Source organism: Diceros bicornis, chromosome 1 (assembly GCF_020826845.1).
Source record: "Diceros bicornis minor isolate mBicDic1 chromosome 1, mDicBic1.mat.cur, whole genome shotgun sequence".
NCBI lineage: Eukaryota > Metazoa > Chordata > Mammalia > Perissodactyla > Rhinocerotidae > Diceros > Diceros bicornis.
Genome location: NC_080740.1, coordinates 44,034,967 through 44,179,145, shown reverse-complemented (window position 1 = coordinate 44,179,145; position 144,179 = coordinate 44,034,967). Strand labels below are relative to the sequence as shown.

The following is a 144,179-nucleotide window of genomic DNA, read 5'->3' as shown; positions in this document are numbered from 1 at the left end:
CCACAGGTCACCACCTTTACTCTTCCCATCAATGTGAGGTCACACAGTCAAGAGGCACCTGTTTGTTCTCCCACTCCACATTGCCAGGGTCATCAGGGAAAAGGATGACCTTAACCAAGGATCATCTTCTCAGGACAGGAAGTATCTGTTTTGCACCAAATTCCTATTTAGTTCTATCCTACAATTGCCTGCGGTGATCTCGAAAGCACACAATCATAGACACCTTTTCTAGCAAAAGTAAGCTATTATTACCTCTTTCTTTTTTTTCTAAAGAAAAAGGCAAATGATGCCTTAGTCCAAAGGATTTCACAACTTCACATAAAAACCAGCCAAGTTTCAAAGAAAACATTCCAGCTACATAAAATGAGACATGTGAGCAGCCAAGTTCAGAAAGTACTCGTTCTTTATGTGGATGTGTTACTCTAGATTCTCCCTGATTCTGCTGGAAGCTTGCAGGCTTCCCATGTTCCCCTATATCTTCATCAATCTGACTCATAGTTCTTTTTTTTTTGGTGAGGAAGATTGGCCCTGAGCTAACACCTGTTGCCAATCCTCCTCATTTTGCTTGAGAAAGATGGGCCCTGAGCTAACATCTGTGCCAATCCTCCTCTATTTTGTATGTGGGTCACTGCCACAGCATAGCTTGATGAGTGGTGTAGGTCTGCACCTGGGATCCGAACTCACGAACCTCAGGCTGCTGAAGCAGAGCGTGCCAAACTTAACCACTATGCCACCGGGCCGGCCCCTCACAGTTCTTTTTTATTGTGGTCACTTTTTAAAACCAAATATTCTGCTTCTATAATGCAGTAATAGCCCATGTTTGGATTAGAGTCATGCATGTTATTTAGAAAAAATTGGATGGTTTTATTATAAATGAAATTTCTCTGGAAGCTTGATACTTTGTGTACTGTGATTTCATCTTTCTGCCTACAAAATGGGAAAAATTCTAAAGATTCTGTGACATTGAGGAGTTGTACAGAAATCACTTGGCAATTATCTGGTTAAGAACAAGTAGCATTTGGGGATTTGTTGCTATTATTGTTATGATTTTTATTATAATTATACTGACTGAACTTATATCTCCAATCTATAAATTAGACACTACATAAAGTAACCTAGACAGCAAGTTCTCCACCTGTGAATGTGCAATTCAGATCCGTTAACCCAGATTTAAACTACAATGAGATTTTTCTTTTTTTTTTTTTGTTTGTTTGTTGGTTTTTTTTTTTTTTTTTTTTGTGAGGAGATCAGCCCTGAGCTAACATCCGCCAATCCTCCTCCTTTTTTTTTGCTGAGGAAGACGGCCCTGGGCTAACATCGGTGCCTATCTTCCTCCACTTTATATGGGACGCCGCCACAGCATGGCTTACCAAGCAGTGCGTCGGTGCGCGCCCGGGATCCGAACCAGCGAACCCTGGGCCGCCGCAGCGGAGCGCGCGCACTTAACCGCTTGCGCCACCGGGCCGGCCCCGAGATTTTTCTTCTTTTGACAAATAAATGGGTATGTATTATTTCATCCAAAGCAGCAGGAACCGAAGTAGGTCTTTTATCATTTTTATATTATTAACTTTTTACTCTTTAACTTCATAACTAAACAATACATGGCAGATGAGTAATCAAAAGCATCCATTTAATTTACTTTAATAGTCAACTAACTACATTGGATGAGTGGAAAGATGATTGTTGGAAAAATAAAGTTTTTTTCTTTCATTGTAAACATTGCATACTTACTATAGGAAAGTAGAAGGAAAACCACTCATAATGCAAACACCCAAAGAGCAACAGGTTACAATGATAGTAAATTTGTTTCTGTTCTTTTCTCTATTTATGGTTATTGGGTTGTGAATGTTTGCAGTCACACTGTATTTAAAATTTTACATTATAATTTAACATTACAATGTGACAATTTTCCAAGCCTTTATTAATTCTTTGTACACCTTACTTTAAATGGCTGCATAGCATTGCAGTAAGCAAATGATTTCCTTAAAGACATGGCATTGTTTTCCTCTTTTAAATAAAATTATATGGGACATCTTTGTGCATAAAGTTTTCTCCATCTTTAGGATTAATTTTCATGAGGTAAATTTTCAGAAATGAGAGAAAAATACCGGTATGTTTTTCATCTTCATTTACAAAACTGTTTAAAGTCCATAATGATTTTATTTAAGTCGAATCTTTGTCCCTGCCACAGGAAGCACTCACTCATCTGCTGTAAGAGAAGAAATGATCTCAAGGTTGCAATGCATAACTTCATAATTTCAGAAGATTCCCTCTTCAAACTGTCCCTATTTTTAGGAAAATCACATTCTTTTTCAAATTCAGGATTTCAGTGTCCCGTTTTGAAAATATCTAGAGCTTGATTCAGTGTTAAGTATAGAGAAGGAACTCATTAAAGATTGGAAGGAAAAAAGCGAGAGAGAGAGAGACAACTTCTCTTGGCAGTATTAAAATATTATTTATGTGGCGGGACAGAGTAATTTTATTTTGTTTTTGCACCATTATGTTATATAGTTCCCTGGAAGGGTATGACACCAGGGTATGGGAATGTCCACATGCACACATTTCATGTCTGCTTGGCCATGTGAATATAACTGTGCCAGGAGCCCTGGCTGTCAGTTTGCAGCATAGAAATCATGCTGCTGAGATTTAGTTCCTGAGCAACTGGAAGAGAGATTCCAGAGGGACAAATTCAAGAATGACTTGGAAATTATAGACCAGATCACACAACTGTCATAAAGCTATCATCAGCTAATAAAACAGGGTTTTCTTTTCATTAAAAAAAATGCTGGCTTTTTTTCCCCCTTAAAAAAAAAAAATATTGATGTTGGAGGCTTTTGGAACGTTGTCTGACCCTCTTTCTGTTGAATTTTTCATTTCCTGTTTTTTTCTTTCCTTTCATTTTTTTTTCTTTTTTGCATATAGTGGAGATCTCTGAAACAAGCTCTCAATGTGTTAAAAACAAATATACATTCCCTAAAAATAGTCAAGCTTCAATATCCTTGGTCCCAGAACCCTGCTGTACTAGGGTCCATTGCTTCTGTGAATCAGATTTCTCAAAAATGCAGTCTCCCTCCTCTCCCCCTCCTCCTCTCCTCTTCCTCCTTCTGCTCCCACAGAAACTAGGCTGTGGAGACATTTGTAGGAAGAAGTCCAAGAATAAACATGAGAATATTCTGAATGAAAAGCAAATCTCTGGTAAGGATGAATATGACAGCATCTGCAAAGTGCTTCAGAGATGAGCTTGGTTTAAATGCAAATCCTTATTTATAGCTCCATAGGGGGAAAATGAGGGCACAGATAAGCCAGAATAGAAAATCCACACACACACTCACACATACACGCCCACTCCAGCCCTTTGGTGCACCAAGTTACCTAGTAGTAAGATGGCACTCTAGGGCCTTATCTGAGGCACTGAGAAAGTGCTTATCAAGTAGCCAGTCCCTGCGAACCACTGGGAACAGAGTAGTCAATATGACAGACACCATCAGCACCCTTTGGGACTCACAGACATTGAACAGGCACACAACACGTAGTTTTGCGCATGACGGGCGGGGAAGAGAGGTACAGATGATACTGTGAGATCCCAGAACCAGGGAATCAAACCTTGTCAAGGCCAAAGCAGCCTCCCTGAGGAAAGCATATTTCAACCCAGACTTGGAGATTGCTAGCAGTTAGCCAGGTGGGGAGAGGGGTGGAGGAAGAGCATCCCAGGCCTAGGACCAATGTTTGGAGACCCCAGGCCCAGTTTCCTGCAGGCAGGGAGGACGGTCCAGGGTGTCTGAGACAGAGGAAAGAAGGGGATGAGAGGAGCTGCAGAGGGAGGCGGGGTGACATCACGCAAAAGCCCCCAAGACTCTAAGAGATGTTTGAACTTGATCCCAAGGGCAATAGGAAGCAATTAAGTGGGTACTCGACACAAGCTGATTTGCACATGGGGCCTGAGAGTATTTTGAAACAGTAGTTTAGGCTTTTTTTTCTTCCCAGCATTTTCTTCTTTATCTTTTTCGTTTTCAAATAGATCTCTAACCGCGCTTTCCATTACTTTAGGGGAGGTGTGTTACTTGCAAGGCAGTAACAAGATATACCTCACAAGAATTTCTGCTTTTATTTTCAAAAGCATAAGCACTTAGGGGAAGTTGGAGATTTGCAAAGGAATTGTAGAGAGATTTGAAAGGGGTTGTAGAGAGAGGGAGGATGGAGATATGGGCTGCCCTGTAAGTTAGAAAAACAGATTGCTTTGGAGTTGGGAATGAGACGAGAGTGGTCAGTAGGTCCTCAAATCGTTGGTGTATGGGGACAACCTCTCAGTAGCAGTGGGACCCTAGGGAGCTCTTTAGAAATTGAGTTGTGGGCAATGGTCACCCCAGAGACCATTTGTTGGATGCCCCTGAAACTTTGACAACACAAAACCCCGGGAGCTTGACACAACTCCAGGGAGTCAGGGAAACCTCAAGAATACCTGAGGATAGGGGCCGTGGCGTGGTGGTTAAGTGCGCGCCCTCCACTGCTGGTGGCCCCGGTTTGGATCCCGGGCACACACTGATGCACAGCTTGTCGGGCCATGCTGTGGCGGTGTCCCACATAAAGTGGAGGAAGATGGGCATGGATGTTAGCTCAGGCCAGTCTTCCTCAGCAAAAAAAGAGGAGGATTGGCATGGATGTTAGGTCGGGGCTGATCTTCCTCACACACACAAAAAAAGAATACCTGAGGATAAAGTTTCTATAAGCCTAAAAGGATGGGCCTTCAAAATTGAGAGAAAGGTGATCCATGACAAATAAAATGCTGTGATATTTCTTGCACTGTTGATGTTGTGGACCATGATTCATATCAGTTATGTTCATTGAAAGGCTTAGTCTGGCTCCCATATGAAAAATGGATTGGAGAGAGGCAGGTAAAAGATGATAGTGACCTATGTTGGGGTGACAGAAGTGAGGATGAAAAGAAGTAGATGGATTTGTAAAATATTTAGAAAAATAGAAGCACAAACGCTTGGTGATTGGTCAACTGTGGCAGTGAGTGAGAGGGAAGACTCGAGGAGAACTCCAGTTTCAAGCCTGAACAATCGGGTGGGTGAGTCCACGTTCCGCAGTGATGTTGTGCAGTGGGGCTGAAGAAAGCCACTTGGAGATTTTACGGGAATGATGTCCAGCAGACAAGACAGGGGATGTAACGTTTTACCAACAGCAGAAGAACAAGGAGGAGGTAAATGCTCTCAAAGGCAGAAACTGTAGTTATTAACTGAGGATATTTAGTCTCGGAGGTCAACACATTGCTGGAGATATCACCCATCCAAGTCCTTTCCATCCACTGTCTCAAATACAGAAAATGAAATATTAGTCTTGAGAGAGGCCTCAGGAGTCCTATGGCTGGAAGCGTTCCCTAAAGCAGGAATCTCCTCTCGAAGGTATGTGGCAGCAGCCTCTGCTTCTGTGCTTGCGGTACTCCAGCACTTGCTATCTTTAAAGTGAGACTGCAATGGGATCCATTCCTAATTATAAGAAAGTTCTCCTTACCTTACATGGAAAACTGCCTCATTCACCCACTGCTCTCAGTTCTGCCCTCCGGAGCGACACAGAATAAGTCCAATTCCTCGTTTACATGACATTTGAAAGCTGTTATCACGTTTTCTCTAAGTCTTCTTTACTCCAGGCTAAAACTATACATCATTGCCTTCATTTGTTACTTTCAACGGACATGTAGTAACAGAAACAGCAACTAATATTTATTGCGTGTTGTGAGTGATGTAAGAAGTAGGAATGTCTTCCTTGCTCCGGCAATGACTTAGCAGCTAGTTCTAGAAGTTCTAGAATAGTAAAAAGGTGCAGAATGGTGGTGCATGTTGGCTATTAGCTGGCTTTAGCAAGGTATTACAAGAAAGAGATGAGCTCAGGAAAGAATTGGCCAATTTTCAAGCAAGGTTGGAAAGAACAGCAAGTCCAGGGATCTTACAAGGGTGGAAAGGTCACTTGCTTCTGGATCCCAGAGAGTAAGAGATGAAATTGAAGAATGCTTTGATGATAACGGCTCAGTAAGATCTCTCAGTTGAACAAAGTGGCTCAGTCCTGGAGCAAAAACCAGGTTAAAGGTATATCACTCCACATATTGTGACTTCAACAAAGCTGCCATCTAATTGAGAGAGAGGCATGAAGATAAGGAGCAAAGAAATATGAAGGTTTGGGAATAATATCTAAGAAAGAACTCTGTGTGTGGTTATTAGCACAGGTAACTGACTGAAGCAAATGGATTAGAAGCCGCCTAAGTTTCTGAGAACATTCTATTGCCAAAGAAACCCAGTGCTTGGACCAAAAACCAAAAACTCTTTTGACTATTTAAACTTTAAAACATCCTTCAGGCCCCTGAACTTACAGCATCAGGAAGCTGAAGAGCCCTCACGGGATACTCCTCAATACCCAGTTCAGGGGTGCCCGTGGAGGATACTGGACAAGGAAAATCTCTCAGAGGGGGGAGCCAGAGTGCTCAGGTGAACAATGGAGAGAGGGTTTCTCACAGAGAGCAGGACCATAAGGAGCCTCTTTTAGACCTGATAGAAAGGATTATGTACCACCCAGAGATGCTGGACTTTGAGCCAGATGCAGTAACTGGATGAGACTTGGAGTTTCTCCTTTGGGAAAGAGGTGAGTGTGGAGGAAGAAGGAAGGGGTAACTGGTGATCAGAATGCTGCACTGTGGCCAAGACCGCTATGTCTTCACTAAAACTTGTTTCCTTTCCTCCTGGGTGCGCAGAATATACTTCCCAATCCCTTGCAGTTAGGTGTGGCCACAGGATTGAATTCTCAACAATGGAATGTGAGTGGAAATAAAGAGGTTAAGAAGAGAGTGGTCTCTCTCCTCATCTGCAGGTAGAGCCATAAGACAGAAGGATCCTGGGTCCCTGAATAACCTCATGGAAGGCTATCTGATAAGAAAACACCCACATTGGACTGTGATATGGGCAAGAAATAAACTTAAATCACATTGGGTCACTAAGAAGTCAGAGTTTTTTCTATTCCAGCAGTAGGTCTTAGCTTAATAAATACAATGTATTATCCACTTAATGTCCATTTTATAGATGAAGAAATTAGAGAAGTTAAATAACTTACTCAGGATGACTCATTTAGTAAGAGGAGCATCTATGCTAGGATCTAGATCTATCTGGTTCAAAAGCCCATGCTTTTAATTAATGTGCTGTACTGTTTCCCAGAAGAGCAGGCTTCCAAATCCTGTATCCCATGGCTCTCCTTCCTCTGGATGTTCTTAGTTTGTCCACAATTTTTCGGAACTGAGCACAATGATTTATGTAATAATTTAGGGGTGATGTGACTTAAACCACTTGTCTCTTCTGGAATCATCATCTATGAATGCAGCTCACGAGCTCTCCAGGTACATTAGTGGCCAAGCCTCATCCTAGGACCGTTGACTTTAATCAACCAACATTCCTAGACATTCTCATCCCTGCCAAGCCTCTTCCCCAATAGGAACTTGAATAATTATTTTTAATATAGGGGCATATTTTATAATCAGTTCTGATTAATTCCTTCTTGATAATTTCAGCCTAGTGTTCTAGCTTGTTCACATTTTTCTTGAATCATCCAGATGACCATTCCATCTGGGACTATCTTGCACTGGGATGGAATCAGCCTTGCGTGAGGAGCAGTATCTTTGAATGCTTCCTATGGCCAGTCACTGTGCTAAGGACTTTATGTGCTTCATTTAATCTTCTCCTCATGCGCACTTTACAGACGAGGAAAGTAAGTTCTAGAGAGGTTACGATTGCATAGTTAGTAAGTGGAACCCATCGTCAACCCTAATCACTGAGTGATCTGAATTGGTAGTTAATATATTACGACCACTTTTTTCCCTTAAAGCAGAAGAGAACTAATATTTACTAAGTACGTACTCTGTGCAAGGGACTTTCTCACCCCCCTCACTTATCCTCACAATGATCCATTGGCATGATGAAACTTGGAGGGAATAATTTTAAGAGATTTTAAACATGAAATAGAATTATTTGGGGAAGGTCTCAATGTAGTAAAAGAGTCTGTATAAATAAATAGTGGAAGTAGAATGAAGTAACCAGCTAGATACCTCGAGCCCAAGATTGTCAGACTGGGAGTCTATGAAAGCAGAGAATTTTTCCCCCTATGAACACTGCTTGGCACAGAGTAAGTGCTCAATAATGTTTGTTAAAATGAGTAAATGAATATAGACCTTAGTGGGCACACACAAAACTCTACATGAGACAAAAACTTCATGCATATCACAAGTATTTATCAGGCTGCTATTATATATGATACACTTTTGGGAGGCCCATGGCTTAGGGAAAGGAGAAATAATTCAAATAAAAGACACCCCCCCCCAAAAAAAAATACACAGACATTGACTATCTGTGACTAATTTCCTTGGGTGTTGTGGAGCTGAACTATACCCAGGCCAGCAGCATCGTGAAGTAGATATGCAGATTACAGTTCTAGAAGCCCTGCATTTAAACCCAATACAAACACTCAGACTCAGCACAGTGTCGGGTGTTGATCCTCTTAAATCAACATTGGCAGATAGTCCACTGGATTGGAATGATTTAAGCATAACTGTACTAGAGGGTGGGTAGGAAGACAATCCAGCCAGCCAGCCTTTTTCGATGCCATGGAATTCGTGAGCTCTCCAAAGTTCCCCTGAAACAGACACTAGGTAATGGATGCCACATACACCAGGTGGTGAGCCCTGTTTGACTCTCCTAAGTGGCAGCCCTTGTCTGTAGAGGTTTTTCTCATTCCTGCTCCTACCTAAATCCTTTCTTGTTCCTCTCCAGTCTCCTCCTCCCCCTCTCTCCATCTTCCATTCTATTTCCTTCTTTCTCAGTCTCTGTTTCTCTTTCCTTCCTTCCTCCGTATCTCCCTTTCTTCTGTCTTCTTTCCCTTCTTCTATCTTCTTTTTTTAGTCTCTGTTCTCTTTTTTATCAGTCTCTCTCTAGAAGACAGTGGAATTTAGAATTTCTAACGAGCAGTTAAGCACCTCCTTGTCCTTTCTTTGGAGGCTGAGATTAAAGCTGGCAGGGGACAATTAGAATGTGACTTTAGGAGCAGCCATGCACAGGCTACATCATACTTCCTGCTCACAAATCCAGCAGTTGAGCTATGCACATGCTGTCATTTCAGGCAAAATTGTTTATACATCACATAATGCTCGTCTATGTTGTGTCTGTTAGAGCCCTGGCGAGGAGTCTGTCCTGGATTGGACAGTTAGACCCAGGCACATGGTCAGCACAAAACATGAGAGATCCATATTTGGGCATGAGTGTGCTTTAAACACTAATGGAGTTTGGCACAACTGTGGCTCTGGAAATCCAGCCCACAGATCAAGTCACACATCAGGGAAAATCAAAACAGAATTAAGTTGGCCACTTTTTCTTTGCACAGACATGAGAGGCATTTTGAGTTAAGTCTGTGAAACCTTGTTTTTCACGTTCAAGTCAGCTTTTGGGCATAGCCAAATGTTATCAGAGTCCTATTTTATACAACTTTTCCCATACACAAATGAAGAAGGCCTAGATATAGACTCAAAGCATGGATTCAGAGGCAGCACATGATCAAATGGTACTTTCTGTCCTAAAGAGCTTTGAGATCACTAGATAAACACCCATCTGCCTAGGACAGTTTGCATATGTTCCTGCCCAGTGGATGGGGAATGAACAGGGTCAGGCCTGTAATCCTCAGAAGTGGAAAGACAAAGCACTAAATCTCAGAATAAAACTCAGATTATTGGCTCCCCATTATCCTTGGCCTAGTCTTCCATGGACCCTGAAATTTGGAATAGTTTTGGACTTATCCTCCATGATTCCTTTTTATGAACTCAAAATCTCAATCACATTGGTTAACTCTTTGTTCATCTAATTCTCTTTCCTTCCAGGTCCTAGCTAGTTTGATCCTTTGTCTTTCCACTTTCAACATTTCCAAATTGTAATCATCCTTCAAGTCTTACGTCATATGTTACTTCCAAATGGAAACAATCACTCCTCTTTCTAACCTTGTAGCACCTTATGCCTCTTTAAAGATGCTTGTCATTTTTCTACTGTGTGTCCAGTTATAACCTAAGAGAATTCTGGTGTCACTAGAGGGAGTGCTAGACAAAAAGAATGGAAAGTTCCAGGACCTGCTGGTCACTTTGATTCCAGAGATAGGAGTTTGCATTTCTTGGTGTTCCCAATGCCCCCACCTCACTCTAGCATCTACACTGCACCACCTTTTCCTAAAATATACACTTTTTCACTCTTAGTATTTTGGAAGCAGGAGAGATGCTCATCTGGACTGGAAAGAAAAAAAAATAGCAGCAGCTCAGGAATGAAGCTGCAAGACAGTTTTCTCTCTACCATATGCTCAGCCTAAGGGCTTGCCTAGTGGTCAATTTAGAAAATTAAATGATCAAGGCCACCAGTGAGGGAGAGAAGTACAGACCTTAGATGAGACCAACACCAAGCCCTTAGGCATTCCAGGCAACCTAGAAAATTGGGAGCTCAGCTACCCAACCACTAGCTGCAGTCAACACATCAGAGGTCTTGAATGAGAACCCTGGATGGGAAGACTCCCCTTTCCCCTCCCCGGAGGTGGGGAATAATGCTGATAGACACTGAAAGTTCGAGATCTCCAGATTCTCATGTAATCCAAAGACTTGATGTCTACCCACACCCACACATATGTCCTGTCAGTTAAACCCATTTCTTTACCCAATGTTAAAAGTATACTTTGGAGGGGAGGGCATGGTGGAGGGAAGGAGCGGTACTTGTGCAGGGCCAGTGTTATCAGGAACTTGGCTGGCCTTTGTCCCTGCTTCCTGGGAGGGAGCCTCCAAACCCTTGGAATTTCCCAAGTAATAAGAGTGTCTTTTTGTCATTCATAGTGGACTCCCTGCCTCTCCATCACACCTGAGTTTATGCCAATGAGATGACTCAAGATGTGGCTGATGATGCCAGAAAGACCAACCACATAATTAAAGGGTTGGGGCTTTGAGCCACGTGATATCAGCCCCATCTATGGGGAAGGGGATTGGAAATGGAGCCATGCGGACAATGATTCACTCAGTCTTGCATGCATAATGAAACCCCAACAAAAACTCTGGACACGGAAGCTGGGGCGAGCTCCCTTAGTTGCCATGCATTGATGTGCAGAGAGGGTAATGCTCACTGAGAATGCAAAAGCTTTGCATTTGGGACTCTCCCAGACTTTACCCTGTGTATCTTTTCTTTTGGCTGGTTTTTATTTGTATCTTTTCACTATATAAAACTGTAATCAGGGGCCAGCCCAGTGGCGTAGTGGTTAAGTTCAGCGCGCTCCACTTCAGCAGCCTGGGTTTGCAGGCTCGGATCCCAGGCACAGACCTACACCATTCATCAAGCCCTGCTGTGGAGGTGTCCCACATAAAAAACAGAGGAAGATGGGCACAAATGTCAGCTCAGGGCCACTCTTCTTCAAGCAAACCGAGGAAGATGGGCAACAGATGTTATCTCAGTGCCACTCTGCCTCAAAAAAAAAAACAACAAAAAACTGTAATCATAAATAAGACGCTTTCCTGAGTTCTGTGAGTCATTCTAGCAAATTATCAAACCTGAGAGTGTAGTAGCCTGTTGGTCAGAAGTGCAGGTGGCCTAGGGACCCTAAGTTTGCAACTGGCATCCAAAGTGAGGGCAGTCTTGTGGAGAACCGTGTCCTCAACCTGTGAAGTGTAACTCTGGGTAGTTGGTGTCAGAAGTCTTTGCAGCAGGATAGTAGATATCCACAGGACAAAATTGGTGACAGAAAGATACTATACCCAAATCTAGAGACCTGAGTTTCTCATAAAAGAATCAGGACCCAAATAAGAATCCACATTTACATATGCCAGAGGCAGGGGTGTGTCCTAAACAGCCCTGTGGTTCCCTATATAACCAGTGCAAAATCTTAATCTGTGTTTGTTGAATGAAGTAAAGAAGACTCATGAATAATTCTATTACTTTCACCAATTTTAATGAAATCAAAGTTTTGTAAAAAGTCATACGCCTTCTATGCCTAGGTTGAAAAGAGAGAGTGGAAGTATGCACATGAAAATATTAACAGTAGTTATTTCTGAGTAGAAGAGTTGTAATTTTCCAAAATATATCTTACTTTTTGCTTGCTAGTTTGTTTACATTATGTTTTGCTTTTATAACTTATTAAATAAGGTGATTTAAGGGGAAAAATGTGGCAAGCTTTTGGGAATAAAAGGATGTTTTTCAAAGGGTAGATAAGGCATTGGACTCTTTCTAGCACTGCTTATGCATAACTTATGTAATAACAATCTTCTCCTGTTGGTGTCATTTGGCTCTGTGATCTTGGACAAGTCATTTCACCATATGTTAAATTGGGACTTAAACAAGATGACTGCTAAGATTTCTTTCCACTGTAAAATTCTAAGTGCACATCTAAAGACTTAAGTTTATGTGCCCATGTCTCCAAAACATCCACAGATGTTGGAGGTGAGGGAGAGGAGTTCCTGGATAGGTGCGCCCCGCCAGGGGAATATTTGCATAAATCTGATTTAGCAAGTGAAAAATGGACTGTGACAGATTAATGCTGGGAGGCTTGATCTGCTCAGTATCTGGCCCACACAGCCTGGTCTGATCAGATCTGCAAAGTCATATGGTCCCTATTTGGTTTTACAATAAATAACTCAGACTTATGAGTTAGACACCAATTAATGAAATCATCTAGCCCAGGGGAGAGCAATCCTCCTGGGCAGTCATTTTGGAAGCATAGACCATCCACTGGGTTTGCCAAGCTTGGGGTTTTTATTCCTGTCAGTGATAGAAATGGTAGGATTCCTCCCAATTCCAGATGACTTTGCCCTGAAATATACCAGTGGTTGCCGTGGAGGTTAGGGAGGGATTGGCTTCCACAGACTTTACTGATGATGAAAGGCAATTCTAATTCTAGTCATAGCTTGGACTCAGTACTGGGAAATACTTGGGGTCCATAGGTAAAGGACAAGAAACTTCTGGTAAAACTACATTTACTTAATTTGTTGTTTATATCCATCCTAAAAGGATATAGGAAGGACTCCAGGTAGAATTGTTTTGGAAAGTACTTAAGGCAGCATCTTGAGGCATCATGTTTCTGGTTGAGAAAGAAAACTATTGAAGTGTTCATATATATTGAGAACCAAACCCACCATGGGTCCTCAATAAATATCAAGCAATCAATCAATTCTCCAGACACAGAGAAGCTTCCTGTTCCAAACATGTAGTCATGGAAGGGAGCCTGGCCGAAGACCTATCTCTCTTTTCCAAATGATGTGGCTTCGAACTCCAGGAAAAATTCTCAGTGTTTTTTTTTTTCCTTCATCCCACAGCAACTGATGGCACAATCCTTGGCAGCCCTGGAAACAGTGATTTCCAGATCAAGACACCAAAGGAATGAGGTTCTGCCATGCGTTGGTCAAACTTTTACAACTTAACAGAAAGAGAATCTTAAATTATTGTCAGGCAGCTGATTGGAAGTGGCTGTACCTGTTTTCAGAAACACTTAAGTAAAAATTGATGTGATTCTGAAAATGGAAATCTATTGTATGGAACTCTTTAGCATCAAAAGCACTTGTTGGAAGATAGCCATAAACTGCATTTATTTGAGTCAATTTTGCATCAATCAGTATGCCTCAAAGATGACATTCTGCATTTTTTATTTCGTGATACATATATTATAAATTTCACCTCTGAGTGTTGGGAAAGAGAACATCAAAAATCCACTGTAACGGTTGACAAGCTACTAACAATTTTTAAACATTGCTATTGCAAAAATGATTACCTCTGAAGCTTGAACATTTGGAGTTACCCACTTTTCAACTTACAATACTGAGGTTTCACCACATGTGAAATTTACTTCTGAGGGTTCCACTTTTCCTTCAAAATGACTTTAAAAATGATGCATGTTTTAATGGTTCCTTGGGCATATAAGATTTGCAAGACTGTTTCAGCTGTAACTTTATAGATCTTTTGATGGACCATTTGTCTTTGGCTTTTGCAGAAGGGAACTAAAGTTATGTGATCATATATGTTTTCTATTTAACAGCCATGTATCAAATCTCTACATATTTTTAGTGTGATGAGATAATAACTTGATATATTAACCATCTGAGGTTTTTTTCCCTTGTATTTTTTTAGCCCTGTGACCCTGTGAGCATCTCCCATTAGGACCATTAGCCTGTATGGCCTCCACTGGAGGGCAATTTCAGAGGGGATGGGCGAGCAAAGAGGCGAATTCTGAGTTTCTAAATTCAAAAGCTACTTATCCTTGAGTATGACAGAAGTGATGGGAATCAGACCAAACTAATCTCTCTGGGGTTCTGTCCTCACCCCCACCCAAAATAGTGATCCTTAGAGCTGGTAAGAGAAAGAGAGAGCTGAGAGATTTCTGAGTGGCCATAACATAGGAGTGGATACTTTGCTCAGGCTGGGGGATGGGTAATTAGGTGTAAAGAATTGGGCCTGTTTTCCATCGTGGTTACTGAGAGGTGGCCAACCTCCTACAGAATTCTTTTTGTCACTGTGCTTCTGGAAAGCAAGCTAGATGGGGTGCAGGAGTCAGTGGGAATGAGAGAGAGAATAGAAAGAAAGCGTTCAGGAGGTCTTGAGGCCAGGCCAAGCAGCCACTGAAGAAGGAGACACATACAGGGGTTTCCAGCCAGGGGTCTGATGACGTATCATTCATTGTGGCAGATGCCAACGTGGAGAGATGAAGACCAACTAAGACTCAAAATACATGGTACATCTTAGCAGATACCAGAAGATATAGATACAAAGAGGCCCAAGCATCTCTCACCTTCCCAATATTTTACCTCCAAACCCACCCCAGATTTCATATTGCTAAGGAAGCCCACCGAAACCCACCCCAGATGCCATATTGCTAAGCAAGACTGCTCAAATCCATCCCTGCTGTCTTGTTGCTAAGAAAGACCCCGAAACCCATCCCTGATGTCTTGTTGCTAAGGAAGGCCCCTGAACCCATAAGCCCTCACAAGAGAAGGAAAAAAAAGAAATTTTTAAGTGACTGAGTCTAACCTTAAAATTACTTATCAAATGTTAGTCTTGACTAGATTGTATTTTAGCTGTTGCATAAAGAGAGAAATTAAATCTAAGAAATAGAGCCATGGTTCTTACAACTTTGTAGACTGAGAAATATACCTTCTCCATTAGTGTAGTGTATATAGTGTAGTATAGTGTAGTGTAAATACTCTCTTCATTGTCTGCACAAGGTTAAACATAGTGCACAGAAAACAGAGAGGCAAAATAGACTTAGACTTAGTAAGGTCCTAAATTAAAAGTTTGCCTGGTGAAAGAAAGTCACCAGAAGGCTGAGGTTCTAGCCTCAGCACCACCACTCAGCCATGTAAACTTAGGTGAGCCATCTGGCCTTTCTGAGACTCTGTTTCCTCATCTGTAAAATGGGGATAACACCGCTCTATCTCACAATGACTTGCACAGGGTCATGGTGAAAGTCAAATAAGAAAAAGTATGTGAATATGTCTCGTAGGTTGCAAAACATTGTGTAAATGTAAGGTATTTTAACTATTTCTTTCCAAGCCCCAGAAACGTGGAGAGGTCAGTTCCGAGAGGCAACAAGAGCGTTCAGCAGCGTGTACGTGGGCTGTTCAAACAGTTGGCCCTCAAGATCTGAGAAGCAAAGCCCACTTGAGATATCAAATGATTCCTCTTAGCTGGTGTATTAGGAGAATGGGTGGCAGTCTGATTATTTTTCAGTAGTATGATTTTAATCACATCTAAATCCAGTACCTGTGGAAGGCATGACATCTCCCTACCCCCTCTTCACCCAAAATGCAGGGGAAAGCACTTGAAATTGGTAATAACCTATTTGTACTTGGTCTAAACATGCGTTCGTCTTTCTTTTACAAGGTCGATTTCTGACTCTCTATCAAACTAGTTCTTCAAATCAGAAGAATGTATTAAAAAACTGACAACTAATCTAAATAGAAAATGTCAATCCTCTTATGTTTCATCTCAAGGAAAGCAAATCAGATGCCAAGAAGCTGTGAGATATTGCAAAGAAATGGGACCATAAAAACTGGACTGGGTGATGGATAAACAAAGTCTGGGAGTGGCGGCATGTGAATACAGAGGAATTATTCAGCACTGGCCCCAGTGCCTGTGTGGCCCACACACACGCACGCCTGTGAGAGGAGACCATGCACACGTTTAACTTACAACAACTTGGCCACACATACGTACTCAGAGTCTGTCTTTTTGTGCAATTAGAAATATTATTAAATTGTTTCTTGCATAAGTAATCTTTATTATATATTGTGTTTTACTGTATAACGAAACTTTTATACATACATATTATTGTACTTTATATGCACTATAAGGGGTTTCCAAGGATGACTGGACTACACACATTCCTTGCCTTAGATACTGACTTTGGAATCAAATTTCCATATAAAACGGAACTTCATTATGTATCTTCACAGTCAATTCTTGCTAAGTTGAACAAAATTTTAAATATGAAAAAATCATGCAACTCTCTAAGGCAAAGTCATCTTACCCATATTTACCCACCTTTGGAGAGGTAAATTTTAAACTTATTTGGAAGTGAATATCTATATTAGATTTACAGACCTATAGATAAGATCTGTACCTCCTTTGCTAGCCTGTTTATTTCACTTCCAGCTAACCCAATTCCAGGGCTAACACTGTATTTTCAAAATCCACAGGAACTTGGCTTCCAGAGGCACTGGCTTCACAAGTGGAACAGAAGGTAAGGTGAGTAAGGCTTCACATGCACAACCGAGGCCTGACACAGGGCAGAGGCATCCAATTTGGAAACCAATCCATTTTAATCACACTTCAAGTTAGGAGACAGACATGCAACCCTCAGGAAGGGCTGATGCATGCAGGAAGTCAGAAAATAATCTTAAATGTCCTCTTTTGCTTTTGCTAACAGTCTCTGGAGACCTAAATGAATTTTTGGTAGAATAATTCCACAAGTGCAATAATATGAAATTATTATTGACATTTTCAATAGGCAAAATTGTGAGAAAATTTCTTTTTTCCTTTTAGTCAGGTTACTTCTGAACACCAGAAAATTCAAGAATTATAGAGTGACTGTGGCAGATATTCTCAGCCCAGGAAAGACTCGAGAGAATGGATACTCCACAGTTTTCATACCCTTGGGGTATTGGCGCACAGAGTAGCTTCCATATTACAAGGGAGGCAAGTGGAAAATGATGGCGGCTGATAGCATTAATTCTGTTCCTAACATCATCATTCTTGGCAAAACCAAGCACAGAAGCTTCATCTCCAGAAAAGCAGAGACTTTAAGCTTCACCAGCTATGGCCCCTTCGGAACAGGTTTGTTGAGGATGCCTGGTCCAATGCTTCCACACTGATTAGGTTTTTAAAATAATTACCTAAAACACAAATTTCCACACTCTTTTCTACGGAGCCGTGGGTGTTTCAAGGGACAAAGAGGAGGCCAGTGTGTCTCCCTCCAACCAAAACATTTCCACTTTTGTCTGTTTTATATATTGGGATTTTGTTTTTTAAACAGTTTTACAATTTAAAAAGTACTGATTTAAACTGCAGTCTCAACTATTAATTTTTTCTTCTTCACTTGGACCTCAATAATATCCCCAGGCGATGAGTTTCATAGGTTGATGATGCATAGACTTAAAGAGTGTATCCTTGAATCAATTTTCAATGGAAGCCTTTGACTTAATTGAATACTGTCTGGGCCTTGAAATATGAGAGAACAAACCAGAAACACCTGTGTGACCATGCATTACTTCAGTGTCTGTCATTTCTCCCCTGACACGTCTCTTGCTGGCTAAATACCATAAACCAGCGACTTCCAATTGGTCTTCTACATCATTTTCATATCTTTATATTTTGTTTCCTTCTAATAAGATAAAAGTCCTGGTAAAATGCAAAAGTTAGCCTCTGTCTGCTCTTCAACCCAAGAACCTCCTAGCCTTCCCTTCTCTTCTTGCTGGTCAGGCTCACTAGTTGGAAACTTCTTTTTCAGTCCATTTTGGATGGTGAATTAGAGATATGAGAGCAATCTCGTCAATTTTTCTAGCTAACAGTAAATCCCAAATGTTCCCCCAAAGTCAGAGTAAAGTCCCACAGTTTTGTATTTTCCCTGGCAGCAGGGAAAGATAGAGGTCTTCTGTGCATGTACACATCACTCTGCTATTTAGATACTGGAGCTCATCAACTGCGGGCCAGTTTCTACATCACTTTTGGCTTTCAGCTCCTAACACAGAGCTCGTTGCACATGAGGAGTAATGTTCAATGTTGAGACTTATTGTTCCACTGAGTGACCCTGTAAGAGGCAGAAAACTTGATACTTGTTTTGAAGGGAGAGCTTCCTTTGGAAAAGAGACCAGCTCTCATTAAAGAAATGGTCTTTGGCTTTAGTGAGGGACATTTGCACTCTCCTTGGAGCTAAGTCACTTACAAAATCTACCCACTAGTCCCATGCAAGAATGTTCCACCATGCACCTGAGAAAGGAGGCATATGTAACTCGCACAGCAGGTCATTCTGAAGAGGAAAATGTGGTCAGGCAGAGAAGGAGGGGCGCCTTCTTATCACAAAGGCTCCTTTGATAGATTCAAGCACACGTGATTGGTTGATGAACCCCAGGCCTCCCGGGGCCACCCTCAGCACAAACCAGCATCGATTCCTGCTCAGAGCATTCCTTCATTCTGAAGAGTGGCTGTCTGAGAGAGCCTCATGAAGCTGGAGCTTATAACATCCCTGTGGATCATTCATCGAGGGTTCTGCCAGCTATAGCATTGCTAAGGGCCCCTGGCTCTGCAAGGGCCACAGAAGACAGGCCTCTAGCATAGAAAAGCCCCAAAGGAAGAAAAAGGCCCACAAGCCCCAGGCTCCTGACCCTGTCAGAGATGGAGCCCACCAAGCCGTTTCCACCCACCAGGCCAAACCCAGAAAAAGTGTTTGGCTGGACATGGTATTGAGTTTTTCTATTGGCTTCTCAGATTGACCCACTGACCAAATACGATACCCCACCACTGCCTGGGATTTTGCAAGTTTATAATCCATATAGAAGAAACATTGTTATATAAACCTTGCCAAGACTATAGGCCTTTTAAATTCCCAACTAAGAAGCCGAAGAAATTTATGGCAGTGTTGCTAGATGGGGAGGCCAAGTAAACTCACAGTGTTGATCTTAGGTCTGTTTAAATTTCTCTTGCCTTCTGGCACTTTAAGAAGGAGTGGAAAGAAATCATTTACTCATAGGTGCATTAAGCATTTGGAAACACAAGGGTACCGGGGAAGAGCATTAGGAACATAATTGATGTGACACATGTGGTCCTGGCCTGTGGAGGGCAGGATTTCACTCCAACACTGTAGCCATTCCTGTCATGGGTGGCACAAAAACCTAACAGTACCTTCATGCAATAAATAGAGTGAATTCTATGGAAGCTCAGGTTTCCTACCAGTGAAGTCTTGGTAATTAACCAGCCCTCCCCCGCACCCCCGTAAAAGGACATACTGCTTGGAAATGAAGCTAGTCATATAAGGAAGATCCAGTTGGCCTCAAAGTATAAGGATGTCGCTTTCTTGTGCAGGTTTCCTCGGCTTCTTTGTCATTAGTTCTGGGTCTTTCTTCTGCTTTTTATGTCTGTAATGACTGCAGGATTAGTGATAGGAGTCACTCAATTTCAGATCCTTTTAGGACTGTAGTTGGAGGAGAATGAGTTGAACCCTAAAGAGAAAAATCGGCATTTAGCACAAGATTCAGCCTTCATTTGCTCATTGCATGTCTTTGTGGGAGAATTTGGGATTCAATCAACAGTGAATGCTTTCTGCAAAAGGCTGCAATTCTGCAGGCCTCCTGGAGGAGTGTGAGGCAAAATGCTGCGGGAATCTCCACTCTCGCCCAGAGCTGGAAGTGAAATGGAGGAGGCTATTTTTACGCGCCAGATTACCTTGATTTAATACAAGATGAAATGCAATCTGATATGAGAACTGGTAATGGACTAACACATGACTCAAGTAAAAAGTCATTTTAATGTAAAGTCCTGGACATGATGTATAACCTTCCCGGGAAGCCTGTTAATTGTGCGCCCCCAAGATTCGTGGCTCTAGGAATTTTCTGGATGTGACGCCTACGGCTTATCTACCCTCCTCCACTGTCTCCATTTTAGTGCTCACTTGTGTGTAATCTGAGTATTTTATATAGGGAAAAACTTGTTGGAGTTGAAACTGGAGGAAAATATGCCTCAATAGAAAGTATCACTTAACAATCCAGTAAGTCAGATTAGAATTTATTGGAATAATATCTCTAAGAATCTTCCATATCCCAACTTCCATAATCAGTGATCCAGATCTTTAAAAGAAAAAGAAAAGAAAAGAATGCCTTAGAACTTTTTTCAAGCTGAAGAAAGCTGAACTTATTTAAAGTCTATAGGGAATAGTGAGAGAAAGAGAGAGAGGGAAAGAAAGAAAACAAAACAAAGGTCTTGGTTTCTAATTTCCCTGTAGCAGGAATGACTTTCCTCTGTTTTCATTCCCTCTAGTCTCCACCCTCCTCCCATTAAGTTCTTGGATTTGTGTATCTTTAGATGCAGACACTCAGATGCGTTCTTCACTCAGGAAGTTCTTCTCCTCACGCCTTGTGAGGTCTTGGAACAAAAATTAGTTGAGAAAGAAACAATTGCTGCTTCTCTGTCTAGAAAAAAACTCACATTGCATCATGGAGCTCAAAAAAAGTTTGGTGTTTTTTTGGGGGGAGGGGCAGAGATAGCGTTGAGTGGTGGGTAGGGAAGAAGGCAGGAGGGGAGGGGAATCTCATTTCCTACATGTGTAATTTTTCTCCTGAGAGGAATACAAGAGCCAACAGTCACTGTCTGCTAACGTGGTTTGCAGGGGAACAAAATGAACACGGATAGTGTTTGACTGCGTCCAACCTCCTAAGTCAGAACGTGTGGTGTTTGTGCCTGTGAGGACTGAATCTCTCTTTTTTGTCTCATTTCTTCACATTATCCCTCACTCTCACTCCCACTAACCCCCGCCCCCACCCCAAATACTAAGGCTTTTCTCAATAACAAACAAAAATATTTTACGAAAAGTAGATTTTACACTCAGAAAGTTCATTGCCCGCCCCCTTGAAGGAGAGGAAGCATAGTTTGGAAAGGCTCTGTTTATTGGTCTATAAATCACGGTCACTGTGTCTGACCCAGCCGCCAGGGTGCCTAGGGTCAAGGGACCCTTTCAGAGCTTAGAAGCTCTGAAGCTTCTCTTTTTGCTGGGCTCTTAATCAACCCTCCAAAGGCAGAAAGAACATCAAACAACCAAGACCTCGAAGAAGGATTGGTGGTTTAAATGACTCAGCCTCTGCTTGAGAGAAAGAATTTCTTAGAGATTCTGCCCCATCGTAAGTGGTTTTTCTGATTATTTGGAGACAGATGAGGGACTGCCAAGGGAGAAAGAAGAGATCATTCCAAATAATACAAATGACTTAAAACCAAGAACAAAGACAGTAAATATCAACCTCTCCAACTGAGTTCCCTTCTCTTTAAAATAAAGATAATAATAACTGCTTTCTAGCATTCCTGAGAGGACTCAGGGGTGATGCCCAGTCTCCCAGTCAGTCTGCCAGGTCAGATTCTGGCCGTTTGTACCTCAATTTTTCTCATCTATAAAATGGCAATAATTACAGTCCCTACCTTATAGCACTGTTGTGAGAATCCAATGAGAAAAGGCATGCAATGTGTTTGGAATAGCCAGATATATACTTAATGCTCAGTAAAAGTTAGCTATTATCATAACATATGCCAAGCTCAAGTTCTGAATTACCTGGGCACATCCAAAATGAAGCCACATGAAATAATAAAAGAACATGACTTTTGATGCCAATCAGATCTGGGTTCAAATCCTGGCTTCTTTATTCACTAGCTGTGTGACCTTGGACAAATTACTTTCGGTGGGCCTTGGTTTTCTTCTCTAAACAATGCCCATCTCACAAGGTAGCTATGAGGACAAACTCAGAGAATCCACACAGGAAAATGTTTCATTTGATGGTGATGTCTGGCTTAGAAGCTGTCAAAAACCAAAGATACATGCTCAGTGTTCACTGGTCTGATAAAATAAGCGTGTACTGAACTCCCACTGTGGGCAGGCACTTCAGAGCTAGGGACTGATGATACAAAGGTGAATATCACACAGTCCTGCCTCAAGGAACTTCTAGTCTAGGGAAGGAGACACATAAGGAGACATCATTTTACTGCTCTGTGGCTCTTAGTATTGTCAAAGCATATTCAGAAGACCGGAGAAGACTTGGTAACATACTATTCCCTTGTCTGATACGTGTTTTTCCAACTCTTCACCAAAGTAACTCCTATTGTCCTTCAGCTTTCAGACTGGACTTGACTTGGTCAAGGAATCTTCCCTGAACTCCAAGCTGTTGCCTACTATGAAGGCACCCAATGTTTCTCATTTTCTAACACTCATCACATATATAATGGCTTGTTCATTACACTCCCTCATACCTCAGCCCACTAGTATTTTCAGGGCTGTGTTAAACTCATTTGCTTGTTAAATGTAGCATAAATCTTTTATATGGGAAGAACTGATTTGCCCCCTAAAACCGCTCATGGATGAATGAATTGATTGTGAGGTGAATCAAAGATCCTAGGACATCCTGGGCGCCTCAGTGTCTAGCCTCTGGTCTGAAGGAGCAGGAGGCAATTCTATGATCATTAACACAATCCAACGAGTCAAAAATTACTTTGAGAGCCCAGAAATAAACCCTCCCATAGAGTCATGCACTGCAAAATGATATTCTCGTCAACAATGAACCGCATATATGATGGTGGTCCCATAAGATTATAATGGAGCTAAAAAATTCCTAACCCCTAGTGACATCATAGCCATCGTAACATCATAGTGCAATGCATTACTCACACGTTTGTGGTGATAATGGTGTAAACAAAATTTCTGCACTGCCAGTTGTATAAAAGCATAGCACATACAATTCCATACAGTACATAATACTTGATAATGATAATAAAAGACTACGTTACTGGTCTACGTATTTACTATTCTATACTTTTTATCATTATTTTAGAGTGTACTCTTTGTACTTCTTAAAAAAAGTTTACTGTAAAACAATATGCCATATTATGCCAGCAGCAGCCTCATACATCTTGTGTTTACTGTGCCTCTTGATTGCATCATTTTCTCCTGTGCTTGATTTAATCTTGTGTTATTTTGTTCATCATGGTCCCTAAGCATACAAAATCCACTGCTGATGTTGCCAGTAAGAGGCCACATTGAGCGATTGACCTGGAAATGAAATTAAAAGTGATTAAGCACTACAAAGGTGGAAAATCAGTGATGGTTATAGCTCGTCAGTCAGGCATGTGCCATTTCACCATAGCTATGATCTTGAACAACAAGAACAAAATGATGGAAGCTGTTAAAGGATCTGGTTCATTGAAGGCAATGAGACTAACCAAAATTTGAGAAGGGCCTACATCAGACATGGAGAAACTTCTAATGACTTGAATTAAAGACCAGACACAGAAATGTAGCCCTTTCAGCACCATGACAACCATGGCCAAACCAAAAGTTTGTCTGCAAAGTTGAAAGAAAAGGCTGGACCCAACTATGATGCTGAATTTGCTGCTAGCTCTGGGTGGTTTAAATGATTAAAGAATGGTTATTCATCACATAATGTGAAAGTGAATGGTGAGTCTGTGAGTGCTGATGTGAAGGCAGCTGAAGAATTTTTGGAAATTCTAGATAAGCTGATTGTGGAGGAAAATTACTTGCCAGAACAAATATTCAATATGGACAAAACCTCCCTATTCTGGAAACAGATGCCTGAAAGGACTTATATCCATAAGGAGGCCAAATCAATGCCAGGTTTCAAGGCTTTTAAGGACAGGATAACAGTTTTACTTGGGGGCAATGTTACAGGCTACAAATTGAAACCCTTTGTTATCTGGCACAGTGAGAATCCCAGGGCCTTCAAGTTATCAATAAGCACACACTGCCAGTACTACAGGAGCAATAACAAGTCATGGATGACCCAGCTTCTCTTCCAAGATGGCCTCCTGAATTGCTATGCCAGTGAATTGGAGAAGTACTATTTGGAGTATAGCTTACCTTTCAAGATCTTGCTTATTGTTGATAATGCTCTTAGACATCCTCCTTTTATTGGTGATCTTAATCCCAATATCAAAGAAGTGTTTCTTCCTCCAAACACCACCTCTATGATCCAACCAATGGATTGAGGAGTTATAGCAGCTTTTAAGACCTACTACTGAGGAGGAGCTTTGCCCAGGCCATTGCTGCAACTGAACAAGACACTGATGCAATTCTGGAAAGATTACAACATCTATGACTGCATCGAGAACTTTGCTTGGGCTTGAGGTGATGTCACCAAGGAGTGTATGAATGGCATCTGGAAGAAGACACTCAAGGGGGTCATCCATGACTTCAAAGGATTTGACAAGGATGAGGAGATTGCAAAAATCAATAAAGTTGTGGTTGAGATGGCAAACAACTTTAACCTGGGTGTGGATGAGGATGACATTGAGGAGCTCCTAGAGGTGGTTCCTGAGGAACTGACTAATGAGGAGTTGTTGGAATGGGAACAGGAACACATAGCTAGAGAAATGGCAAGAGAAAAGGAAATTGCAGGAGAAGAAAAAGAACCTCCAAGAAAATTCACAGTGAAGGGTTTAGCAGAAGATTTTACAGAACACAACAAGCTCCTTAAAAAGTTCAGAAACACAGACCCCAACACTAAAAGGTTTTCATTAATAGAGAGGAATATTCGTGGTACATTATCTGCTTATAAAGAAATCTTTGGTAAAAAAAGAAACAAACCAAGCAAACCACCACAGACATATTTCTGAAAAGAGTGATACCTCCTCAAGAAGAGCATAAGGCAGGTCCTTTGGAGGTATTCCAGAAGAAGACATTGTTATCAGAGGAGATGACAGCTCCATGGGTGTTATTGGCCCTGAAGACCTTCCAGTGGGACAAGATGTGGAGATAGAAGACAGTGATATTGATGATCCTGACTCTGTGTAGGCCTAGGCTAATGTGTGTGTTTGTGTCTTAGTTTTTAACAAAAAGTTTAAAAAGTAAAAAAAAAAAAAATTCTAATTTTAAAAATAGAAAATGAGCTTATAGAATAAGGATATAAAAAAAGAAAATATTCTTGTACAGCTGTACAATGTGTTTGTGTTTTAACTATTATTACAAAAGAGTGAAAAGGTTAGAAAAATTAAAAAGTTTATAAAGTAAAAATGTTACAGTAAGCTAAGGTTAATTTATTATTGATGAAAGAAAAATATTTTTTTATAAATTTAGTGTAGCCTAAGTATAGTGTTTATAAAGTCTACAGTGGTGTACAGTGATGTCCTAGGCCTTCACATTCACTCACCACTCACTCACTGACTCACCCAGAGCAACTTCCACTTCTGCAAGCCCCATTCACGAGAAGTGCCCTATACAGGTGTACCATTTTTTATCTTTCATATTGTATGTTTCCTGTACCTTTTCTATGTTTAGATATGTTTAGATACACAAATACTTACCATTGTGTTACAAGTGCCTACAGTATTCAGTACAGTAACATGCTGTACAGGTTTGGAGCCTAGAAGCAACAGGCTATACCATATAACCTAGGTGTGTAGTAGGCTATACCATCTAAGTTTTTGTAAGTACACTCTACTATGTTCACACAACGACGAAATTGCCTAACGTCGCATTTCTTAGAACATATCCCTGTCGTTAAGTGATGCATGACTGTATACAGTTAAATGAGTTTCAGCAAGGGTGTCAAGACCATTCAATGGGGAAAGGACACTCTTTTCAACAAATGGTGTTGGGAAAACTGGATATCCATATGCAAAAGAATGAATTTGGACCCTTACCTTACACCATATGTAAAAATTTTAACTCAAAATGGATCAAAGACCTAAAAATAAGAGCTAAAACTATAAAATTCTTAGAAGAAAACATAGAGGAAAGCTTCAGGACATTGGATTCAGCAATGATTTCTTGGATATGACACCAAAGGCACAGGCAACAAAAGGAAAAAAATAGATAAATTGGACTTCATGAAAATTTATAAATTTTTTTCCTCAAAGGACACTATCAACAGAGTGAAAGGGCAACCCAAGGAATGGGCAAAAATATTTGCAAATCATAGATTGATAAGGGGTTAATATCCAGAACATATCAAACTTTTACAACTCAATAACAAAAAAACTAACCTGATGTTAAAATGAGCAAAGGACTTAAATAGACATTTCTCCAAAGAAGATATAATTAAATGGCCAATAAGTACATGAAAAGATGCCCAACATCACTAATCATTAGGAAATAAATGCAAATCAGTACCACGATATACTACTTCACACCATTAGGATGGCTATTATAAAAAGAAAACAAAACAGAAAATAACAAATGTTCGCGAGAATGTGAAAAATTGGAACACCTGTGTTCTGCTGGTGGGAGTGTAAAATGGTACAGCCACTATAGAAAACAGTATGACAGTTCCTTAAAAATAGAATTGCCATATGATCCATCTATTCCAATTCTGAGTGTATACCCAAAAGATTTCAAAGCAGGATCTCCAAGAGATATTTGTACACACATGTTCATATCAGCATTATTCACAATAGCCAAAAGGTAGAAGCAACCCAAGTGTCCATCAATAGGTGAATGGACAAAGAAAATATAATATGTACATACAATGGAATATAATTAATCTTAAAAAGGAAGGAAATTCTAACATGTTACAACATGAATAAAACTTGAAGACATTATGCTAAGTGAAATAAGCCAGTCACAAATGGACAAATACTGTATGATTCTACTCATATGGGTACCTAGAGTAGTCAAATTCATAGAGACAGAAAGCAGAATGGTCATTGCCAGGGGCTAGGGGAAGAGGGGAAGAGGGAGCTATTGTTTAATAGGTACAGAGTTCCAGTTGGGGAAGATGAAAAAAGTTCTGGAGATGGATGATGGTGATGGTTGCACAACAATGTAAATGTGCTTAATGGTTCTGAACTGTACAGTTAAAAAGCGTTAAAATGGTAAATACTATGTTACGTATATTTTACCACAATTTAAACAACATTAAAATAAAATAAAAGATTTACTTTGAACTAAAGGATTTTGGTAACAAAAGGAGTCTGAGAATGCCACCACAGGCATGAAGTTTGAGGTTATTCTCCATATGGATTGAGTCATGTTTTTTTGAAAGGCTGAAGGGCAGTGTCAGTTCAAGTAGACAGGTGAAGAGAGAAGGCAGGATGCAGGTTGATGGTGTTTGGAGAGAGCCTGGGGTTGGAAAATCCAAAGACACTGGTCTTCACAAGCTTCACTTCCTGCTTCTTTAGATACTCTTGTGTTTTTCAGGGAAATGGACTCCATCTGGTCTGAGTCATTAGCACTTTTTGAAATGTTGCTTTGAAGAGCTTGTTGATGTGCAAGAAAACCTTAGCCTCTTCTTATCTCATTTGTTGTTAATGAAAGAAGCTTTGTGATTGGCCACAAGGCTCCAAAGCCAGTAAGACTCAAATCCATACCCAAAGCTCAGGCCTGTGGAGTTTGAGCAGTTTCAAAACTTGGCCCAAAGGAAAAGGGCTGTAAGGAAATGCTGCAGAATGAAAATTGTAGGACTCTGGGTACCTGAAAAATGAGTTGGGATGGACTCTAACTCCTTAAGGCTTCTCTTGCCAAAAGCAAGGGGAGGGCAGGAGGCCAGGTTCCAGGCCTTGTCTCTTGGTTGCTTGGCTCATGTTCACAGAGACCCAGCCTATGGAAGAGTAACATGCCCCACCAGGCCCAGGGTGCACGTGAAAACAACTGAGTTCAGGAAAGCCATCTTCAATGGAAAACAAGCTAGAAAGTGGGAGGAAGACCAGGATGCTGGAGGGAAGCTCTTAACTGTGGGAAATGGTCTTTTAAAAGAAAATGAACCAAACCTATTCATTATTCCTTGAACCTCACTTTGTGAGACTCAAGGATCCTCCACACCAAATCTGGTTTATTTGCCTCATTTGAGGGACTAGTGGCCTTTTGTTATTTGGCCCAAAGCAAATTTATCAAAGTTGCCCCCAGTGAGTAGCAATGGGAGATACCAAATATATTTATCCCATGGACAATGTCAACTTTTAGAAAGCAAACTATTTCTAAACCCGAAGACAGAATTCATCCAGCTGTAGATTTTGGCCTATTTCCATATGGATTCATCTAAGAATAACTTCTCTTAGAGCAGTTGCTTTTTGGCCTGTTTTATGTGGGTGGTGCCCTCATATTTGGGACCCAATGGCTCAGGTCCCATCCTGCTCATAAAAAGGAGGGCCATAAAAAGGAGGGCCTAGTCAAGAGGCACTTGAAAACTCAGAGCCACGGAAACTCTTCACATAGGAGATGCCCATCGAGGGGTGGACAGTGCATGACGGGAGACAAAATGGAGCATAGTGTGAAGAAGAAATTTTTTTCCAGAGTCATGCACAAAATTCTCTTGGAAAAGCAGAAGGGCCAAGTAGCGATTCATTTCCCAAGCCTAAGGAAAGGCGATAGTTAGACAGTCTGAGCCAATCTGATGCAGTCCATAAAGGGAGCTATGTAAATGCCCTGTGGTTGCAGGACTAGTAAGATCTCCGAGCTCTGAGAGGGATGAGCATTGCTATCAATGACTTTCAAGAAACATCACTGGATTCTCCTTACTCTTCCAAAGTTTTAGCTGATTTCCAAGTTCTCTTTGTTCTGACCCTGGACTATTTCTATTATGAAAGGCCCAGAATAAATCTCTGTGAATGGCTCAAAGGTTAAAACATTAGATCTTTAAGAAAAAAAATAAAGAAACTGAGATTGAATAATCTAGATATACACATCGCAGATGAATGGATCTGCAGATCTTTAGTAGCTGCTGGAATTCTACTGAGGGGCTGTGGCAGTTTAAAAACATGGCCCCCAAATTCTTTGACATTCCTTCCATAGAGAAGTGGGGAAGGGACTGTCCCCTCCCTTGACTCTGGGCAGGTTTGTAACAGCCTCAACCAATGGAATATGGTGGAAGTGATGCTATGCCAAGGCTGGTCCCCTTGGGATACTCACTCTGGGAGAAGCCAGCCACCGTACAACACATCAAACTCCCCTAAGACTACCATGCTAGAGAGGCCGTGTCCAGGCACTCTGGTCAACGGCCCTAGCTGAGCTCCCAGCTGCCAGCCAGCATCAGCTTCCAGCCACACCAGAGAGCCATCTTGGACATGCAGCCCAGTAGAGCCTTCAGATGATCCAGCCCCATCCAACCGCTGGCTCCAACTGGTTGAGAGATTCCAAATAAGAACTGCCCAGCTGAGCCCTTCCTGAATTCCTTTTCAACAAAATTGTGAGCAAAATTAAAAGGTTGTTTTAAGCCACTAAATTTTGGGTAATTGGTTATGCAGCAATAGTAGCCTAAATATGGTCCCTTGGTAGTTTGGTGGTTTCAGTGGGAAAGGTCAGGAGACAAATTTGTTTACATACACATCACACACTTGGAACATAAGGTTGATTCTGGTTTTAACAAAAATCTCATTCTATCTTCAATAACCATTATATTCTTAAAAGTTACATGTGCACTATTAGGATTACATCTAGTCAGTCTGTCATGGCTCTAGTCAGTCTGTCATGGCTAACTTTCAGTTAACAGGGTACAGTTCTTCATTATCTTTGCATGTTATTATTTAGAATAGTTAAATTCATATTTTTCATTTTTGTTATACATATATTTTTATTTGCTGGATGGCAAATATTTACAAAGCCCTTATTAGATGCCAGATACTATTTCAAGTGAAGACAGTCAATCTTCAGAATGATCCCATAAGGTAGGTATTATTATTACTATCCCTATTTTATAGATGAGAAAACTGAGTCACAGAGGTAAAGTATCTAGTTCATGGTGACAAAATTTTTAAGTATTGGATTTGGAATATGACTCCAGGAAATCTGGCTTGAGTCCATAAATTTTGACCCTTTGCTGCCTCTCAATTCTGCATTGTTTTATTCTGAATTCACACATACACACACACAAGGACTCCAAAGTGGTACACTAAAGTGCAAAAGAAGTAATAAAAACAGTAATAAAAATATACATCTAGGGAGAATGTCATAAATGTAAATGATTACCAGAACTCAAGTGCAAATACAAAATATGTATCTATACAGGCTGGGATGAGTGAATCTGAGTTGTATATGATACCTGAAAAATAGATTTTATAAGATCATCTATCCATTTACCTCTGGTCTCTAGTACATTATCTTTTATGCAGCTTTGTCATATAGGGTCATGAAGTAACCCAAGCCTTCACCTTATTTTTAAACACAGCACAACAACCTTCCTGATAAACCAAGAGAGTCTTTCTAGAACAAGTGCAAAATAATACTTTCCAGGAAGAAATTTACAAATTGTGCTGCTAAGGCATAAGGGAGACCAAAAGGACGGAGGCATCATTTAAAGTGGCATTCTCTACAACAAAACAAGTCACACTATTGCCAATGAGCTTGTAAAGCCAGCTCTATATTCACTGATTGATATCATGTTTGGCAAGAAAGCAGAACAAGCTATTGGGAAGCTCCTTTTTCAAACAGTCACTGTGGGTGTCACAAAAGAATAACAACGTAAAGTGTGGAGGAGCAATTACCATCATACGTAGTGATTAAGAACATGGACTTCAGAGCCAGAATGCCTAAGTCCACATCCCAACTCTGCCACTTGCGAGCACTGTGACCTTGGGCAAGATATGTACCCTGCCCGTGCCTCAGCTGCCTCATGTGTAAAACAGGAATACTGACAGTACCACCTCAGAGCTGCTAAGAGGATTAACTAAATCAATCATTTAAAGCACTGAGGACACTATCTGGCACAGGGTACCTGCTATACAAATATTTATCACATAAGTAAATAAAACATGTGCTAACAGATATTTCACCCTCTAGCTGGATAACGCTGCTGATGTGCAGTGTACAAATTCAGCATATGTGTAATATACAGATGAGGGAGAAATGTGTGATGACTTTTGCTCTAATTAACACTGAAAGCTAATACTACAGAAGAAGAGACTTTTTTGGTTTAGTTAATAATTATTTTGTGAGCTATAGTGTAAATAGAAAAGGTGAGTTTGAGTATTGAGAAGGTGCTAAGTACGTGTTCACGAAGAATAAAAGAGTAAAAAGTCGTCAATAATTAAATGTATCATTCCATATCCAGCTTTATTCAAAGAACAGTGGGTGGTCAAAAATAAGCCTCCAAATCCTAATTAAATGTTGAAGGAAATAATGATATTGTAAAGATAATCAACTCACAGCCACTGAATGTCTTTTGGATGTGCTGTATGAAAAAGCAGCGGCGAGTCCCAGCACTCTGATTCCCCACGCTGAGCTACGTTGGTTATTGTATTGATTATTTATTGCCACAGTTGTTCCAGGTAACAGAGAATCCCAAAATCTTTGTGGCACACAACAATACATGTATTGCTAGTGTCCCTGAAATCGTTTGGGGATTAGCTTGGCAGCACTATTGAATTTGGCTGGGCTCACACACATGTCTACGTGTTGGCTGGCTATCAGCTGGGGAAACTGGGGCAACATGGCTCAGTTCCAAGTGTCTCTCATCCTCTGCAGGCTACCCAGGCATGTTCTCATGGTAATGAAAGAGGTACAAGAGAGCAAGCACAAACACACAAAACCTCTTGAGGGCTAGGCTCGGAACTGGCACACAGTCACTTCTACCACACACTGTTGACCTACAAGCTAAAAGCCAGCCCATAATTGAAGCATGGGGAAATAGACTCCACTTCTTTAGTGGCCAAAACTACAAGCTCAACACAGCAAAGGGGATGAATACACAGAAGCAAAGTAAAAGACTATTTCAATGATCAAAATATCTTTCCTTCAAGATTTATTCTCCAAGGGATGCATTTTTTAAATATACCTAAAATTGTTGGGCTGTATTTATATGAACTGCTCATAATGTGCTCTGCAGTTGAGAGCACTCTGATTCTACAATCAGGGCTAAGATATCATGATTTTTAAGTTAAAATCATACTTTCTTAATAAGACCAAACTGGAATGCAAATGTCTAACTGCCAAGAGCTTTTCTGATATTGATAATTTTTATCATTTGTTGGGGAAAAAAATCAATGACATATTCTGTAAAATGTGTCCAACATTTGAAAACCATAAACAAATACTGCAACAGAATGGGAAGAAACACCTTCCACAGCCATATGCAACCAGAATGAATTAGGAAATCATTTGCCTTTAAATCTCCAGTTGAAATTTCAAGTTTCCACCTTTGAAACAGTATATGTTCTTCAGGTTAGATTCTGACACAGTGCTGAAAGTAATTTCCAGTGATAAAATTTTCCTTAATTCCTGGGTTTGTGTCTAATCTGAATGTCAATGACTCTGACAGAGCCATCAAATACCTGCTGCCATTGCCAACAGCTTATAATTGGGAATTAAGTGTTTCTAGATGAAAAGAAATAGAGAAAAGGAAAAGAAACTGATGAGATGTGGAAACAGACCTATGGCTTAAGCTACCATCCATCATGGAACCAGATGACCAGACTACCTTTGAAGAAGATAATCTGGGGAAAGATAACAGATACTATCATTCCTATAAATTACATTATAAACTAAAATTAATTATAATTATAAAAATATAAAAAAATTATATAAAATATTAAAAAGTTATAATTAATTTTTAAATGTTTTGTTATTTAAAAATTAATGTCAACTCTTTTAAAACACACCTAAAATTGGTGGGCTACATGTATGCTCTTTGCCATTATATGCTCTGCCAATGATAAAAGTTTGAAAAACAAGTAATGGTCAGCAAATGTATGGAAAAGAGCGTGCCAACCCCAAGAGTCAGCAGAATACAGATTCTGTATAGATCCAGGCACTTGAAGTCAGAATTCAAGAACAGTTATCATTAGAGAATGTTGTCATTCTGCATTGCAAAAGTGACATGGCAAGCCTTATTGACCAATGAGAGTAAGAGCAAGTGAAATTATCTTGGTGGAGAGAATTTCCCAAAAGTGAATTTGGTTGCCCACTCACTGTTTGCAAGATGCTGGGGTATGAACCACAATGGATTTCCTACAGCTGCTGTAACAAACTCCCACAAACTTAGTGGCTTAAAACAACAGAAATTTATTCTCTCACAGATCTGGAGGCTCCAGGGGTCTGAAATCAAGGTGTCAGCAGGGCCATGCTCCCTCTAAAGGCTCTAGGGGAGAATCTTTCCTTGCCTCATTCACTTTCTGATGGCTCCAGGCGGTCCTTGGCATGTGGCTGCAGCATTCCCATCTCCGCCTGTCTTCACACGGCCTGCTCCTCTGTGTGTCTTCTCTTCTGTTCTTACAAGGTCAAATCATTGGATGTAGGATCCACCTGGGTAATCCACGATGATCTTGAGATCTTCAACTTAATTATATCTGCAAAGACCCTTTTTCAAAATAAGGTCACATTCACAGGTTCTGGGTAACATAACTTATTCTGAGGTGAGGGGAATTATTCAACCAACTACAAATAGGAAGGAGGATGGTAAAAACTCAGAAGAGAATACAAATAGAAGCTTGAAATTCTTTTATTAAGGATGTTAAACATAAAATAGATTGTTATCTCTTATAAAACATGTATTTGTGTGTGTGTGCGTGTGTGTGTGTGTACTGGCTAAGTGAAGGCAAGAAAAATTGATAGAAAGGCCTTGTAAGATGACTCCACTTTATTATATGGTGAGTTGGGGACTAAAGTTCTGTTTTACCGCTCTGATAGATACCAAATAATTGATTTTGATTGTGACTGGGATTCCAAATAATTAGTATTCTCTTATAACTGTATGCATGTCACGTATAATTTCTATATACACAGATCTGGTTTTAATTTAGGGATGGGAAAAGGGAATAATCTGGGATAACAGGTGAGAAATTCTCTGTCTGGCTGTGAGTTACCCTTTTAAAGGATAACAAAATGACCTCTCTAACTTGTAGATTTGGCCTGGCTTTCTTTCCAGGTCTCTATGCACCTGTACTGAGTCATAAACAGAGAGAATCTCCTGGTCTCAGAAGCAGGCATTGAGGCCCTGCTGCTCTTGCTAGAGCAGTGAACCAATCAGTCTTGCTTGTTCTTCCTCATTACTTAGAATCTTCATGTAAAGAATGAATATATATGTCTTTATTATCTACTAGGAGTTTTTTTGTTTCCATTTCCACCTAATCTTTTGAAAGGCGCCATTTCAAATGCAAGATCTTAGAGTCAGAGGTTCTTAACTTGGGATCCAGACCCCCATCCCTGAAATTCAATGTAAAGTTTGGTGTATTTTTGAACTTTTATGTGGAGTTGTCACATTCTCAAAGAAGTCCATTACCCCAAAAGGCAAGCATATCTACAAGTTGGTTCAATGTTATAAACCATCAGTTTGTTGTTGACCTTTGGCAAGTTCTTTAGTTTTCATGTGCAATATTATTATCTACACAGGGGAAGAGAGCAATGATAAAAATTCATGAAAAGAAAAAACTTTGATTCAAATATGACACAAACATCCCAGGGAAGGGCACAGTGGGTAGACTTTAACGTAGGTGGCAGACTCTCCAAAAGAGCCCACGTCGACGGTTCTTTGTGGTAGTTGTTTAGTAGAGAATACAAACACTTGTCTCTGTTCATTTCAACTCACATCTCAGAAAGCCACTCCTTGGACTCGCCTGAACTCCTCCTCCAGGGAGACCTGACTACTCCCTCAAATCTCTCCTCACTGGTTCCTGTACAGCCTCCTACAACCTCTATATTATACTTGATTGTATGTCTTTCTCTCCCTTCCAGATTTTATTACCCACCATAGCCTATTAATTTTTGTATTAATCAAAATGGAGTCTTAGCACATAGATTTTTAAAAATATTTAAGTAGATGTATGAATGAATGAATGAATGAATGACAAAAAAGAGTTGTCTAAGGACTAGATGTCTCATTAAATCTGCTTGGAACTGTCCCAACAGGAGGCTGAAAACCACCAACCACCCCCCTGGCTGGCCCTGCCTTTCCCCCAGCAAGAGGCACTGAATTGAGCTTACAGCCTGACCAGAGAAACAAGCTACACAGGAAAACAGTCTCATTTATTCCCAGAGCAGCCTTTCCTTAAGCAATCTCCAGAATGAGACTCAGGTGTCTCGAGGCTGCAGAGTACTACTATTTCCAAAGTAGATCCTCACTTCTGATGTAATCTTTTCCTCAAGAAAGATTTGCACGTCATTCCTGGGCAATGGAATGTCCATGTGGTGCAACAGAAGCAGCAGGATAAAATTCAACTCCTTGTTTCCAGATTGGGGCTGGCTGCTGAACCTCGTCAGATAGCTGCCTATTGTGCACGATCATTTTCACATTTATTATACAGGAATGATCCTGATACTTATGGAAAGAACAAGCAACCTAAAAATGGAATGTAAACTCTGAAAGCAAAAAACTCCATCTTCCAGTTGCTTAGGCCAAAACACCTTGGAGTCATCCTTGACTCCTTTCTTCATCTAACATCCCACATTCAATCTATTAGCAAATCCTGTTAATCTTCAAAATATGCCCAGAATTTAACCACACCCTGATGCCTTTACCACTACCCCCCTAGCAGAAGACACCATCATTTCTCAACTTTTTGATGTCCTCCTAAATATCTCCCATCTTCAACCCATAGTCCCCTATAGTCTACTCTCAACAAAGCAGCCAGAATGATCTTTTTCAACCAGATCACGCCCCAGCTCTCTCAAAGCCAGTTTTCCCCACCTCACTCGTGGAAACAGCCAAGTTCTCATAATGGCCTTCAAAGCTCTACACGGCCCACCCTACTTTACCTTTCTGATTTTACCTCCTGCCATCTCCTCCTCTCTCCATCCACTCCAGCCTCAATGTCCTTCCTATTCCTTGAAGCTCACATATTTTTTCTCAGAGTCAAGTGGAATTTTATTTCCTAACAGAACAAGAGGTAAATCAAACAGTTGACTCTGGCTTTCTGACTGAGAGGCCCATGGCCCTGGACATTCAGAAGGGTCATAGATCCAGGCTACTCTTACAGCAAGAGCTTTCTGCTCTTCTCCAAGTCTTATGGAGGCTTGAGATGAAATAGTAAGTCCACCCCACCATAGAATTGTGGCTGGGCTTCTGTGTATGCATTTCCTTGAGAGTGTGCCCAACTCGGTTGAGCAAATGAGCATGAGAGCACAGGCATGAGGAAAAGAGCAATCTCAAATATACCCGAATAAACCATAGGGGTGAATTTTAACAACCTTTCTGCTAGCTAGTTCTACAAGCTTTCTCAGTCCATTTTCTAGCCTAAGCTTTCCCAAGAAGAGTTTGTTGACTGCCTGCATGTTAGGACTGAATAGTTTGCGCTTGGAAAAAGACCCAACGTGGGACTCAAAAGACAGAACCCAAGGGCAGATCAAGTCATCATAGGAATGTTTTATTAATCAAATATATTTACATTTCTTGGCCAATTATCTCTAAATGTGTGCCTGTTTTTCATTTAAACACAATGTAATCCTGGTAGATTATATCATAAGAGTACAGCTGCATGCATGATCTCATTGGTTCTTTGTAGTTTTTTAAAGATGTGAGTTTAATAAGCTGAAAAACATAAGCAAATTGTTTACCATTCTAACTGCAGGATAATCATTCTTGTCATATCAACAGCCCTTACAGCAAATGCTCCTCACCACCCACAGTGAGCTTCTCCTCATTCTCTTGACTGACTTGTTTAAACTTTCCAAACCTCAAAAAGCAGGAAGTCAAATTGAGCCCTAGCCCTAACCATTTTATTTGGGGGAAAGTTGGAGAAAGACATAGTTCTATTCCAATGGGGCACATTTACAGCAAATTTAAAATTAGCATATTAAGGAAATTTAAACAATGCCTTGATAGCATCTAACCATCACACTTCTAGTAGCATTCTACAAAGCTGGATGCTTTCTCCTTGATATCACAAAACAAATTAACTTGAGACAACAGGTATCCAAAGTAATTTTGGTGATTTGAGCCCAAGTTTTCCTTAATGTTTGAGTCACTACTTTGGCATTTGTGCCAGGCAAAGCCTCTTTTATGGAGTTCTAAGAACTTTCCAGAAGAAGAACATTGCTTCTGTTTTTGCTATTTCATTCTCTCCAAGTTGGGAGAAACTTGAGTGTGTGCACTAGATTGAGAGAAAGTGAGTTTACAGGGTTGATTTTCAGCATTAGACAATGCTTGAGTGGGGATCAACAGGGACTGTGAGTCGATAGACATTTGGTCTAAAATGGCTGCTCTCCCTGACATGTGGTGATCACCTGCTGTGACAGGATTTTTTTTTTTTTTTTAACATGAACCAGTTCTGCTACAGAAATATATTTCCAACTTGTTGAAGTTTATATCAAGATTGTTTTCAGTTAGGAGTGATGCGCCAAGCTTCGGGAGAGAAAGGCAACAACAGTGATGTTTTGAAAGGCAGAAAACAGGAAATACCAACCAGAGCCTACCATGTTTGATGTGGAAAACGTGTTCATCGTTTTGACACACAAATGTGCCTATTAGAATCTGAATTTGCAAAAAAGTAGCACACATTGTGGTTTCAATAGCACGATACAGAACTGCCTTGTAATAAAGTCAGTTCATGAAGAAATTTTGTAAACTTACTTTTTGAACACATCTCACAAATAGTCTCATCTAGATTGTGCCTAAGAACTTGAACTGGTTCCTTGAGTATCTCATGCATGGAGTTGTGTTATTTGTGCCTTTGACAAACCAGACCCATAATGACTGCAGTCTTTCTATCTCACTGCTTTAAACCAACAGGCTAACCATCTAAGCTCATATTCTTAATGGACACAACTGCATAATTACTCCATTGATGCCTGAAAAGTAACTCACTTTGCATTCCATCAGAACAAAGAAAGAAAACTAGATTTCACTTAGCCCCGTTCAGGATGTGTCTTCACTTGTCAATAGTGTTCAAGCCTACTTCTTTTTTTGGCCACTGCCCAACATAATCTGCCTTCCTGCCTGTTGCCATTTGTCCCTTATGTGTATCACAGACTTGAGAGGATTTTTTTTCTTTTAATGTGGAATTTTAGTTGCATGTTTAGAAAACCAAAAACAATGCCTGCCAGCAATGGGATATTTGAAATTCTGCTGTCCAGCAGCACAATTTAAAGATTACAAAATCAGCAATTACAATGATCCATATTGTCAGAGTAGTTTAGCATTGTTTCCACAAACACATTTTATAAATAAATTACACTTGTGCTTGTTTATTTTAAAAAGCTCTTGTTCTCAAAAGAAGTTTTGAATAAACAAATATTTTCCCTTTTAAAAATTATTGTCACATGATTTTGGAGGAGGGAAAGTAAAGAAGCTGCTCAGATAAGATTAAGCATATATATGAGACAGGGATAATGAGAGTATCTTCGGTACAGAGTTACTGAGGATTAAATTAGATAATCCATGTCAAGCAGTTAGAACAGTGCCTGACAGCGACTGTACAACATAAGTTGCTATCATCATTATCGTCCCCTCAACATCTGAGGGAATAAGCTCAGACTTTATTTTTCTATCAAAATTTACTCAACAGATTCTTTTCTAAGTACAATGGTAGCATCTCAATATATAGGGAAGATAATTCAATAGTTTTATGTCTTTCCCCTGTATTCTGACATATTTTTGTTTTTTATCATTTTTCATGTTGACCTGATGAAATATCTGACATCCATTACCTAAAAGAAGAAACTAAATAAATATTTTAAATGTTAAACACAACCATGGATTACAGGCTAAACATCGGCGGCAAGGCTTCCACAGATAAAGCAATATTCTGTTTGGTTTGGTTCTCTCTGGTCAGTTGTACCTGACAGCTGATCGTTGAGTTTGTAGAATTTAATCTTGAGAAGGCCTGAAATATGTGGCTCTTCCCTGGACTCTATGTTGTTATTTTGCAGTAGTTCAGATAAATGCTAGTGATGGGAAAACCTCAGACTCTTGGGAGGGTAAGTACCCAAACAGAGTCACTTCGTAAAATGTCTCCAAACCTCTTCACCTTGAAAGGATCTTGACAAATGAATGACATTTCTGGAACCTACTATTACAACTTAAAGAAGCATATCTCTTAGTATCTTTCAAGATTTGGTGTCAGCAACTGGTAAAGGCTATGGGAAATAAGATTAAATTCACATCAAGGAAGGAAAATATAAACTAACTTTTTTGAAAATGTGTTTATTTAGTTTACTTGTTATTCCTGGCCTGGTTTCTACAGGCATATGTAGTCTTAATATGAGAACGACGGATTTGCCCCTAAACACAAGGCTGCTGGGCCTCCTCAGAGTGACCCACTGACCCCATGCTGTTCTGGAAATGCCTTACTTTGTGCTATGTGCCATGTTTCCCATTTTACACAACTCAACAGATACTTGCACTTGATTTTTTAAATTAGTGCAAAACAAATACAGTAATAATGATATTTCTACCATGAAAAGCAATTAAATATTGGTTTCTTACATCAATAACTCTTAAAATCAATTACTAGCAATTAGCCTTGCCAGAGACCTGGGGCCTTGGAGGTGGTGCCACTGAAGAGGAAGATCCTCCAATTTTAGTGCATAAAGAGCTTGTTAGTGAGATTCAAAAACAAACTTAACCAAAAAACTGCTGTTTTTAAACCAGTGGTGAATATCTACTCCGACAGTGTTCTCTGAAGCATCTGAGTGCAATTTAGGAGACCTCACCTCTGAGAGCACCACAGCCACACACTGGGGACAGGGCCTACATTGCCAAGGCTTGTCACTAATGAGGCCCCTGAGACACATGCAGGGTCTGCAGAGTTCCTTTCCTGAGCAACTCCAGCCCTGTCTCCATTTGTTGCCTTATCACTGGAATAGGGTCATAAAAACCCTAAGACTCTGGCCCTAATCCTGGTATCTCAATATTGTTGCTAAGAACCAACAGCCTGGTGCTTCTACCAAAGACAATCAGGTTGTGTATCTTAATTTGTTTTGAAATTCGCTACCTTCTGGTCCCCAGCTGAGTTTACATCTCTCTGATTCTCCCAGTTGCAGCAATCTCTGTAATTTCACTGAGACAATGGCCTAAAGGACTAAAATACCCATGCTATTAGCCAGCCACTTACAAGAATATTATTTTCTCACCAATAGTCACTTAAATGAAGCTGCTTATGGCAAACACCTACAATGGGGTCTTTATACAAAACAAGAGTTCAATAAATATGTGTTGAATAAACGAATGAAACAATGAACCAATCAATTGATGAAAAAATTTGATGAGTTGGTAAATGTTTGTAAATCTTCATATATCTAGACTAGAATCAAGTTTTTCTAAGGTACAATAAATTGTAAGCCCTCTGAGGACAGAGTGTATCATAATCTTTTTCTGTTATATACAGTATCCCTCATAAGACTACATTTTGAATGGACATTCAATAAATATTTACTAATTGAATCAAATTATATCAATTATACAAGATTCAGTTTTACCAGCTTTCATTATCCACACAATAACTGTATAAAAGCATATCTCCCCCCAAAAAAGTCATTTTTAAAGATAAAGAGAACCAAAATGAAAAGCTTAAAAATTCATGCATATTTCTTAGGGAAAATATTCAGCTTTGTCTAAGGTTACTGAAATTTTTCTAGAAATGTGATGTCTGCAGCCCCACCTGGCACTAACCTTTGGCCTAGACTCTTAGTTAGACAAACGAGCATGTGGTAGGATGCTAAGCCTTATTCTGAAAAAAAAAAAAAAAAAAAAAAATCTGTCCACATTGATAGAAAAGGGCACAGAGGAATGGCTTCAGGAGCCAAACATGACTCAGTTCTGATAGACTCCCTTTCTCATCTTAGATAGCCTCCCATTTCCTCAATGAGTCAGAGCTTTTATTCTCTTTACACTGAGATTAATTAGGAAGCTGCTAATAAGGGAGACTGGCAAATCTTTACGACTGCAGTTTCTACCACCCATTTGCAGTGTCCCAAGTGATTATCCGTCACTTTTAAATAGAAAAGGCTAAAGCAATTGTTGGGAGGTTTTAAGGAAAAAACCCCTTCCCAGCACATACTTCAATTAAAAGCATTTGGGACCCAAGTAATGCAGGTATCTGCTTCAGGCTCCAAGTCAATCTGCAGGTATAGGCCCGTTTTACGAACAGACGGCCTAGGCTAGTCTGCTAGAAGCTGGCAATGGCTCAGCAATGTAAAAACTGTGAATGTTCCCAATTTTCTATATGTTAGGCAGAAAATATTTTCTGACAAAATTTGGTGAAAATACTACCAAAAGTCTCCCTTACTAATAAAGGAGAAAAATAGACTTATACGGAGCAGAAGGCTTGAAGAATCTTTTGGTATAGAGGTTACTGCCATATTAAGTAGGAGTTTGGGATCAGCTGGCAAAGCCATTAGAGTAGCAGAGACTATTATTATGGAAACTCTTCCCATGCCAGATATCAAGGGAGGATGAAGGCTTCTCATTCTTGCATGTGGAGCTCAGGAGAACTGAGTGGGGTGCACTGTGTTCAATTGTGAAAAGAGGAAAACACTGGAACTGATTTTTCTCACCGAAAAAAATATTAGAAACATACAGTTGAGTCCCTTAACATTTTCAAAAAGTATAACCAAATGTTTCAACCTTAATAAATGAAACAGTTTGCTCATCTACATATCCAATCTATCATTTTCTTACAGGTTTCGAGATAGTATGGCTACATATTCTTTCCACCCTTCCCAACGGCACACATTTTTGGCAAATGTCTTCATCACTGAGGGCAAGGAACTATAAAATCAGAACACATTCCTATCTACCAGAGAGAATATTTTCAATCAGCAACAGGTACATAGCAGCACAGATTGCTTACTGCTTCCATGACAAGAAGCCAACAAGAACTAGGGGAAAATTCGAGGTGAATGACTTGAGATTGGGCAATGGAGGTCAGAATTAGCCAGGTTTCTCTTTGGAGCCCATACTCTTAGAGATTATTTTGAGATATCTATATATGTTAGAAACACAATTAGTGAGGCCCTGTTTTACTCCATTTTATTTTTTTTATCTTTTTATTTTTTATTTTTTGTGAGGATGATCAGCCCTGTGCTAACATCTGCCAATCCTCCTCTTTTTTTTTTTTTCCTGAGGAAGATTGGCCCTGGGCTAACACCCGTGCCCATCTTCCTCCACTTTATATGGGACGCCGCCACAGCACGGCTTGCCAAGCAGTGCGTCAGTGCGTGCCCGGGATCCGAACTGGCGAACCCCGGGCCACGGCAGCAGAGCGCAAGCACTTAACCTCTGCACCACCCGGCCGGCCCGTTTTACTTAGCAATGGGTGCTAAGAGATGGGGAAGAAAATTAAAAGGGAAGGAAGATATTCTGAGAACCAAAATACATGATGATAGATTAAACTGAACCATGTAGTATCCTTGCCTTTCATAGCCAGTTCAGTTACTTGTCTCATACTTTTGTTAAGGAAAGACAATGGGAGGGCTAAAAGACAAGGAGCTCCTTAAAAGACCGTGTCCTGCTATCAGGCGAGGGAGAAATCCAAACAGAGATTGCTGCTGTGAAGCACTCTAAATAAAACTGTTCAGTTTATCCTCACCGGCCATCAGGTAGACTCGTCTCTGTGATCCTGCTGGGAGCTAACAGACAAGAGTGCAGGAGCCGACAGTTCTTCCTGATGTCGGATCACTTCGTGGAATGTGACCCAATTTTATTGAGCAGCACTGTTGAATTACCAAAAGGCTAGCTGAAGTTACACTCACTTTCCTTGCCCTTGGTCAAGGAACAGTGAAATTGTATAGATAACCCTTTCTCTTTCAGTGGATTAATGTTGAGAGAAGAATATTATCAAGGGCCAGAGGAAATGAAAAGATAATTCCTATTGATAAAATGAGCTGTTCCTGGGCAGTCTGCTCTAACCACAATCCTCTCTGTGGCTCCTCCTCTCCATGTTTCCTTGTCTGGGCTATGTTCACCTATTTTTGCAGAGATGCTCCTCCCACACTCAGGTGTGAGTGGAGTAAAGGGGCCTCCCAGGTTCCACCTGTATGAGGAAGGAAGCTGAAACCGCCTAAAAGGGCCTTGACAACGGGGCTGGCACTATTTTTGCTCACATATTCAACACTTTCACAGACACATCAAAAAATTACTTGAAGCCTAATGCCTTATGTTCAGCCTCATGCCGAAGAACTTTATTTTCGTTTTTTAAGCTAAAATGTTATTGGAAACAAAATTTTCTCAGCTAGCTGCTCGGGAACAATATACTGTATCATGAAGCTCCGTACATTTTAAGTGTTTTTGAAATTCTAGCAGGACAAAGTAAGTCCCCCATTTTTTTCCCTTGAATTTTGACATTTAAACCATCTTCTTCCTCTTCCAGGCTCTTCGGCATCAAGACCAGGCTGCTGGAAAGAAGGAGCCACGTGAAAAGTGCATGAGAAGTGAGCGTGGAAAACACAGAAATGGAATGCCCGTGGGGCTGAAGATGGCGCTGACTTAGCGAAGGTTCTCGCTTCTGCTTCCGTGGTCCCGGCTGGGGCAGCCAGCATCAGGCCAGGCCACACCCAAACGGCAGGAAGAAAGACTGTACAACGGGTCCCCTTGAATCATGCTACTAAAAAAAGGTGCAACGAGAAACAAGTCCCTGTGCATTCTTAGTCACAACTGTGGGCAGAAGAACCCATATGATTCCTCCCTTTGGTATTAAATAACAGTTTAAAAAAGCTTTTTAGAAACAAAGCAAATACATGGTGGGACTGGAAATGTTAGCCATCCCAGGTTAGTTGTCCACTGAAATAAGTCTCATCCCTAGTCATAAATAAATAATCTCTTTCCTGGTCTGACTTCCACGCCAGGATCAATATCTCTTAACATCTTACTTATTTTATTACTGCTTTTGGTTTTCTGGGACTGATTGAAAGTTGCTCAGAGGAAATCTTTGGTTTTGCTTAAGTGTCCGTGACATTTAATCATGACTTTCCTTGCAGTTTAATTCCAACCAGTCAATCAGTTAATCCACTTCGATTGATTCTGGGCTCTCGGTTATTGGCTTGCACTCATTGGGCATCCGCTGGTGTCGGCTCAGCTGGGTGGCCTGCGTGAAGCTCCTCTCACACCTCTCGCACCTGGTGGAGGCAAGAGAGAAAATTGAGACCAGGGAGTGGGGCCTGCAGGGTGATGGGCTTCCTCTCATCCTGCCTAATCAGAACAGACACTCCAAAGTGGCTTCAGATTTTACCGGCTCAAGAGGTTTAATTGGTGGCTCCTTCCAAGGCCTGGATGCCTGTGATGGGACAAAGCCGGTCTGATGCAGAACAGAGGGATCTGTCAATAGGCAGGGGGAAGGTGATTTCTCCAGAGAGCCCTGTCCTGCTGCAGCTCTGATCACTGTCAGTTCAAATAGATAAAGAACAAAAAGAGATTTTTAGGAGTGAGCCATCAAAGCAGCAGCTTGTCTGCAGTTTTCTGCTCTGTAACCCCAAAGAGAAATTGATGACAAATAGAATTTCACCGCCTGCTAATTTCAAATCAGGAATTCTACTCCCCTCAGCATAGCAGTCAAAGCGCGATCATCTCTGAATTTGGAAACCAGAGGAAGCAATACATTACTTTGCAGTGGCTATGGGAGTGGAGGTAAGTGGCCGCTTGGGGGCAAGAGCTAGTTACAGTATCAGAGCCCAACCAAATTTAGGGTTAAAACAGTGTTTATGTGAGGTAGGGGGCTCAGAAAAACCTGAAATCAATCACTGTTTGTGTGGTTCAAGAAGTTTACTTCTCCAGAAAGTACAGTAGAAAGAATGTAGTTGTGGGCCATAATTAAGGGCCAGTGTGTCTGATGAGGAGAAAAATGGGTTTCACACTTCAAGAATATCTCCTCTCCTTCACTTAAAAAAGAAAGATTATAGGGCGGCCGGCCCCATGGCTTAGCGGTTAAGTGTGCACGCTCTGCTACTGGCGGCCCGGGTTCGGATCCCAGGCGCACACTGACGCACTGCTTGTCCAGCCATGCTGAGGCGGCGTCCCACATAAAGCAACTAGAAGGATGTGCAACTATGACATACAACTATCTACTGGGGCTTTGGGGAGAAAAAGGGAAAAAAAGGAGGAGGATTGGCAATAGATGTTAGCTCAGGGCCAGTCTTCCTCAACAAAAAGAGGAGGATTGGCATGGATGTTAGCTCAGGGGTCATCTTCCTCACAAAAAAAAAAGAAAAAAGAAAGATTATAATATAGAGACTCTGAGCCCCACCCATCTCCTATGTAATACACACTTACTAGCTTGATGGCTACTCAGTGTACAAAACACATACACAGAAATCTAGTGGTGGTGTTTAGTTTTTTGGTGGTGGTTGTTGTTCCTGGCTGGTTGTCTATGATTATACACACACACACACACACATACACACAGATGAGCTGTGGCAGCAAGCTGGGCACAGACAGGGACTACTCTGCTCGTCTGGGCTGCCTGAAGCACTGGCTGAGCACCCGTTAGGGCACAGTGGCCACCTCAGCCATCCCCTTAATGTCCTCTCCTCAACCCCTTGAAGGAAAAGATTTTCAGGAGAGCTGCAGTCAATTGTCCTTTTCTTAACGCCATCTTTGGTTCTCGGGTCCCTGCACTAGTGGGGCTGCGGCAAAGCCATCCTGACAAAGTCCAAACTGTCCATCACGTGCCATGTGCCCCCTTATCTGGTGGCCAGTGCTCTCTTGCTCCTGTTTAGTAAATTATACAAAGTGCCTGGCCACAGAAATAATTACCTATAAAAATAGAACACATCCACCCACTTTGGGGATTCTTGCACATTGTTGGATGTTGAGAAGCTGGAGTTTGACTGTCACGGTTGGATTTTTCAGGGCTCCTGCACCAGCTCGTGTGTCAGGGTGAAGAAGTTGTGTTTCTTGGATTGTCTTTCAAGGAATATTTTTAGCAGCCTGTTCCACTGTTAAAAACTGCACTGTGATCTTGACAAATGTACAGTGTCAGCTTTAATGTATCAGACCTATCAGCTCAATGAAAATAACTCAGAAGTATTGATCAGCTAATGATTTTTGGTGCATTCATTAACGTCCACGGGCAGCTCATCCCCTCTCCAGAGCTCCTGAAGGGCCGAAGGCACGTTAGCGAATTGCTGATCGTTTATTAGAAAACTGATTAGTTACTGGATTAGTGTGTCAAAATACACTACCTTTCACTGCTTGACAAACTTTCCAATTATTATATTCCTTTTTTAAAATTGTGAAGCTCTAGAATCAAGTTCAAAGAGAGAAAAATAGCTGAACAATTATGAGGACTGACCGTTTGCCTGGCTCATGCTTTTGCACTTCTGATCTTGTGTATTAGAGTAGAAAGAATTCATAAGCGGGAAGTTTAGTACTTCACATAAGGCAAAAGTGTATGTAATATGTAATATTTAAATATCCAGATAACAGAGACATTAAGAGAGGAGTGACATTTTTCTCAAGTGTTTGCCTAAATGCCTCACAGATATTTACCCTCATGGAACAATTTTCTATAAAAGGAAATTTACTAAAGTCTGATCCATCAGGTGCCTGAGATCATTTCTGAAAAATCATCTCTAGTGCCATCTGCTCACCAAGTGTGAGTAAAAACACATGCAGATATGTAGAAAATTACCTTAATTTAGATCCTTTTCCTAGGAGTTTCCCTTCTCGAAGAAAGTGGGCTACTAGAAATAATATCTATGTGAGTTGGGAATGATAAGAATATAATTCATATAATTGAGGAAGTAGAGAGAGCTAAATATAAAAATATTTTTTTTGAAAATAAGGGAAGGGCCTCAGTTTTATGTTCATCATCTTTAATTTTAGAAAAATTCCCTTCACAAGTTATTTTCATAGCTTAATGAAACTCATCAGAAGGACAGACTCAATGCAAATACCTAGGTTCTGGCAGGTCAGAGCAGGACTTCAGTGGGGTTGGCATTTCATTAACCCTGAACTACAATGCCAGACGAGTGACTGGGCATGGGTACTTCCAAGCCGGGGCTTCATGTGGTGTAACAGAATAAGAAGGAAGGAAAGATGAGGGTAATGAGCTTGGAGCAAAGAAATAGTCTTGCACACTTGGTCTTCCTCATCGTGCTGACGTCACAGCCTTGAAGAGAACATCGCAGGAACACTGAAGTGGAAAGTCGTCCGAATATTTCAGCAAAGAGAAAGTCCCCAACTTTCTATCAGTACAAATATCTTAATTAGACTTAATTTCCTTTTAGACTTGACATCATTCCTTACTTAATGTGATGCTGATTGGATTATAGGTACAGGGAGCTTAACAATTACCACCTGAAACTGACAGAGGTGCAAACAATGTCAAGTTCTGTTACACAGAAAATCTGCAAGAAGCTTTCTTTCTGTGCCACTACAGCCTGTCACAAAATACTTCTTGAACCGAACCAAATTGCACAGGGCTTCGTACATTTGATGTGCTCAATGCATATTTACTGATGTGCTCTTTTGATTTGCTTTGATTTTGCCTAGATCTTGTTAAAAATATTAGATGCTCTTTAGAATACCCTCTAATTTTTTTTATACCGAGCCAAACTGTCTGTACTTAAGGCAAAAATGCAGTGATGAGCATTTCCCCCTGCTTCCAACAAAGATGAAGAGAAGAATCTCTCCTATGGAACGTCCTGGTCTTCTCAGGTGCAGAAGCCAGGCATCAAGAAGCTCACATGGATCCTTCCAGGCAGAGCAGCCTCCCTGAAATCTTGAGAGATGATGTTTAGTAATAGGGAAGGAGAAAGGAGTCCTCACTATAAAGCATAAGTTTTAGACTGCCAACCTCCCTCCTTCCTTCTTTCCTCTTTTTAATAAAGTGCTTGGCAATTGCTGTTAAATGAAATGATGTCTTGCTTTTGTTCCTTGTCCTCCACGACTTCTAGTCTCACAGCACAGACTGAAAGCTGAGACCTTCAATATGATCCTTTGATATGTGTTTTTCCTCTGTGTTCCTTTACCTTAGAAATTCTAAGTCGACAGCCTAGGTTAGCTGCCGACAGGCCCATGAACTACCTAGAGCTTGGGGGATGGAGTCTTTCAGTGGGATTTCAGCCAATCAGATTGTGAGGCAAAGCCCTGGAATGAAACTAGGATCTCTTAGTGCCAAATCTTCTCCAGCCTTCTTTGAACAGCAATAATCTTGATCTGCCTTCAAAAACCACGTCTCAGCAGAAGATTTTAGAAGTTGGAAAGGGCTTTCCCCTGGCGTGGCAGGCTCAGTCTCAGCTGGCCCCTGAGAATTCTGTGAAGGCCTCTTGGCCCCTGGGTGGGTGGAACAATTTGGGGACTGAGCCATTTGGGGCATCAATTTGGAAGCTGCCCCAGGCGTACAGTTTAGGGTTGTGCATCTTTACAAGATTCTTTTCCTTCTTTGCAACATTGTTTAAGTCAATAGCCATTAGTTGAAGTAGTAAAATTAACTGTTGTGGCGAAACCCATTTTACTGACTTATCTGCAACAAAAGTTTTTTTGCATGTTTGTTTTATAAGCTTGTAAAAGGATATCTTCATAATATTTACAAATGTCCATGGGATGGATATCCATGAGCTATGGTTGGAAGATTCCCAAAACTCCCTTGGGATAGATCAATCCTGAATGATCTGGTTGTATACACTGAAGGATTTAGCTTTCTAGTTCTTAGAAGATGTTTAAATCTTACACTTTTAAAATAAGAGTACACTCAGTTCTCCCCTGGGAATATATATTTGATACGGTAAAAAAAAAAAAAACTCCATAGTATGTTGCTATCCTAATAAGAGGAAAAGCAGAAGGAACTAAAACATGCACATAGAATCTAATCCTACTAGCTCTGGATGCTTCCTTATATTTTTTTTCGAGATGAAATTAGGTTATGGTCACAAAAAATACTTTCAGAGAGGAAAAAGATACAATTACTAAAGCCCTTCAAATATTAATCTGATTAATTAAAATTAAGTTAAAATGGCAGCTCTATCGGAAACATGACAAAAACAGAATGTTAAAGAAAAAAAATTGAGTGGAGTCAACAAGGTTACACATAAGTAACACCTTAACATTAATAGAAATCTATTTCCCATTTTGACCCTGAAACCTCTTCAATTAATTACTAAAATCTATTTACACAGCAACAAGATAAAAATCAATCTGATTCCTGGCACTGTATCTGTCTGGCTGCCCTCTGTAATACAGGGGCCAGGAGGATTGTCGGTCCTCCTGCATCTCTGCTTCTGAAAAGCTCTCTTGCTCAAAGGCACAGGAAATGTGCTATTGTCATCTTGCACATCCAGAGCAGCGCTGAAGCCAGATTCTGTGAACCCCCTGAGGGCTAGACCTGAGGACAATGACAAAGTCCAGTGGCGCAGGACAAAAACACCTGCAATAAGGAACTCTAGTACTGTGCCAACCCCTCTGGCCCTTGGGGTGGATTAGAAAAAACTGGCCTCTTTGGGCTACCGCAGCCACAGAGGGCACAGCTCAGCTTGGATAGTGCAGCTTGCTGTTAGACCCCATCCTTCCCCTTAGCCAGACGCCTTCATGCAATTAACAAGCTGCTCCTGTGTACAAAGACAAAAATTTAAACTATTTTTATTATTAATATCTAAACCACTATGAAAATAGGAATAATGAATAAAGGTAACTAATTTGTGAGGAGGCAAGTGATGAGCTCCTCCCTCCACTGGCAGACACTGAGGTGGAGACCGGGAGGATGAGACTAGCAGGACGAGACGAGCAGGACTCTGTGACCCCAAGCCCAGCCTAGCCTCAGGCTGAGCATCACAGCGACAGCATGCCACACCAGCTGGTCTGGAGGGAAAATCATGGGTAATGAGACTCTGGGAAGACTCCTTGGTTGAGACTGACCAAAGGGACTTGTCTCTGACTGCCTGAATTATTTCCTTTCTTGCTTGATCTTGTCCTACAAAAGGTAAATAGGCTGTACATCTATGGCCTTTTAATTCTCCTTTTTAATCAGGGAAAGGCAGCGTAGCAAAGAGTAAGAGAGATGCAAGAGGGCGGAACAGAAAAGAGCCCATCACACAGACAGTAAATACTGCTCTGAGACCACGGACCCATCATACATGCTGGTTCACATGCCCAAGCCTTTCCACATGCTGTTTGGGATGCCAGAAAAGCCTCTTTCCCTTTGCATGTCTGGAAAACTCCTACTCATCTTTCAAAATACATCTTAAATACCATCTCCCCCAGGAGGCATTGATTACTCCACTTCTGTGCTACTCTGAAACACCATACATATATGTTTTACAGTTTTTCACTTTTGCACTATTTGCCCTATGTTGTAATACTTGTTTATTAATTGGGCTTCCCCATAAACTATGAGATCTTCAAAGACTTGGGGGGCTGAGTCTCATTCACCTTTGTATCTCTTGTGCCTAGCAGGGTGCCTAGCACAAAGGTAGGTGCTCAATAGATTTGCTGAATTAATGAACACACATATAAATGAACGTATGAATGAATGAGTGAGTGAATGAATAGGCCACCTTGCATGATTCAGATGTCTATTGTTTTCATCACCGTGCTATATCTAGAAACACACTCACTCAGGCACCCTCCCTTTGCCAAAGCCATTGGAATTCAGTTCCACCTCTTTCCACATTCGCTGAATCCTCAAGAACTTGGATGTGCCCTGTATTTGGTTTTGTTTCTCTTTTTTCACTAACATGGTAATTCTGAGATCCAAAGGGCACACTTAAAAGCTGGAAGTTGGCTGCTATAATAGATTCAAACCTCATTAACACATAGGAAAGAGGAGGAAATAGTTCACTAGAATCCTAAAAGGTTCAAGTCCCACAAGAGATGATTATCCAGATATCCTAAATTGTGGCCACTTTGCTGATGATGGTCATGAGGCTTGCTGATGACCATGAGATGGCACTGTGTGGCTCTGGCTCAAATTCTAGCATAGATCCTCAGGAACTAGAAAGAATCTTAAACTACTTACTCCTACTTCCTCATTTTACCAACAAGAAAACAGACCCAGAAAAATTGTCTCAAGTCCAAGGTTACGCAGCTCAAGCCAGGATCAGTGTATAGGTTTCCCGACTTCATTTTCCCAATGACAGCCAATAAACAAGTAGGTCCCTTGCAGCCTGGACACTGACCTTCCAAATAGCCTCCTGCACCACCTGGCTGAACCGGGCAGCACTGGCCCCCTTGCCTTCAGGCTCTTGGGAAAGGCTAAGAGAAAGGGGGATGAAGGGCTTGGCGCTACTTACTTGAAGGGCTTTTCTCCAGTATGGGTTCGGATGTGGTTGTTGAGGGTGGTGGCCCCGGCAAAGGCACGACCACAGTAGCCGCACTTGAAAGGCCGGTCACTGGAGTGAGTGACCACGTGGTTCCTCAGTTCTGAAGGCTGGGAAAAGGACTGGGAGCAGTGACCGCATTGGTAAGGTCTGAAACAAATAAAGAGACTGCCTGGTCATTGTTTTCTATGTGAGTCAGTGGAAGCCAGCATCATGAGGCAGGGCCAAAACTTTTTGGTGACATTTTCTCAGTCTTTGAAACAGAGCATAGAGATTGGGCTGCTGGGTTCCCGTTACTTTACTTGTTGCCACAGGAATAAAATTCACAGAGATGCTGAGACACACTAATTCCCAAACAAATATTTGTTTCCAGTATCAACCACACCATTCAAGAACCCCTACTTTCTAGACAAATATTAGCGTACTTTTGGGAGCATTGAGAGTACAGACTCTATTGAGCAGAATTTTACAAGAGAAAATATGTAATTGTCTCTCATAATTCCATAGAACTTTTCAAAGTGCTTTAAAATCAATTATCTACTTTAATCTTTACAATAATTCTCTGGGGCAGGGAAAGCAGTTGTTATTATCTCTGTCAGCTCAGAAAACTGAAGATAAACCATCCTCATAGGAAATATGCTCTTGATGCCAAGGTCACTCTAGGGTGTCTGGACCTTATTCTAAGTGCCAGGTAAACATGCAGGCAAGTCAGCAAGTTGCATGTGTGTTTTAATAAATACTAAACTGTCTTGGGGACTGTCTATGGCACAACCCCAACTTGGGGTCATCTGATATATTACACAGATGAACACAGGTGTGCACCTAGATTTGTTCCTTTGTAAAAGTCCTGACTTCTACTTACTCCCCTCCCCCCATTAATATTTATCCATTGGGTCTTTTTCCTGAACTTCAGCTCCCTGGTTTAATCTGGTAGCAAGCAATGATTTATAGCAGCACAGAAATGACGGGATGTCACTACGCTTGCAGAAGGATGACTGTGATGCAAAAGCAAATGGAAGGAAGTTGTGACAAATACCTGATAATTAGCAAGATTATCAGAGAACATTCTTTCCAGCTCATGAAAAGTATATCAATTTTTAGTTTTCATAAAATAGATTAAAATTCTGTCTTCTCTACAGAAGTTCTTCTGCTTACTTAAGCAGAATCTGGTGAGTGATATAAAACCTGGGAAGTTTTCCCTATTTGAAGCTATTTCATATCATTCCTTGACAGGGCTCTAATTTGTTTATCAAAATTTTTGTTAAGAAAATTAATAATCTGTCATGAAGGATATTAACAGTGCTCACAAAGCTCTGGTCTGTGGCCCAGACATTTCTGGCTGCATTTAGAAAGTGAATGGTGAAAGCTGACTTAATTGCTCCACCTTTAACAAATGCATAAGCTCCAGTGACCAGAAACCAAAATGCAGGGCTAGGAGACAATGGTGACCAAGCATGTACAACAATTCAATTAAGTGCAAAATAAAGTGTACCCTCTCATTTGTCAAGTGAAGTGCTTAATTGTGGCTATTTGCCTCACTGAACACAAATACTATTATTTCACCAGGCTTCAGCACACTGAGCACTGATTGTAGAATTTTTTAGCTTGATTAATAGTCCAGGATTGGTCAATAACTCAATACTATACAATTTTAATTACTTACATTTAGAAATCTATTCTAACTGCTCTCAAACAAGTTTCAAAGAAATATATAAGAGTCCTTGGTAAGGAGTGTATCAATCTTGACAAATTACACATGCATTTTATTACAATTATAAAATAATGCTTTGAAAGTCATTAAAATTATACATAGATGAAAATGTCCTGCAAAATCTGTCCTTGGTAGTAACCATTAACCTTAAAGGGCTACTCAAGAAATCATTCTCTCAGGGGTGAATTTTTTAAATGTCATTGAAGATTATAAATAAAATAATATATTTATATATGCTATATCTACTGACAATTGATTTTTCTAATAGTGAAGGAACCATTAACATTTATTAGCCTCTGGTTATCTATTTTTAATAGCTATCACAATAAACAATAAGCCACTAAATAAAACCAATTAATCTTTTCTTTTTTTTTCTAACTCTGCTGTCAAAAGTTGGGATGATTTATTTCCTATAGTCAGAAGTCCATCCATCCTTTTTACATTAATAGTCACAGGGGCAAAGATTTACACAAAGAAGAGCAGAAATGACCACAAAGAGGCTTATGTTGAATTCTTATATCAAGATAATACCAATGAAAGGCAAATAGGATTCTAACACATCACTTTTGCCTAGCACCGGCCCGAGAGGCATTTGCTAGGTATCCAGTGACCTTGGCACAGTTTTCAAAACTTTGCAGAATTCAGCTTGACTGAATGGAAGGGTCTAGAACAGGGGAGATAGGAGAGGTGAGTCTTACTTCAGCCTCTGACCCTAATCAGCTGTGGGACTTGGACAAGTCACTCAACTTCCCTCTCTATTTTTTCCTCTCTCTGGTAAGCAGAAGGGACTGCTTACTAGATGCTCTCGTGCACCCCGTCATGCTCTGTTCCTGTTTTCAGATAATCAACAAATGTGTGCCGCCTGAGGATCTGTATGAGACACAGCCTCACAAAAGATAGCATCAATATGATCTCCATCTTTTACTGTGTGTACTAGCCAGTTCCCTGTACATAGAGCTTTCTATGGTTTTGTGTGTATGTCCATGCTACTGAGAATATGGACCATTTAAACTTATTTGGTAAACAGTTGAGAATTCATAGCAACAAGAAAATCTGGTACCAAAATGTAGGACCAAACCTTATTTCAGCTGATCTCAAAAAATGAAGTGATATCCCTTCATTCTTAGGTACCTTGAAGAATAAGATTTCAGACCATATGGTCACATTCACCTTTGCAGAAGCTGATTTTATGTAGAATTTAGAACAAAAATCTGTACTCTATTTGCCACTATAATAACAGATTATCTCTCTCAGCCTAGAAATTTATAGAAAGTTAGTCCTCAGAAAGTACAGAAGTTACACAGCTAATAGACAAGATTCCTTCTTTTCCTGGACTTTTAATATTTCCTAAAAAATGAATAAAAGGAGACAATCAAAAGTAATTTAAACATTGACTGTGTCCTCCAGTTTCATGTAATGACATAGGAATACATTCAAAACAGAATGAAACCTTCAAGCCCAAGAGCAGGGCTTAGGAAACATAACTGCCACTAAAGAATCTCAGACATCACAACTTCTTTTGGGACAACTGGCCACAGGAGTTAAGACTATGAATGCATGTTTCTATTAGCACACCCTGACTCCTCACTGCTCACCTGACAGCTGAAAGGCTTTGGGGGCACAGAAGTAGTTGCCATTACTCAGCTTTTTATTCTGATGACTAACATTCCCATTAACTTTTCAAGGTCTGGCTAAAAGCTAAGACTCAATTTATTAGAGTTTTGGACACAATCAATTTCAGCTCCAAAGTTCTGTCTCCCTTTGACGTGTCATACTAGAAGAAGCATGGGAGGACTGCGTCAAGGGCTGTGTTCAGCTTGACTCTTTCCAGGATCTCACGACATTGAACAACTAAATGGGAATTTCCTTTCTAAAGCACTTTGATTCTCCCCAAGTCATCATATACAGCATTTTATTATTCTCAAAACAAACTCAATAGCATTCCTCACAAAGGGATAACATCTCACAACCAGAGGAAGCTTATGGCTTTCTCTCTCTCTCTCTTTTTTTTTACTACTTGAGATATCTAGCAGTATCGTCCAATGATAGAGATGTTCTATATCTATGCCATCCAATGTGGGAACCACTAGCCACATGTAGCTGTTGAGCAATTGAGTGTGGCTAGGGAGATTGAGGAACTAAAATATTATTTTACTTAGTTTTGATTATTTTAAATTTAAATAGCCTCGTGTGGCTAGTTCTAACACAGAAATATCAAGCTTCATGAAAAACTAGAAGGTGTTCCATACTCAATAATGAAATAACTAAAAAACAGACAAAGCCTAGGTTGATTTAGTTAGCATATGTGCCAGTAAATTTATAAGCAGAAATAAAGAAGCGAGACAATTTTGTACATCCTCTGGCATTCTCTGTAACTGGCAGCTCCTCTGTGAAAGATTACTCCAGTAAAATGTGCAATTCATTTACTTTGAGTCTGTAATTGGTTTGGTGTACACATAGGAAAAGAACCAAACACTTAACAGAATTAAGTGTGGTTTGGTTTAAAATATTAATCCTGCTTTGATTTTTCTTTCACAGCATGAAACCTCCAGGACTAAAGTTGTTCAACTGGGGCCACATTCTCTCCTTGCCCCACATCATCAGCTCAATGCACACCTCCTAAGACTTCAAAGGGAGCGCTACTTAGATCACCGCTGGCTGTGTGGAGTGAGAAAAGAACGTAGCTGTATTTAAGGAGAAAAAGACTTCAGGAAAGCAGCAAAAGTGCAGAGCCAGAGCAGCTGCAGAACACAGAAAGCTAGAAAGAAGATAACCTTCACGCTGGGAGGGACAGGGAAACAGTGGAACACAAGAACACTGACGCATTCCAAAGTACTATTATGGTAATGGATTATCTCCAGGATCCTCCCACCAAACAGTACCTTCTAGAGTCACCTTCCCCTTGGGTACTACCACATCCACTTACAAACAATGATATGTCAAAACACAAATGTGAGCGGCTGACAGTGCACCCAGGAGGCTAAACGCGAACTTTCCCCAGGTGTCACAAACAATTAAAAAGGAGAAAAGAAAAGGAAAAGGATGCAAAATAATGATAAGCATTATAAAGACACTTTCTGTGGAAAATAAAAGAGAACATATTCATCAGAAAATAATCCACTGTGATTAAAGGCTTTGCTTACCCCTTTCTGGAGCCCCCCCAATGGGACTGTTGAGAGTTTCTGCAGCAGAAAAACAGAAGAGAAAAGGGATTTCTAACTCCTGGTTCAAGCAAAAGTTGAGTCAAGCTGCTCTGGCCTAGGTAATAAGCTTATGCAAAACCCCAAAGTTTATGAAGTACCTAAATAAAATCTAGATTCATCTAGATTCTAACAGCTTCTTCTCTTTGGATTCTGTCAGGAAAAGAAAAAGTCTGTAGCCTGGGAAAAAGGAAGAAGAAATTTTTGGTTTCATATGTTTAATATATTAACAGAACAAAATCAAAAAGATTCCATGACTCTTGGACCCTCATGAATGTGTTTTTATCTTTAGTACTAATACCTACCTTGTCAGGTCAAACGGAATTTTTTTTTGCATTTAATGTAAGAAACACAGTAGTGAAAAATGATGATGCTGGCAACTCTGGGTATCCTCAGATCTTTTTGCTTTATATCAAAGCATAAACTTTTTGATGGTCCCTCACAGGAAAAAGCTCACGGATATAGACACACAACGTCTCTTTGATGAAGGTTCATACATCTTGGGTTTCGTGGCCAAATATTTAGTCCGTTGAGTGAAAAATATTTTGGACCTAAGATTCAGGGGCCTGTCTAAAACTCTAACCTGTTTACCTTCTGACTTGTCTTCTGTGTCTCCTTTTCTTGCGTCTGGTTCTAGCAAGATTTTCCCATGAAAATAAAAGCAATTGAGTTTTTCAAATAGAAGGGAAATGGTTTCTGACTGGTAGGTTCTAAGCTTTTTCACTGTATATAGCTGAATGGGCACAAACTGCCAAAGACTAAATGCCAACTGATTTATGAGTCAATCACTAAAGAAAATATGTATATTCAGCAGTTGTAAATCTTCACATGGATAACAAGAGAAAAGCCTCCAAATTTAGCAACCAGCTTATACAAATTTGATGTTCCATTTTAGTTCTGTATATTTCTATTTAGCAATTCACTCATATGATTAAGAATTATGAAGAGTATCTTTCATTTCCAAATTTGCTGGTGCAAAGAGAGCATTCTAGGTTCTGGAATAGAAAAGAAATATTCCAGTCCTATACGCTAAAAGCAAATTATGTATCTAGAATGGAACTAGTGGGTCAAAGTGACTAGGCATCTCCCTCTACTTCCCCCTTATCTCTAATAATCAACTAGGATCTGATGGAGTTATTCAAGCATCTCCCCATGATTAGTAAGAAACAGGTACTTTATTACTTTGCCTACACAGGGACCAATTTTTTTGAAGTCATAATGCTGAATTTTAACTTATTCGTGAATGACGGTGATCACCTCAAAAGTCTTCACCAACAAAGCACAAGAAAGGGAGGAGTAGGAACCTACTGCTTGAGTCACTTGATCCCACTCTGGCTCTCTACCTGGATAACAAGCAACCACTACTTCACCTCATCTAAGAAGGGCTGGCCACACCACACCTGGGCTTCTGAGCCAAATAAGCCTGTCAGGGTCTAGCACAGGATGGGAGTCTCATGCCACTTGGATTTTTGGCAATAACTATATTAGATTGAAGTCACATTGACCTAACAGTCTCTCATGGAAGTGTATTTTGTACATGTAAGTCTTCTAATTTGTCAGGTAGTTCTCTGATGGTTTACAGAGATGTATTACAAATTATGACACTATTATTTGACAGGACAGACTTCATAGAGACTTAAACCATAATACACATATGGTTTTCTAAGTATAACTGGGATCAGACAAAACATTCTGTTTTAGTATCTTTCTATTTACCATGACATATTTCCATTGCTTAATGTGATATTCAGCATGAAATCACATACTCAAAGCTAAGCTCTGAGTTCCAGTATCTAGAAACTTTCATCAACTATCATTTCATTTTGCCTGGCACATTCAGATATTATAACAACAACCAACCAGTGCAAATAATAGATCCATACATCTAAACTCGCTCAATTTAAAAAGCAAGTTTATAATAACATAATTTTAATGCATCTTTTATATTTAAAAAGCTACTAAAATGTTTTGCAAACTTTGAATAGATATACCTTGAGGCTGTATGTATACTTGCAAGGAAGGCAAACTTTCAAAAAAATCCTTTCTGCATGAGGAAAACCTTTTCAAAACTTTTGTGTCACGTCTAAAGCCAATGGTACTAAGATGTGCAGAAGTCTGGTGATATTTGCACCAAGTGGCTCTCCTATTGAAAGTAAAAGATTGTAAAGACACAGCTGCCTTAACAGCCCTAATGCAAACATTTCATCATTAATTAGTTACAGCAATGCTTGATGCTAAGCAAGTGGTTTTGAGAATGGCACGAATAAAAACATATACACATGTAAATGTGCATATGTACCCTAAAATGGATTATTATTACTTTAGGAAAGATCCACCCCCTCTCCACCACACCTCCACCTTTCCTGCTGGTGTTTTCTAGCACCCAGTCATATCCTGCAGAGCTGGGAGGGGAGAGCTGGGTGTATATAATAAGGCAAGGAGAGCCAAGAGGCTTAAGATTAATAGACGGCCAAATTAAGAAAATAATTCAGGAGCCCTGCTTCTGAGTCTCCTTTCCTATTTCCAAAAATCATTTCCTGCTTTTATATTCAAAGTGCATTTTCAATGCTATTCTTAGATATTTTGGGTTTAATCAGATTTTCATAGGACCTGAAGGAGAGATAAAACACAATCCTTTCTTATTGAATTAATTTGATTTTTGTCTTTTGCGCTCCCAGCTATCAAGACTGTCGAATAAACCAGTTTTGATTCATAAATAATAGTTCCATTATATCTACTGTGCCACTCGTCAGAGTACCTGAAATTTTAATTCACTTGTTCAGCTAAATTTCATCCTCAGTTCATGGCCATAAAATTCTTTATTGACAAACTTTCAAACCAACTTTGACTCTGAGGTATCTAGTCAACATTTTTCTTCTGTGTGGATATTAGTTTATTGAATAAGTGGCATCTGTTTTCCTCCACATCACTAGCAGAGTAGGTATTTCCTTTTGACAGCTTTGCAGGATTTATGGGTTTGCATGCTCTGAAGAAAAATAGTACTAAGCAAAAAATTCCAATTCATTACCTCTTAGTACTTAATTAAGTTCATACCCACGGCACACTGGAGGTGAACCCTGAAATGGCTGTGACAGCAGCAGAGCCGCCGGCTATATTATCTTTGGAAGACAGAGGGGATTCTAATTATCCTGACCTCATTTTTCCATCTATGATATTCATAAAGGTTCCTTCTCTTTTGCTCCCCCTAAGACTTGGACAGTTTCGAAAGCAAGAGCAGATTCTTCTCTGCAGCCACTGTTCACGGAGCCGGTCTAAACAATAAAGTCAAGCAGTGGCCTAACATTTATTATTCTCTGACCTTCTAGAACGCATACACCTCTATCACAGAGTGATACATACACCTCTCCGAGGTGCGGCTGGAGGAGGTGACTGGAAGCTGGCGGGAGGGCAAGCAGTGTGGGTCTCACTAAGCAAACACACCGTGAGCAGTGAGAGCCGGGGTTACCTGTCGGGGTTCTGCGTGCACACGTGCATCTGTAAGAGGATCCGCTGCGTGAAAGTCTTAAAGCACTGCCCACACTTCCAAAGATGCCAGTCACTGAACTCCGAGTGCAGCTGGCTTGTGGAAGTCGGGCTCGCAAGGACTCGCTGGTTTTTCACGTTGATTTGGTTAAATCCTGATTCAATGGGCCCAGACTTATCCAGGAGGGAGAAGTTCCTGCTGCACGGAGTCTGCGGGAAAACGACGGAGCGCTGCTGGGTGGCCGGGCAGAGTTTGCTGCTCTTGTTGGAGGGCTGCAGGGTGTCTTGTCTGCACATGGCTTCCATTACCGTCGAGGGGACATTTACTGGGAGAACAGCAAGAGTTATAAAAGGTCAGTTTTATTAGCCCTTAAAACAAGCACAATAACACAAGCTTCAAAAAAAATCCTATAAATCAACATTTAAAGAATTTATTTTTCTGGACTCAGAATTAACATAACAGCAGACAATTTGACTTGAGGTGGAAAGCACTATCATCACAAATTAATAACTCATTCAATGCCTATTTATTAAGCTACTACTATATGCTCAGAATTGTTTGTACATGGTCTTTGCCCTCACAGAGCTCACTTATGACTTGAGACATAAAGACTCCATAATGAGGCTCCACTCTGCACCCTAGGTTTGGAGGGAGCTCAGATGGGAGGGGCATAGCGAGAGGGGGCTCTGGAGAACAGGGGCGGGGGGCGGGGAGAGGGGGCGTGCTGCCCAGAAAGCGTGGCCTTGGGCAGTACAGAGAAGGTAGATTCAGGCCTTCTACCAGAACTTGCCAGCACAGGACAGGTATTCAAGAAAAACTGGCAGAGGAGACGAACGGAACAATATGAAAGACGCCTGGAGACAGAAGTCTGGCCATGCTGGTGGGATGTGAGGGAGACAGGCTGACGAGCAGGGCATGGGTTCTCAGCACTGTGGGAATAAGGGGTGAGGGGTGTAGACCTCAGAGGGCTTTTAAAGTCCAAATAAATAAATAAAGACTTCAGGCATAGGAAATCGACACAGACTGTTTCTGAGCAGAGAAATAGCAAGAAAAAAAGCAGCAGTATTCAGGCAGGGCTTGAGTGAGGCATGATTCACAGATAGGGTGCAGGGATAAGAGAAGAGTGGGAGGCAATGGAGTATGGTGCTTGCAACTCATGCTTTGGAATCAGGAAGACCTAGGTTCAAATCCCAACTATGCCTTTTACTAGCTTGGTAAGCATAGGCAAGTTATTCAATCTCTGTGTGCCTCAGCTACCCGTCTGTAAAATGAGGACAGTGATAGTAATAATCCTAAAAGTAACAGCAGCGTGGCTTCGTGGTTGAGACGGCCTAGATTTTAATTCCACTATTTACTAGCTTTGTGACTGCGGGCAAGTATGGAACATCGAAACCCACAATTTAGTTCTTGGTAAAATGTAAAATGGTCACCCAAAGGATTGAGTGAGATAACGTATAGACAGCATTCAGTAAATGCCATGGTTGCCATTCAATAGATCTAGAGCTCTATGATCCCTGGTTTGCTCATCTTTAAACCCCTTTTATGAGGTTTAAATGAGGTAATGAAAGTACTCATCACAGGATCTACCATCAACAATAGCCACCATTCTTATTATTATAGAAGGAGAAGAAACTGGAATGAAGGGAGATGGACCTAAACTGGGCGGTGGCAGTGGGAATGCAGAAAGAACTAGAAGTGAGAAACATTTTCGAGGAGGGAGACTTAATATACTTGAAATTTGTTTTTCTTTATTTTTTAGGTTGTTATTGTGTTAAAAACATGTATCATGTATTCACTGGTCAACCCACAGGTTCAGAGGTGATTAGAACCTAACCTGCTTAAAAACTATTATTCTTTCTTTTTTTTTTTTTTTTTGGTAAGGAAGATTGGCCCTGAGCTAACATCTGCTGCCAATTCTCTTTTTGCTTGAGGAAGACTGTCGCTGAGCTAACATCTGAGCCAATCTTCCTGCACTTTGTATGTGGGACGTTGCCACAGCGTGGCTTTGATGAGTGGTGTGTAGGTCTGCAGCCGCGATCCGAACCTGCTAACCCCAGGCTGTTGAAGCAGAGTGCTCGAACTTAACCACTATGCCACTGGGCCAGCCCCTATTATTCTTTTTCTAATTAACTACTGTGTCAATAAAATGTATTTATTGGTCATTTCAAGGGTTAAAGAGATTAAAGTTTACAGGTTGGTCAAGAGAAGGAAATTAGAGACCAAAATATATGAAAAGGTTGATTGGCAAAAAGATTGGTGATGAGAAGTAAACTATGGCTGTTCTGGTTCAAGGCTGCATGGAAAGGAACACATGGACTGGGAGCTCTCATCCTTACCTGCCACAGACCATTGCTGAGATGACTACGTAGCATGAAAACTGAAGTGTCCTCAACTATAAAAAGAGAATGGTAGGGGACTGTGACTGCCAGGAGTCTCCATGCTTGAGTGGACAGGTAGATACCACGTGTGGGGACATAGAGGGATTGGGGTGTTGCCATTAAGGAGTCTTCAACTCAGAACATTCTATATAATTACATGTATTAGATGAATCCAACAAAAGGAATCACTGAGTCTACAGGGCTCTGTGGGCATGGCCCAACTGTCCTAGGAAGGAAAAAAAAAAAAAAGCAAGAGACTCTCAGGCCTGGAGAGAGCCTAGGTTTGTCCATTTGGTAGTTCTTTACCCTGACTGCACATTAGACTCACAGGAGAGATTTTTAAAAAAATTAAATCAGAATCTCTTGGTAGGGCCTGGGCATCTGCATTTTCTAAAGTTCCCCAAGTGCTTCTAACATACAATCAGGGCTGAGAATCACTGATCTAATCCTACCCTCTCATATTACAAATAAAAAAAGCTGAAGCCCAAGAAGGCCCAGTAACTTGCCCAGGGCCACATATTCAGTTAAGGACACAGCTAAGCTGGAAGCTTTAGCTTTCTGACTTTCAGGGCATTTTTTTTCTGACTACACTCCTATATTGTCTCTGCTTACTAGCTGTGTTTCAAAAATAAAAGGGCTAGTTACAGCTAGTATAGTGTTTTTTTGTGTGTGTATACATATAAATGTATATATATCATATACATAAAAATATGTTATATATGCACCTATACACACATCCATATACATACTTACGTATATGTGTATATTTTATATATAAATATTTATGTATTAATTTCAACTTTTGGAGCAAAAGTGCATAACCAATATAAAATTTGTGCACACATTTTGACTTTCAAAAAATCTTGATTGCACACAAACTGTTACTTTTTAAATAGGTATTGAAAGATAACGAGGAATGTTTCATCATGTTTTGGCACTTTTTAAATAAAAAATAAAACAGCAGCAGTGTCAGAGATCAAGGGAGAACTCATCTTGTTTAGCCCATTTATAACTAATCCAGAAGAGACAAAGCACAGGGAAACCCACAAGCTTTCAGGCAACACTAAGCTCTTGCAGGCTGGGAAATGCCAGACTAGCAGGAAGGCAGGGTGGGAAGACTGAGGAATAAAGATGTCATCAACATGCATGAGAGCAGGAAAACCGCAGATGCTTCCCTGTTGGAAAGAGTAATATGATGCCTTTGGAGGTAAATAATACAAATAATACTCAAGATTATCGATTCTGACTTCTCACTTATGCTCCTGGAAAGTAATCTAGTAAATTAATTTTCAAAAATTGTTAAGGTCACATAACCTTTATATTAAACAAAAGAATTTGTGGGCCAATGAATTTTTGTAAGTTTAATGATCAATGTCAAAATGGTAATAAAGGAAAATTTATACCAGTTTGTATAATAATCTGGGATATATGGGATCTGAGTTAATGATAATAATAGCATTTAAGCAATAAGAGTGGGGATGGTTGGAATAAAATTCTTCTCTGTTTTATTCTTTTCTTCTCTGGGACACCCCAAATCAAATGTAATATGTTTCAAGATACAGGTAGTAACACTTCACTCTATATTCTACTTTTGGCATGGTCCTTTATTGTACTTCTGAATAAATTCAATCCTACGGAAGGAAACAAACATAATTTAGAGAGAAGAAAAAGTAAGGATAGGAACGAATAATTTTCACACAGCGACCATCTTTGATCTCTAAACTGTCCTGCAGAGCTCCTGCACACTTCCATGGGACCCTAGAGATCTACAAAGCATGAGTTTTTAAAGCAAGACTTAAAGGACACAGAAGATTATTCTTCCTAAATATCAGCCTCATCTGCTACAATAATCAAAGGTATTAATAAAACAGGAAATTATCAGAAAGGGAACAGGGAATGAATCAGAAAACACTATTTCATCCCAACTTAAGACAGTACAGACAACTGCAAACAGCCCAGAGATGACCAATGAAAACAACCAAAAAGATGAAGTGGTTTCTACATGAAGGTATACTAACCTAGTAAAATCTCTTCAGTCTATAAAGGCGAAAGGGGAAACAAAGATTAAGGGGAAGAGGGCAAATTCTCAAAGCCTTAAAGGATATAGTCAAGGAAGAATGTGAACTCACGAAATCCTGGAAAATTAAAACATTGAGAGAGGCCAATTCAGGATCCATAAAACAAAGTCCTCCTTTATGCTCTTGTCTATTCAGTCAGTCTACAAGTTCTTACTAAGCATCTATTACATGCCTGACCCTGTGCTGGCGCTGCGGGTACAGGGGGAGCAAGAAAGCCACAGCTCCTCCCTTCATGCCACTTAAACTCTAGTGAGAGGGACTGATATTAAACAAATGTTTTTACAGATAAATATTTACTCAGTTACATCACCTCTAAAATTCCATTAACTGCAAATTGCACCATTAATTGCAAGGCACCGTTAATTGTAAGACATCTGCCAGGTTCAGAAAGACTTAATTGTGAAAAATATATGCATTTTAGAATTGACAACATACAGTTGCTACAAGTGTGATACGTGCTATGAGAGAGAAGAAAGGGGAGCCAGGAAAGCTTATATCAGGGATGGCTAACGTTGGGGTGTGAGGGACGGCTTCCCTGAGGCAGTGACCTTGAATGTGAGTCCTGAAGGGTGCACAGACATCAGACAGGTGCAAAGGGAGGAAAAGGCAATGCAAGGAGATGAAACACTGGCAGCTTTGCCAGAGGTCTGTGTGGCCTACTGAGGTGGGGAGGAGCTCAGGGCACTGAAGGAACTGAAAGGCGGCTAATGCAACCAGAGGGAGAAGGGTCAAGAGGCTGCAGCTGAGGCTGGAGAGGAAGACAGCACAGTCGCCAAGGCCTGCAGCAGCTGGGCAGGTAATGGCAGTAAGCGATGGGAGGTGCGTTAATACAACAGAGGACAGTGGGGTCTGCAGCAAACCGAATAGGGCAAGGCCAATCTAAAGATGTTTGAATTCTAACTTTGTAAAACACTATGTGAGCCATACAAAACATTTCTGGACACTATATGTATCCTGTAGGCTACTATATTAAAGAACCGGGGATTTATAAAAAGAGTAATGGCAAACCAAAAAAACGGTTTTAAGCTAGGGTGTGAGGTGATCAGATTTATCCTTTAAATGCATCATCACTCTATACTGAAATGAAAAAGTGAGACGCAGAACAATGTATATAGCTTGCTGCTATTTGTATAAAAAGGGGAGGGGGAGAGCGAGAGCCAGAGAAAGAGAGGGAGAACATGTTTGGATGGGCAAAATATATGTCTGGAAGGATACCTAAGAACATGTCAACTGATTGCCTCTTGGAAGGAGAATTATATGTCCATAGTACTTTCTGGATTTTGATCTATGGAACTGAACTACCTGTTAACAAAAGGGTGAATAAGCTGCAACAATGAAATAAGCAAATCAATGAAACTTCACTTTGGCTGCAGTGATACTAAATGAGGGACAATGTGACATCCAGGAGGCTACTGCCGTGTTCCAGGCCAAAGCTGATGGTGACGCTGATCAGGTGGCAGCAGCAGAAATGAAAAGAAATGCGTTTAAGAGTATACAATCAACAAGACTTCATAACTGATTGGATAAAAGGATGAGGAAGAGCGAGGTGTCCAGCTATCTAGAAAGAGCAACTGGAGGAGTGGGAATGAGAGTTACTGAACTGGAGGAGAGGCAGTTTGAGAGAGTGAGGAGAATGGTTTCAGTCTTAGACGTTTAGTCTGCGATGCCCATGAGACACGCAAGTGCAGATGCGGAGTAGACAGTTGGATAGGAGTCTGGGGCTCAGCAGAGAGGTCTGGATTGGAAAGAGAAATCTGGGAGTATCTGTCTTAAGTCAGGTCCCCTGGAAAACAGACTCTGAAAAGGAGATTTGCAGGAGGTTTACTAGGAAGTGCTGCCGGGATGGACACCTGTTGGGGAGTGAGGCAAGAGGATCCTGTGGAGGGAGGAGATTAACAACAGCTCTGGAACTGGGAAGGTCCTTCAGTGTAGTCCTGCCTTGGGACAAGAGAATCAGTCCTTAATACCCCTACATTGACTAGTCACTGGACATGGGCTACCTGGGGAGGGGCTACACGTGGAGGGAGCATGACCAAGAGTAAAGCGGCTCTTAGGTTGAAGGTAATTCGTGGAGACAAACTCATCTGAGAGCTCTCAGCTCCCTACACTCCCACAAACTAGGGGAATGAATGCCTCAATCCTGTAGCAAGGTTGGGATCTAGGTAACACACCACAGCATCCTACAGCAATCAAGAGGTCAAATCTCTCGTGACAGGTTTCCCTGTGTCTTTTGTCATTTCTCTCTGCGGACACATTTTCAGTGGGTGCTGCCTTCTGTTGGAGTCCCGCGCAGATACAGAGGCAACCCTATGGGGTGAATTCTCCTTTGCTTCTTCTAGGACCCTACAGGTTTCTCCAGTTCTAGAGCAATTTTTATATTAGTTTCTTGGCCCAGGGTTTCCATACCTGGCAGGTTGTGCAAAATCAAGCCCCACACTATCCCATAGCTGAGGCTGGTTTTTAGTGTGACACTCTGTTCTCACCAATGGCTCAGATGGATGGTTCCTTGGCCTACTGGCTTGAGGGTAGTATTTTTCTAGTCCCCATTCAGGGACAAAATAGTAACTTCCAGTTCCCAGATTTATGTAGGGAGTCCAATCTCCACTTCCCACTGTGCACAAGGGGCCTGGAACCTGACTCCTCTCAACTGCGTTAATACTCAGCCTAACACCCCCGTAGCTCAGGCTCACTGCTATGGCCATCGCATGTGGCACCTGCATTGTGTTTTGTACTGTAGTTGTACGCTTGTGTGCCTTCTTCTAGACTGAGTTCCTTGAGGATGGGGCCTGAGTTTTTGTACCTCATCACAATGCTTCCCATAGGGTCTCGCACACAGATGTTCTTGTTGGGTTGAACTATACTGTAACCTCCTCAATGTTCACAAATAGAAGGCTTGAGTAGGGCCTTCTTTACCCTGGGCCTAGTTTCTCACTGTTGGTGGAATGGTGGCGGTGACGGGCACTGTGTAGAGGTGCCTCTCTTTATTTTATGCTCTTTAAAATCAAAAGAAGAAGGCAGGCCTCATGGAGGCAGAGTTTACTTCAGTGCAGCAACTCCTGTGTTGCCATCAAGTTTCACATTCTGCTACCTCAGCTTCATACGCCAAGACAGAAAAAGCAGCAGGAAGACTTGTTTAACATTTATTCCCAGGTTTTTTTAAAATTTCCTCTGAAACGAATATGAATACACTATGGTCTTTACACTCTGCAGGAGCTAATCCCCCACTGGAAGCTTTGGGGAACCTCATTCCTTCTTGCGGATGCAATCTGTCCACACAGGCGTTCCTTCAGGCTCTTCTGAAAGACCTACAGTCGATGGAGCGGCTCTCTCTTCGGAGCTCTATTACATTCATAACTATGGTTTTTTAAAAGAAAATAACATAGGAATTGCTTCCAGAACTCAAATGCCTGTGTGAAAAGCTGTCTTCTCTTTGAGGCAAGGCAGCTTTCAGTGGCTTGTCTGGGCAGCGAGGATGCCCCACTGCTTCACGGCCGCTGCGGAGGGGCAGTTACTGCAGCCTGAGCCTACCACACATGCTCAATAGGAAACGTGTACTTTCGATGTTGAAAGAACCATGGGAAGAAAATGATATTTTTATAAATGAAAGTGCTTAATAAGTATTATTCACTAAGTAAAATCATATTTGCCTTGAATGTCTTGGTCCATATTTATCAATTTTATTACCAAAGAAAACTCTGGCTGAAATATTAATCTCTCCTAATAATGGCAATAAAATTCTTAATATTTTTCCAGAGAGCATTTATTAATTGTTTACCGTGTGCATCGCACTATAAGGAGGCTCTGTGGAGGCATTTTGTCAAATAAGTCTTTGATCTCAAGAAGCTTCTTTTTAAGGTACCTAATTTATTTTGTAGCTAGCTCAGTAGGATAAAAATTGTCTTGGAATTGCTAATCCTGTTGAGATGATTTAAATTACTCAGGGCTGTGGAAGGCTATCTGTTACATTATCTGTTCATGCCCTTTCACACATTTGTGCTTTTAAATCACACAGAGTATTTTCTCAGTACAGAATAAGGAACCCTCATTATAAAGCATTCCCAGGTCTCTCAGTGAATCATACGGAAGGAGAATCCATCTTAGAGTTAAGAGTCAAAGTCATATATTTCCCCCACACACTCTGATGAAGTTTTCTGCTGGTTTCTTGGGTGGCCAATCACATGACAGATATATGACTTTGACACAGGAACTGAAATAAAATTCCTATAATATCCTTAGGGGAAAAGGGGATATTACACTGTTGAGTATTTTAGTCAATGACTTAATTCCCTTTAAACTTCCCTCCACCCTTACTTAGAGCTCTGAACTCAACCCAAAATAGCCGCCTAGTTTACCTACTGAATCCACAATACTTCAAGCTGCTGTGGCTTTGCGAATTTTCCTCCAAGGATTTCAGGCGCTAAATGATATAACATGTGCCCTGGTAGAGTTTATTCAACACTCTAATCAGCAATCTCAAGAACGCTTCCCACAGGTGGGACTATAGGAGAAAGGACTGAAAAGCAAAACAAATGGTATTACCAGGAAGTACATTTTTGGATGGCACTATGGCACTGAATCTGAAGACCAGATGGTACACTCTTAGACATCCATTGTCAGGTGTCTTTGAATGGTACATAAGACCCCAAAATCCTCCAGCCCAACCCTAAACTCCTCTCATCCATGAAACAGCATCATGAGATGGAAGTAATGTTGTGGATGTGTGACTTCCACCCCAGAGATCCATGTCAAGGGTAAGAAATGCGTTCCCTATGTAGTCATTCCACATTTTCCATTTCTGACTCCTAACTCAGTCGATGGCCATTCCATCCTTCCAGTTCCTCACACCAAAGCCTTGGAGTTATCCTTCACTCCTTTCTCTCTCATTCAGCACCCAATGTGTCAGCAAACGCTGTTGGCTTTACTTGCAAAATGTATCCAGAATCCAATCACTTCTCACCACCTCCACCACTTCTACGCTGGTCCAAACCACCATCATCTCTTCTCTGGATTCCAGCGAGAGCATCTAACTGAATTAACTGCTCCATTCTCAACTCTTACTGTCTAGTCTCCACTCAGTAGCCAGAGTAATCCTGTTACAACTTCAGTCAGACAATATCACTCTTCTGCTCAAAACTCTGCAATAACCGCCTTCACCAGACCCACACAGAGTAAAAGCCAGGGTTCTGACAGTGGCCTCCTATGCCCTATAAGATCCCTGCGTCTCTCCACATCTGAGTTAATTTCTCCCCAGGTCACTCATTCCAAAACACCTTTTCCAACCTTGTGATGCTCTTCCAACAGGCCAGGAACACGCCCATTTTGGGGGCCTTGATACTACTAGTCCAGCTGCCTGGAACATTCTTCTCACAACTAACACATAACTTGTTCCTTCACTTCCTTAAGTCTTTGCCCAAAGGTCACCTTCCCAGTAGGGCCTACCCTGATCACTCTCTACATCACTCATCACCACTTGACAAACTTTTTATTTACTCATTTACTTGTTGGTAATCTGTCTCCCTCTACTAGAATTTAAGCTCCATAAGGGCAAGAATTCTTGTCTGTTGTGTTCACTGCTGTATTTGCAGTAATTAGCAAGGACACTAGCCCACAGTAGGTTTTCAATAAATATTTGAGCAAAGAATGAATGAATGAACGAATGAATGAATATTTAGACTCTGTGCTATGTATTTTAGAACTCTAGGCTTTGATATGTTTACTCTCAACATTCCTCAACACGTGCACACCACAATAATATCTTCAGAGTCTGTAGCAGGTTGTATTAAAGGAGGAAGCAGAGGGCATTACAGGATTTCTGGAATCCTGTCGGATCAAATTCTGTACTTTAGAAGGTGAGGTTATCTCAAGGTTCTAATGTACAGACAGGCCCATGTCAGCAGATCGGGGGGGCTGACACTGGTTCCTTTCTTTGTGTGGATCTAGAAGTAGTTTTAGAGAAGCTGAGGCAAGGAGCCATCCTGGGAGGAGAGCATACTGGCCTCCATATCCATATCTGCCTCTAACACCAACCGCACACTCAGGTCCAATGCTGAGATTTTGTCCTATGAAAACAGACACTCCCTCAAACAGGAGTATCACTGCAGAAAAGAAACTTTCCAATGGAAACTTGGGAAGTAAGAGGAATGTACTATATGTCCAAAGATTCATGTTTTGATTTGAGATTGATTTGGGGTTAGGATAAAGGAGAAAAGGAAAGTTGATAGTAATATGCTTTTTGAGGATTCTATTTTCTTACAAAGAAAATAAAGACAACATGGAAAAGAAATATCTGATCATCAGCATTTTGATCAGTAGTAATATGAGCATTTTTTATTGGAGTGTGTATGAGAGAGAAAGAGAGAAAATAAGTAGAGAAAGAAAAAGTTAAATAACACTTTTTTTCAAAATCAAGTTTCTTAAATAGATCTGTTCTTTTTCTGTTGCATAATACCAGATTATCAGTTCACAGATTAGTCAATTCGGTGACAAGAAAAAATAGCATCATTGAAACCAGTGTTTTTCACTGAAGCATATCAGAATTATCCAATTCTTTTCCAAATACTAGAAATCACCTTATAATATTTTCCAAAGAATTGACAAAACAAAGAAATAAAGTTTAAGTAAAAATTGCTGCCAGTTTGCATTTGCCTAGATGTTAGATTATTTTTTAAAGATAATGATTCCCATAGTAATAAAGATAGAAGAAAATTACATGGTTCATTTTAGACTAAGATATTTAGAGAGACACAAATTCCTCAGTCATGTCTACGATGTTTACCACCATTCCTCATTCCAGTGAGTACTTAGGAGGGAGCACACCCAATTGACTAGAGGGGTGTTACTCCTGATTAAACACCATTGTTTTCTCATTATTTCATTTTTTTATGTGTGTGAGGAAGATCAGCCCTGAGCTAACATCCAATGCCAATCCTCTCCTTTTCTTTTTGCTGAGGAAGATTGGCCATGGGCTAACATCCATGCCCATCTTCCTCTACTTTATATGGGACGCCACCACAGCATGGCTTGACAGGTGGTGCATCAGTGCGCTCCCGGGATCCGAACCCGCGAACCCCGGGCCACTGAAGCGGAACGCGCACACTTAACTGCTGTGCCACAGGGCCGGCCCGTCGTTATCTCATTTTTGCATGCAGTGTGACTCCAGCAAGACTGTGCAAACCTTCAGAGCAGAAGTTTTATTTCATGCTGCTCTTATAACCCCATAAGGTGGTGAGCATAGAACCAGAAACACAGTAGGCGTTCAGTAAATACCAGCTGCCTTAACATTGCTGCCAGCGATTATTTAAATTTAAGGGGAAGGTTTTGAAATTGCGAACAGGCAAAGAAGGATTGGCCTGTACAAGTCAAAACACGTTGTGAAAAAGCAAAGAACATCTAAGGAAGAGAAAATGATGGAACCGACTTGGGCACATTGGTGTTCTGTATCAAAGTGACCTGCATTTCAGGAATTTCAAACAACACTCTTAAAAAGTTAGCTTTCAAATAGGTATTTTGAGATGTGAATTCAGAGCCAAAAGAAATTCTTACAGTTTTCATCCTGGGCAATGCATTGTAAGGGGATCCCAAAGAAAGACGTATAGCTGTCATTGTACCACACCAGAAGCTCGGTACCCCTGGGAATATCTATACAGGCTCGGTAGAATATATTCGACCTATTCAAAACAAAAGAAAACCCAGCTTAGTAATAGGTAGGATTCACGTGCCCCCATCCGCATTTTTATTGCCCCGAGAAAAGTTCCACCCAGCTCCACCTAAACAGTTTCTGTTTGTAATAAAATCTGCACCCACCTTATCATTCCCAGCAACCAATTACAGCCTGTAACCCAGTATGATAAACAGCTCACAGTTTATTTCCACAGTGTCCCTCCACAGAATGTCTTGGCTGAAAAGACAGATATTTGGCCCAGGAGAAAGCCGAAAGAAAGAGTTCATTTAAAAAAAAAAAATTCCATCTCACACTGATGAGAAAATTCTCTCTTGGAAAATTGCAGACACTGGTGCCTCAACCTCAAATATAAATTAATACTATTGATTTCTTATTTGAAGGAAAAGCATTATGTGTATTCTTGCAACTTGGCACTGGGAGTTCCCAAATTTGTAATAAAATTAAGCAGCTTTGTGACATTAGGACTGAGAGAAAAAAATCTTCCCCATTGCCTTTCTTCTAAAGTTTGATACGAGAGAAGAGAAAAACTCTCTTATGTGAAATGGATAGAAGTTCAATAAATACAAGAGGAGCACTTTACTCTGGCTGAGAGATTACACTCTGAAATGATAGCATGAAGGGACCAAGAAATAAACATATTTTTTATAACAGCTTTGGTACTGTAAAGAAAAATCTACAGATTAAAAAAACTGCAACTGGTTTTCTCAATGAAGAATTGCTACAAATATTAGCCTCAAGTTCAAGATAAAAGTGTTTAGGGTTGGTGGGCCTTAAATTTAGCCTTTCTGTAAGGAATTGGATGTAGCAGGGCAATTTGTTCCTTGTACAACACTGCAGACATAAGGCAAATCCTTCACCACATTTTTCACGGCAGTGAGATATGCACTTGTCAACATATTTTGTCACCACAAAGTGGCTCTTGGCAATAGGATCATAAAGATCAATAAAAAAGTGCAGATTCTCAATATTTTACTTGCAGCTGCAAAAATTTCATTTATCTTGTTATTTTCCTTACTTGCTGCCATTCTGTCTCATGAGGGCACTGCTAGCTAAGCAGAATGTTTTTCCCAACATTCTATGAATATCTGACAAAAACTCCAGCCAGTTGTCCGGACCTCACTACTCTTCCTCCCTCCGCATCTCCAAGAGCTGTGCGTTTTATTAATTCTTTCCACTGCTACATAAAAAAATCAAAATTGGAGCTGAGCTATAAATCACTGGCATCTCCTAACTTGAGAAAAATTGAGTCTACTCTGTACTTCACCCTTGTAACATTTCATCTCTCGGTTTGGCTTCTCTTCATATAAACACAGCGCCCGGCAAATGAATGTGCTAAAACCAAATGACACACTTTGCCGCTGAAAGAGCAGAACTGTTTTTGAGCAATGGGTGGTCTTCTGAGGCACGGAGTCCGCCGAAAGGGAAAAAAAAAAATGTGTAAGCATACACCGTTCCTTACAAGCGGGCAGAGCTTCCAAAACTCGCAGAAATCTCTGCATGTTGAAGCACATCAAAGGGATTTTTCCCTTTTCAGATAATATTTCCCTTGCTGACATGTATTTAGTATTGTGGTTGGATGACTCATAAAGATAGCTTCATGGCGTCCCAACGCAGTTGAAGCAGAACACATGCCAACAAACATTATTGTCAGCCTCAAAATAAAAACAAAACGTTCAGCTAAGGGTCAATCAATCAAGGGCGCTTTGAAGAAAATTCCATTTAGATATTACAAATCATAACAGAATGAATCTAAACCAGCTGACTTTTTGTGAAGAGGACATTCATGTACAATAAAAATTAGGCTGGCTCTTCAGGGTCCAACTTTTCTATTTTCTTACTCTTGGACGTGGTCACTGGTGATGGATGCCAGTTTTCTAAATTGTGTTTTTGTAGTTCATTTTATAAAGATCTGAAGTAATCGAAAACAGATCGGCAGAGAGAACTTGAAGCTGAAGCACCATCATGAAAGGGGAGCTATAAAAATCCACTTAATATTGACAGATAGGTAATGACTTACTCATGCCCACCTTCCTCTTAGGGGGTTCTTGTCTTCCCAGATTCAGAATTCGCCTCAAGGGCTCCCCGGGTGCTCATTACAGAACCAGCCAAACTATCTCTTGCTGAATGGGCGAGCACAATCTTTACTAATTTTCTAGCTCCAGCTTCATAAAAACTTCATGACAGAAATGCAGCTGCAGTAAAGGTGAGTAAAGCCCATACATAGCAGTGTAACCAAACACCATTGCGTACTATTTCATTTAAATCATTATTTAATGAAATATAACTGCCCAGGAAACCAAGGCAGGGAGTCACATGCTGCTCAAATATGTGCCTTTTGAATTGGAGACCATGCCAGATTTGTGCAGCCTTTAAGCTATAAGAATAGAGCTTTTTTTTTTAAAGCCTTCATTTCTAAAAACCGAAAAAAAAAAAAAAAAGCAAAGGAAAATAAATAACCATAGGCAGGACTCCAAGTTGCCGAGCACAGGGCCTTCTGCTTTGATGTGTCTGTGGTGCCTAATAAAGCTAAACAGTTGCTTCTGATTCTAAAGGGAACACGGCTGTTTATAACTGAGGTCATATATTTATATGGCACATGTTTTCGAGGGATTTTGAGAAAAGAAGGCTTAATGGTAGGGCTTTTTCCTATGTGATCTGTTTTTGCCTCCCCATCTCCACTGCAACCTTCTTGAGGACTAAGTGGAAATGCTTGACCAACAGGTGCACTGAACAGATGTGGCTTAGCATCTAGGAGTCCACCTTGCTTCTCAGCCCTCCAGGGGCCCTCCTGCGAGACTGTGGGAAATGGAGGCGGCTCCACCTTGTCTTTGTGACCCTTTGGGCTTTGCCCAAACATCTCGGGAAACTGAGGGTTTCTCTATGTTCTGGAACCACCTCATCACCTGAAACCTTCTGAATTGTCGAAGGGCCAAAGCCAAATGTTTAGGCACCGTTCGAGAGATCAGGAGAGGTTATTTTGGCTCAGCCATTGCTGCTGAGCCTAACAGTTTTGGAAAAGCAGCCTTGGGAAGGTTGAGAGTTCTTGGTGTCCCATGCCTTTGTGCAAATGAAACTGTTCCCCCTGGGAGATAGCCTGAAGGTGACCGAAAGCAAAGGCTCTGAGGCTGAATCTCTGAGCTCATAGTTGTATGTGTGTACACATCCGCTGGGGGGAATCCCCCCAGTCAAAAGGTTTTCTGGGCTTGCTCAGGCCATTGTGGAAGAGCCGGTGATGATGTGGAAGGAACTTTACCATGTGCACTGAGTGAAAGAGGCCTTCTATTAGCATCTTTATTCCTGAATTCTCACGAAATTACTGTTGCAAGAACTAAGAAGATTTCGGAAACCCAGCAAAAAAACTTCGGCCAGTCCTTGCAGAGTTCTGCAGGACTCTGCGGGATTTTTTCAAAACTAGCAGCAAGCCTGAATTTGTAGATGAAAGCCAAAGGGCTTCAGCTCCGCAAGTGGAAATCAAGATATACTTTACCTGTACTGAACTACTGTTAGATTCTGTTCTCCGCAGTGCCTTGCACATCGGATATACCTCATCCAGCTTGACTTACTAGGTTCCCCACCATCAATAAAGTGCTGTAGTGTCCCATCTTGATCATATATCTAGAGAAGAGGTCAGAAGGTCAAGCAGTTAGAACGAATCATCAGTAATCATTTTCCCTGCTTTCCTTGGTGTCTCTATGTGTCGGCTGCAGAAATTTATTGCCCTTCAGTTTGCTGGTGCTTATTGATGCTTGTGGAAACTCAACCAGAATAACAGGAAAATATTTTTTGGTGATGCAAGTCAATTATATTTTTCTTATCAAGCCAATCTTCCCTGTATTAAACATATTTGTGGTATCTCAAGGATGTGAGTGACCATGTTTCCCAAAGAATATTTAACCTATTTTGACAAGCTACTCTTAAGTAATGAGCTGCTGGATAAACAAAACAGGCTGAAAGAAGAGGCCACACTGACATGGCTGGAACATCCACATAAGAGGCCCCCAGTCTCAAACACATAACTGTTTGAAGGCATTCAGGAAGCAGTAACCGTCTGTTCAACAAGCTGAGTGGCACCTAGCAGAAGGCAGTTGGAAAGTTATGGAGCTATACAGAACTGGTCAAACAGGCTCTGATTTGGATGAAATAAATGGACTCTCAACTCGAAGAAGATGTAGGACTTCAGCTGTCGGGACCTGAAACTATTAGGAGAGGAGTCATCAAAAAAGAGAGACTCTCGAAAAGGGAGAAAAAAAATTAACTGTTTCCTATGGATTTTAAATGTCTTCACTGAGGTTGGTCTACTAACTATTGCCTTAGGTCATCTCAAGCAGATTTTCTTTCAAGATCACATTTAAGGAAATGAAACCTGCTTCAAACCAGGCAATAAGTGTGGACAAAAAGTCTTATGCGAAACAATGAGCCAGCCCAGCACATGCAGAGTCAATGCTGACAGCAGAGGCGACTGGCTTCCATTCTGAGAAATCAGGTCAGCGCTGGGCACCTTGAAGGATGTGGTATCTAGAGGAGTGGGAGATCAGGGGGTTACATATATACAGCAATTCTAGAAGGTCATCACCAGTCCTAGGGGCATCCCGGAAACAAGGGGTACAGTTCTCAGAAGGACCATGGTACAGCTGGACCTTTTCAAATAAAACCAGCAGTGGGATCCTGGTAGCTGCTGAGGTGTTCCCCAGAGCATCCTGAGAAATGGCTCTTGCTCTCGCTGATCAGCCTTTCCATTTTTCCTTTCCCAATAGACAATGAAGAATAAGTCTTACAGCGAGCCTCACTGGTTACATGTAGGCCCTAAAACTAGCACGGCCATTCATATTAATTTAGCTCGGTATTTGTATTCTGGGGGCCAAAGGGCTTAGTGATGACAGTTTCTTTCTATTATCACCAGTCATTTTAAAACAGTTGATTTTTTTTTCTTTTTTTGTGTTTCTTGAACTCATTTGTCTCCACCTCCAACCTTTCCACTAACCCCACAAATAAAAGACAGACATCAATCTAATAAAGACAATTGTTTGTGAAGTTATGACTGGGTAGCAAGCCAGAATGATTATAGCTGATAATCAACGTAGCCTGAGAAGAATGAAGAGATTCTTGGACTATATTATATTTAAGATTAATGACTTCTTTAATTCCTAGTTTTGAGATGATGGCAGAGAATGGAAACATTTCATGTGGTGAATACATCTCCTATGTGAGGAATCTAATGACAGACTTCGTATTTAGGTTTGATGACACTGTAGTTATTTTGTTGTTCTTGTTCTTGCTGTTTTTGTTTCAGGAAGCTGGTTTAAAGATTCAAAGTCTCAACCCTGAGTCTGCCGTTGACAGCCCATGCGACATTGAACAAAGCCATCAGTTCCTTAAACGCCACTGTTTATCTATAACGGAGCCAAGAATGTTGATGACCCAGCCCTCTGCCCTGTCCTTCCCCCATGAACAAACCTTCTGTGAGGGCTGCTGGTGAAAATAATAATGAAACATTTTGAGAAGTAGAATTCTCCTTTGTGTTTCTAGCCAGCATCCTCAACAGCAAGTAAAATTCTCTAACATTTATATGTAGTGGGTGCTATCTTGAGTGTTAGCTCATTTGAACAGCAGACACTAGCCAGTCAAGTCTTGAAAGTGAGTATACAAAGGGTTTCCTCCTACACTCTTGTTTCAGCAATAATCTCCTTAAACTAAGTATATAGTGACTACAGGAATCCTACAATTTTTGCCTGCCCTATGGAACTGCTACTTGCCTTGATGAAAAGTAGATGGCTATTTGTCAGTTTTTTCCCAAATATCACACAATGTAGCACACGGCATAAGGTTGAGCCTCACTGGCTTCAGCTAATACTGATATTACACTATTTTACATGAAACTGTGACAAAAATCTCACGCACCTAGTTAGATCCCATAACCGCAACCAGTCAGAGTTGAGGAAACTCATTCAACCTTGATCCTGTTCTCTCCCTCAGCCCCCAGAGCACAGCCATCACCAAATCCAGTTGAATTTGCCTCCTAAATACTTTTCTAGTGCATCTATCTCTCCCTCTCCACTGTTACCAACCTAGCCCAAACCAACTTCTTTTGCAACAGTCTCTTAACTGATCTCTCTGCAGCTTCTCCAGGCCCCTCCAAGCTAGTCTCTAAACTGTAGCCAGTGGGATCTTTCAAAACACAAATCTCATTATATCCATTTTCTCCAACTCCCCCGCAAAATAAAAGCTTCACAAATGTCATAAAATGTCAAGTCAAAACAACATATATTCACAGCATATGGGACTTCCTCCAGGGGGCTCATCATGCTAATAGGGCAGCACCTCCCACCAGAGTTATTTAAGGAAGCCAAAAGTGTGTGCCAAACTTTGCGTTTGGCTCAAGACAACCCTGGGCCCTTTCTGGTCCGTGTTGCCAAAATTTAACATTTAAACTCAGTGTTTCATGAAAGTGAAACAATGGGCCAGAAGGCACTGATGCCTATTTCTGTTCGTTCTTTTAGAGGGAGAACAAAATTGGGAAAACCAGGATACCCAAATGTGAGCATTGAATAGGAACTAAAGAAGACATCTCAGAGAAGCTCCAGGTACTCACGTGGGCCCTGTCATTACTCTCCATCATTAGCTCCATTTTGTTTCCATTTAAGAGCTCAGATTTACAAAAAGAGGGGGGACAACTCCGCATGTAACTGAACTATACAAGGACGCTGAGCCTGAATCCACCTACTGTACCAGTAGGGGCTTCCTCCCAGGAGAGAAGGATCCACGAGTGGGGAAATGTTTCAACAAGCTTCAGTCTAGAGCAGCAGCAACAAGTTCAAGTTCAGGAAGTTTTTCTTGGAGGTGGCATTAACATCTACATTTGCGTGACACTAAAACGAAATTTTAAGTTAGATACCTAATAGTTTAAAAAACTTGAGGAATTTAAGGAGATGAATTAATGCCAAGACCAACAGTTATTTTGTTTCCATTTCTTTTCAAAAGATTTAAAATAAGCAGAAAAATATCAAAAATCATGTAGAAAGTTTAGACAATCCCCTCAGGACCTATGAAAATGTCGAGAAGATAAGAAATTTTTATTCATTCAAAAGGTGAGAATAAAGGCAAGAAAGTCAAATTTAGGTTAAGGGAAAGATTTATTCTGAAAGAACGCTTGAATAAGGCATAGTTTTGCAGAAAGCTGTGCACTTTATTCTGATTGAACATGAACAACCTAAGTTTTAATATTTGCTCTGTTCTTTCTAGGGAAACTGAACAAACGACCCTCTGGAGGTAAAAGAAATACATGTAAAGAAACACACAGGACATTTGGTGGGAAGAAGGTTAAATTCTGCAATGGAAGATCCTAAAAACTGTAGAAAGTATATTTGGCATGTTTGTTTTAGAAAGTTAGTTCCAGCATTGCTGAAAAGGAATATAAAATGGCGCAGTCACATTGGAGAACATTTTGGCAATATCGAAATAAAGTTGACAATGCATATATCCTATGACTCAGCAATTTCACTTCTAGGAACTTGCTCGAATGAAACTCTGATACATGTGCCTCAGGAGACAAGTTCAAGGGCATTCATTGTAGCACTGTTTGTAATAGTAAATAATTAGAAATAACGGAAATATCCATCATCAGAAGAACAAATAAATTGTGGGTTTATTTATTCGATAAAATAGTATAAAACACTTAAAATGAATTAACTAGATCTGTTTGTATTAAGATCCAGTTGGTACAGACAAATATCAAAAATAATGTTGATTGAGAAAATCAGGTTGCAGATTGATGCATATGATACCATTTGTTAACATTTCAAAATATACAAAATAACACTGAATAGTATATTTTATAATAGTGTATATTGTAATGTACAGATAGCAATCTACCTACCTGTACACATCCATACATATAGGAAAATTCTTAAAAGACACACTAGAAGGACTCATGATAACTTGATCAGAGTGCTGGGCTTGGGAAAGAAGAGAATGAAAGGAAAACAAAGGGAACTAACATTTTATTTGAAATGCCTCATTTCTCTTAAAAAAATTCTGAAGGAAATATGGCAAAATGTTAACACTCACTTTTTCAATGGCCTGTATATTGGCATTTATATATTATACTTTGTGCTTTTCTGGTTTTTTTCCAAAAAATCAAAAAGAGAAAAATAAACGAAAAGAACACCTAGCCATTTATTTCTTTGTAGTTCAGTTTTTGCACGTGTTGTTAAAATAGAGAAGCTGACTATCTTACCCAAGGTTAAAGACTATATCTGTGTTATCCTCCTGAAAAAATATTTGGAATAAGTATCACTACATTATCAGCCACTGATTTCTTTTGTGATTGTTGTTGTTGCTATTTTAAAACCATTGTTTTTTGGTCTGTACTTTCTCTTTTATCTTATATCAATGGAAGTAGAAAGATAAGTAAGGGGAAGAGCTAACTGTTACCTTTTTAAGGGGATTTTTAGTTTTCAATCCAATAATATTTACTGGGATGCTGCACATGTGGTTGAAATAATCATCACACAAATTCTCACTCATTGCAAACCGTGCACGGCAGTAACTGAAAACCACCACGTGAAAGGCATTTTATTGCAATTCTAGATATCAGGAAGCACCACTCTCTCCCACAATCTTATTATCCTAGAACAAGAATCTAGTTTAAATGAGCACAGCATGAGTAAAAAATGCCCCAGTGCTGTGTGTTATAAACACGGGTCATGAATGGCTTGTCCACAGCTTTGTCATTTATAAAAGCTGCCAACTTACATTAACAGTAATAATAATCATAGGACAATGTAAGTCAGTGACTGACTTGGGCCCATTTTAACATAATAGCAAAAAAAACATCTTTTGAATGATAGGAATTTGTGTATATTGGTGGCTCTGAGCAATCTGTTTCTTTAAAGCAAGATTTGCAAACTAGCGGCTCTCAGGCTGAATTCAGACAATTGACCCACTTTGGTTTTCTTCCACGGTGTTTTAAAAATTTGGAAATTTTACCTAGTTTTTCTTGAAAAAAAATCAAAGGATGGGACCCTAATCTCTGCAATAATCCACTGAAGCTGAGAAAAAGAAGGTGGTTCCCTTTAGATGAGCCATGTGCTTTTCTAGTTCTCCATAGTCTCTACCACTCCCTATTGTCTTACATGCTCCTTATTTCACTAATTTACTTACCTGCTTGGCCTTATTAAGCATTTAAGTTTGTAATCCCAGCTGTAAAGGAATTATTGCTACCACTGAAAATCACTCCGTTACAGCTGGGGGCACTTTCAAGCAAAACCATTTGAACCCATAGCCTGGAAACATTGCAAACATTCATCACTCCTGTGCTGCCCAGAAGCCATCATCATCTAACAGAATCCAAGCTTTACTGTGCTGTAGTTTTCCAAGAAGTGGGAGAGCAGAGAAGAGAGGTCATTTCTTTCATTTTTACCAGCAGAGGCTATCAATGATCTTTGTAAGCAAGAGATCTCCTTTAATTCAGTCTTAAACATAATTCCGCTATAAAAACAGATAAAAAGAAAGGCTACCAGGCACCCCACCAGCTCAACTAACCTCACCCTCGCTCTCTGAGGCAGTTCCTGGAATGTCACCAAGAGCCTGCAGTGAACTGGGGGACCCTGTTTGAAAAACCACAGGCAGAGCACTTCCTCCAGTAGACAGGCCTCCATGAAGATATCAGTCACCAATTCTTCTGCTAGAACGCTGAGCATCTTGGCTAAATTTAGAGACCAGGAAAATCAGATTTGGAAGGGACCTCAGAGACCATCTGTTCCAACCTGATTAGTTTATACATAAGGAAATGAGGTCTCCAAAAGTTAGCGACTTAGACAAAGTGAGACGACTAGTCAGTGGCAGAATGGGGCCTCATCTCCAGGCCTCCTCACAACCTTCCATCCCTCTGCCTTCCCATGGGAGGCCCCCCCTCACCTCATTTAATCCTGAAAATACCCTGAAGACAGCCAATGACCTTAAACAAAAGGAACTTGAGTTACAACTTAAACATTAATCCTCTCCTCCCAGAACCTAGGTCCCTGAATTTTGGCATGGGGAAAAAAAAAGACCCAAAGGTTTTATGTGAAAAGGATTAGCCAACTTTCAGGGAGTATGGAGACATCTCAGGCTCCCTCTCCTGTGTTTCCATACCTGGCATGTCCCTGTGCCAAGGCCCCAGACACCAGCATTTGGCCGTGTGCTGAAATGCCAGCCTCCTTTAGTTTTCACTGAGCAGCTGACGTGACGGAGCATATTTTATGCTCAAACTTCTAACACAGGGCCCAGCACATAGGAGGAACTCAAAAGATGCTGAAGTGAACTGAATTCTCACAATAATTCTATAGCTTCTTAAAGATCTTAGATTTTATTCAAAGCTTGAGAAGAAATAACCACTAAATTCAACTAAAACTTTATTCTAAGCACTAACAACTAAGGCTTTTTTAAAGAAAATATCACATCCTCCTTGAACCTAACTTCTTTCAAGTCTATGAAATGCAAAGCTGAATTTCATATGATGATTAAAATGTAATCAACAATTACCACAGAAAAGGGCTGAGACGAGGTCTTTGGGAGTTTTCCCGTTTAGACCTGAGAACCCAGCACTGTCTTAAGTCCTTTCACAGCACCTGGAGGATCCAGGAAAGACCAGATACAAAGATGGTTTCTCGGACCATCTTTGTATCTGGACCTCATCTACCTATTCTCCACACGGAGCCTTTACAGGGCCCCATCTTTCTGCAAAATTCAGAAAATCAGGGTTTCAATAACAAGTAATTTAAAATTATTAATTTGAGAAACTCAACTGAAAAATATACTGTTTGCCAAGATGGATTAAAATGTTTTACTGTGAGATTCCTCTGTGTCAGGAGGGAGAGGTAGAATATCTTGTGGCTCATGGATAGCCACACAACTAATAATAACATTATTGACTGAAAGAATAATTCTTGACTGTTTTGACTGTGAAAAGTTAAAAACCAGAATACCTCTGTTGCTAAATAAAAGATTTTACTTTTAATAGCATGGCCGATACAGAAGACTTTCTTAAGTATTACCAGTGAAGACACAATCGAAGTTACTCCAGTCAGGAGTGAGCAGAGAGGGCAGAGGGCAGAGGTTAAGAGCATGCATGTGGGTGTCAGCTCCACCTCAGGTAGCCACGTGACTTTGGGCAGTTGCTTAACCTCTTGAAGAAGCTGAGAACTTCTTTGAAAAAATGGTGCTAATGATAGTCCCTATGTCAAAGGGCTGACACGACAATCAAATGAGCTAGGATATGTACAGGACTTACATCAGTGCTGGGCACACAGTAATTATAATTAGATGGGAAATGTCAGCCCAGCCACAATCTACTAAGCTGCTCGTGGACACTGACCATGGATAATACATGCAGTGTATGCAAACTCTTTATTACCAAGACCAGACTGTAAGCTCATAGAGGGCAGGAATGTATTTTAAATATTTTAAAATTTTCCCTGTAGGTACCTTACACAAGGCTCTGTACATACGAGGAAGTCAGCTCTTGTTGAAAAAGAAAGAGACAGAGAGAAAGAGAAAGAAGAAAAAATTGGGGATGACATAAGGAAAGTATAGGAGTAAATCAGTCATTCTACCTTATGTTTTTATCTCCCAGATGAGTTTATCAAAAAATAAAACAAAACATAAAAAATGCTGAATGAATGTGAATACTATCTAGAAAACAATAAGGACGCATTTCTACAGTCCTACATTTTCCATTTCCTAAATTTAATCTGTCTTCAGTTTAATGCAGTGTTATAAAAATGTTATCCAGAAGACAAAGGCACCCACCACACTGAGTATTCCTGAGCATATCTATAATTAACAGGTAGTTATTACAAGTGTTTTAATTAATTCTGGCTTCAGGACCCCAACAGCCCTCTCACTGAACATCACCTACCATGGAGGATTGCCTGACCTCTGAAGTCACTGATGCTTCTGGCCTGAGGAGGCCTCATCTCTACACGAACGCTGAATACGGTCAAGGTAGGTGAGCTTTCTGTGCAATCAAAGTACCTAGATGAGGAGCAGGGGACATTTGTGGATGGTAGCCTGGAGCATCAGATCAATAGGGAGCACTGTCAGCCAGGGCTTCCAGGCACTGCTTCCCAATCTAGAGAGGAAGACAGCAAGAACCACACCACTGTGGTCTCCTAACTTCTTCACTTTTAAACTTTCAAATCAAGCTAAATCAAGGCTTGAGAAGAGAGACCACAAAGCCATACTTTAAAAATCAGCGAAAGCCTCTGCCTCCACCTTAAAACAAAGAACAAGAGCTAATGACCAGAGCATACACATTTGTGAGGGATTTTAGTTTATAAAATACTTTCACAGGCTTATGCGATCTTTATAACTGACCTAGAAGGTAGGCTGGAACATTATTCCGTTTTACAGACAAGAAACCTTGGGCTGGGAAAGGTGAAATGAACTTCCGGCAGTCATGCAGTTGGTGAGGGAGTGTGACAAGGATGAAACCCTCCTGAATCACAGGCGACCAGGTTATTGCTTTTTTCGTCACATCCCATTTGTCTTATCAGGAAGAAATAGTAGTGCTTTTGCTTTAAAAGCATATGAAATTCTCCAAATGAGGGCCATAAAAATGTTCATAATGATTAACAATGTCATTTATCAAACATGTTCCTATTTTCAGAGCAAATGTCAATTTAGTGAGAATTACTTAATCTGTTAGTCAAATTTACACAAAGTAACCATGCAATGGATACAGACACAACTCCCCAACTCTATGTAAAACCACTTTCCTGCCACTGGCAATGTGCCATAATGACCAGGAACAGCAAAAAACAGGCAAGGCATAAGTCTGTGGATAAAGATGCATATTTTACAATGAAAGCTTCTTCACTAAAGCAAATACCAGCTAGTGTGTCCATATTTGTTTGTGTTCAGTTTTTCAACTTCTTTCTCAAATATATAATACTATACGTTTTTTCATTTCAATAATTTCTGCCTCCTCCCTCCATTAGAATTAACTTATTTTGTTATTATTTCTAATAAGAAAACTCTTTCCTCTCACTTTGGTTTGGAATATTTGGAATGTTTGGAATGCCAAGATTTTAAGATGAGGCTTCCAAGGTCAAGTAATAAATGCCCCATAAAATAAATGAGTAATGGTTATATACACCATTGCTGTATTTTCAGTAATGCTGATATAAAGCTATATACTGTACTTTGTCAATTCACATTCATCAAGTTCCAGAAATATTAGAAAATCATTAGAGGTTTATGTTGAGTTTGCAGATAATACTAACATATAAGTCAAGACTGAAATATGGTAATCAGAAAAACAGTTGAAAAGTGTCAATAAACTGTAAAACACCATGGCAGTGTTTGTGAAGCCTGCATCAGAGAGCCGGCCATGTGAAGAAATGGAAATGGGTATTTTGGTCACACTGTGGGTCAGCTGCTGCTAAGTGTCAGGCTAGCAGAGGAGAGTGGGTGACTCGGAAGATTCCAGCCCGGAGCTCCCAAGAGCTATAGAGCATTTGGTGAATCCCACTTATCTCTCAGATGGAGGCAGCCGTCGATAGGAAGCCTGCCATCCATCAATCTGGAGTCTTCTTCAGACATCCTCTGTCTGTTGATCAGAGGAAGACTTTGGGGAATCAGGCTTTCATTATCAGGATTTTGTCTGTGATCTCAACAAGCCACTGAACCTTTAACTTTTCACTTGGCAGAAGCATATATGCTGGAAAAGTCCTGACAGTTCATTCATTTTGCTCGATCCTGGAGCCAGCTGATGTCTGACTGGTGAGACCCACCCTCTTTGATGTTGTACTCTTTTGAGAGTGCCCTGCTGTGAAAAAAATTTTATCCGTCCAAATTAAAGAGAAATATTTCTGCATCCAGCTGTTAGCTGTGACATGTTTGCCATTTTTCAGGGCACTGGCTTGGTGCCATCCACTGCTCTGCTGCAACCCTATCCTTTTCCCTTTCCTCTGTTACCGCAATAATATCCACCATGCACAAGTGTCTCCAGTGTCCATACAACATCAACACCAAGAAGGAAAATACTGCTAATTCCTACATTGCTAAGAGCAGCCTCAGAAATATTTTCACACAGCAATTTCTTTTTCATTTATTTTCTTCCTTTTTTTCCAAGTATTAGCACTAATGTCTTTCACAAACTGCAAAATTCTTTGACACAAGCCACCCATTTACAAATTGTTTCAATTCAGTTTTTCAATAATCCGATTTTAATTAAAGCAATCAACAAGAAGTCCTGACCTCTACTAAATATATTTACAAATGAAATGAATTTGGATCCCGGCAAAACTGGTTTCACATATACTGAGTCCACATTTAAAAATGGACATTTGTTCAGTGGAGAGAAGTCTGCATAAATGAAGAAAAACTCCTATGAAAGCTTGAATAAACATTTAGATCTAAGTAATCAAGAAAGCCTGTATCTTCTCATATTTATTAAGTGCCATTTTGGGGCTTATAAAGATTGCTGCCATGAATTGTGTCTATTATAAACAAAGGGCAGCTCACATTATTACCACGTTTTTCTCAATATACTGAGATGAATGAGTAAAACACCACAGTTTCCAGCTTCCCTCCCATTCTGGCCTTTCTCGCGCTTCTGTTGCATTTTCGCTTTTGCTGAGGTGGAAAGGGATCAGTGGCACTGGATCTCAGCATCAGAGACTCCCGCCTTGTGAGTGATCTCTGACTCTGACTAGCAAACATGCACAGCTACTATCATCCTTTCTCATATAACTGAAAGGTGGAGTAAAAAAAAATAAGCAACAACAACAACAACATGCTATGTGTGAGCAAGTATCAACTTTGGAAAATAAACCTCAGAGAAATTTGAATTAACATGGTCTTCCACTTGGAAAAACGAAGCCCTAGTTTTCTACCAAACGAGAAAGGGGGACCATTATGTTGTTAAAGTAATCCTAGAAATAATACCAGTGTGAACTGATGGGATTTGCACATTGTCTACCAAACAGTTCTACACTTGAGAACTACAAAATAACACATTGAAGTTATTGCACACACTGTGGTACACACTTGGATTCTCCATATGGTTCGTGCACTACATCTTATGGAGCACTATTTAACCCTTACTGTAATGGAAATTTCTGGTTTGCAAATTCTAGTGGGTATGACACTATATAGACCTTGGTGAAAACTATTACTGATTTTACACCTCAACGTGGTAGCTATTGAAGAATACAACTTCCAAGAAGCAGCTTGGACCAAAGCCTAGGTGCAAAGTGCCATGTTAGACAGCAGTCACATTAAATACTTAGAAGGTACTAAGTAGGGAATGTTTGTAAAGGGCCTGTCCCTAAAAAAATCAGAGAGAGGCTTTTTCCACGGATGTGTGGACAACACACAACATGCCCTAGAGCTTACCCACTTTTTTTAGCAAGAACTTTCTGAAGACACAGAATGTTTGTCCCAATGAAGTAATGGTTTCCTATGGTTTTACTTCTTTTCACAGCAGTCTACAGCTTTATTTCTTCACTGAAATGTGTCACTCTTTAAATTATTATGTTTTTCTAAGTCTACGACATTCTTTTCCTAGCCACACCAATAAAGTGTGATTGTCAGACACTCTTTATTAAGGGGAAAGTGGCCATCTGTCGAGGGGAGAAAACGTATTTTCAGATCTTAAATAATTTAGGAGACATTCCTTATGTCAAGTTGGGACACTGCTGAGCATGCTCTCAATTCCCAATTTACACCATCCTGCCCTGGATCACAGGACAACGGCAGAGATGAAGTCAACTCTCAATTTCAGGGTGCTCAAGAAAGTGAGTATGAGGGCCACAAATGGCCTAGGGTAGGCATAGTTCCAAGGGAGAGCCGCCTGAGGTTGCTGTCCTCCCAAGATAACTGCTTATAGGGAAAACTTAATGAAACTCTGAGTTTGTCCTGGAGCAAGCAACATGGCAGAGAGATGGATTTTGGCTGCTCAGAACCATTTTTCTTGAAGGAATGGCTGCACCATTGTCCAGAGGACCGAAGAAACATTTGTTTGCCATAGGTCTCCTCCTCATTAAGATCCAGGAGATGAGGCACCAAGGACAGAAGGTGATGGCGATAATGATGAGCCTCAAATGTAGACCTTTGACCTCCCAGACAGCATTCTTTCAACAAACATTTGATAAGCAGCTACTATGTGCCAGCCACTGTGCCTGGTACAAGTCATTAAAAACTTGGCACCCAGTCCTTGCCCTCAAGTAATTTACAATTCAATAGGAGACAGACACACATAAACAAATCAGAAGACATTTATTTTGGCAATACAATCCATAGATTTTCCTATCAATCTTTGGACACTTGATGTCTAGAATAGGGTTCCTGGGTGTGGGAAGGGTAATCCATTACAATTTTTCAAGAAGGACATCAGAACTTAAAGGGAGAGTGAAAGCTAGTTATTTAAACATATTTTGGATTATGGAGGCAGCATTAAACAAATGTTTGATTAAAATCCTCCAGATCATAACCTCAATGAGGGCAAAGATAAAATCTGTCTTGTTTGCCATAGCATCCCTAGTGATTAACACAGAGCTTAGCACACTATAGTTCCATAAACGTCTGCTGGTTAGTTGGATGGATGGATGGATGGATGGATGGATGGATGGATGGATGGATGGATGGGTGGATGGAGGTGTGGATGGATGTGTGGATTGGTAGGTAGATGAATGGATGGACAGCAGAATGATACAGATCAAAGGACAGGATACCTTCTAGGTACTCAAGCATTAAGGACCAGACCATGTCTCTTTTCTCTGGGCCAATCCAGCTAAGGCAGAGTAGAAGATCTAACTGGGAGAATTTTAAGGGATGCAACACTGCCTGAAAAAGTGTGCTTTGCCTCACTGGCTAAAATTAACACTTCCTTTATTATTTTTTTTCCCCTTAATTCTTTGTTTCTCTTATTTCAGCTTTATTGAGGTCTAACTGACAAATAAGATTATAAGATATTTAAAGTGTATATCATGGTGATTTGATATATTTATACATTTTGAAAGAATTCTCCCCTGCTCATCTAGTAATTAACACATCCATCACTTTATTTATCTATTTATTTAGAGTGAAAACATTTAATTTCCTTTAAAAATGCCCCAACAGTTGGGCCAGCCCTGTGGCCTAATGGTTAAGTTTGGCGTGTTCCGCTTCGGCGGCCCAGGTTCGGTTCCCAGGTGCAGACCTACACCACTCATCAGCAGCCATGCTGTGGTGGTGACCCACATACAAAACAGAGGTAGACTGAAACAGAGGTAGACTGGCACAGATGTTAACTCAAGGCTAATCTTCCTCAAGCAAAAAGAGGAACATTGACAACAGATTTTAGCTCAGGGCGAATCTTCCTCAGAAAAAAAAAAAATGCCCAAATCTCTGTAGAGTTGAGGCTGCTGCAGAGCAGCTGGATGGAGACTTCAGTCAATGGTGAGGCCAGAGGCCTGGCATGTACCTGCCTCTCTGCAAATGTTGGTCCCTCCTCCCATCCCCACCCCCAAAGTGTCCCCTGCTGAGAGTTATTGTTACTATCCCTAGTCTTCCCTTTAGGTGACTCTTTTTCTGCCCTCCACCATGCTTCAATCCCTCTCTTCGGGGCCCAGTGCTCGCTCTCATCAGGATCCTGGTAGTTGTGACTTAACACCTAGTTGTGAACCTAGGTCAGGGTGCCACTCCTGAAATAATATTTGCATTTTGAGCTTTATCTTCAAGTGAGGCTTGAAAAGGGATATATCCTTTTAAAGGAATTTGAAGTACCATAGTAAGGGCTGAAGTCATCCTGAGGAGGACAAATGACCATTCCTGGATCCTCTGATTGCACAGATGGTTCGTTTGGTCCTTGTAGAGATCCAGGGTGCGGCCACTACTGTGCAGCTGCAGTCCCAGGACAAGAGCACAGAAGAAGCTCAGAGAAGAAGGCAAGGGATTCTGGTGACGGGGCAACTCCAGCTCCTCCTGCAGAAGAGTTTCTTGCAGATCCTCTCCACGGGGTGCCAGCAGGGCCATTCGGCCTCACTTGCACAAAGAGCCTCAAATTGAGACCTTTGAAGTCATTTCCAAATGAGGTTATACATACAATCACAGAGATAGACTGACAGGATTAAAAGAAGAAGGCCTTCTTTGACCACTAAACTTGAGTCCTTTGACCAGACCACACTGCCTGTAGTGAGCCATAAATTAACATTTTTATAAATCCTGTAATTAACTTATGAATAGCACAATTATATGTTTCCAGTATTAAAAGCATTAAGTTGTTAAAGGTAAACCTTTAAAGTATACCACTGTTTTTGTAACCCTGTCTTGGCATTTTTTCATTTTTTCGATATATCAAGGGTCTCAAAAAACGGAAGTGGCCCAGGCCTCTAAACAGCCCTGGTTTGGGCGTATTTATAAAGCTCCTAGCGATGGGACATGGTGCTTTCCCACAGAGAGATAACCCTGTGTTCCTGGATAGGCAGTCAAGTCCACAAGGCATGATTCCCCGGAAATCCAACTAAGAGATCCAGTAAACCTGAACGTCTGGGGCATGAGGTTTGCAAATCCTCTGGTTAGCAGAGGTATAACTAATGTCAACACCCAAAGAAAAGCAACCACCTCATTTCCACATTGTTATAACCAGAATGCTTCCTAATTTTTAGACAAGACTTAAGAGTCCCTTCTTTCCACAGGAAATATCTGTGGGCTGAAAGGAAAGAATGGAAAGAAATCTCTTATACTGGGATCCTTTGAGAGATTCCAGCCTAGGCTACAAACACCTTGAAATCTTAAGAAAATGGTGTATATGCATATAAGTAATCTTCTGGGGGAGAAGGCTCATAGCTTTTAGGAGATTCTCACACACACACACACACACACACACAAAACTATTGTCAAATTCCACACATTCAGATAGAGAGAGTATTGGAGTATTGCATGGAGAAATGGCGATGAGAACATCTGTGGATGAGCTAGAATTCTTGGGGTGTTCTATGTACTTCTGAGGAGGTCCTCTTCAAAGTTCAATAGGTTTCTCTGTCTCTGAAGCACCTGATCTCAAGCTCCTTCTCTCCTCTCCACAGCTAGAGACCCTGGGCTTCCCACCTCCCTTCTACTGTACTTTCTTTTTGTATTTGATTGCAATTGCATTTTGAAGAATTGATTTTGCCTAAATCTCTGACCACATTTTCAGGACCACTAGAAAAGTAAACTGGAACACAGTCTTTTGGTTGGTCTACTTCATAAAACAGATATTTTTAGGTTAGAGATCATGTGAGCAGGCGGCTCAGTGTTCCAGCTTGTGAACAGGAAGCACTCCCTATTGCTGGATTTAGTGAGCCAATGGTTATTAATACTCCAAAGCATTCCCTTTTGGCTTTCATCAAACCCTTTGATGCCACCATTTTTTCCTACTAAAAAGAAAGTATATAATCACATTAAATCAGCCCACCAGTAGAACCACTTGCTTTGTAAACTGTAAAGTTTTGGGGTTTTTTTTTTTTTTGAGGAAGATTGGCCCTGAGCTAACATCTGTTGCCAATCTTCCTCTTTTTTTCTTTTTTCTCCCCAAAACCCCAGTACATAGTTATGTATCATAGTTGTAGACTTGTAGCCCTTCTATGTGGGATGCTGCCTCAGCATGGCTTGATGAGTGGTGAGTAGGTCCACGCCAGGATCCAAACCGGCAAACCCCAGGCAGCCAAAGTGCAATGCGCCAACTTAACTCCTTATGCCACTGGGCTAGCCCTAAACTGTAAAGTTTTTATAAATTAAAGCATTGTTTATCTTCCTCTGGCTTTTGCCTTTATATTTCCTAGTTAATTCATTGGTAGATGGCTACAAATTAGAAATCCTGGGTTCTAATTCTGATTTCAGCAGTACTAACTTTGTGATCGAGGTAAGTCACTCAACCTGATTCTCCATAACCTCCAATGTGAAGTATGGACATTAAATTAGATGATCTTCAGGATCCTTCAACCCAGCTTCCGTGACCCTATGAATTGATGACTATGTAAATGTGTCCTAAATACAAGTAAGTACTTGGTTGCTGGAACCCAGAAGGAGAAAAGCCATAACACAACCATTTTGAGTAGATATAAAAATATTTCAGTGCCCAATAAAGGGGTTAAATAACATAACCATAAATCACATACTTTTTAATTCGACCTGTGCAAATTTAATTATAATTTATACCTTCCAAGCTGTAGAGGATAACTAAATCAAGAACAAACTCTTAAACAGTTATATTTTTAAAAATTCCATGTAACTGAAAGTGAATTCAGTTACACAAATGTGTAAGGGATACACTTAGATTTCAGTGAAGAGGAGACACGGTGATAGAGTGGACTCAGACAGCCTGGGCCTGAATCTTGGATTCAGCAATCATGAGCTGTGTCCTCCTGGGCAAAACACTTATCTCATTTGTAAGATGAGGAAGATGTTAATACAACTTCCCAAGGTTCCTGTAAGGACAGAATGAGATCATCCATACAAGTGCCTGACACACAGTAAGTGCTCGACAAATAGCACCATTATCACTGCTTTTACTGGTGGGTTTGGGTTTTCCTTTTCAAAAGAAATTTCCTTCTACTTCAACATTTCTGAAAAACTAAGTACAGAAGAAAATGACAGAACATTTTTGCCCCTTTGGTGTTGTGTGTTAAGTGGAAGTGGGCAGAGCAGGAATCAACTCTCAGCTGTGTGACTTCAGGCAAGTTACTTAATTTCTCTAAATTCATTTTCTCACAATGTAAAAAGAGAATAATAACCCCACAGGGTGTGAAAGGATTAAGAGACATAAGGCATATAAAGGGCTGAAAATAGTGCCTGACATGCAACTACAAAAGAGAATTGCTAAAAACTAAAAATTTTTCTGTAGTTCAGTGACCCCATTATCTTAAATATTAAAAGTGTCAAATCATAACATTCTGAAAAACCTCTACACAATTGTTTTGAATTAAAAACATAAATTTCAAGGTATTGAATAATGTTTAAAATATTAATTGAAGCACATTCAAACTTGAAAATAAATTTCCAAGTCATCTCAATTTTATCTCACTGAATCACACTGTATTCCTTTTTAAGTTAAAATAATAGTTTGAAGGGGGAAGATAATATTACTCCTATATCCGCAAAACAATCAGAATTTGATATATTTGTTTTACTGAACAATTCTGAGCTTGGGATATAATTACTCAAAACTGAGTTTATAAAATCAAGGAAGTATAATTTTGAGAAGCTTCACAGAATTTCTACTGTTCTCTATCCCAATAGAAATATTTAGTTTCCATAATCATCCTTGTAACAACTACCAGAATTAACTCTAAAAAATAATCAACTTTATTAAAAAAAATTTTTTTAACTTGGAATCTGAGGTTCAATTTAAAAGGAGGACATCTCTGATGAAAGAATAGGCCCACAAATAACTTTAGAAACAATACTACTGATAATTGTAATTTATTTAAGAATTAACAACTTGACTTCTCTTGATCAGTAAACCATTTACAACCAAAGTCCTAGCAAGAATAAATACATATAATAATTCCACGTACCAGAGGGAAGACTAAATACAAAGATTTTGTCTCATTCATGTCACTCGTTTCTTAGACCTTCGCTTTCCTTACAAGGGAAAATTATATAGCCTTACCAAGATATGTGCCATTTTTATTAGGCAAGAGTATCTTTTCTATAAACCATCTTTGCATTTCTTTTGCAATAAATTAAATACATGTCAAATTCTAAATGGCGTAATTAAAACCCAAGAAATATCTTTCTTTTTCTTTCTTTTCGCTTGAGGAAGATTCACCCTGAGCTAACATTCGTGCCAATCTTCCCCTATTTTGTATGTGGGTCGCTGCCACAGCATGGCCGCCGACATGTGGCGTAGGTCCGCACCCAGGAACCAAACCCAGGCCTCTGAAGCAGAGAGCGCCAAACTTAACCACTAGGCCATGGGGCTGGCTCCTAAATTGAATAATTTTGTCCTGCTAAGAAGCTGTATAAGTCTTGGCTAGTTTATACATTTTTGCTTTCAAGGATGTAATGTAGCCATCAGAGCTGTTACATCACGTAAGTAAATTTCAAAGATGGTATTAATATAAAAACTATATCATATAACCCTAAAAATTTAATATAGCTGCTATGGCAATAACCAGATCATTTTTCCAAACAAATATATATTCCATCATGTCATTTTGAACTTTTTCTGACCTTTTTTTTTTAAAGAAAGAAAACTACAATTGAGACCAAATGTTTTGTGAAAGAAAATACAAGTAAGCCGATTTGGCCAAGCACAGATAATTTCAGATTAAAGATGTTATTATATCTTAGAACTTAAACCATTTTTTTTCATAAGCCACAGTAATTATGATATAACTATGATCTGAAATTATGATGTCAGAAAATCTATGAGTTTGCAATAGTGCTTAGAATATTTTTTGAATGGTTTGATATAAACTATGACTACCAATTACACAGTTCCTTTTTTTAAAAAAATCAGATGCAGGACTTACTACGGTTTGAAATAAGGGCTACAATTATGTCAACATTTTTTCACAAACAAATTATAAAAACATTTATATCAAATAGAGGCCATGCCTGCAGCACCTTTCTGTCATCCCTCCTTCCCCCTTCCAGGTCATCCTCCCCTGTCACCCAGCCCAACTCTCATGCTATTCTCTCCTATTTAGTTCAACTTATGTTGGTTCCCGAATCTCTGTCTTCTTTCATTTCAACTCTGTGCCTGTAATAAGCCCAAAGTCCCCAAATCCTCACAATTTTAGCATTGGTTGGATCAGTCAATGGAATCAAAACAGTAGGTGCAGTGACTTTATAGAAATAAGTCACCAGGATCCAGCACAGCCTGCACACACTGAGTGAAACCTGTGTCCCCACAGGTGGATTCAGCACATGCCAGTAAGGAAATGATTCTCCAAAGACCCTTTCAAGAATGGCAAAGACTCTCTGGCCCACACTGTCCACACTCTCCTCTCTCTCAAGTTCACCACGCCAAACTACGCACACACACAAATTACCAAAAAAATGGATGCTAATATAATAACACGACGGCAAGACCTAACTTTCACTAAATATGATCTGTAAATTATTAGCTGTGCTCCTTCTCAATTGTCTACATGAGGAGATCAGTTCAACATCATCTAAAAAAGGACTGCCTTTCAGAATCCACCGAGAAATTCCATATTATACTTCAAAGCTCATTTCAGCCAGGCTAGATCTCTAGTTTGAGGGATAATAAAGTTCTTCTCCTCTTTCTTATTTGTCAGAGAACTGCATATTTAATATTAGAATTTTCATTCATTTAAAAAATGACCTAGTGCACTTTAAAAGTGGGGTGGTGGGAGGGAGCATGATGCTTAAAGAGGGTCAGGAAGAGCCGGGTCACTCCTCTCCACGAGGCCAGCTGACATTCCCAGTGCCTTCCCTCCATGCCTTCAAAACCAAACAACTCAAACAACTGAAACAAAACCAAATATGTGTTACCTAATATGCCCAAATCTTCAACATTCTGATTATGTCTGCCTTGCTTTAAAAAAATGTAATATATAAATATCCAAATTTACAAGAGATAAAGGGATGAATTTGCTTGACAGAAAGCTTTACTAGTTTTCTTTAAAACATCCGACTTCCCCAGATCCCTAAAGTATGACTCACATAAAACAAAGTATTTATAACATTTCAAAAATATAGCTACTGTGTGAAATCAGGTTTACCTGTGTGTACACACAGATAAAGAGAAGAGATGATACAGGCGCTTAGCAATCGCTGCTGAAAGTAAATGGGTAAATGTCCGTATGTGCGTGATAAGATAACTCGCTATCAGAACCAGGCCTGACATTTGGTTTTCATATCTGTCTTTTCTTTCTAAAGTGCGTTTCACACTTCCCTCAGCTTCGTACAACTGCCAGCAACTGCTGCTTCCCTTTGCACTTAGGATTCCAGAAAATATGTTATATGATTAGCCAATATTCATTCATGCTCGTATTTAAAAAAAAAAGTTATTAGAATAGGAAAAACTCCTCAGGCCTAAGAAGTTTCTTATCTTTGGACACACAAGCATGAATGAAAAAAATCTTAAATCATAGAAGACGATGTGGGCTGGCATATAGTTCTGGCCTCTGTCAGTATCTGAAAGCACGGGGGTGAACCTGGAATAGGCAAGATGTCCCATACCTCAGCATCAACATTATTGATTTTTGCTTTATCTTTACACTACCTGTACCATTACATACTTAATATTCTTCTTAAAATGACTTTAAATCAATTTGTTCATGTTATTTAGCCTCACTGTAAGCAATAATATTTATAAAATTGTGGGTTTAATGTCCTAGATAATTTAAAAACATTTTTCTGTATACCCTCTAAAATTATTTTGAATACAACAACACGCCACACTTGGATAAGAATGCTGTATTGGCTTCCAAGGCCAGCTCTGCCCTAGCCATGTGTGACACGGGATGAGAAATTTCAAGCTCTGTGGATCTCCTGGTTTGCTCATCCATAAGAAAAACTTGAGGATAACCTCAAAAGTCTCTTCTCAATTCTAAAATTTGACGATCCCAGAACTCTTAGAGTGATTTGTACAGTCACCTTGCACAGTAAATCAGAGCAGAACCATATCCAGGCCTCGAGGTTCTCAATACCCTATATAATGCTCCCTCATCCTCATCCTACTATGCACACAAATGCGCAAGTGATTGGGAAACAAGCACGTTGGGAAATGATAGCAAACACGCATCTAATGCATATCTTGTGCCAGGGATGTTTCCGAGGATGCATTAGCTCACTTATCCTCACAATCATCCATTAACCTATTTTCACAGATAGGAAATTGAGGCATGAAGAGAAGTAAGCTGCACAAGATTCTAGGGTTACTTAGATGCGATGTAGCTGGGGATTGGAGCCCCAGGAGCCTGCTTGCAGAGTGTGGGCTTTTGTCACCACATCACACTACAAATTTGGAGTGCTCCTGAGCTTCTGAGGCTCCCATGCACACTTTGTTGGCAAAACTATGAGGATGTGAGAAGAGCAGTAGGAGAGACAGAGAGAGAACACCAAAAAATACTACGGAAAGGGAATGACAGCTGGAAAAGGATAAGGAAACTGTAAAGAAATACAATGCAACATGTATTCTTTTGCATAAATTTAGCACAAATAAGATCAGCAATATTAAACATTTCAACAGCACTATAAGCAGCTGGAAAAAAAACAAAAACAAAAACAACCCCAATAACATTACACCCCCAGCCTCTTCCTCTAAAAAAGAGGATTAAAATTAAAAAGAAAAATTGTGGCCAAAATGTTCCAGAATCAAGTCAGATGTACCAAAACATATTTGTAATCTCTTAGATTTACTAGCTACTTAAATACTTCCTAATTTAGTTATTTTTTTTCTTTGTACATTTTCATTCTTTCTATAAAAGAGAATAATAACAATTAGAAACACTTTGGCCTCGGGTAGCTACTTTGTACAATAGTCTACTATACTGGGTGAATACCGTCGTATATCTCACCGCCATTCTCAGCCAACAAGAACTCTATAAACACATTAAAACGATTAGGGTAGAAATAAAATAGAAGTGGTGTGGTTCACTTTAGGCCTACGTAGTTCACGTTACACCATGCAAGAGGCCAAGGAATACATTCAAAGTTGTAGTCAGCCATATGATCATAGTCTTAAAACTCGTAAATGGAACAATTTCCAAAAGGAGATAAAGGTCTGACTTCAGAGCGGGATGGAGCTGAAAATATAACCTTATAATTGAAATATACCCTGAAACTCTCACAAGAAACCTAGTCACTCTCACTTCACAGAGACCTCTGCAAAACCTATGCACGTACAGCAGGACAGTGAGACTTGGCCTAACAAGAAAGTTTCATTTTTATTGTAAGATCTTAGACATCTGCAAATATAATTTTAATACTTTAATTTCCTTTACTTAGTGAGAATGAAAATAAAATTTTTTTTAAATATCCCAAGGCAGTGTGATAGTTAACAAAACACACTAATGAAACTCTAAAATAATTATGTTGAACTCTGCTGTCCGAATGGATTGGTCTGGTTATTTTAATATTTGTGTAACACGGATAAATATGTGTGTGCGTTGGAGGGGGGTGTGTGAATGTGCTGCGAGTGCGCATGAGTAGATTCTTAGGAATTTAGAAATTCATCCAAAATCCAGCAGTTTGAGATGACTTAATAAGTTTGATAATGGGATACAGAAACTTTAATTCTTAAATCATTTGTTTTATTTCAAAGCAATCAGAGGTGATTAATCAGCTTTAGTAATAGTTTAGTGGCTTACATACACTTCCTGGGGCTCTGGGCTAGGGAGTTGAGGGTGGTTCGCGGTAATGCTGCATTACCAATATCCCATCGACAGCAACCATTAATGGACACACCCTAAAGTTTTATTAAATCCACAGGTCTTCACACGAAGCTGAACTGCAGCCCTTGGACATGTGCGCAGAATGGAGCCACTTCAGGGGAGAAACTCCTGCATTTACTCCTGCAGCCAGTGATGCCTTTCTGTTTTGTTTTGTTTTGTTTCTGTTTTGGGGAACAGCCTTAGGTTCTTCTGCATGGTGAGTTTCACAATCCTATATTGCCTTAAAGTTTTTCCACTAACACTTTCATCCAAGTTGCTGATTTCTAAACCTTCATCTGATAGGATGAGTAAAATATTTTAAACGCACATAGGCAAAGGTAGCTTTGTTCGTGTTCATATGACAACACTTTGCACTTGTGTAGGACTTTATTGTTTTCAAAATACTTTCGTATATTTTATCTCACTGTGGTTTCCAGCCTGTGTAAACCATCTAAGAATTACCAATTCTGGGATGGTCATGATCTTTTGAATCAAGACAACTATAGAGACTTGTTTTCAGCAAAAGTTTTTAATTACTTAAGGAGAACAAGGATCAGTGAGTTTTTCTTAAAAAATATTTTTGCATTTATGCATTTATTTTGATAAGATCTGGTTATCCTTATTGCCTGTGGAGGCTGAATGTGTCAACCACTGCAGGTTAAACGTCCCTGCACTGCAATGTGATTAGCTTCTTAAAACACCGATGTCTAAATGTTCTATCACACATCTCTGTGTGCTGAGCAGTAACGAGATGAACCAATTTATTGAAATGTACTCAAACAATTGATTTCTGGGAGCTAAACCACACACTGTTTATCAGAAATCTTATACTGAAAATGATTAGTGGAGATATGAGGTTAATGTTTTTTATGTCTGTTTACAGTTATTCTCGCTTACTTTCATTTAATTAATCCATTATGTGACAAACACATGAAAAAGCAGTTTCTTTCAAAAATAAATTCAAACATGCTCATAAATTAGCTTTCTGTGTGTGCTGCTATAATTTAAAAAACATAAAAATTAAAATGCTTTCTAAATAGATGGAGGGGATATAACATCTATCTACTTATACCAATTTGTATTCTGTTAACAGACTGTACCAACCCTCTTCATTAAAGTAAGCTTAATCTAGTACCTTGAAATTAACATGTGCAATTTTTACTCCATTTCTTCTAGACGCTAATTTGAAGTACTAAAATAAAGATCTTTACTGAAAAACTTCACTGACTTGGAATGCACCCACATTCTTTTTGGTTTACATTTTAGAGCTAGAATCTCCAATAATTAAGGCCATTACAATTGTTAAGAAAAAGAACAAGGAACCCAAATGTAGTGGTAAAATCATGCTAGGAAAAATATTATGTAAACCCCACATTTATTTTTCAGATACATCTTGAGTTTTTACAAGGGGGAAAGAACTACAACTTGGCTGACAATCAGAGAAACATATTTGGTAAAAGGACAAAATGACTTTGAGTTATTGTAACTATTTATACAGAAGTAACCCAAAAGTTTGTAAAGTGATCCTTAACTGGTTTGATTAAAAGAAGGTAATTAATAAATGACAAGACAGAATGAAAAGTTTGTTGTGGCATTTGATAAACCACCCAAGAAGTTAAATCAATGCTTTTCTGTTTAATTTCACTATTTGTTTTTCCATTTGAGTTGCCAATTTTTTAACATGCTACAGAAGGAAGAGAAACTTTCTCTCGTTTTTTTTTTGATTGCTAAACATCACAGATTTTTGCTTCAAATCAATTGAACTTTTTCAAGATGATCGTTGCATTTGCTGTCACACTTGTGGTGAAGCCATTATTCCATCAAAACTCTTTAAATAGCCCCCACTTTTTTAGCTACTTTGACAAGAACACCATAACAGTTCACATCACCTTTGACCTTCAGGGTGTATATCATCTTGTCAACATATAAACAAACACACTATTGGTTGTATTTTAATAGATTTTGTAAATATCAAGTTCCAATTTATCAAAATGTTCACCCTAAGTGACAGCTCTGAAGTTCTGGATTGTATTTGCAATGCTAATTCTGACTTTTAATGAAAAAGGATATTCTGGTTGTGTTTTGTTCTTTTGCCTTTTTTTTTTTTTTTTTCCCCAAGAAAGTGTAATAAGCTACCAGAACTATTTTGTTGCCCTTTTCTATGATGGAAGCTTTGACTCTGATTCCATTTCAAAAGGAGGGGACTACTAGTACTATCAAAAGAGGTTATTTTCCTCAGTTATAGGAGAAACACACATGTTTACAGAGGAAGAATCTATATGAGATTTCTACTACTCTCTCATTAGTTTGGCAAAATTCATAACCTCTGATAATAAGAATACTTTTTCTTAAACGGAAAAGGACATTATGAGAAAGGTGATTAACACTATTTCTGCAATCAAGTCATGAGTTTCTTTTTACTTCCACATTCACAGTCTTCTCACGCTAGATGTCATATCTTCTTTGTATCTTCTTTCCGAAACATGAAATGTGTTATCAGTATTAACTTGTCCTCTCTCCTTACAAAGCCCTTGAATAAGGAGATAATTATAGGAATATTGCACACTTCGTGGGCTAGGAGAATTGGATGGACAAAATGTCCTGTTCCTGAGAAAACAGATTTCTAGATAATATTTGTTTAAAATAATATGTAAGAGTTTATCAAACTTCATCAAGTGTAAAGATGTAGTATCTATATGCTGGCAAAATAGAAAAAATGTTTTAAAAAGCTAATATATCTGGGAAAGAAAATTTTTAATAAATAATTAAAACCTCTAAAATAATGATGTTAAGAAAAAGGCAAGGGTCTGTAAGAGATATCAACTTGCGTATATACATATGTGTGTATAACCACAATTCTATCATGTTAGAAATGATACTTGGAAACCATCTTGTGTCTCTCAGTCTGGGATGACCACTTAGCCCCAAATACTGATGCATTTAGAAACATTCAAAGCTTCCTGAAATGTCAACACACTTTGAGAGTGCTCCACCAGAGATACGGGGATGATATACCTGCTCTTGTGAAAAACCAAACAAGGAAACCCATTAGAAGGTACTTACAGAACATGCAGGATTTGGAAACTTCTCTTTGATAAGTTAGGAAGAGGAAACAAACAAAAAACCCCACATAACTTGCTGTTACTTGGACACAGGAATTTGTTTATCCTGCTTACGTGAAGGTTGAGCCAGCAATAATTCTAATTTTGAAAGGCCTGAGGTGTTTCTCCACATTTATGCGCCTCATGTGTTAATGGACGGGATTCTTAGCACTGAAAAGACCACAATGTAGGAATGTAGCTTGAGTAATAGACAAAGGAAGCTTGGATCTCTCTCCATGAACATTTTTAAGTATAACATCAAGAAAGCTAATGTGCAGGCATGATGACTATATTTAATACTGTACTGAACACTGGAAATGTGCTAAGAGAGTAGATTTCAGGTGCACTCATCACACCCACAAAAATGATAACTATGTGAGATGATATGCTAATTAGCTTGACTATAGTAATTATTTCACTATGTATAGCAAATCATCATGTGGTACACCTTAAATATACACAACTTTTATTTAAAAATACGTAAATAAATTTTTAAAAAGAAAGATAGGTGTTATGAAAAAGAGCACATACCTTGGAATGAGACATGCCCAGGTTGGAAATAATAAAGTTAATATTTATAGGCTGCTTGCTCTGTGCCAGCACTGTCCTAAGTGCTTTATATGTGTTAACTCATTTAATCCTCAAACTGCCTTATGGAAAAGATACTATTATTATGCCTATTTTGCCTTGAGGCACCTGAGGCACAGAAAGGCTAAGCAATCACCCCAAGGGCACACTTCTATTAGGGGACAAAGCTGAGACACAAACCCAGGTCATCCTAGATGCAAAACATCTGACAATGTAGCAGGCACATGAGAAGCACTCAATGTTGATAAGTAACTCTTGTCATCATTGTTCATTCAGCAAATATTTATCAAAACTTGAGGATAAACATTTGAGTGAGACAGATGACCTTTGACCTCGAGTTGCTTTTATTCAGTCTACTGAGAAAGACAGATATTAAAATTTATGACTACAATGCATCATAGTGTTATGATAGATATAGCCTCTCAAGGCCTCAGTTTTTGATGTATAAAATGGGAATAATTAAACCACCCTCAAAGGGAAGATTCAAGGATTAAGATGGATAATGTATGCAAAGTGCACAGAACAATGTCTGGTACACAGAAAATACTGTTAATATTAATAATGACAATTTTTAACAAAATGAACAGCATTTAGTAACAGAGAATACTGTGTGCTATTAAGAATAAAGAAATACAAGTGGAATTGCAGCTGTATCAACTTCTTGGACGATCTCTTGAGAGAATTAGTAACTGCTTATTGACTATCATTTGGCTCAAATGCACTTTTTAATCTCTTAATAATACAAACACTCTAATGGAACACAGGGATTTTATCATTTAAAAAGTATCCCTAAATAAATGAGAGAATTTAAATAAAGCCATTACAAAAAGAGATCCTCTGTGTCTGATTCTAATTCAAAAACATACATACACTGCTGCATGTATTAAGAAATTAGTTATTCCCCAAGCTTGAAGGTTTCCTGATTCTTCAAGATGTATTTCTGGACTAATTGCTGTTAGAGATACAGCAGAAAGGAGGAGGGAAGGAGGGAAGGAGGAAGCAAGGAAGGAAGGAAGCAAGGAAGAAAGGAAAGAAGGAAGGAGGGAAGGAAGACAGGCAGGCTGCCAGCCAGTTCAGATGCTATTTTCATAAACAGGAATTGCTTAGGTTTGAAACATTGGATTTTCCTACTCTCTCTGGCTTCGATTCTAAGAGGAGCAGAACTTCATATTCTGGATTTTTTTTTTCATGCAATAAAGGGAAGAAAACATTTACAGAGAACCTACTATGTGACAAGCAACATGCTATGAAATTTATATAACTTAGTTTTATTTAATTCTTATCAAAGTTAGGTAAGATTGGTAATCCTCATTTTGCAAATGAGAAAACTGAAGCTAAGAAAAGTTAAAAGCGCCTTGTCCAAAGTCAAACAAAGTGGAGTCAGGATTTGAACCCACCCGCATGATTGCTAAGGCCTTAGTCATTACATTATCCCACAAGCTCCTATCACATAAAGGCTCATTCTTTGTGTAGCACTGGAAGGAAGAAAGATGCTTGATAGGGTCACACAACAACCTTTATTTAATGTCCTCAAACATTGTTGTGCTTGTTTACAATGCAAAGTGTTTTCCAGACACCTTACTCCAGCGGGTTTAGGGTAGATCTACAGCTTTCATGAACACCCCAGGAGATTCGTACTGCACTTAGAATTTGAAGATGTTGTTTGTTAATGATAACCTTTACACCAAGTCTTGGATTCAATATGATCCTAAATGGCTTCATAGTAATATATTATCTGAAAAATCTCTTAGAATATCATTTCTCTAAAAGTTCTGTTTTAGGATCAAAATCCTTTGCTTTATTTTCATCCATAGATCTTTCCAGGCATAGATTTAAAAGTTAACCTTAGATTTAAAAGACTTAACCTCGAAAAGAGTTAAGTCTCACAATTAACAATGTTTTCATTTTTTCAACCCCAAATAAGTAGTCACTTCTTCACTTACTTTTCTCAGTGATGCTGCATACAGACACCAGATCTTTTACCCTCGAACCGACAGTTCCAAGAACTAGAAATGAGAACTTTTTCCCAACCTCTTGATTTTTTTTTCCTTCCACCTCAACCGTCAGATTTTCCCAATGCTTCTGGTGAACAGGAGTAAAAGAAAGCAAGTGTTGGGAGTGGGGTGGGGTCTTTGTCTAAATTTTGGGAGTCTGAGTTTTCAGTTAAATTTACTCCTAAGTCATCTGTACCAAAACAACAAAAACAATAAACATTTATCAACTTTCCTTACACCAACAGAAGAAACCACTTTGTGTCTTTATAAAATACAAGAAGCTTATTAATGATTATGATTATGAGAGTAACTCTTGGTAGGCTAGAATCAGGTGAGTAGCCAGAAGATTTCTTTCCAGAAACAAATGTAGGGACAGGTGTAAAACCTTTGGAAATTCTTCTAATTGGCTAGGGATAGTCTCCTTAAAATTAACCTTATTTCCTACATGCTAAGAAAATGTAGGAATATGTATCATCTGTTGCCAGGAGATAGTCTTGCTTAAACAGACAAAACTTGGTTAAAATGAAATCCAAGAAACTGGTGATGTCTTAAAAAGAACTGGGCTGGTTCTGAGAGTGTGTCAGAACCCAGGTATGATGGTGGCTGGCATGAGACCATTTCCATAACTAATTAGCTAAGCCCAGAGAAAATGCTCATCCCAAATGGTACTGGCCCACTGCTCACTGCCAGGGGTCTCAGCCCTCCATTACTACAGAGATGCTACATTCGAAACTTTACCAGAAAAGTCATGATCAGTTAGGACCAACGACTCCTGCTTTCAGACTCTTAAGCAGTCACCCACGTCCTTTGACATTTCACACCAAGCAGGAGATAGAGTGATTGCCACAAATGTGACATAATTCATGGCATCCTGGTCCCTCTTTCTGCCTTTATTGGTACTACCCCAAACCCACTCAGACTAATGAGGAAGATTGAGCCTAGTTATGCAAGAACAAGAGTGAGAAGCTGAAATGAATTTGTGAGAATTCCTTGCAGGTTGGTTCCTCATTCCCAAAACTTATCGGCTTTGCCAACTTAGTCTCTACATCCTAACTATTAAAATGTGTGTAATTAAGATCTTAAAGTAATATCTGTCCAGCTGTAAATGAACTACTACATCTCCTGTCCCTCCTCCCACACACATAAGCACAACAGAATAAACATACAGGGATAGGGACAAGGACCCTATATAGTCCTGACGAGGTCCTGAATACAAGCACATGTACGCTGTTCTTCGAGATCTCTAAGAAAGGACATTCACAGTTTTTCTCCAGAACCTGCACATGGGGCTCAATGTTCTTCAGAGCATGAAACCCTCTCTCTCTTCAATGAGACCACTTTGAGAAAATGTCTCTTTATCAGATGTCTGAAACCAATAATATATTTTTTTCTAACTTTCAAGTCTCTCCTACTGGAAGTCACAAAAAAGACCAAAGAAATGGAAGAGGAAGTGTTCCACTCTGAATATCAGGTAACTTCTTTCCTAAGCCAAATTACAATTTCCCGCAACCAAGAGTATTTATCTAGCTTACATTTTGCTTTAAACCTATCAAAGACACAGGAGGAGTAAGATTGGAGGAGGGACCATGTCAAGCAGGCTTTGAATTTCTGGCAAATGGCTCACTGTATATCTCATTTCAAAGGCCTAATTATGTCTGCATAAATAAACTGTGCTACGCAGCTTGATGCATGGCCATTTGTCATATTAAAACAATGGCATCCAAAGTAAATCCCCATTAACATTGTTTAACGCTTTGGGGTGTTTGCTACTCAAAAGATTAAAAAATGGAGTGATTTATGATACCACAATTTAAATGAGGCAACAAAACAGACTGTGAGTCACCAAGACCTAAAACGCACTACAGGTCCAGCCCGGCTAACAGTGCAAAAGGTACCCACAGCTGAAGAGTCCCCGGATGTGTGTGTGTGTGTGTGTGTGTGTGTGTGTGTGTGTGTAGTTACATGGATTGAGGAGGGTACTGGGAGAGTTTTCAGGAAAATGCAACACAAGGTTTCAAAAAAAAATGTTTTATAAGTTGCCAGCACTTAGTCTCAAGCAAAATATTTGTAGTGATGAGGTTCTGGCATCAAACCTTTGGGGTACCCAAAATGCAAATAGAGAAAAAGTAAATTGTTTCACAGATCTGGATGCAAAAGCCCGGATCTTTTTTCCTTTTATTTTACTTTACTTTTTTAGAAAACCAGAAGCAGAATATCTTTATTTTATATGAAGAAAAAAAATACAGAGCTTGAAGACATATCTTTTCAGAGGTCATAGATCAGTCTTCTAAAGTAAAACATGTTGCATAGGCCGATAAATTAATAAATGACAGAATCGTCTAACTTTCCAGACTTCTCTGGTCTTAACCATAAATTTTCCGGATGCAGCAATGTCTTGGTTTTCACTGCTGTCAAACTTGTCTACTTTCCTCCTGGGTAGAGTCGTTTTAATCCCTGATCCCTGTCCCACTTAAATCAAGGCAGTGGGACTGCCAAAAACAGCAAAGGTTCTGAATTAGACACTGTATCTGTGAAGGAGCAGAATCATTCCATTTAATACCAGCTCTAAGTTGGGCTATTGTCTTAAAAAGCAGATTTGGATAAATACATTTACCAATGGAGTAATAATATTTCTGCCTTAGCCCTTGAGAACCAAACTTCCTGTAAACACTTCCATAAAAATACTTTGAGGTCTTTTAAAACAAAGCACCATACGAAGTGTGTCTAAACAGCACAAAAGTAAACTGAAATTTGGCAACATTCATTCTACCAGTGTGAGTGGCTAAAGTGGACAATTTAAGATAAAATCATTTCCATTTCCATTGGAGTCTAAATTATCCTGCTGGCCATCTACATAGAAATAATTATTTAGAAAACCACCAGATTGGCTCTTCCTGTTGTGCTGCATAAACGGTCACAAATGCACAGAATTTTGGTGTGGTCGCTCAGGACAATTGCAGCACAAAACAGAGATGCACAACCCAAGTTGCCTTCAACACAGAAGGAGCAGCCGCTCAGCTCAGCAGGTCGGTCTCTAAGACTGGCCTGCTCTGGACCAGGGCGAAATTTGCCAGGGATCCTGTCTTCCCTGACCTTGCTCATTCCACTCTGGTGAGCTTTGTTTAAAGGCTGTAATCTACTCCAAATCATGGATTTCTCCAGTTTTTCAAAATTTTCAAATATTCTAGCTCTCCCTTACCCTACCCAAAATTCTCCCTTTCTTCTCCATGTTATTCCTCTTTCTGTCACCCTATAATGAGAGCCCATAGAGCTCCCATTTGAGACAGTCCAGTTTCTACTAGACTGAAGGCAGCCAGAAAAGCTAGATAAGAAATCAAGGGACACATCTAAGGGTCTGTATCAAATGAGGCAAAAGTTTCAAACTTTATCAGAGTTTGTATGGGAAGACAGAAAGATCATATGCGTATTACAGCATCAGTATAAATGTGGAAAGAGAACGAAGGGCAATAAAAATGAAAATAATACAACCATTGTGAAATATTTTTTCTGCAAACTTCGACCCCAAGGATCCTAAAAATAATTGACAAACTTTATTTATTTTGGATTCATTTTGCCTACCCATGAAATGCAGCCACCTCTAGAACTAGGATATTTCATTATCTCTGCCACAATGCAATATTTAAAATAATCAAACCAGATGAAAAAATTCAATAGCCAGCTACATGGTTCCGATCATCCTTTATCCCTGTAACGAGAGCTAAGGGCTTTGAACTGATCACAAGTGGCTTCCCAGACCTCCTAAGCGTGTTTTCCTAACACTCAAAGAGTCAAAAGGGCCAAATACTGAATCATTAGGTATGATGTCCTTCAGAAAGCATAACAGAGCATACCTGAGGACCTATGTTAAAAACCACTAATATGAAAGAGGGAAGGACACATAAACAGTTTTGTAACAGGAAAAAGAGCACAGTGTAGGCAAGGGACCAGGGAAACAAATACCCTCTCATCCACTCAGAGGAGTGAAAACGGATACAACGTTTCTGAAGGCAAATTAGGCAAAATGAAAGCCTTTAAAATGTATAAACACCTTAGCTCAGAAATATAAAAATTTAAACTAGGAAAACAGTCACATATATGCAAAAAAAAATCTGTAACGACTCTTATAGAGTATTATCCATACCAGGAAAAAAAATTAATAAGACAAATATCCAATATTAGACTATACCCATGTGCTGGAATACTAGGCAGCCATTAAACTTATAGTAAAGAATGTTTAGTCATTGAAAAAAACATTTACAACAAATTATGTTAGAAAGTTACCAAAATGTTCATAGGAGGATTTTACACTTTGTTTTTTAAAAAGTTTACTGCTATAGGAAAAGACTAGAATGAAATCAGTGAAAATACTAACAGTGATTACCTCTAAACAGAGAGATTACAGGTAATTTTTATCTCTTTTTACTTCCCTACATATTCTCCTTTTTAAAATTTTTGCAAAGAAGGGATGCATAACTACAGATACGATGCAAATAGACTGAGAAATTTTGGTATAGAGTTCTTAACAGAGAGCAGCAAAAACACCTATAACAAGGAATAATCACTAGGAGAAAAAGAAGTGTTCGTAGAAAGAAGCCATAAATCCTCTCAATCATCATCCATACAAGAAACAAGTCCCATTTTGGGAAAATCCAATAAATAAAGCATTCACATTTATAAAATAAATAAACTAGGGAACTAAGGGGTGATTATTTATATTTTAAAAAGTTTACTCCTCTACTAAAAATTCATTCCAAAGGTGTCTTAAGTATGCTCTTTTGTATAGGAGTTCTCACAGCTGTTTGTCTATCAAATCACCACTAGAGCTTTTATAAAATGCAGACCATAAGACTATATCCCTGACAATTCTGATTCAGTAGGTTAGAGGGGAGACTCAAGTATTCCTGTTTAAACAACAAAAAAATAGCTCCACAAATTGAACAGTTATATATTAAAAGAGACCTAAGAGACATTTCAACAAAATGCAATGTAAAGATCTTTTTTTGTTATTCAAACAAATCAACTGTAAAAAAGATATTTGAAGGGAAATGAGGGAATATGGAAATTAGATAATGTTAAGAAATTATTGTTAATATTGCTGGGTGCAATGACGGTATTATGGTTATGTGCGTTTTTTTTTTTCTTTCTTTCTTTTTTTTTTTTGTGAGGAAGACCAGCCCTGAACTAACATCCGATGCCAATCCTCCTCTTTTTTTGCTGAGGAAGACTGGCCCCGGGCTAACATCCATGCCCATCTTCCTCCACTTTATATGGGACGCTGCCACAGCATGGCCTCACAAGTGGTGCATTGGTGCGCGCCCGGGATCCAAACTGGCGAACTCCAGGCCGCCGCAGCGGAGCGCGCGCACTTAACTGCTTGTGCCACCAGGCTGGCCCTGGTTATGTGCGTTTTTAAAAATCTGTATCTTTTACAGATAGATACTAAAGTATTAGTAGGTAACATGCTATGGTGTCTGGGATTTACTTTAAAATATTTCAACAAAAAAATACAAAATAAAGTTAAAACAAATAAAAAGCAAGATAGAACAGACGAAACAAAAATGGAAAGAAAAATTATTCAAAATGGATGCTGGGTACAAGAGGATTTATTATACTATTTCTCTCTTCTTTTGAGTATATTTTAAATTTCTATAGAAAGTTAGGGGGAAAAAAAGCATCCCAGTGGCTTGGGAACCACTACACTAGCGGTTTAAAAATGTTCAGTTTGCAAAACTGAAGCTAAAGCAACTTTTCAGAACCCTCCCTCTTGTATAAAGTAAGGAATTTTACATTTTTATAATAATCATTTTCAAAACATTAGTGAGTTAAACATTTATAAACATCAACTCACAGATCTTAAGACAGCCCTATTCAGCCCAAAGATAAAGAAAATGGGTCCCATATTTAATAAGCACCTATTTATCATATATTATCTTATTCATTATTACCAGTAACCCTATAAGAGAGAAATAATTCCCAATATATACAAGTCAAAACTGTGGCTCCAAAACACTAAGTAACATGTCTAAATATGCTCACAAAAATAATGAAAAACTGCAAATAACATAGATACAAAATGTCTAACAATAAGGAAAGAGTTAAGCAAATTCTGACATCCATTTGTGGGACAATATATTAAATACAATGATTACAAATAATAATAATTATAGAAGGACATGTTTAGGTAATAATTTTAAGTAAAAAAATTTTTTCAGCATAATACACACACATATATACATATATAATTTTCTAGAAAAAAATACATTTAAAATTTAGAGTTTGTCTCCAGGTGGTAGGCTATGAGAATTTAACATCTTTTCCTATATTTTCCGAATTTTTGGTAATAAACACCAATTACTTGCTTAATAAGAAAAAACACAATTTAATAAAGAAACCCAGACCGAGACTTTGGCCTGACTCTGCACATCTTGTTCTGTCCACTGTACGATATTGCCTCCAGATGATGGAGCAAAACATCCCATCGTGATAACATCACATCCATTCTACAAACAACAGAACCCTGGGGGAGGAGTACAGTCAGGTAACCGTGTCAAGACAACACTATTTGGATAGAACACATTCAAGCATTAAAACAGTATCTAGAATATTTTTAAATTATGCACATTTGTTTCATTCAGAATTTTCCATTTTCATTTTCTCAAAACATTTATCCATCTCTAAACTCAGATTTTCTAAGAGCCACTTTAAATCTTTTTTGGAACACGGTAAATTGAGAATAAATAAACACCTTTAATAAAATGAAAGATATTAAAAACTAGCCAATAACTCTTTACAAGACATCAAATGTGTATCAGGCATTGCAGAAGACATAGTGAGGGAAAAATCTTTAAAAATAATTTTTAACTCAACTTAAAATTTTCAAATTAAAAAACAGGTTGAAACGTAAATTAAAATATAATTTTTTAATCTTGTTCAAAGCTCTGGAATAAAACTGACCTGACTGAACTTGGTAGTATAACTAGAGACATATTTTAATTTAAAATGTCTTTACTTAGCTTGCCCCCTTGAATTCCTTTCTGTTGCTTAATTTCCAAACAAGAGATATTACTGCTAGTCTTAAATGGATGAATCATCTGAGAAGGGTCTCTCTGACATGGCTGACAATGTAGTTCTAAAAACAGAAAATTATAGATTATCAGAGAAGAAAGTTTAGAAGCATCAGCTTAGGGTCTGAAGCATGTCTTGTGAGGCCACCCAAAAAGACAGCTTTCCTTGTAGTCCCCCAGCCCGAAACTCTAATCTCCAGCCCACAAACAGATGCATTCCTCTAATTCCAAGAGGGGGCAGGGCTAGGCATCACCAGCAGAAGCTTTTGGTTACTGTAGGAGGAGTAGAGATGTTGCAGCTGAGGAAGCAGCATGGCGGCCCTGAAGATGGCAGGACTCGAAACCCGGCCTGTAAAGTGCACCTGAGCTCCAGCTGCCCTCAGGGCCTCGCTCCCCCTCGCAGTTCTTTCTTCATCTTCTCACAGACTACCATCCTTTCGCCAGGTCCTCCTCTTCTCAACTCCTAGCCTCTATCACCCATTTTATTCTCATTCCTTCATTTTTAAAAATCTCTCATCTTGTTTTTCTCTACCCTAATCTCAACTCACTTAAAAATTCGCATTCCTTAGTGTTCTTGTTAGTCTGGAGGTTGGTTTAGGTTAGTTTCTCTCTCTCTCTTGTTTCTTGGTGTGTAGGAAATAATTATTGTTAATGCTAGCAGCTACACATTAGCCACTCAGCTATTATCCAAATTTTCCTGAAACTGTCAAATGAACACCCCCATCTTTCAACTCTGTGCTCCTAGACAGTTGGGTTGTCTAGTTTTTCCTTTGCTTTTTTCCTTTATATTTGCACAGCTCAGTGCCGCTTGTTGAAAGACTACACAGCGGGCCGGCCCTGTGGCTTAGCGGTTAAGTGCGCGCGCTCCGCTGCTGGCGGCCCGGGGTTCGGATCCCGGGCGAGCACCGACACACCGCTTCTCCGGCCATGCTGAGGCCACGTCCCACATACAGCAACCAGAATGGATGTGCAACTACGACATACAACTGTCTACCGGGGCTTTGGGGGAAAAATAAATAAATAAAATCTTTAAAAAAAAAGAAAGACTACACAGGGCAGAGACAATTAGATCCTGAATCTAAGGAGATAGATTGATTCATCACAAAGCACATGCTACTCCCCTTTGTTAAAGCAGATCATACACCTATGTATGACCCTATCACAATCACCATCAGAAAAGGAAAAAAAAGCTTCTAATATGGAGAATTGTTATCTACCTTAGAGAGACTCCTATTCCCTTTCGAGCACCATTCTACTCACACGTGTTCCCCCTCTACTCCTTTGTCCATCTAATTAGACATTACTTGGAGTTACAGACCAAATCTAAGACATCACAACACTCAAGTGCCCTAAAAGTGCCATGCACCCTGACTGACAGCCCACGTGTAAGAGAAACCGTGCTTTTGTCATTGAAATTCTCTGGGGTTCAGGGATGTTCCTAGCTTTGTCATAATCTCTATCTGAACGAAGCGAAGATCTCAGATGTCGGTGAGACTTCAGTTACGTATAGTTATACCAGTTGGAATATTATCTGTTGAGTCAAACCCACATCCTTTTCATCAGCAACTGGCCCTCCTCAAGTCACTCTCCTAAAGATTATGTTGTAGTTTCCTATTCACACTTCAAATCTCAACTCCAGCCAGTTTTCAAGAAGCTCAATGATGTGCCTTCCTGGTTCTTCAGCTTCATTTCTTACTATCACCTTGTGGAGAGAGACCCACGGACTAAGTCAACCTTTCATACGAAAACAACTTGCTTATTTCTCTTCTGGGCTTTTGCACAGGCTATTTTCCACCTTAAATTCCATCCCTCCTCTTGCTACTATTCCATGTACACTCATCCCTGAAAAGGAGATACAAACCCACCTCCAGAGGCTCTAGATGACTCTCCTCCCCATCTGGTCCTTCATTCACTTCTTCAGTCATCTCTCTGGGTTTTCACAATCAGGTGCTCTATTATACTCACTTTGACTTGTTTATTTCACTGAAACATCTTTCTCAGATATTTGATGTCTTCATCATAGACTGTAAGCTCCTCCCAGACACAGACCATGTCTTTTGGACACAACATTATCGTTCAATGACCCTGTATAGTGCCTGCCACATAGGAGAACCTTACCAGATATATGTTGAATGACTGGATGAATGGCTCTCTTCAGTCACACTGTAAACTCCTCCAGAACTGGGACGGCCTCTGTTAACACTTTATACATCTCCACAATTTCTGGTCCAGTTCTCAGTATGACAGTCACCCTGCATGCAAAGCAGATGCTGCTTGGACTTCCCATTCATCCCTATGTGACACTCTCCACAGTTGCTCTGAATGAAACTCCTTGCTCTGGAAACTTTTGCAAGATTTAAATAGAACTCTCATCATTAAAGATCTTATGTCATCAAGGTGAATCTGAGAAAAATCCATCAGTGACTCTAGCCAAACAGGAAAGGCGATGGGTCATCAGAATGAAATCCACCTTATTTCTACTAGCTATCTAGTCCTTCCTAATGTGTCCCTAAAACACCCATTTTAAACTTTCCAGACACAAACTTGCTGTGATCCAAAGTCCAGGGCATGAAAATTTCCATCCTGCCAGGCCACTAAACAGAATTTTCAGAAGTAAAAATCACTGCCACTCCTCTCCCTTGGCCAAGAAAAAATGCCAAAAACCAAAGGTATCTCGAATGACACACTGCCTTCTAGGGCAGTCCAACCTTGGCTGTGACCACTTTTGCCATAAGCCCCAGAGCAGAAATGGCCTGGGTATGTTTCTTGCCCTCTCTCAGTCCCTTCCCCCTCTTACTAGGAGCCTTAAGATTGTTAAAAGTTGCATAACTCTAGATTTACTCTGGACCTGGGTCTCAAAGTAATTGAACTGTTGGGCACCCCTGGGGGCCCTGTGAAGAAAGTCCACAGCCCTTTCAGGGCTCCAGAGCTCCTTGGCTGGGTGGCAGGAACCAGTTTGTGCATAAAAGCCAGAGGCAAGACAAGAGTCTCACAACAGAACTTGGTAGCTGGAAAGCCAGTTTATTTGAGGTACGGAACACAGGGATTTGCCAGCTACAGAGAAGTGAAGTAAATTAGGGAGAACAAGGAAATTACTGGCTGGGAGACAGAGTTATTATGAAAAGCTGATTTCACTGTCCAAAAATGTTAGCCTGCATTTAATCTCAAAATTATCCAAGTATTTCAGCAATTATCTATTTATATGGTTGTTTTCTGGCCATCTCCTTACTGTTTCTCTCCAGTCTTTCATACAGTGTGAAAGTGATTTGCTTTGAAACCATTTCCTCACTTTCATCACAACCTGCAAGGCCTAATCTATCTGCCCCTCAAGATCCCAGAAGGTCTGGACTTGAAAAAGGGTTTCAGCTGGGCTGAAGCAAAATGTCCTGTAACAGAAAAAAATTTTTTTCACTTTGCTACATAATTAAGTTTGATTTGCATATTTATCCCCTCCAATAGCCACTGTGGACAGTGGTCCAAATGTGCTTTTAAAAGATAGTTCTGTTCTCTTGTATAATTTCACACCTGGAATACAAATACCTATGCAAAGATATGAAACAACTTTCTCACCTGGAAACCAGCTCAATATTACCTTGGCTATGCACAGTTTGCCAACCAACTTTTCTCTGTTTTGTACATTTTAGAAAACAAAGCTCACAATAATGAGTGCATGAGTCATTCACATGGAGGTGACTTATAATTCAAATTGAATTAACTGTAAATGCAAGCAATTTGAAAAAAATTAAGGCCTTATGTTCAGTGTTGTTACTACATTTGTTAGGGATTTCATCACTGTGTGGAGGCGTTTAGTTCCAGGCTAACATTTGGACAGATGGAAAGCTCCCCTGGAGCATGCGGGTCAAAAGAGCCAGCTCCTCCCGACCTTCTGAGGAGCGAGCAGGCAGCCTCCGGATCCAGCTTCGCCATCTCACTCGCACCAGGCAGGACAGAGTGCTCTCCCTGCATTTGAGAGGGCAGCAACCAAGTCAGTGAGCCGGTTGTGAAATCTCTTATAAATTAGAAAGTGATGGACAAATGTTTGCTGTTGTTCTTAGTACTACTGTTGTTAGTATAAAGGGAACTTCCCTGTGTGTCTTTTCCTGCAGGTATGTTGGCAAGCATGATCCAATACACTAATCAAATGATTAGCAATATTTTCAAAGGAGGGAGGGAGGCAGGCAGGGAGGAAGGAAGGACCAACACAAATGTTCAACAATTGGAGTCAACCATATTAAGAGTATATAGCCAATAAAAATCATTGGCTATATACTCAAAGAATTTTCAATACGGGGAAAAGGCTTCTGATTTTATGATAAGAGGCAAACAGCATGCTTTCATCTATATATTAAAAGAAAATACTAACTGCAATAAGAAAGAATGATACAGAATTAATTATAGCTCATTTTTCTTTTCTTTTTTAAATATTTTTCTGCATTTTCCAAATATCCTTTCACAAATATCTTTAGCCTTTGTAATCATAAAAACAAATAAAGACTTCACAAGAAGCACTGTGAAAAATGCAAGAGAACGGTGTGTTTGCACACGTGTGTGTTCATGTGACCTATACACGTGGGTAGATGCCTCACTATGAGAAGAAGAGATAATGAGATTTTTGGTAGAAGATTTAAGTGAGTCAGATTAAGTATCTCTCTCTTCAAGGAAAGATTCTGCTACAGACCTCAACTGGAACATACAGTGGCCTCATGGTTCACAGATTCCAACACATTTAGGAGTGGTGGCATCATTCTTAAGTCATTATACTACTGTCTCACTGCCACATCAACCATGGAGGCAAAAGTAAGGACTATCCCCATTGCTGGCAGAGGAGGGAAACGAGATGAGGCATCCACAACTATGCTTAACTACGTGGTCCTTAATCCACAGTCAACCAACAGATCTAAATCACAGAGGTTTATAGAACTAGAGACATCTTAGCCCCCCTCTACTCAAAGCTCTGCCTCCCCACACACCCCAGATGACCTCAAGTAGTCCTACGGATTTAAATAAGAGCTATACACTCACAACTCCTCGTTTATTTCTCCAGCCACATCCGGTCCTCTGAGTTCCTTCTAACAGCATCCACCCTTGCTCCTGCACAGACTGATAACCCAGAGGGATCCTTTTAAAATGTAAGTTGGCTTGTGCTACCCCTCGCTCAAGATGTACTTCACTCAGAATAAAATGCAAAGTCTTTCCCATAGTCTAATTTATCTGACCCGGCTACCTCTGACCCTATCTCCCACCACACTTCTCCGAACTCACAGGGCTTCTGGCACACTGGCTTCCCTGACAGTCACAAGGTTCACTTCTTTTCCATTAGGTCTCTTTTCAATTGTTACCTTAATAGGACTGCTAAATTTAGCAAATAAAAATACAGGACACCCAGTCAAAGTTAATAAACAACAAATAATATTTTAGTATAAGTATGTCCCAAACATGAGCATACCAACTATTTGAGGCTGTAAGCAATATCAGGTGATAAAGCAAAACCTCAACAACCATCAGGGGGATGTTCAAGGAGAGAGAATGTAGAAAGGGTGGTGGAGACCTGGGATTAGCCCAAAGCGAATTCTTGGGACATGTGACTCTGAAAAAGTAAAAGATACAGGTTGAACAAAATAAGAAGGGAGAGCCTTCTGGGTGTTTCTTCAAACAGTTTAGGCAAAATCACAGCAGCGGAGATTCGCAAGACACTAGTAAAGAACAGGAAGTAGTTCACTTAGTTAGAGTGAAGGAGTGGACAGAAGCACTAAAGCTGGGCTTGGAAGGACTGTGGAGCTCCATTAAAGAGAGGCTGATCTTTTCCCAGGAGCATCTTTCCTCCCAACCCCTGACTTTCCAAGTATTAACCCTCCGTGTCCTCAGGTCAAATTCCTCCTCCTCACCTGATCTTCCCAGCAGGAAGTCACCTCTCCCTCCTCTGTGCACCAAAAAAGCACTTTTTGCTCACTACTTCCAACTAGAATTACTCACAGTTCTGCTGCTCTACAGTCCTTGAGAGCAGAGTTGGTCTTGTCCATCTCTGTGATCTGCACAACATCTCATGCACAGTAGTTTCTCAATAAATGTGTTTCTCTGAATGCTGGGGAGTTTAAATTTTCTGGGATAATAAATATGAAGCCCATGGTCCTGGAACACAAGGTGGACTAATCATGTCAAGGGCTGAGTTATGGGATCTCTGTGAAGCTGTGCTTAGGCTGAGAAACCAAAGCAGTGTCCACCAAGGAGGGAAAGCTCGCATCCAGGCCCAGAGCCCAGGGTCAGCTGCATGGAGCAGTCTGTGGCAGAGACTGGGGCCCCATAATATAATGCGACTTAAGGTGTGACAGTGGGAGGGGGCAGGCAGCACAGCAACAGGCTGGTTAAGAGCAAGGACTCTGCAGCACACAAGACCTCTGTGGAAATCCTCTTTACTACATACAGCCTTGGGCAAGTCACTTAACTTCTCTGTGCCTTCATCTGAAAAGTTTCCTCATCTGAAAAATGACGATAATAGTCTTTACCTCATTGGGTTATTCTGAGGATAAATTAAGATAACCCCTATAGAGCTCTAAGCAGAGTGCCTGGCACATAGTCTCAGCTTAGTTGTGTTAGCTCTTATTATTGCTATCAGATCAATAGTGTTTAAGTGACTTTTGTATGCTAGACCCTCTGTTAGTCGCCATGAATACAAATATTTTATTTTATTTTATTTTATTTTTTTTTTGTGAGGAAGATCAGCCCTGAGCTAACATCCGTGCTAATCCTCCTCTTTTTGCTGAGAAAGACCGGCTCTGAGCTAACATCTATTGCCAATCCTCCTCCTTTTTTTTTTTCCCCAAAGCCCCAGTAGATAGTTGTACGTCATAGTTGCACATCCTTCTAGTTGCTGTATGTGGGACGCCGCCTCAGCATGGCCAGAGAAGCAGTGTGTCGGTGCGCGCCCGGGATCCGAACCCGGGCCTCCAGTAGTGGAGCGCGTGCACTTAACCGCTAAGCCACGGGGTTGGCCCCGAATACAAATATTTTAAAAAGCCATTACAGCAACTCCAAAATGTTGGGCTCATATGCCAAAAAGGACTATGAGAGCACTGTAAATTAAGGATAAAGAGACACCTATTGGAGGACATGTAGGGTGGGGGCAGTTAGTGAACTCAATTTGAAATACTGTCCGGATATCCAAATGGAGATGTCCCACAGACAACTGAGGATACAGAATTTAAGAGATCAGTGTGGGAAATGACGTCTGAGAGCCATCCCTCATAGGGAGCAACGGAAACAAGAACAACAAGTGAGATCCCTGAGTGTGAGAAGGTGAGATCAGAAAACAGGCTCATCCTCACAGACTACATCCATCAATGGGCAGAAATGGGAAGCCAAGGAGGAATACAGAAATGGATCAGCAAATTTGCAGATAAAGTTGGCAATATGGAAAATTTACAGACTGCAAATCGCAAACGTCATGCAAGGAGCATATGGCCTCTCTATATGATATAGGACTGCACAGAAAGGGCCGGCAGGAGAAATGGAGAGGACAGTGCAGCCAGATATAGTGCTGTTAAGAGCTGAGGGAGTTAAGGTGTCTGCTCGAGGTCACGTAGCTCAGACCCAGAAAGAGCTGGAACTCAGGCCCTGTGAACATCACCAAATGCCTTCCAGTAGGCCACCTCCTCTGAAGCACACCTTGATTTCTTAGCGGCTAATTACACACTGCAGTTTACACACAGTGTAAAACCTTCTGCCTTTTTGGCTGCTTCCTCACACTTGGCCAGGTGGACTCCCAAAATACAGAAAAGACCAAAGTCATGGGAATCCATTTTGCTGTCTGTTAGTAGTTCTTTAATATTTATATCTGTCTTTATCTATCTACCTACCCATCTACCTATTATCAATCAATCAATCTATCTATCTATCTAACTATGGGGGGGAGGGGGCAGGTTAAGGAAGGAGATTGGAAATGCCCAGAGATTAGCCAAGGCGTAGCAGGAATGAATGTAAGGTTGAGACTAGAATTAACACAGAAACAGACGAGACCAGGTGTAAAACTGAAGCAGAAAAGATGCCAGTCTTACTTAAGAGTAGCCAAGACAAGGGAAGAGGCAGGAAGGGAAGCGGACGACCCCAGGAGTAAGGCAGAGAAAGGTGGAGCCTGGTATTTTGTTTCTTAAAGTGTAGTTCCAGGACCACGTGGGACATTTGTTAAGAAAATAGATTCCTGGGCCCCAGTGCAGAACTACTGAATCTGAATCTTTTAGGGGCAGGTCCCCAGACTGAATTTTACTTGGCTCCCTGCACCTGGAGATTCTTATGTATGCTAGAGTTTAAGAATTACTGAGCTAGAGGGAAAAAAATCACTTAAAATATAGATTTTTTTTTAAATTGTGGTAAAATACAGATAACATAAAAGTTACCATTTTAACCAGTTTAGTTAAGTATATTCACATTGTTGTGCAACCAATCTCCAGAACTTTTTCACCTTGCAAAATTGAAACGCTATACCCATTATAGATTACTATTCTTACTGTTTAATTGTTTAATAGCTTTGCTAACACTCGGCTAGCTATCTTGGATTTGGAAATACGTAGCCCGTGGAGCACAGACACCACTGTAGGAGTCCAGGTTTATGGAACAGGTCTAAGCTGAATTGTTTGTCAAATACTTTGAATATCACCCCTGCTTAAAATACCAAGTAAAAACACCAGACACCATAATAGAAATGATTAATATGAAATATATATTACAAAAAAATAATAATTTGGTCTAAATTTTTGTTCTTTATGACTTGTTTTGGTATTTATGTTTACTTTTTCATCTAAAGTTTTCTAACTGTAGACTATCATTTGGAAATCTTGCTTTTCATAGGGTCGATATTGACACATTCAGAATTTGCATAGTGTACTATTATGCCAGGATTACTGGTACACACACAGCTGCACACACATTTTTATGAACAGTGGTAAATGTGCCACTGTTGATTTGTTGTCATTTAATATTTATGAACAGACCACAATATGCTAGGCATTGAGATATTTTTCTATTTAGAATTCAATATCCAGTGTCAAACCTACCTAATGAATTGCTCCCTGATTTGAAGTCCATGGTAAGAGACTTTCAGGTTTAGGGTTTCCTTGTGATTTTTCTAGATGTTACTAAGTCATTCCCCCTACATTTTCATATTGCAAGTCAGTTCTCTGTTGTGAAGAGTGAGAGTGATCTTTTCACTTGCTGAAATCATGTACATCTAGGAAATGTTCTTTATGTGCCAAATATTTGTAAGCTATGCTTGTTGCCCTCCATTAGAAATGTAGTTTTAAAAATTAAAGCCATCCAATGATTTTTGTTTACATCCATGTTGTATGGTATCCCTTTAATACCTAATCTTTTCTTATTTGTAAGTAGTGCTAAATAAGTTTGCATCTAAATATTATTTAAGCCTGATTTTGTAGTAAGTAATTAAATCCAAACTGTGTGTCATGGTCTACTGTGTACAATTTACTGTTTTAACAGACTAACGATGAGATTCTTTAGAACTATGTGCAAAGTCCACTAGAGACTTAAAAATTACTATTAAAATTCCAATTGAAAAAGGGAAAATCACTTTTGTGTAACAAAAGTGATAAATATTCTCTCTAATTTGCATAAAACTCCAATACGACTCTCTTTTACACATGGAGAAATAGAGGTACAAAGAAATTAAGGAGTTTCCCTAAAGTCTCACATACAGCTAGATAAATTTATGAGCCTTCCTATTTAGAAAAGCATTTCAAAGAAATTTGATCCTTTTTTGTTATCACCTTCATGTATAAAGAGGAAAACAGAAAATTTTTCCTTCCTCTCTGAGGACCATTAAAATCTCACTATAGACCCCAGAAAGGCTCTGGTCTTATTCAAGACGTGCTATAAAATATATGAAAATATTGGTAGAAATGTTCCTATAATATCAGTAGGGTCTGCAGACTGTCAATAAAATTTCCCACCAGGAAAGATACAAAGAGGGGAGGATGGGACTACAAACAAAATCAAAATCTATTCATGGGTGAGCCAAATTTAAACATTTGTGGGAGATCCCGTGAAAACATTGCCATTGATTGTTGCTTTAAAAATGTGTTTTGCACTACAAGCAGATAGTGCAAATATCTTTTACCAAAACTGCGATTCAATGAAATAAATGTGTATTGTATTATACAGTCATCTCTCAAAAGGCCATTATAAAAATCAACAGTGGTTATCACTGTTTCTACCTTTATACAGTTTAAATTTCTTATGATGAGCATTAATCATTTTTAATAGAAAAGTTTATTTCCACCAACTGAAAGCTTAATAATGAGATTTTCCACTTTGTGGATTATCCAGGTCAAATTTTAAATTGCAATTAATTGCAATAAATTGAAATTAAGTGCTTTCCTCAGTAGCCCAATATTTTTCACGATTCTTTCCCCCAGGAACTATTTGTGCATTTTTATATATCACAAATGAATTTTAATATTAGTTTGCACAAATACAACAGGTTCCAAAAGCACTGTATTTTAACCTAGGATTTGTTTATGGGCTATCTACCATTTTGGAGTTTGCATGGATATCTGAGATGCTGTTACTTTTGTGATAACATTAATATTCCCAAGTGTGCTAACAACACTTAGGTTTGGTGCTTTACAAGACACTGAAAACATGACTTGATTACATTTAATTTGATTCCAATTAAAAAGCACTTAAGAAGTTTCTACTGAATTAGATTACACTGAATGTTTCTATAGAAGACACTTCATTATCTGAGGCAGCTTTAATTTAAAATGGTCACAGAGAGTGAAAAACACTGTTCATTTTAATAAAATGGGCTTAATCCCATATCGTTATTTCGCGATCGCATGCTGTAGACTTTGGTTTATTAAATAAATGTTCAAGGGCACTGGCAAAAACATCTATAATACTAAGTGCCTCATTCACAGTTCACCCAAGTCAGAGCGAGTCACACGGCTTTTAAGTCTTAACAGAAACCAGAAATATTGTGGAAAAAAAATACTTAAGGAGGAGATAATATCAAGACACTGAAGTGAAAATATTGCCTTTTACTGAATTTTTAAGCAGTTGAATTTTATAACTAATTAAAAATGAAAATGAACTTCTGAGTTATTAAGCACCAATAGCCAAATAAATGCATGGTGCCACCAAGCCACAGGACTTCCTGAAACAACATCTCCCCTTTTAAACAAAGAACTACCTTAAGATCAAATGATTATGTATTCAAACCAGGACAAACTAAAAATTGTTTGTCTTCCCAACAGTGTTAATTAATTTTCTAAAGTGCTGTTATTTTACAAGCCCCAGTTTGTGTTAGAGTTTCTAAAGGGGAAAATTACGATTAAAAACAAAATGATGATTAAAAACAAACATCTAAAGGCAGTTATTTTGTACTAAGCATAAACTGAATGGCTAGCTTTCATTGGATAGAGCTCTGCAGACACATTTGGCATGCCATCTCTGATATTTCAGAAATAAAGGCAACTTTGTGGTTTGTGGTTAGTGATTAAGCACCAAGCGAAGTTGTTGTGTGTGTTTTTGTATAGGAAAATCAGCAGCATTTTGAGCATTTCACACTTGTAACAGTGTCTTCATTATGCCTTCCAGATTTAATTGACCTAAAATCCAGCGACTCTACGATGTATCTATTGGATAATTAGAACTCTAAGGACCAACAAATAAAATACATTATTGACTTTTAGATCTTCAATGAAACAAATATTTACAGCTGCAATTTGCAAAAATTATTTCCTTTTAAGTTGGCATCATCTCAAAATCTGTGCTAATGATCTGAAGCATATCAGGATCATCAACACTCTCCTCCAAAACTAAAATTAAAATATAAAAACACTACAACCTTGAGAACAACCTGCACCTACCCTCACAGCCTAGGTGGGTCTCCTCTGAAGACAAATGAAACTTCATAAATAAAGCTTCTTTGAAAGTCTGCCTGACCTTGAGACCAAGAACAGCAGGGGGGGTAAGGAATAGTGACTTGGGTTAGTGACCAGTAGCTATAGATATCAGAGAATGTGCTTGTTGTCAATGATCGTTGCTGAAATCTGTCTATACCACACTGGAACAATCAATTTTGTAAATGATTGCAATAATCAAGGAAATTGCCTAATTTATAAATCCTTGCATACAGCATTTTAATGGATTCCTCCATTTTAACGCTGATGCCTTCAGAGCTAAATGAATTGTTGTCCAGGCTGTCATTACACAAAATGATAAAAACATTCCGTCTGGTGGGAAACCACATCTCATGGATATTCAGACCCTCGACCCATAATCACTCATTAGTGACCTCCATGAAAGTTTCGCACTGCTGAGCCTCAGGAAGAGCAAAAGAGCGGGTTTATATGTGTCTGGGCCTTTGCGGAAATCCCTGTTACAGTTTTGGAATTTGAACAAATTATCTTTCACTGAACTGCAATGCACTGGATGCATCCTTCAGTTCTAACAGCCCCATATTGTAACAGTTTTTCTCTCTTTCCTTTCTGTCTGATGTCATTTTTTTACCACCAAGCCTCAGAGTCAGCAGGCTCCGCCACTCTGAACACCCAGATCGTGAAGGACATCCCCACAGATGATGCTGGCTGGATGCACTGAAGGGAATGGGTGATGTCCCAACCTTTAAGCTCCAGCTAACAGGTAAATCTACGGACTCCACCTGAAACCCGGTCTGCACACTTAACTCTCCCTAAGCCCGCCACACGTAGATTGCTCTTCTCAGTTAAACCTTGGCCAATTGATTCCAGCCAATAGTGTGCTGTCAGTACTTTACTTACTGCTCAATCTCACTAACCTGACATTTATGGTGCACTGATTGGCCTCTGTCAGTGGTGCTGGTTGTAAATTCACTTTGAAAAGCTTTGTGTTAACAGCCTTCAACCAGGCTCCAAGAAGAGTACGAACAGGCAGCCTGACAATTGCTCGACCTCCTGCCCTTATTACAGTGAGTAAATCAGGGTTTGAGCCATTAGGCTGGAGCCTGGGGCCTACACAGAAAGGATTGACATGACGAAAGGTCAACCTCTGTCACACATGTGTAACAATTTGGATAATGGAATTCTGTAACTTATCTGAGCGAGGTGGCAAATGCTTACAAGGAAAAGTATATTCTGCTCTGGCTTCTCTGGCTTTTATGCTAGGTAGTTATACCAGAGTCTGTATTTCTTGTGTAAATACACAAGGAATGTCTGAACTCATGAAATCTTGGAGTAGATACGGTTCTAAAAAAGAAAGAAAACGAGAGAGCGAGGCAGTCTCATAGTGGTTCTGTGCACGTCATTCTTTAGAACAGCAAAATGTTCTTCCCACACTACCAGCTTATCACCTCCATCCTCTGAGAAGAGAGGATTTCGATATTGCAGGCACGATTCTTCAGCTAAGTCATAGGCAGTGTTTTGTATTCAATCAAAAAATTTTAAAACCTATAAAATTATATTACAACCATAAGTGATTTCTTGGTAATACAATAGACCTACTCAACTAATTAAAACTGCCTTTGACACAGTGAAATAAAAACGCCCCCCTGCAGGTTTCTTGGGCCCAGTGTTACCATAATCACATTTTCATCAGATCACTTGCTGCCATGCAGGAATTGGGGAGGGCAGATTTCATCTGTTCAGGAACCTCTGAGATTCTGATTTTAATTTCTATATCCTACTTTTAAGTCAGTGTGGAAAAAGAAAAAAATTATATGATATAAGAAAATATGCAGTTATAGACCAAGAAATACTTGTGAATCATTTTGGTCACATGGACAAATTGTTATCAATAAAAGAAGCAATCTGTAAACAATAGATAAACTGAACTGACTAATGAGAAAATAGTCCTGGAGATGCAGAACACATCACTCTTCATAAAGTATTTGCTACTAAAGCACTGTAGTGTCTCATGCATATTTAGATTAAATCTTACTAACACGAAAATTTCCAAATGGCTGTTATGATTTTTTTTAAAGCAGAGTCATTTTTGGACTCAGAAAAACCAAGAGTGGCACCGTGCAGGGTGATACGTAAACCAAAAGGACCAGGACTTTAAAGGGACCTTTTCAAAGCCAACTTTAAGTACTGTTTTGATTTTTAACACAATGCTGGAAACGATTCCAAGAGGCGGCAGATGGTTTTACAGTTTATGTAAAACTACAAAACGCTCACACTCTATCAAATGGGCACCACTATAAAACACATCTTCAAATCAAATGAGGCAAAGCCAAAGAGACACACCAGCTGTTACTCTGCATAATTTAAAACATAATAGTAACATTACTATGGTTTATTTTTAAAGAGAAATTATTTGGATTTCATGAAACTGAAACATTCAAAACCAAGCTGACAAGCAGTCTAGTATATTAAATGATAAATTACTAAGAAACACAATTTTTACTTCAATATAACTGTGACAGCCACATAATTCTATCCCCTGGTGTTTTGGTGAATCCAGCTAAAAAGAGCCAAAGTCTATAAAGCAAAATATGGAGTATATATATATACAGCACTGGAACAATTTTTAAATGATGTTAATTTAATTTTTAAATGATGTTAATTTAATTTAAAATGATTAATTTTAAATGATTTTTTCAACATCTAAATATATACAAATGGGTACAGTACTATGTATGGAGTTCAGTCATTTATAGCAACATACATAATATATTTAAAGTATGAAATCAATTCATTTCCTTCTAGTACCAATTACCTGTGATGGCTTTGAAATATAAACATTTAGCAACGTGTAATATATTTTTAATATTGGTTTTCATTAATGCCTTTTGACCTAAGCTAAATGGTAATGATGAAAAATAGACCATTTGCTTAAAAGCAAAACTCTTATTAAATCTAAACTATTATGGCACAAAATCAAACCACAAAAAAGACCACATTATGTTATCCCCCTTGATTTTTCTGAAGAAAAATAATGAAGGCTTCCACATACTGCAAATGAAAATGAGACACTCAAATTTACTCAGGCAAAAAAAAGACAGGTTCTGTAAAATTAAATCCCTTTCTTGCACCTTGACTGTAATCCTAACATGTCACTACATTATTTCAATTAGCAGAATAATTTTTCTAAGATGAAAATAAGTGCAATTTACTGTCATTGTTGCTAAAATTTCTTGACAAATCAGACTTTGAGTTGAAAGGCCTGAGTAATTCTAGCCTATCTTAAATTGTAACTTTATTTTAAACTTCCGTATTTTGTTCCAGTAGAATTTTAAGTATACACTGTGTACATTCCTCAGGTCCAGTCATATTAAATTCTGATGTTAAGCAGAATGGCGAAACCATGTGCAACTAGATTAATTTATCTCAAGGGAAAAAGGGCACATTAATAATTGAGATAATGTTTTCATAAATGTTGGAATCAAATGTGCCTTTTCACTTCTTTATTAGAAAACACATTAGGATAAAATTATCTCACTCTCATCAGTAAGACCTAATTGCTGAGAAAGACTATGTTTTCTTTGCAAAACATTCAGAAAGATTTTTGCCGTTATGTCCCTATGGCTAGAAATATATCATGTGTCCAAGTCTTGTTGGAATAAATGTAAGTAAGCAAGGCGAGTGATTGTTTCATCCAATCTATAATGTTTGTGTTTTAAACTATCTGAATTTATTATTTTTTCATAAAACACATTAAAATTCTGATTCTAAAAGAAATTGGCCAAAAAAATGACTAATAATTTGGCTTTTAGCTCGTTAATCCCCTCAAACCACAAAAAAATTTACCTTGGCTTATTGCTAAAAGAAAAAAGAAAAACTCAGAATTTCCCATAAACACCCAAAAGAGTCAAAACATATTGAAGGTAATGGAATGATAATTAATTTTCTTTAAATTGCTATATTTTTAAGAACCAGGATTATACACAAAGATAATATTAACTAAAAGTTGATAGCACACTTACAAACCAATCAAACAAGCTCTCCATGGCTGATATATGTTAACTATTAAAAAGTCATTTTTCTACAAAGAAAATAGAGCTTTTAATGATTAAACAAAAGGAGTAACTAAGGTAAATCTGATTGTTTCTGTAATAAGCGTTCATGTGTATAATAAAGTATAACCATACTAAAAACAATGAACTGTAAACTGAAACAAAAATCCATCATCTACTTGGAAACAGTGACGGGAAAAGATTAGCAATCCATTTATTGTACTGAAATAAAGATAAGTAACCCTGGTAAGATCCATCAAGACCTGAGTATTGAACTCTAAATATAAAGACATTTCTTCATCAGCAAGTGACTTGAAAAAATGTGAGGAAGAGAAACGATTTCAGTCGACTTTTAAAATGAAAGAGTCATGATTCAACTGCTTTTAATTTTTTAAAGATCTGCTTTATGTCCACCTGATATTCTGGAAGATATCTAAAAGAATATGTTTTAAAAATGGATAATTATTACATGAGTCATTAAACAATTATTGCCAAAAGTTTCCTATAGACCTACAGTGTATTCTATTTACTGATTCTTTTTAATACAGAAAATACAATGATTAAAATTTTTTCACAATAGAATTTAGGTTTGAAAGGAAAGAATAAAATTTAAGGAACAATCCAACATTTGGAATCTTCTGTTATAAACGTAACTTAATTCAAATAGTCATGTTTCATAAAAATAATAAATCATAATGCTTAAAAATTACAAATAAACTCATACTTCATATCTTAAAAATAATTATACTAATAAAAATATGAAACCTATTAAAGTAAGTGTTTTATCTTAAAAATGGACATTGGCACTAAGTTACCTGGCCCCAGACAATCACATTTTATATCATCTCCCAGGAGACTGATACATTTTGCATGGCTGCATTTTAATATCCCTTCAATCCTCTAAATGTATGTTATTCTAACTGTTCCTACAGATGATAAAAATAAACAGATTATGTCCTGAATTAGGAGTAGTGACCTGTAGATCATTCAAGCAAACCCCCAGCAAGTCTTTTTTATAACACAGAACCAACTCTATGCACACATCCCCCAACACACTCAACTCACATACCCCAAAACAGGTAAAACCCACTTAAACTACTGAAGTATCAACAACAACAAAAACAAAAAACCAATTAAATTCCCCAGTCTCTTTACAACAACAGAATTTTAACTTCATCAAGTACAAGTAGAGGTACAAAAGAAAGGTTCCACAGTTTTCAGTATTAATATATATCATTATATTCCCTGTGTGTAGTGGTCTCCCACCAATATCCCAATCATCCAAAGCTTTTAGGAATAAAATAAAAATAATGAACTATGGGATTTTTTTCATGTTTATGGCTTTGTCCTCTGGCACTCTAAAAATATATGGGCACTAAACCGGGGCATCAGAGGGCAATATAATAGTGTTCAGTTTTAACATTTTCAGATAGAGCAAATCTGTACCACTGAATAATTGCTTTATGGTTTCCTCAGAAAAGCACTGGCAGACCTTTAACTGTATGGTATTAGAGCTCCTAATAACACCACTGAAACATGAAAAGTGCCTGGAAGTGTTTTATAAACTTTAAACCACATTGGAGGTTACAACTAATTAGTCAGAAACAAAAACCAACTAGGAAATATTTCAAAACCAGATGCTTTGATTATTTCCCACTTGTCAGTTTTTCCTACCCAAAAGTTCTAACTTCTAACCTGCTTGAATGTACCAAGCCATTTTCCTCTCCTCTGTTTCCCTATTAAAATTTCTGTTTAAAAAAAGAAAAAGCACTATTTGGGAACATAAATATGCTCAACTTTTCTTTGCCTCATTCAAGAATCCTATCCCAAAAGCCTAAAAATGTATAACTGTTTTCCAACAATAGTTTAGGAGTGAAATGGAACCTAGGGGCCTAGGCACAGGGCACCAGCAGATAACTAAGGTATGTTGCAGCCCTTTGCCACCATGTGGTCCTCTTGCGCTGCTGGGCTGTGAGCTCATACACTTAGCTCCTCCCCCATCAAAGGAGGCTTTGCAGGCACAGGCCTCAGCACTCCATAACCAACAGTCATATAAGAGTTCTGGAGACCAGGTCTATTTTTCACAACACTGTATCTCCAGGGCCTAAGAGTGCTGGCCAGAGTGCTTAGTGCAACTTTGAGTGGATTATTGAGTCCCATGAGTTGTAATGACTACAAGGCAGCTCACAGTGAAAATGATCATCTTGACAGGCCACTGAGCCAAGTGTATGGGGCAAGGTGCTGTAGAAATGACCCATTAATGGAGCCGTAAGGTCTATGCCAACTTGGCCCCTGGCATTTAAGAAACTTTCTTTTCTGGCTATTCCCACTCCATTATATTGCCTGGCTGCAGCTAATCAGATTTACATATTACCCTTAAGGGTAAGACTTCTAGCATCTTGTATTTCATAAATAACTCTCTATGGGTGGGAAGTGGCTAAAACTGGTGGGGGGATTACCTAGGCTAAGGGTCTGTCTCTTCGGGAGTGGACCTCAATAATTAACCATGAAGCTTTGGGAGAAAGCTCAGGTTAACATTTTTCAAATAGGTTGTTTATTTTTAAAAAATAGCATCAAGTAAGATTGGGCCATTGAGGTATTATCATCAATTGGGTTATACCAAAGTGCTTGGAGTTTTCCTATGTTTTGATTTTCTATCTTGTTGAACACTGCACAACTGCACTTTGTCAGAGAAGAAGAAGAATTTGTGATTTCTGATTCACAATATAATTTGCTTACTTCGGGCATTGAAAGTTATGAAACGTGTTGCAGTCTCTCACATTCCGAGGTGCTTCCAAATTTGTTTTCATCTGAGAAAATGAGCCTGACTCTCCTTCCTCTTGTCTATGCTTATGTTCCTTCTTGCCCACTGTGCAAAAACATCTTGGAAGAGCTTAGAAGAGAACATAAAGTTCACCTAGCTTACTCCCCAATGCCCAACCTCCTCTGCTTTATCTCCTCAGCTGGTTTCTCCTTTGTCAAAATCCAGAGAGACCAAAGGTCAAATTCATCCCAGCTGGAATAAGAGGTTTGTTAAGGTGACAAACCTCTCCATCTTCAGAAACCTGTTAAGCCTCGTCTTTCTGGCTGGGTTGCTGTTGTGCCACGCCCTGCTCTGCACCTCCTTAATACAGGTGCTGCAGACACCAGGTATTTGCATGACCAGAGAAATCTATTCACTACTCTCTAAGGGACAAGGGAGGCTCTCCCCGCAGTTGCCACCCTCCAAGGACCACGCTCTTTGCCGGCCAAAGCTCTAGTTGGATGGCAAGGTGCTGGGCGGCAAGCGACTTACCTCCCAGAGATGCTGCGTGTTCCTTACGGCGCCGGCCTGCACCTTCTCCGGGGGCAGGAGTACGCCCTGGAAGGGCCCAATCCAGGTGCCCTGCTGGATCCTCTGTGCCGCGCAAATGCCGTAGGCCAGGCCGGGCACGGTGCTGGTGCACAGGCACACCTCCCGCGGCAGGTCCCGCAGCCACTCGGGCAGCTCCGGCGGGGGCGCGGCGGCCGCGGCGCTGCTGGTGCCCACGAGCCGGCGCAGCGAGTGCAGCGGCCCGTGCATGGGGCACTCGCCGTTGCGGTTGTCCGCGCACATGTCGCAACCTGCCGGAAACACGCGAGAGGGAGGAAAGAGAGAGGGTTAACCTGGCCGCTCGGCGGCCCATCCTCGGGTAAACCCCGAGACCACAGCATCCCTGCCCTGGTAAGCCACCTGCGAGGAAGGTAAAGCCACTGGGAGTAGGGGAGAGGTGAACCCGAGCCGCTCCCCAGGAATTCACCGGACCTAAATCCGCCTGGTACGGGGTCGAGACCCCGGGCGCCCCAAAAAGCCTTCCGAGCTGGGTGCGGATGGCGTCGTTGCTGTCTCTGCGGAACCGATGGCTCTTGGCTTCTGCTCGCGGCCTCTGTCTCTCTTTCTCTCCCGCTTTCCTTCTGTCTCTAGTTCCCTCAGGCTCTCTCCCCTGTTCCCGCGGGTTCTCTATCTCTATCGGGTGTTTCAAAGTGGGTTTATCACTGTACCACGAAAAGCCCATCTCTTGCCCAATCTGGTATCTCGGAGAGATTCTATATTGGTGGCCTGGGTGTATTTGGTTTTCCACTTTTTACAGTTAATTGAAAAGACCTTTACAATCACCTGTGCAGGTGGGCGACCGGCCTGGCGCGGGGCGCCATTCCCACTCCTCTGGACCCCCGCCCAGCGCCTGCGGGGGAGGGCGGAGCCGGCCTTGGGCCCCGCGGAGCCCGAGCCCCAGACGCCGGCCACCGAGGGCGCGCTGGCGCTGAGGTCCCTCGAGCACCCCGGTAGCGCTCGCTCTGGACACTCCAGCCAGGTGGGGATGGGGGTGGAAGAGGGGCTGTTCTAGTGGGTTTAGGGGGTGACTGTGCTTGTGTGGAAGCTCTTCCCAGAAACCAAAAAGAAAGGAATAGCATGTTTAACGATCAGGATAATAGATCTTTAATGATCAGGATAATGGTTCAATGGAGAGGGCCCCAACTCCTGCCCAGACGGTTGATCCCCTGGCTAACTGCGATTATCTTGCGTTATAAACTAAGCGAGAGCTGTTGTGAAGCCGCCGCTCTCCGACGTGCCCCAGAGCAGGCAACGCTCAAGGGGACCCCCACCCTCCGGGCCGGGCGGCCGTGGACGCCCACCGTCCTTCCGCTCACACTCGGCGGGAAGAGGCCAGGCGGCCGCCGGAAGCAGGGCCGCGGCGACCGCGCTGTCGGATCGCAGCGCCCTCGGGGTTATTAATGGGCCTGGCGGAGCCGCCGTGTCTGCGCCCCGGCCCAGCAGACCTGCCTCAGGGAGGTGGCCTCGGCGCCCGCCGGCGCAACCCGGCCTCCCCGGCCCGGCCTCCCTGGGGAGCCGCGGCACCCCCGCACAACGGAGCCCTGTGGCACTGGTATGATATCGGACAAGCCCCAACAGGCGGAGACGGCGAGCGCTAGGCGCCAGTGGATGGGCCAGCGCTGGGCGGGGGGTCGCCTCGTGGCCTTCAGGCACCTGGGCCCGGCCTTGGTCGCGGCCAGTCCTGGTGGATCACCTGGGTGTGCGCTATCCGTGCTGAAACAGCCGAAAGCCCCAAGGAACTTGTGACAAAGTGAATCACTGAGGAAACTTCGACGAAGGTACACCTAATCGCAACCTAGCATGATGAGCGAAACCTCATATCGCCATTTGCTTCCCAGGGAGCTGAAGGTTGACTATGTGAGCATCCTATCTCAATGGAGAAAGGCTCCAGCCAGCTGTGACTTCCTCTATGTCAGCTACTCCTCCCAAGAGAGCCCAGGGAATGAGGGGACCTTCTGACTGCAGCTTCTTGGAGGTGTCCCCAGGCCTGTCAAGTGAAAACCAACAACCTGTTTCTGCAGGTAGGAAGTGTCCACGCCTCTGGACCTCCATTACACAAAGGCCTCCTCTTCCAGCAACACGAACTAAAGTAAAAACTGAGTCAGGCTCTGCTTTTGACCCTAGGGCCTATTTGGAAGGTATTCTCACCCTTATCCATATGTCAACCCCTCCAGAACACATACACTTCACACACGCTCTCAAGCTTCTGATTGTGCAAATAAAAACTTCAAGACAAAGAGGGAATGGAAAGAAAGACAATAAAAACTCATAATTACCAAGTGCCAATTATGTGCCAGGACCTATCCTGAACCAAACAATCACCATATTATCTAAGTGTCATGATTCCCATTCTGCAGATGAGAAAACTGAGGCTTCAGGAGCAATGTAACTTTACCAAGGACCAGAAACCAGAAAGTGGCAGAGAAAGATTCACAGTCAGGTCTGCCTGACTCCAAACACTCAAACCTAGAAATCTAGGAAGACTAATGAAGTTGGGGGAATTTTACATCCAAACTCATAATTCAATCAATAGAATTGAAATATTTCACTGAAGTCACTATTTTGGGGCCACAAAAATTGCTGTAGCATGATTGAATTACAAAGATTTCTCGATTTCCCACACTCTTGCGTTTGGGGTTAAAATAAGAGAATGAATTGGAAAGTAAATAGATAATGTCCATAATTTTGAATTTCAGTGCCTAACTTCAGAGATGGTCTTCCAGCACCTTAGCAAAAATAGCTTAAAATAAATGACAATAAGCAAAGGCAAAATGCCCATAAAAATAAAAATAATTTACCCCAGGGAGTGGCTTAACTTTCCTTTTCTGATTGTCTCAATGAAACAAAGGGTGAGAAGCAAGAGTGTTTGGTATTCACTCCCTTAACAATCCATACCAGAGATTCTGTCAACTTCCAACAACTCCACAACACCTAATATCACACCAACTACATCAGTAATAAAATAAGGAGCAAAAGTAGCAATTTCAGCCACGAACCCCAGAACAGCAAGCACACTCCCGACATTTGTTATGCATGAAAAAACTACGGCTAGTCCTTTCTTGACGGAGTCCTCTACAGCTCTCTTCAACTTACTAAGTTTCATGTGTCGCCAGGAGGTATTGAAAAAACTTAATAGTAGCCCTTTTGCAGAGTGAAAGGCTGAGGCTCTCCTAATATTTAGAAGACCACCTATATGTTAGGTCCACAGCAGAGTAGGCAAGGCCAATTCACTTTAATTAGTCCACCCAACATGAGTCTTTTAAATTTATAAACCACTTCATGCTATATCAAAATATTCTGCCAGAAAAGTTGACCAGTTACATCAAAGTACATGTTATATCCCAACGTTATTGTTTTTTAATACACAAAACCTCCGCTGCTGAAAACATTTGGCTTCTGGCTCATGTCTTGGAGTCCCAAAGGAGCTTGAGGATGCTTAAAATAAGTAACTGATTACTTGGGGTTGACAAATGTGGCGCAAGTAGGCAAACATTCTAGCAGAGCATTTTCTAGACAGCGAGCCATAAACACCTACATGAAAAGGTCTGAGGGAGAAGCAGGCTAGATGCCCAAACTACACATAAATATATATATATGTATTATATATATATATATTACACACAGCATTCCATGCCAAGCAATATGTAATACAAGTCTATTTGTATCCATAAAGAGGAGGCAAATGCTGTTCCTGCTTTCTCTTAAAATCAGGGTAAGTTTTTGTACAAGTTCATAATTATTATTCATAAGGGTTTTTCTATATCTGTGAGAAAAATTATATTCTCCAAGCAAGAGACTTTGAAATGCCAACTTAGCATTAGGGAATATAAAAGATCATGGTCCCTTTCTATCTTTAATAGATCTGTTAATGCTCCTGTTTATGAGTCCCTGAATAAGGGAAGGCGGTATCGTGAAGTTACAGGCTTGTTCACCCACTGACTTCAGATGGCCAGGCCAAGCGGAGTGAAGAGCACACTTTCACTCTTCGTTCCATATCGTTCCGTATGGTTTGCATGCTTTTGCAAGTGCATGTACTACTTCTGTAATTGAAAATGGATCTATTTTTAGGTAAAGGGGGCAAAGCAGGCTATGGTTTTCTTTTCTGGCATTTCATTTCTCCTTCTAGGAAAGGCGAAATATAAAACGTTTCAGAGCTTTTTTGGTGTCTGGAGAGGCCGACAGGCGCGTGTGGGCGCAGGCGGAGTCGGGACCCGCGGGCAGCACCCACCACGCCAGGCCTCTGCTGCCCAACGCCTTTGCACCGCCTTCGCCTGCCCTCACCCGTCCCTCTGGAAAAACCAAGGACCAGCTGAAAAGCCTGCCTCCCCGCCTGGGCGGCAGTAACTGCTGGCCTATAAATCCTCCACGACCGCCGCCGCCGAGGTCGCGGCCCTCAGCCCCACAGGCCGAGCCCAGGGGGCCGGCGCCCATCGATCCCCGCCCGGTGACGCGGCCCGGGGAGTGCCGCCTGCTGGCAGCGCTGCGTGCGCTCTGGGCGCAGGCACGGGCGACACGGGCCGCGGGGTCGCCGGGGGCTGGCCGAAGGGGCAGAGGGCAGGCAGAGCACGGCGCCTGGGACCCTCTGGCACCAGAGTTCACGGCCTCATCCCACCCAGCCCGCTGCCCTAGCCCTCCGCGCGCAATTGGCTAGATGGGATGGCAGTGGGCTATGCGCGGCGGTGTGGGCGGTCAGGCACCCGCCGGCTGGCGGCCCCCGCACCTAGTCTGCATATTGAAGGCCTCGCCCCCTTCCATCCAGCGAAGGGCTTTCTTGCAAGACCAGACGTGGCCGCCGCCATCAGCTTTCCAGAGCCCCCACCGCACCCCACCACCCACCCGGCCCTCTTCTTCCAACCCGGCAAGAGTCTCCTAGGCTCCCCGGAGCAGGTCTAGAGGCGAGGCGGGTTAGCCCGGCCACCGGGAAGGGGAGCCCATTGTGGTCGCGCCCTCGCGGGGCGGCCCAGCTCACGCAGAACCTTCTCAAGGATTCTCCCTGTAGGCGAGTTTAAAGCTCCTTACGAATCGCAGATGCTCTGGGCTTTCCCTGCTCGGCTTGGCCCTGGGTCCAAGAGGGAGAGAAAAAATGGGGGTGGAGGGGAGGAGGAATGAGAAAGAGGGAGGGAGGAAATGTGGATTTTATTTGTCTTCCGATGACTGTATTAATAAATTAAATGGGAGCGCCAGTGTGAGAGGGCGAGAGAATATTGCGCGGAGATAAACCTCGCCGGCCCTGCCCCTGCGAGGCCGCCATATACAATGCAGAGATGATGAATAGGAGGCGCGAGAGGAGATCGAAGCGGGTCTGGGCTGGCTCCACTCTCTCCTACAAAACTATAGGGCAATTAATTGTGGCTTGTCCCCTCATCCTTCATCTCCTGATGGCACATATCGATGGAGATTACTGCTGATGGACCATTTTATCACCTTAAATAAACAGTCGCCACCTCTTCTAACCTCAATCTAATATATGGCTCTATGTTCAGTTTCAGGGCGCTAGATAACGAATGATGTAAAATAACTAAATCATGTGTGTTATGGGATGGGGCTGGGCCTGCACACAAAAAGAGAGAAAAGAGAAAAAGAAAAATAGAACAATACAATAGGCCACACTGACGCCGAGCCTCGCTCCCACTAGGGACCGGGTCTGAAATCTAAGTCGCTTGCTGGCCATTGACAGCGGGGACGCTGGGCGGGAGGAGCGCAGCGAGTGTGCCTCGGTGGCAGGAAAGCCTGCTGGTGGGTCACTGGGCTCGGAGCTTCCCAAACAGGACCTGCGTTTTCCAACTGGGTGGGAAGAGATTAGGGAAGGTCAGAAAATACTCGCTCTCCTTTATCTCTTTCCCTGCCCTCTCAACCGGACAAATCAGTGGTGGGCCCAGATTTCCTTCTCTCCCCCAGCCCCTCTCCCCAAAACCTTGGAGAGGGTGGCGCTACCAACTGGAGAGCCTCAGGCCCTACTCCCACACCTGTGAACACGCCAGCGCTGTTCTCGGCGCTGTTCCCTGCGCAGCAGGGCTCCCCTAAAACTGCAGGAAACAGAGACATCCAGCAGCGGAAGTTGCAGAGTGGCCCGACTATCGGCAGAGAGACTCCCGGAGACCTTAGCTCCCGCCTCCCTACCCGGTACGAGGGAGAAACATCTTCACAAAAAGGTATGAAAAGCGAATTGGCTCGGCTGTCTCCGTACAAACAACAGCCAGGCGCGCCCCGTGGCGGCCTCTCGCTATCTTCCAAGAGTAGGGCCAGGGTCTCAAGGCACCAGCTCCTAGAACCCGAGAAGAGGCCACTGAGACGGAGCCTGACCGCATCAATGGCTTCAGGCAACCCACCAGCAAATGAGAGTAGTAATACAAGAAGAGGAAGAAAGGGCCCCATCCCCCATTTACATTACACAACTCCCCACCGGACTTGAAAGAGATGAAAGAAGAGGCAGCTAAGCATTCAGAGCTTCAGTGGAAAGTGTACTTCAATCATAGAATAAATTGATACCTGGGTTAGGTAACAGTAACACACTGGAAGAACTCACCCGGGCTAGCTTGTATAGTTTCTGTTTTTAAATCTTTTTGTGTCAAACAGAGCTACAAAACCTTCACTAAGCCTTCACTGTGGCATTGGCCATAGACGCCAATCAAGTTTCAAGGTGAAACTACTATTACTGATTTACAAGTTTACTGGGTTGCTGATCCGAAGCAAAAAGTTACTCTTCGAAAGGAACAGAGAAGTAAGGAGCCCCCTTTCTTCTCCTTGTAAGAAAAAAAAGTTTTGATTCAATACAAAGTAACAAAATGAAGCAAGGCTGAGTGGTCACGTCACAAATTCCTTTAGAGGGAGATGGCAAAGACTGAGAGGAAACCGAGGGAAATCTTAGGTGAGAAATTAATAGGTGCTTCCCTTCCACCCACCTCTCACCTCACCCCCCACCCCACACTACCTGGAAATGGGGAGAAGCTCTGATTTTCACCTCCTTTCAAGTAACAAACATACCAACTTCCCCCGCCAAGGGAAAAAAAGTTTCCCATCCTTTGGATTTCTGATTTGTTTTGAGCCCCTAGCTAGATTAAACTCAATCACTTCTCACCTCATCTTTGTAGAAACACATCCCATGGTTTAAAATAAGTTCCTACGCTTGCCCAGAGAAGTTCCTGAAAGAATGAGAGACCTGGTCTCCCAGCATTACACAGAGCTACCTCAGCTTTCTATTTTCTTTCTCAATTGCCCATTAATTAGGGAGCAACGTGAAGTGTAACTCTAATAGGAGAATCTGACTTCCTTTCCCTTTGGTCTTTTCCCCTGCACTTTGCACACTGAAGCAGTCCAGTGAACTCAAAAGGGGATGCCAGAAGATTAACACAATAGGAATAATTTAAATAAATCATAATTCATTTCCTCCAGCCACAGAAAAAAGTTACCTAGGCAATAAACTGGTTCAACAGCTATATATTAATTAGGAATCTATCCCAATTATTTCTCTGATTAGTCTAGGTTTTTCTCTGGTGAAAATGTATTGAACCTCAAGACTGCACTGTAAACAGTATAGGGAGCTCAGCACACTGCCAGGACTTCGGGGTGCACTGCTGGTGTCTTTTCCAGCACTTATTTAATTCAGAGGAGAAACTGCAAGCTTGATGAAGCACTCTCAGCCCACAATGACTATATTTCACTTAGCAGTAAAAAAAATTCTTATTTATTTCACATTTTTAAAGGACTGCTTTGAAAACACATTCAAGAAATTCAGTAGGAGCTAAGTATTTTTTAAAATCCATTAGGGCAATATAATTTTATAAAATTTTCTGAAACTTTGAAATACAAGTCTTCTTAATTGCAGAGCAAATTCGAGTTGAAACCCTCATTTTAAATGAGTACTTTACCTTTAGACTCTAGGAAGGAAAAAAGTAAAGACAACTGCTCTTTTTGTTAGTAATAATCATCTCCATCAGGACAGTTATCTCCAGCCATTATGAAAAGGTTAATACACCTCGATCACTAGGCTCATGCCCAGTGTTTTTCATCAGAGTACCGACTTTGGGAGTCCTTTGAATAACTAGAAGGGAAAGTTATTTTGCTTTTACAACGAATTAAGAAGTTCATAGAGTGGTAGACATTGTGCAAGAAGGGACTTATTCAAAATAGAATAAGAACACATATTTATGATCAACTTTCCTCCTACAAAAGCTAGATGAAAGAGTGAGATGAAGAAAAGAGCTGAGTACTGATCTTTCAAATCCTATATTGCTTTCAACCTGATTCAACCTGCTTTAACGTTCTCTCCAGAGGTCTCTGGAAGTATATTTAGCATTTATCCCAACATGTTAGGTGTAAACATATCATAACTTCTGAAATTACCAAAAAGAAGCGGATATAAAGTAATACACATTCTTGGTCTTCATTTAGAGTTTTGCTTCAAAACCTCAAAATGGAACTGTACTTGTGATAAGCATTCGAAAATATGAATATAAGAATTTAAACTAGACGAAACCTAATGTTTAATTAGGCATTTGCTGTTTACTTGGGGACAAGGAGAGTAAGCCTCTTATACTAAATTACTGTCACCCTAATTTTTAAAAAATACATAAGCCAACAAGGGTGGCTACCGATTGCGAACGTTTGCAGAATCAAGGGTGCACGGAGAACGCGGGATCCGCAGGGAACGACCCAGCCCTGAAGACGGGAAATTTTTCTCAGAGGGCAGCTGGTATTTTTTCTTTTCCTCCTCCTAAATAAATAATAAACCTAAGAATAATACCTGCCTTCGGGAAAAACTGACCCAGTGGCATCCAAAACTCCTATCCCAGCAACACTGGGCCAGCCAGCAGCTCCCGGTCGGTACCCCCGACAGCCCCGCGGCCCGAAAATGAGCTGACACAGTTAACTCCAGAGAGAAGGTAGACAGACGGAGAAACAAGCCCTGGAATCCACGCCCCCCAGAAACGCTGCGTCCCTCCCTTGTCCCCCCTAAGGCCAGGCTGGGCCCGGCCCCGGCACCGCTAATCGCGCGCTGCCCCATCCGCGGGAGGGCGGAGATCTGTACGCTCTGGTCCACGAGCAACTAGAGCCCTAAAGACTTGGGGCTGCAAAGCAGACGATGCGTGGAGAGGGAAGAGGTAACCCCGAGGTGCCGCCCGGTCATCCTATCCGTTCTCCTTCCTTCTCTAATGCCAGAAAACTTTTGCCACGTGGTCTGGGAGGTGCGGGTCCGCGGCCTGGACCAGCCCACCACCCGGTGTCCCCCTCATCCGACCCGCCTCCCCGACGGGCGCCCGTGCTCGACGGCGCCAGCGCCCCAGGAAAGAGCGCGCGGGCTGCGGTTACGTACGGTTGTTGGGGTCGCTGGTGTGCTGGTTGAGCGGAATGATCTCCATGCGCTGCTGCCCGTACAGGTAATAGTCCAGCTCCTCGGCGCTGCAGCGGAAGCGCGGAGCGCCCCGGCCATCCCCGCCGCCGCCGCCGCCGCCGCCGCCGCACTTAGAGGGCCCCGGGCCCGAAGCGGCGCCGAGGCACAGGTCCTTGGGGGGCAGCGGCTCCGCGGCGACAGCGGCAGCGGCCAGAGGCGCGAACACCGGCAGCTGCGCTACGGGAAGGGCCGAGAGACCCGCGAGCGCAGCAGCGGCGGCGGCGGCGGCGCAGGAGGAGGCAGAGGAGGCCGAGGTGGAGGAGGAAGCCGGAGTGGAGGAGGCGGAGGAGAGCGAGGCAGGCCGCGGACGCAAGCTGTCCGGCGGAGGCTCAGCGCGCTCCTGGGGCAGCGGCGGCGGCTGAAGAGGCTGCGGCGCGCCCAGGGGACCCGCGGCGCCGCCGCCCTTGAGCGGGCCGCCGCCGTGCGGGAAGAGTTGCTGCCAATGCTGCAGATAGGCTGGGTCCACTTTGAGGAAAGCCGAGCCGCCGGGGTCTCCGGGCTTCAGCATGTCCGACGCCTCAAGCTGAGGGCAGAGGGCAGAGAAGAGGGTGCGCGTGAGCCGAGCCAAAGGCCTAGTGCGAAAGGGGCGGGGAGGACAGCCGCCAAGACCCTGGAGCGAGAGCCCGAGCCCTTGGCTCCGCCAGCGGCAACTGGGTTTGGCGTCTCCCTCCTCCAAACTCCGCTGGGGCGCAAAGTTTACTCTGAAGCCGCGCGGAGGGAGCTGTGTGCGCTCTGCCTTGCCTTCTAGCCTGAGACGCCCAGCTCCCACCCCTGCACTGTTGAACCCGGCGAGAGGGTGCTTCCCCGCACAACTCGGCTGCAGGACGCAGCTCCCGCCCTCAGCCGGCGCCCAGAACGGGACCCGAGCCGGAGTGGCGCAGCGCCTGAGCCGCGTTGGCCTCCGGCGCCAGGAGGCGGGACAGTCTCGCCCCCCGCCCCCAGCCCGGGACCTCCAGCCTCCTATCCCCGGGGCCCAAGACCCTCAGCCCTAGACGATCATCGCCATACCTGAAAACTCTGACCCGCCGGCGGGAGTGTGCGTGTATCTCGATGAGCGTGCGGGAGAGTGTGCGCCTTTGGTGCGCTACATGACCCTGGGCAGCGTAGAAGGAGAGCCCTAGAGATCGGGCCGCCCGGAACCCTCCCGGGCCGCTAGCGAGGGACGTGGAGGCCTGCGGAGGGCGCGAGAGCAGTTCTGCCGAGCGCGCGGGAGCGCGGGCAGACCCGGACGCAGGACGGAGCTGCCGTGGGCTGCTGCGCTCGGCCGCCGCCGCCGCGTCCCGGCTCCTCGGCTCCACGCTCTGGCAGCCTCCTGGCTGGACACGTGGGTTTTACGACAGCACAAAATACAAGTGTGTGTGTGTGTGTGTGTGTGTGTGAGAGAGAGAGAGAGAGAGACAGAGACAGAGAGAGAGATTGGGGCGGGGGGGGGGGGAGGCGGGAGGCAGGCCAGAGGAACTAAGAGGAGGGGAGAGGGAAGAAGGAAGTTCTAACTCTGCTGTATCCACACAGTGCCTGTGAGCCTCTCCCGCACAAATACCTCCTCAGCCCTCCCACCGCCCACTTTTTTTTTTTGGCGTGACGTCTCTCGCTCGCCTGTTGTCTCTTTCTGATCATGATATATCTTTTCTAGGTGCCGGCTCACTGCCCTGATCCTGAAAGCAGTGGCAACGGGGAAACCGGAATGCATCTCCGCACGCACTTCGGTGTCCGCATCGGGGCAGGCGCGCTCGGCCCGGCGAGTGGACCAATTCCCGGGGCGGGTTTGCGCTTTTGCCCGGCTCGGTTTTCCCAGGAGTACTGCTGGGTGCCAGAGTCGACTAGCCCGCCACGCAACCTCTAACATAAACCTGGGGGGCGGGCGGGGGAGAAGTCTGGAGGGGAGGGGGAGAGTCAGGGGCGGGGCGAGTTGCGCTCGGGAATGAAATTCTCAGTCCGCGGCGGAGGAGGCAGGCTCTGCCGAGCTGGAAGGCTTGAGACCGAGGGTCTCTAAAGGGCGTCTGGTCCTGGCGGGACTTGAGACTGGGGCTAGAAGCCGGCTGCAATGAAGTCTCACACTACCCAGCGTTTAGCCCACCCACTCTTAAGTTGTCTTCCTGGGGGGCTAGCTCTTTCCCCTTGTTGGCATCCGAGGCAAGTATCCAAAGCTACGTCTGGTGGTACAACCGCCCCTGGAAACAAGCGAGGCTTGTTTGCCTTTGGCTTGCCGAGGCTGTTCCTGGGGGTCACGTATAGGTATCGCTCCCCAAAACCTGGCGTCCGAGGTGCAGGATGGGAGCGCAGCCTCACCCTCACCGTGCCCATTCCGGCCCTTGGGCCGCGGCCTCCCTTCCAGGCGCGGTCTCACATCCACGAATTAGGCACCCGCCCCCAGCTCTTCCAGGCATTCGCAGTACTGTGGGGAGAGACAGGGTGTGTGAAATTGCTGGGCTCAGGCGCTTTCTCATCGCCGGAGTTTTGGCCACACCTCAAAAAGAAGAAATGACACTTGTCTTTCCCCAAACAAACCAACTTACTTAACACTCACTACTCTGAACAATTAATAGCCATTCTTTCCTGATTTCTGCTTGTTTTTGTCTTCCCACCACTAATTTCGTCTGAGTCTGGGAAACGCGCTGTTTAGATTTTGTCCGGGTCTCACGCAGGATGCCTCGATGCTGGTTGGAGCCACAGAGTTGGACCGAAAATGTTTTGACTGGCGTCGTTGTGACAAGGTCATCAGTCATCCCTGGACAGATTGATAGTACCCAAGTTTAAGGCAAACACCACGAGGGAAAACGCATGGTGCTGAGGACCCCGAGGCTAACCAGGCAGTCTCCGTGGGCTTTGAACAACTCCATCAGGAGGAGAGGATGAAATTCCAGGCCCGTTTCAATTAATCTGCTCGCAGAACTGCCGAAGAGTGGCTGTCGGGCTGCGGGAGAAGGGGCAAGCTCTCTTTCTCACACTCTCCTGGTTCACTGCTGAGAATCGAGGAGTCTTCTCTGTTCTTGGGAGAGACAGAGAGCACCGGGAACGGAAGCCCCGACGCAGCAGCAGCGGCACCGCCGCCTTCTTGTTTTTGCCAGAGCCGGCCACTTACAAGCGCTCTGGGACTGGCCGTCCCAAAGAACTCCTCCCCGCACCGCCCCCCAAACACACTTGAAGGTCTCGGGATTTTGAGACACTGGTTGGAGCAACCGCTGCGGAGGCCTCATGCTGCCCACACTCTGGGAAGCCCTGGGGTTCTGTTTGTAATAAGATTAGCTGACCGGTTAGTGAGAGCATTCGACCGGCCAGGCGCGGGTAGGCGCTTCAATTACATTTAGTCCGCTCAGCAACCGTGAGGAGAAAGCATTATCGTTAACCCCCATATTGCAGATGGGGACACTGAGGCTCAGAAAGGTTAGGTAGGTTGCCTAAGGTCATGCCATTAATCAGTAATGGAGGCGCCAAATGCATTTTCCTGCCCACCCTAGTCAAACCTCTACCCTCACCCTCCGGACTGACGCCCGAGGGGTGTGAGGGCACCTTGAGGAAGATTTGGCTCCCTCCTCGTGCTTCAGGAACCAGGAGGAGAAGCAGAGACTGTAGGGGAGCCTCCCTCTCCCACTATGCCTGTGTGTGGTGTCTCTGACCCGCCAGATTCGAGGACCTCCCCACTGAGCGGCCCAGGGCCTGAGCGGGTCGCGAAGTGATGGGACTCTAGAGCCCAGAGGCCTTAGGGGTCTCGCGTGAAGGAGGTGGGCGAAAGTTAGAGGGGGCGCTCAGAAGGCTGGGGTGACCAGGAGCGCAGGAAAAGATCTCCAGGGGAGTGTAGCGGGAATCAGAGCATCCTCAGCGCCTCCCCAGCAGGCCAATCATACGGGGCAGGGCCCCTGCTCCGACCTTGACCTCCAGGCGGCAAGTGGCTGGGGCAGAGGTCAATGCAGCCCCCTTTGCCCCCAGGGGCGCACCACCGTGAGCTGCCCAGGCAAGATGGCCGGCTGCCCGAGGCGCTCCACGAGCTGCGGAGGCTGCTTCCCGCTCACCCAGCGGACCCTGGGCCCGCTTGGTCAGGGCCACCCTGGCAAGTCTCCGGGGTTTTTAGAAAGTGAGCTTACCGACCACAAGACATGCACCCCTCAAATCCGCTCCCTTCCTCTTCGTTATTTAGAGGATGACCGGCTGAAACAAATCACTTCTACCACTAAAAGAAGCGATCAAACCTTTATAAAAATCCATGGCTCCCAAATCGATGGGTGAATATTTGCTGGGAATTTGTTCCAGAGGAATAAATAAGAAGCGTGAGTGTATTAAATGCAAACGGGGGGACACAGTGGTGTTTTTCTTCATTGATTAATGACCTCTAAAATAAAACAAGTGGAAAGAGGAGCTGGGATCGATAAATGAACTACCCAAATTCATCATTTTCTCAAGCAATTTTTCCCCCGAAAATTATCCTTAGGAAGCCCATTGTACCCTTAGCTGGGAGGAAAGAAGGCAGCAGGAGGCCAGAGCAGGGAGTGGCAGGAAGGGGCAGGAAAGCAAGAAGAGGATTCTGTCTGGGAG

General features: G+C 41.0%; 1 protein-coding gene across 2 annotated transcripts; it reads right to left on the bottom strand.

Annotated features, from left to right (window-relative positions):
- Positions 1-42,962: 42,962 nt before the first annotated feature.
- On the bottom strand, positions 42,963-141,030 carry PRDM6 (PR/SET domain 6). 2 transcript variants are annotated; one of them, XM_058539357.1, is made up of 8 exons: positions 140,658-141,030; positions 139,572-140,172; positions 130,202-130,509; positions 75,356-75,483; positions 71,730-71,854; positions 59,714-60,056; positions 51,310-51,486; positions 42,963-44,202 (listed from the first exon to the last, which is right to left on the bottom strand). In XM_058539357.1, exons 2-8 carry the CDS (start codon positions 140,155-140,157, stop codon positions 44,088-44,090), a joined length of 1,782 nt encoding a protein of 593 aa, XP_058395340.1. In that variant the 5' UTR covers positions 140,158-140,172; positions 140,658-141,030; the 3' UTR covers positions 42,963-44,087. The 2 variants fall into 2 exon arrangements, with proteins under 2 accessions (XP_058395340.1, XP_058395331.1); XM_058539348.1 differs by lacking the exon at positions 140,658-141,030 and having other exon boundaries at positions 139,572-140,491.
- Positions 141,031-144,179: the final 3,149 nt, after the last annotated feature.

Bases quoted from the DNA above. Each gene is read 5' to 3' on its own strand.
- PRDM6 (XM_058539357.1), bottom strand. From the start codon at position 140,157: ATGCTGAAGCCCGGAGACCCCGGCGGCTCGGCTTTCCTCAAAGTGGAC. The intron at 130,510-139,571 runs GTACGTAACCGC...TGTTTCCGGCAG, and splicing joins CACCAGCGACCCCAACAACC to GTTGCGACATGTGCGCGGAC. The intron at 75,484-130,201 runs GTAAGTCGCTTG...CCTCTTCTCTAG, and splicing joins ACACGCAGCATCTCTGGGAG to ATATATGATCAAGATGGGAC.